At 40.0% G+C, this 119,118-nt stretch overlaps 5 protein-coding genes and 1 long non-coding RNA gene across 22 annotated transcripts; 4 read left to right on the top strand and 2 right to left on the bottom strand.

The window, feature by feature from the left end:
* The first annotated feature begins 2,499 nt into the window (after positions 1-2,499).
* On the top strand, positions 2,500-6,630 carry LOC141277211 (uncharacterized). Its single transcript, XR_012328241.1, has 2 exons — positions 2,500-2,631; positions 5,080-6,630. It is a non-coding gene; the product is annotated as an uncharacterized lncRNA (long non-coding RNA).
* Positions 6,631-6,990: 360 nt separating this feature from the next.
* Positions 6,991-27,531, bottom strand: LOC101330614 (uncharacterized). Of its 3 annotated transcripts, none has more exons than XM_019927323.2 (5): positions 27,400-27,531; positions 18,567-18,765; positions 16,192-16,318; positions 15,821-15,916; positions 6,991-11,066 (listed from the first exon to the last, which is right to left on the bottom strand). In XM_019927323.2, exons 2-5 carry the CDS (start codon positions 18,579-18,581, stop codon positions 9,502-9,504), a joined length of 1,803 nt encoding a protein of 600 aa, XP_019782882.1. In that variant the 5' UTR covers positions 18,582-18,765; positions 27,400-27,531; the 3' UTR covers positions 6,991-9,501. The 3 variants fall into 3 exon arrangements, with proteins under 3 accessions (XP_019782882.1, XP_019782881.1, XP_073652797.1); XM_019927322.2 differs by having other exon boundaries at positions 16,192-16,342; XM_073796696.1 differs by lacking the exons at positions 18,567-18,765; positions 27,400-27,531 and adding an exon at positions 11,172-11,229 and having other exon boundaries at positions 16,192-16,316.
* Positions 27,532-34,317: 6,786 nt separating this feature from the next.
* Positions 34,318-42,303, bottom strand: LOC109548667 (uncharacterized). 2 transcript variants are annotated; one of them, XM_019927320.3, is made up of 4 exons: positions 42,164-42,303; positions 37,892-38,018; positions 37,514-37,606; positions 34,318-36,805 (listed from the first exon to the last, which is right to left on the bottom strand). In XM_019927320.3, exons 1-4 carry the CDS (start codon positions 42,176-42,178, stop codon positions 35,160-35,162), a joined length of 1,881 nt encoding a protein of 626 aa, XP_019782879.2. In that variant the 5' UTR covers positions 42,179-42,303; the 3' UTR covers positions 34,318-35,159. The 2 variants fall into 2 exon arrangements, with proteins under 2 accessions (XP_019782879.2, XP_019782878.2); XM_019927319.3 differs by lacking the exon at positions 42,164-42,303 and having other exon boundaries at positions 37,892-38,042.
* A 3,416-nt stretch (positions 42,304-45,719) lies between these two features.
* ZNF613 (zinc finger protein 613) lies at positions 45,720-71,957 on the top strand. Of its 14 annotated transcripts, XR_012328213.1 has the most exons (11): positions 47,682-48,231; positions 48,697-48,809; positions 50,333-50,530; positions 53,156-53,282; positions 53,562-53,654; positions 64,411-64,629; positions 66,104-66,183; positions 67,135-67,337; positions 70,032-70,159; positions 70,427-70,522; positions 70,824-71,957. XR_012328213.1 is itself a non-coding variant. In XM_073796690.1 (6 exons), exons 3-6 carry the CDS (start codon positions 50,510-50,512, stop codon positions 62,323-62,325), a joined length of 1,971 nt encoding a protein of 656 aa, XP_073652791.1. In that variant the 5' UTR covers positions 45,722-45,847; positions 48,697-48,809; positions 50,333-50,509; the 3' UTR covers positions 62,326-62,343. The 14 variants fall into 14 exon arrangements, 8 of the variants coding, with proteins under 8 accessions (XP_073652792.1, XP_073652791.1, XP_073652789.1 ...); XR_012328214.1 differs by lacking the exon at positions 66,104-66,183 and having other exon boundaries at positions 69,991-70,159; XR_012328215.1 differs by lacking the exon at positions 67,135-67,337 and having other exon boundaries at positions 70,824-71,956.
* Positions 71,958-73,752: 1,795 nt separating this feature from the next.
* On the top strand, positions 73,753-92,714 carry LOC101330041 (uncharacterized). The gene is made up of 5 exons (XM_019927308.3): positions 73,753-76,019; positions 77,486-77,673; positions 82,693-82,819; positions 84,529-84,624; positions 88,965-92,714. Exons 2-5 carry the CDS (start codon positions 77,659-77,661, stop codon positions 90,683-90,685), a joined length of 1,959 nt encoding a protein of 652 aa, XP_019782867.2. The 5' UTR covers positions 73,753-76,019; positions 77,486-77,658; the 3' UTR covers positions 90,686-92,714.
* A 3,194-nt stretch (positions 92,715-95,908) lies between these two features.
* Positions 95,909-117,492, top strand: ZNF614 (zinc finger protein 614). Its single transcript, XM_019927321.3, is given in 6 exon segments — positions 95,909-96,185; positions 109,742-109,964; positions 113,388-113,514; positions 113,790-113,885; positions 114,194-115,701; positions 115,703-117,492. Coding segments are annotated over 5 exon segments (1,839 nt in total). The 5' UTR covers positions 95,909-96,185; positions 109,742-109,949; the 3' UTR covers positions 115,796-117,492.
* The last annotated feature ends 1,626 nt before the right edge of the window (positions 117,493-119,118 follow it).

Raw genomic sequence — 119,118 nt, forward strand, 5'->3', positions numbered from 1 at the left:
GATGTTTTTAGGATAATAATTGCCTCTGGAGAGGAGGGAGGAGATAAGGATGAGGTGGGGGCTTCTAAGGTGCTGTAATATTCTATTCTTTAATTTTTCTCATTATACTTGAAAAAAACTTTTAAAGGAAAGTACAGATCAGTTTCACCTATAAATTTTCACAAAATTTTTTTTAAATTTCAAGCAAAAGATGGAACAGTATAATTAAACGTCATGTACAAAAAAAAAAAACAAACAAAGAACAGTATAATCAAACTCCACACATCCATCATGTGACTTCAATAATTATCAACTCAAATCTAATTCTTTTTATCTACACCACCACTCACTTCCCCACAACCACTGGATTATTTCCCACCACACACATTATTTTTGAAGCAAATCCAAAACATCTTTTTATTTCTAGATGCAAAAATATTAAATAAAATATTAACAAATAGAATCCAGCCCCATGTTAAAAAAACAAATCATTATGAACAAGTATGGTTTCTTCTAGGAATATAAGATATTGGGAAATCTAGCAACATAAATCAAAGAAAATTTTAAAGAGAAAGAAATTATGAATGAAAATAAAATTAAAAAGCCTTTGAGGAGAATCTAATATACAGCATAGTGATTACAGTTAATAATACTGTATTATATACTTGAAAGTTGTTTTTAAAAAAAGTAGATCCTTAATGTTCTCACCACGAAAAAGAAATGCTAATTATGTGACATGATGCAGATGTTAGCTAACTTATGGTGGTTTGTTTTGCAATATATAAGTGTATCAAATCAACACGTTGTACACCTTTAAACTTATAGAATGTTTTATGTCAATTACATCTCAATAAAGCTGGGGGTGGGGAAGCCCTGGAGAAAGAATAATAACTTGATAAAGTGCAGGTACCATTTATGTATCCAGACTATACCATGTGCCAGGCACTACACTTTGTACTTAAAGAACTTTTGCTCATTTAATCTTTCTAACAGCTATGAAGTGGGAACCATGACAACTTTCTTCACAACAGATGAAGCTTAACTCAGTGATTAACCTACCCAGGTCAGAGGCAGAAGCAGGTTCTTCTTACTCCAGTCCCATCACTTTCTACCTGGCCAACATTATTTGCAGATGACAAAAATGCTCAACTAGAAAAGATGAAGTAATCAATTTGAAGCTCTCAGTAACAACATGAGTGGAATCAGGTGACAAAATCAGCATATCTTTTTAATTTTTTGTAGATTACATAAAAGAAACAAAAAAGAGGGAGCGGGGTCATACGGGGAAAAAATGACACCATTTACAGTTACAACAAAAGTGTAAACTACTTACAAATAAACATAATAAAACATGTCCAAGACACATACAAAAAAAATCACAGCTGGTCAAAGAAAAAACAAAAAAACTTGAGTTAGAGGAAATCCATCACGTGTTCCTGAAAGGGTAGTACCTAGATCTACATCAGTTCTACCTCAACCAAAACACCCAGGTGATGGAACATAACTGGAACAGTTTTTGTTTTTGTTTTTGCGGTACGTGGGCCTCTCACTGTTGTGGCCTCTCCCGTTGCGGAGCACAAGCTCCGGACGCGCAGGCTCAGCGGCCATGGCTCAAGAGCCCAGCCGCTCGTGAGCACGTGGGATCCTCCCGGACCGGGGCACGAACCCGTGTCCCCTGAATCGGCAGGCGGACTCTCAACCACTGCGCCACCAGGGAAGCCCTGGAACAGTTTTTTCAAAAGAAAAGAAAGAAGAAAACGTCCAAAGAGTTTGTAATATGGAAATGGTTATGACAGGAAGTTAGATAAAAATATATAAAATTATACCAATACCTACACACCTGATCCCAACGCTAAAAATGAGATATACTAAATTTAAACAAGAGTTGTTTTCTGGAGGCGTATTTAGGAGGATGAGAATGTCATTACTTGGGTCGGGATGAACCCGAAAACCTATTTTCAATAGGAATATACAGTAAACATGGACGCAAGAAGACCAGAAACCCCATTTCTAAATTAAATATGCGATAAGCTCCCCAAACGCTGTCCCCAACACAGATACGACTCCCAATCCCCCCAACCTCAGCCACCCCAAACGCTACTCTCCAAAGAACCTCCTAAGTTCTCGTCGCAACACGGAACCCCGTGACCTCCCTTTCCATGGGGAACTCTCAACACGGATTCCCCGACTGATCCGCTAACACACAACACCCCAGCGAGGATCACCACTCGCTTCCCCCCGAGACCGACCTCTACGTCGTTTGGAACAAAAACAGCAAAACACCCCAACGCGCTCTCCCTGGCCCCGAGACACGCCCAGAACCGGACACTGACCTGATGGATGAACCCCGTCTTCACCGTTGGAGGCAAATCACGATACCGCTGTTCTAAACACTTTGCCTCAATGTCTGCAGCCCGGCGACCAACCCACGCGGCGGACACGACCCTCTGAAGCTGAAAGGATGGTGGCCGACGAGGTCCAAAAACCGCAGTTCCAGAGACCCCCGGAATCTGGCTCCTCCTGGTCCTTCTATGACGCAATATTTCCGCGCCGGTTTCGAGGGTCTTTACCGGGAGCCGCCATCTTCCCACGCACTGCCGAACGACGGGGGAGGTCTTCCTTTTCCTGCATTCCGCGGGAAGGTCAAAAACGGTGAGAAGCAGTTGAAAACGACCTATTTCACCCCCTTTCCAGGTCACTTGATCCGTTGGGCCCCGACTTTGCAGCATTCGCCAGGGGCGCTGCACAAAAGCTTAGCTTCTCAGAAAGTCAAGCCTGCCCGGATCTCTGCAGGGAGCGCAGAGATGGTCGCGGACATGAAGGCACTTTTATTTAAAGGATAAAGAGAAGCTAACAAGCGCAACCATCTCAAAGAAATTTAGGGGCGGGGGGAGGGACCCAAGCCAAGCCTAGCAACAATTGAAGGAGAACCGGCTAGTGGAACGCTGGGTGGAGGGGGTGTTGGAGGAAGCTGCATTTAAGGCCATTGTAGGGTTTAGAGAACCGCTGAGGAGGGCATTGGTCTGAGAGTGGGCAAAGTGCAGGATTATACAGCTCTTGTTCTGACTGGTGTGGAGGGAAATGGGGAACACGGCATCAGGGGCTGGCAAAAGGGGCTGAGGCTGCGAAGAAGCGTGGTTCCCCCAACCACGGTGGGAAGAGCCATGGCTTCCACAAAGATGGGAAATACTTTAAAGCAAAAGTTCTGAGAAAGGGACTTCCCTGATGGCGCAGTGGTTAAGAATCCACCTGCCAATGCAGGGAACACCGGTTCGAGCCCTGGTCCAGGAAGAACCCACATGCCGCAGAGCAGCTAAGCCAGTGTGCCACAACTACTGAGCCTGCGCCCGGCAGCCACAACTGCTGAGCCCGTGTGGCACAACTACTGAAGCCTGGGCACCTAGAGCCCGTGCTTTGCAGCAAGAGAAGCCCCCGCACCGCAACGAATAGTACCCCCCCCCGCCGCAATTAGAAAAAACCTGCGCGCAGCAACGAAGATCCAATGCAGCCAAAAATAAAATTAAATAAATAAATTTATTTTTTTTTAAAAAAAGCTCTGACAAAGGGAAGTGATTCTGTTAAGTATTGCAGCCCAACTGATTAACCCCCACTCCCTATAATTGTACAACCTGGCTCAGAGAACCTTCGAAGTAAAGAGGTTAATCATTCATTTATTGACCCAGCAGATGTTTATAAAATGCGTACTGTGTGGCAAACAGAGGTCTGGGTGCTGGAAATATGAAAGGTATAAAAGCAGACAAAAATAACACTTTTTTTTCGTGGAGCTGTACATTGTACTGTTACAGACCAGGGTTCTTGGACTCTTTAATCAATAGAAATTGGTAACAGGCCAGATAAGAAACTCAGGCAAGGCTTTATTGTGACTGGTGCTGCAGCAGGAGGGAGAGAAAACAAGTAACAGGTTCCCTTTCTTGCTGGGGGTAGGGGGGTGGGGAGTTGGTCCCTTAAATGGGATGAGGGTAGGGCGCAGGTCTAGGGGTGGGGCAGGAGGGTGGTTTAGGTAGTCTGCCCATCCCCTGTAGGGCTGTGTGCAGGGATTAAGCACAGGACCCTGGCTTTTGCTCTCAGTACCTCAGAAGTGGCAGTTGGATTTTGGTCTTGTATCTTGTTCATAATTGGCCCCAACTGTGCATGCACAGCAGTTATTTTTAGTCCCTTCTATTGTAGTTTCATTGTATTCTGTTGCGGGAGGAGACTTTTGTCCAGGTGCAAGCACTGCAGCAAAGTGTCCCAGATTCCAGCCTGTCTCACTACTGGTGTGCAGAATGGAAAAGTAAAGTTACTTGGTTTTATTTCCTCATTGTAGCGAGTGTTATGATTCCCACCTACAACTGTGACCTAAAATTCCTGGAGGGTAGAGCATTGAACAAAAGACTTTAGTCTGAAGCCTTAAGATCTAATGGAATTTTTTTCTCTAGGTTTTGGATTTGCGTGGGACATGTCACCCCTTTTTTCCTTACTATTTATCTCTCTTAGAATGGGAATATCTATCCCACCTCTGTCCCACCATTGTATTTTGGAAGCACATAACTTACCTGCTTTCAGGGGTCCAAAGCTGGAGAGGAGTTTTGCCTCACGGTGAATTGTACCTCAAGTCTTACACATATCTGACTTAGATGAGACTTCAGATATAGACTTTTTTTTTAACATTGTATTTTATTTTATTTTGGCTGCATTGGGTTTTCGTTGCTCTGTGGGCTTTCTCTAGTTGTGGCAACTGGGGGCTACTCTTTGTTGCAGTGCATGGGTTTCTCATTGCTGTGGTTTCTCTTGTTGCAGAGCATGGGCTCTAGGCGCACGGCTTCAGTAGTTGCGCTGATGGGCTTAGTTGCTCCACGGCATGTGGGATCTTCCCATCCCAGGGATCGAACACATGTCCCCTGCACTGGCAGGCAGATTTCGACCACTGCGCCACCAGAGAAGGCCTGGATATAGATTTTAGAGTTAACGTTGGAATGAGTTAAGACTTTTGGGGCTGTTGGGATGGAATGTATGTATTTTGCATGCAAGAGGGACATGAAATGGAGGGGACAGGGCCAGTGGAGGAATATTATGGACTGAATGTTTGTGTCTCCTCAGATTCACATATTGAAGCCCTAAGACCCAGTGTGGCTTTAATCAGAGATGGGGCTCCTAAGGTAAGTAATTAAGGTTAAATGAGGTTGTAAGTGTGGGGCTCCAGGAAGTTTAGTGTCCTTATTTATAAGAAGAGAAACCAGAAAGCAGTGTCTCACCAGAAACTATATCTGCTGGAACCTAGATCTTGGACTTCTAGCCTCTGGAACTATGAGAAAATTAATTTCTGTTGTTTAAGCCACCTACTCTGGTATTTTGTTATGACAACAAGAGCAGTCTAATACAGTGGTGAATTACATTGTTTATAAAATTAGACAACTTTTAACCGACTTTGCATTCTTTGGATAAACCCAATGTAGTCATGAAGTATTTATCTTTTTAAAATGTTGCTTAATGTGTTCAGTAGAAACCTGGGAAACATTTGTGGGGTCATGGTGGAAGGAATATGATTTTGGATCAAGCAAATTTAATATGGGCTTACTATGAATTGATTCTGGCTTTTATGTGTGAGCTCAGTGAGAATGGCTCTAACAGTTTGCTTGGTTGGTTGACTGAAACTTGACTTAAAGGTGAACTACATTAAAGTTTAAATGCCAGAAATTCCTTGTTCCATATTCTGTAAAGTATCCAAAAGTATATGGAGTTAGGAATGCTAATGTAGATTTATCATGTAAAACCAGCTTACCCATCCCCTAAATACATAACCCAGAAGCATCCAGAAGACAGTCTCTTCAATGAAGCTAATCTGGCTACAGAAAATGGAAGTATACTATTATAAGATTCTGTCACTATACACGAAGAGGTATATATAATAATACTCATACTGACAAGTTAATGATACATGCTGTAAACTAAAGGAACCACTTAAATAACAAAATTATGGGGAATTCCCTGGTGGTCTAGCAGTTAGACTCCGTGCTTCCACTGCTGGGGGCCCAGGGTTCAATCTCTGGTCGGGAAACTAAGATCCCACAAGCCGTGCATGGTGCAGCCATAAATAAATAAATAGATAGATAGATAAATAAATAAAATAAGCCAACAAAGAAGATAAATAATCATAAGACATACTCAGTTACTCCAAAAGATGGTAGGAAAAGGGGAGCAAAGAATAGATGGGGGCTTCCCTGGTAGCACAGTGGTTAAGAATCTGCCTGCCAATGCAGGGTACACGGGTTTGAGCCCTGGCCCAGGAAGATCCCACATGCTGCGGAGCAACTAAGCCCGTGCACCACAGCTACTGAGCCTGCGTTTCACAACTACTGAGGCCTGTGTGCCAGGAGCCTGTGCTCTGCAACAGGAGAGGCCACCATAATGAGAAGCCTGTGCACCACAACAAAGAGTAGCCCCCGCTTGCTGCAACTAGAGGAAGCCCACACACAGCAACGAAGACCCAGCACAAGCCAAAAATATAAATTAAAAAAAAAAATACGTGGGATGAATAGCAAATTGTACATTTTTAGTCTCAACCTAACTACATTCTCACATTAAACATAAATGATTTAAACACCCCAATAAAAAGACATATTGTCAACTCGATAAAAAAGCAAGGCCTAACTATATGTTACCTTCTAGAAAACCACTTTAAATATTAAGTGACGAATAGGTTAAAAGTAAACCATGTTAAATAGAGATGTGAAAGATATAAAAAGAAAGTCCCAAGTCAAATTTCTAGAGACTAAAAACTACAATTTGAAAGAAAACATACACTGATGGAATTAATGGCAATTAGACATGGCATAAGAAAAGATTAGTTAACTTGAAGACACAGCAATAGAAACTATCCAAAATGATACAAGGGGCTGTGCTGGGGGGGTCTTAAAAAGCATGAGCAGTTTTTTAACCTATTAGGGTATGCAAAAGAAAAGACCAGTGAAGTTGATGACAAGGCAAAAGAAACTCACGTACAAAGAGAACAAAAGCTAATAAAAGCTTTTATTAAAAAGAGAAAAGCCTTGAGTTCTCAGTCAATGGGGTAAGAGGTATCATTGTGAGGAACACCAGGTGGAAATCTCTCAAACTGCCCTCCACTCTCTTCTCAAGATAGTGAATGAAGAAACAATATTATGGGAGGGCTTATAAAATATGAACATGTAACATATAAAATATTTTTAAACCCCATTACACATTGTTATAATTAACATGTTAATCACTTCTCTGACTTTTTGATCCAATGGAATACAGTTATAAATTTTTATACAGTTATCATACTGTCCTTGTTTGTTCAATCTAGCATCGTCAGTTTCCGGTCACTTCTGATTGGTTTTTCTCAATATTAGTCACACTTTCTGGCTTTTATGCATGCTTGGTAATTTTTGGTTGGATGACAAACATTGTTAATTAATGTGTTTGCACTCCTATAAATATTCTTGAGGTTTGTTTTGAGATACATTAAAGGTACTTGGAAACAGTTTGGTCCTTTCTGATCCTACTTTAGATCTCAGTTGAGCAAGACCAGATTGCTTATTGGATGAGACTCAGCCAATTAACAATGAGTGCCTACTCTGTCAGACATTCTAGACATCTGGTAATATAGGGGTTAACAGAAGGTCCCTAAACAGTAGAAGTACTTGTTACTTCTTCGTGAAGCTTACAGTCTAAATTTTACAGACTATAACTTACATTCAAGACCTTATATTTGAGCACAAACTCAGGAAGATGATATTTGATATTTGTTATATTTCTGCTTTGTATTGAAACTGATATAGCAATGTTTATACATGATCTAAGATCCTCATATATTCCACATTAAAATCCTTAAGAAAACAATTGAGATGTTCTCTTCAAGTAATTCTAAGTTTTTACATCATGTGTTTTTTAAAAATCATTTACAATGCCATTAAGATACCTCATCTACTTACATGCCTCCACTCCTAGTTTCTCCCTAAGGGACCTGACCTCATGCTCTTCCTCAAATCCCAGTTTTCCAGCAGTAGACTTGGTCTGAACCTTAATGCTACATCAGTTTTATGCCAGTCCCTACTGACATTACTCCTGGCTACAGCTCAGTAATTATAGAGATTCTGAAAGTATTTGCCAGATTGGTTAAAGGCCTATAGTATTCCAGTCTAGAACCAGATTGAGCCCACACTTCCAGAGCTCCTTGACCTATTCCCAATCTGATTCAGTCGATCCAGCTCTGTGAAGTATGATACCAGGCCACAGTTGATTCTATTATGATCTACTTTTCTCTTCCTCATGTGACACTCAAACATGTAAGACTCGAGAGTCCCTTAGTTGAGAGGAAATGGAACCACCCCAACATTCTTCCTGACATCTATATCCATTCCATCAATGAGGCAAAGGGAAGGGTTGGGCAGGGAGCTATCTCCAGAGGGAAGAATGCAGCTGAATAGTTATCCAGTTTAGATTTTCATATTCCCAGGATTCTGAGAATAATTTGGATAGTCAGAGAAGAGAGCTAGGATGGAAGCAAGAAGAGTCATCTTAATTTGTGTTCAAATTGCCCATTTTATTTTCATGTTTTCAGGAAAACTACCAAGAGTTATGTTGGAATGTATTTTGTTAGTTAATTTATAGGTTTAAATTACTAATTGTCCTTGGGCTTTCAGTTCATTTTGCAAACCTGATTTCACTACCTTTTCAAGTCCAGAAAATTTTAAAAATCACATTTATAGTGACCTTTATGGTATAATGCTTAGTCTTATTTATAAATTGCACTTAAGCTCATTCAAGGACATTAAGTTATATTTATGAATTTAATATTCATTTCTGTTGTGAGGGAATTCAGTTGTCTGAAATAATATTTAAATAAATTTAGAGCCTAAGAAATGCAGCAGCTAATCATATATTGGGTGGGCGTTGAAGGTATTTTTTTTTTAAAAAAAGAAAAAGAATCCACAATTAGGAGAAATGAGTATAACATGATAACCTTAACCAGTGATGTGGGGTAGACTGTCTTTCTCCTTAAAATTATGGAATCATAAGCATAGTAACTAGGAATATTGTTCAAGGTTTCCTGTCCAAAAATATACATCAGGTATATTGTGTAATGTATTATGAAGTGGGAATTGGTACATAAAGCTCTCGAATGTTTCTCATTTTCACAGGCTTTGCTTCACAAGAACTTTAGTAAGATATTCCACAATTAGTGTGTTCACAGTGTTTTATTTGTATATGATTTCATCAGCTAAATGGATGGGGCAGAAAACCCTGCCACATTCACTGCCTCCCAAATTTCTCTCCAGTATGTAATGACACCTATTGAGGGAAGGACTTTACCACTCTCATATTTTTACACACTATAAGCTCACTGATGACCTTGGTAATCACTGATAATAGGATCTGTCTTCCAAAACACAGCTTTCGTAACCTCTGCCTTCATAGGTTTGCTTTTTATACATAACCATATAATCAGCTATACATTATTGCTCAAGGCTTTTCCAAATAGAATGTACCAGTTTTTTCCTATGTGTTTTTTGTGACATAAAATAAGATATAATTGACCACTGAAGGCATAACCACATTCATTGCATTCATGAAGTTTCTCTCCTGCACAAACTCTCTGTTATCTCCTGAGGGTGCACCTCTGGCCTCTGGCTGTTCCATAAGGACTACATTCCTATCTGCTAGGAGCCCACTGATGTTTAATGATGTCTGAGGGGTTGCAGAAGGCATCTGCACAGTCACCATATTAACAGTGTTTTCCCCCTGCATGAGTTCACTAGTATCTAATAAGCTGTGACCCTTTGTGGAAGGATATTCCACCTTCACTGAATCTAGTTGTTTCTCTCTTGTGTGTGTCCTCTTATGTTTAACCAAGCATGACATGTGGGAGAAAGCTTTCCCACACTCATTGCATCCATAGGGCCTCTCTCCCGTGTGAGTTCTTTGATGGACAATGAGCATTGTCTTTGTAGTGAAGGCTTTCCCACAGTCACTGCATGCATAGGGTTTCTCTCCTGTGTGAATTCTCTGATGTTTAATGAGTCCTGATTTCTGTGAACAAGATTTTCCACAGTCAGTACATACAAAGGGAGTCTTTCCTGTATGAAATCGCTGATGTGCTATGAGGCATGCCTTCTGGCTGAAGGCCTTACCACATTCAGTGCATACATAGGGTTTCTCTCCAGTGTGAGTTCGTTGATGTATAATAAGATTGCCCTTCTGTATGAAACCTTTTCCACATTCACTGCATATATAAGATTTCTCTCCTGTATGAATTTTCTGGTGCAGAATGAGCTGTGATTTTCTGGAGAAAGCTTTCCCACACTCATTGCATACATGGGGTTTTTCTCCTCTTTTGTTTCTCTGATGTATAACGAGCTCTGCCTTCCTAAAGAAGGCTTTGCCACATTCAGGACATTCATAGGGTTTCTCTCCTGTATGAGTTCTCTGGTGTTCAGTTAGCTTGAACTTTCTGTAGAATGCTTTCGCACATACACTGCATACATGGGGTTTATTTCCTGTATGAGTCTTCTGATGTTCAGTAAGCTGAAATTTCCTGAGGAAGGCTTTTCCACATTCACGGCACTCATGGGGTTTCTCTCCTTTGTGAGTTCGCTGATGTTCAGTGAGCTTGAACTTCTTGGAGAAGGTTTTCCCACAGACACTACATCTGTGGGGTTTCTTTCCTGTATGAATTCTCTTATGTTCATTGAGCCGAGACTTCTTGAGGAAGGCTTTCCCACATTCAGTACATTCGTGGGTGTTCTCTATTTTGTGTATGTCCCGATGTTTAATTTCAGTATGAGTTTGCTCATGATCAACATGGAGAAAGGATCTCCCATCTCCATTAAACTCAGCAGACTCTATTTGTTTGCAGCTTGTACTCAGGTTGATTACATCTAAATATGATTTCATAGTTTTCCCATGTAAATCAAATACATCATGATTTGGCCTCAAAGGAAAACAACTTTTGCTCTGATAAATAATATTCTCAAATGCATTCTGTTCATAACATTGTTCCAACATCTTCAGTATACTTTGGTTTTGCCAGTGTGGCTGCATATGATCATCCACTTTATCAATTTCTAGGAAAGAGAACAATTAACCCTTCCATGAGTATCATATGGAATAAAACTGCTTCAAAAATACCTTGGGGGACTTCCCTGGTGGTCCAGTGGTTAAGACTTCACCTTCCAATGCAGAGGGTGCAGGTTCGGTGCCTTTTTGGGGAGCTGGGATCCCGCATGCCTCATGGCCATAAAACCAAAACATAAAACAGAAGCAATATTGCAACAAATTCAATAAACACTTTAAAAAAATACCTTGGAGTGAGCTGGCTCTTTAATGGAAAACCTATGATATCAAATATAAAAGAAATTCCAAGTATAAAAGTACCTTATCTTTTTTAAAAAAAAAAAACTTTTCACAATTGTTGTTAAATATATATAAGATAAATTTTACCATTTTTAAATGTATATTTATGTGGCATTAAGTACCATCACATTGTTGTACAACCATCACGACCATTCATCTCTAGTTCTTTTTCATCTTCCCCAACTGAAAAACTCTGTATCCATTAAACACTAACTCCTGTCTCTTGGAAATTGTTAAAAACACAGTAATATAAAACACCAAACAACCCAAAAGATAACAGCCGTCAGGGTAAAAATTCTTTACTTTCACTGAAGCCATATTCTATGGGTGGAAAGGGAAACAATAAACAAATAAGATAAGGAATAAAGTAGGCAGTTCCAAGTGTGACAGTGGTTTGAAGAAGCAAAGGAAATAAGAAGTGGAAGATATCAGGATTTATTTGGAAGGAAGGATAAACAAGACTCACTAATGGATTTGATGTGAGGAAAGGTAACAAAAGAGGGAATCAAAGTGCACGCCTGAGTATTTGGCTTGACCCATTGGGTAGTTGGGTAGTGCCTTTTAACAAGATGAGGAATATCGCCGAACTTCAGAATGTGAGGGAAACCAAGTTCAGAATGTGAGGGAAACCAAGTACATTTTGAAACATATCATTTTTGAGATAATATCCAAGCACAGACATGGAAAAGCCAGTCAGATGATAAGACTTGAGTAAGGTCTTGACTGAAAATAGCAATGTGGAAACATCGGTATGTAAATATTATTTAAGGGGACTTCCCTGGCAGTCCAGTGATTAGGACTTGGCACTTTCACTGCCATGGGCCCAGGTTCAATCCTGGTTGGGGAATTAAGATCCTGCAAGCTGCACGGCGCAGCCAAAAAAAAAAAAAAAAAACAAAAAACCCAAAACAAAGAAATATATATTATTTAAGGTCAGAGTATTGTATGAGATCACTTTCTGAGAAACATGAAGACTGAAAAAAGATGAAGGCACAGACGAAAGCTTTAGTCAGTCAACATAGAGTTTTGGGATTCCTAGAGCCCTCTGAAGAGACACTAACATAACCATGCTGGTAGAGAAAGAAGAAGACGTGGGTGTTAGAACATATACATCAAAGAGGCAACTCAGAATGTTGGACATAGAGGTCATGATTTCAAGAAAATTCTAACAGACTCTTGGGTGCTCATCCTGTTGATAAAACTTGCCATTCTTCTTCATTAGGTGGATCATCATCAAATTCACTTTCCCAAAGCACCAATCTCACATTCTAACCTTGCATGGAGCTGTGACACATTCTCATACGTTCCCACAGAAAGGGACATGATGATCCTGATGGACTTTCACAACAGGCTAATGGGGCACAGTCTTTTTTAGAAGCAGATCTGCTGCACCAGACATGGGAATGCTCACCTTCTTCACTATTCTGTACCTGTATGGATGTCATGGTGGAATTTTTCCCATTTCATTGTCCCTGATATACTAATCTCTCAACTTGCCAACAATAGCGTCTTCTTCCTTAATCATACAGTAATGTCTCTGCTGGCATTAATTAAAGGGTCTTATAGGACCACCTTCCTCCTGAATCAAGATGTGACAATTTTATCTTTAGTTTTTCTTAGAACATCTGGCTATACCTTATTATTTCTATAATGCTGCCACTGAGGTTAAAAATAAGACTATCTAGAGTTAGAATAGACAAAACCTAACCTCCACCATGCCTCCTTTATTATTAACACATAAAAGTCACAACAGTAAGCCTGGTGATAAAAGTTTACATTACCGTGATGTACTCAGTTTATCGAAGTTTCCACTCCACTAGCTCCCCAACAAATACTTTCAAACATTGGTCTCCACATGGCTGGTTTCAGGCCAATCTTTTGACAGTCCCCACATGGCCTTGCACATTTCCAGTTTCTTGCCATGTTTCCTTGTCATCTTAATTCAAAACTGAGCTATTTCTCTCACCTAAGATACTTTATGATACTATCACTCTTCATTCTCTCTATACCACTTTAGGCTACTTTTCTTCTAAATTTCTGAAATAGTCTCTATATTTACCATTTACTTGAATTTTGTACAGCCTTCAATGATAGCAGAAACATTTCACATGTTAAAAAGCTTAATTTGTAAATATTACATGAAGATTTGTCCTAGCTTTGCTCATAAAATCTTTGCTCTGAAAGACATTTCTTTGTTTCCCACTAAATTTAGTCTCTTCTATCAAAGATACTTAGCATCATCTTCCGTCTGTTTTTTTCCCCTCTCACACTCCATATTGTGGGTTGAATATGTCCCCCAAAGACATGTTTAAACCCTAACCCCTAGTAGCTATGAATGTGACCCTATTTGGAATCAGCGTCTTTGCATATGTAATCAAGTTAAGACCAGGTCAAAATGGATTGGAGTGAACCCTAATCCAATGACTGGGGTCATTCTAAGGAGACAGAGATTTGGCTACAGACACAGAGACATACAGGGAGAAGGTCATGTAATAACAGAGGCAAAGACTGGAATGATGTGTCTACAATCTAAGGAACATCAAAGATTTCTGGCCACTACCAGAAGCGAGGAATAGACAAGAAAGGATTCATTCCTAGATCTTTGAAAGGGAGCATGGCTCTACCAATACCTTGATTTTCAAATTCTAGCATCTAAAACCGTGAGAATACATTTCTGTTGTTTCAAGTCACACAGTTTGTGGTAATTTGTTACCTAGGAAACAAACATACCCCATACCTACTTAAGTGGCAAATTCAGTCTTTATTGTTCCAGAATCTTCTCATACCATCCTCAAGCTGGGTTGAAGTCACCAACAACCAGGTCTCACATATGGTTTTCTGCTTCAACACCTGCCTATTCCAGTCTATTTTCTACTGATAGCCAAGGTGATACCTCTAAAACATAAATTATATCCCATCACTGCTATACCCTAATCCTTCTAAAGGTTTTCTCATTAGGAGGAAAATCAAGTGTTTGAAATGGATGACAAGGCCCTATGTGACCAAATGACCTATTGCAAACCCCCAGTTATGACCCCATTGACCTCATCTCTAGTCATTTTCCATGCTGATGGTTTGGTGTTTACAGTCGTTTTCACCACCAGACATAGTATCTGTGAATTTTTTCCCATTTATTTTTATTGTGATAAATTACACATAACACAAAATTTACCATCTTAATCATTTCTGAGTGTACAGTTCAGTGTATTAAAATGCATTCACAATGGTGTATAACCATCACCACTATCTCTCTCCATTAAGTCTTTTCATCTTATAAAACTGAAACTCTCTTTTTGTTAAATTTCTGCCTCCTCTTTGAGAGTGGGGACTTAGGTGTTTGATAGAAGAGAAATTTCTGTCATAGTAGTATGGTCAACTGGGACTTAATGCCATCAGACTATGAGGAGGAAAAAGATAGCTTTAGGGAAAAGAATCCAGCAACATCTAAAGTTTAACTAAGAGAATGATTAATTAACAAATATAAAAAGGAACTACAGTAAGGTGGGCATGAGGTTTTATGATTTCGTTTAGGCTAGGAAATGAGAATGAGAAATTTTAGAAACGTCTTTCCTAATTACACAAAGAACAGGAACAGCAGAGGCATTAAATACAGGAGTCCAGAGGGTAGAGAAGATTCAAGGTAATGCCAGGATTTAAGATGTACAGAAGTACAAGAGAATCTCAATTTTAAAAAGGATGTTGGAAAGGGATTTTCTGGGAGGGAAGATGGTTCTAGTTTCTCACACAAAAAGAGTGAACTCATTGGGAATTGCCATGGAGACAGGTTAAAATATATGGTACCAGCAGGTATATTAGACAGTGTTAAGGGACATGTCAATTGCAAGTCTCCACAAAAAGCTTAACACATTTGAATAAAGTAAGGTTTTATAGCCTATGAGACAGAGCAGAGGGATGACAACAGAACCTTTGAAGAATCTCAGAGGGGGTAAAAAGAAAAGTCAAGCAAGCAGATGAATACACATTAAGAGACCACATTACTACAAGAGTAAGGCACCTGAGGTGCAGTTGGATGTCATAAAGGGAAATAAATATTTCACAATGGAGCAGAAAGGTGTATGAGTCAGAAGACAATGATGAATTCAAAGTTTTGTCTGAGAAGAGAGACACGGAAGGAGGAATTTCATACCAAGAGATGTGAAAGGAACATAAAATCATACTCTAACAAGTGAAGAATGGGAGGATTTGAAAAACCAAGCAAGAATAATCCTAGGAGGGGGAAAGTTGACATCTAAGAAGAAATAAACAGGGATTCATTCCAAGATGAGATAAAGTGGTATACTTTCCTCTAAGTTCTTGCACAGAAAAAGAGCTCTCATATGAGGAAAGGGATACATGGAGGCTGTTTCTGTATCCTCAGACACCCTCACCACTGGGATGCCTTCTCTAAAGGACTAGAAAGTGATTTCCACAGCCTTCCCCCTCTTGCTGGTTCTGTCTCACTTACCTGGATGGGGGTGACTGTGAACTTCATCTTCTAAGGTCCATGGTGGTTCTCCTTGTTCCAACTTGGAGAGTATATCAGGTTTGTTAACTTGATACCCTGTTCGTGGGAAATAACAGAAGACTTAGGCTCATCAAATGGCACTAGGGATCTGTGATGCTATGAGAATGGTACACTTTAGGGAATGCACGATCTGCATGTTTGGAAATTAAAGGCTTGTCTCTAAAACGCGGAGAGATTATACCTTCTCATCTGGGGCCGGGGGGGAAGAGACTGAAAATCTTCCACTTCAGAGCACCACAGACACAACAACTCTTTCAGAAGGTGAAGAAAGAAAAGTCACCGTCCAAGGGACACAGGGGAGCCGTCCTCACCTACGGACACCAGGTTGCTATAGTTCTCCAGCATCACGTCCCTGTACAGGTCCTTCTGATCAGGGTCCAGGAGCTGCCACTCCTCCCATGTGAAGTCCACGGCCACATCCTTCAGTGTCAGCGATCCCTGTAACAACACAGTCCATGTGCCCTGTAACAACACAGTCCATGTGATAAGAGTGTTTCTCTCATTATTGAAATGGAAGGTGTGAAATAATAGAAAATATATATAATGTTCTATGTCCCTGGTTGCCGGCTTAACACTCCTAAAACCCTTGTAGTCTCCTAGGTGATAAAAGCACTAGGAGCATCTTTTGTCCTAACATTTGGTCTTTGAATTCAATCCTAATCTGACACTAACAACTCAGAGTTACCATCAGGCCCCACAAGCTAAAGAGCTCAGTCCCACAAGACTGCCTTCACTTCAGCCACCAGTCCAAAGTCCCAGATTCCAGGTTCCCTGCACTTGTGTCCAACTTAGCTACAAATTCGGGGGTTCTCATAAATTCCCTGCTAAGGTTTGATAATTTGTTAGAACCACTCACAGAACTCAGGAAATTATTATGCTTACTCTTATAGTTTATTATGAAGGACACAAATGAATGGTCACATGAAGAGGCTCATAGAGCCAAATCTAAAATGGTCCTGAGTGCAAGGGCCTCTGTCCCTGTTGAGTTGGGGTAAGTCACCATCCCAGAAAGTGGACTGTTTGCCTACTTGGAAGCTCTCTGAACCCCATTGGGATTTTTATGGACGTTCCATTACATAGGCATGACTGATTAAACCACTGCCTACAAGTGATAGAGCTCAATCTCCAGCCCCTCTCCTGTCTACTGAGATCAGAGGGTAGAGCCAGAAGTTCCAATCAAGGCTTGGTCTTTCTGGGGATCAGCTCCCACCCTGAAGCTCTCTAGGGGCCCATCCTGAGTCACCTAATTAGCACACATATGGCTCAAAGGGGCTTGTTATGGATAAAAAAAGACACTCCTATCTCTGAGGAAATTCCAAAGGTTTTAGGAACTCTGTGGCAGGAACCAGAGACAAAGACTATATATATAAAATTATACCACAACGAGTCATTTGTTTAATTAAAATAAAGGCAATTAAATAAATAAATAAAATAAAGGCAATAAGGAGGTGGGAGGTAACAACTAGATTCTTGGGGGCGTATTCTCTTTCATTTATCAAAATTTTATAAGCAATTGAACTTTTTCTGGTTAAATTTTCCTTATTACTTGATCAATTATTTCATTTTTAATAGCTCTATCAACTTGGGAATTTAAATTTAGTGTCAATACATAATAACCGTCATCACACACAAAAATACTGGTACTTCGTTGAATGGCACAGTAGCAGTACCACGATTAGATGTAATTGCTTTAAACTGACCAAACATCAATTTGATGATTAGTATTTTGCTAGTTTCAATATTTAGATGAGTTCTTCTTTTCAATATAGTTCACTAATTTTATTCCAATTAAATATAACAACATCTAACTCTTTCCTATCTACACAAAATATTTAACTTTTTTGGGCATGAAAAGTACAGTAATAACTAGATTTTGAACACATGGAAGGGCTCTGTATTTTCTGAGATAAGGTAAAGTTCTAAAGCAAACTGTGGATCTCAAAAACCCAAGCCATTACCAAACAAGAATTTATAACTCCCTGTGGCCAAATCTGTACTGAAACACCCATTCTACAACCTGTTCACAGATGTCCTTTGATAACTGTGCAAACCTTACATTTCCCTGGGCACTTTAGGTTTTATTCAAGGATAAAACCAGCACAAAACAAGTGTGGGTATATAAGTCACCAAGCTGTGGTCTTTTGAAAAACTGTGTGCACTGAATTCTACTTGGTCTAGTCCAGCAGAGGACTCAGAATAATCATATAAGAAACAGCCATACACAACCTGCTTGTATATCTATCAATATTAGAAGAATGCTATGAACACAATGAATGTTATCACCTCTAGAAAGAAACCATCAAAGAAATTTCCCAAGACTTAAGTACCATGAAATAGTGACATCTCCTGAGGAAATTATCTGCCTTCTCCTCAGATTCAATGCATATCAAATAACTTATCATGATTCTCTGGTTGCAGTGGCTGACAGATTACATGCAAGTTGATGGTTTATGTAACCAGGAGGGACCTGCAGAGTCATACATTATATACCAACATTGGTCATGTAGTATGAAATCTACGAACAATATATACCTGATTCTACTTCATCATGATTTTGAAGGTAGTTTATTTCTCCCCAGAGCCCATTTTTTCCCAATTAATACTTTTCATTTAATTGGACTGCTTTTTTTTTCCAGCCTTCTGGAAATCCATGAGGGAATCAAGAATAAAACAAACCAAAAGTCACCTGAGCCTTCATCATTTTCTTGTTTTGGGAAATGCCAAGTAACTAGGATGTTGTTTTTAGTCTCTTCTGGATCTGCCCTAAGTTTCTGTTCCAAAATCTCAGTCTCAGGTAACGGATGTCCCATGAAATGACCATATGCAACTCCAGGAACCTCCTCCTCATCCTTTACTTGATTTCTCTTGCTCCTCGAAGCCAGGACCTGTGGAGTGAAGAGTAAGTTCATTTGGGTGATATATTCCCTCTGGGCCCAGATGCTGTCACTGCTGTTGTTCACCCACCTTAAGTCAAGGTCAGTGCTTCTAACTGTCCCTTTATTTGATGCCCCTGAGGCAGTAAAACATAACAATCTAAATGGAGAGAGGTATGCCTTCTGTGAAGTATAAGTAGCATGAATGAGAAAGGGAATATGGAAAAGGAAAACCAGAACAGCACAAAGCCTGGCAGAAGAATGGCAGAAGACTTCCCACACAGATCAGTTTTGGGAAAGAAGACATATAGAAGTGAGGCTCTGGACATTTTTTCCCCTTAAAATCACGTGTCCACATACTCCTTTGTAGTGGGTTGAATGGTGCCACCCCCCCCCCAAAGATATGTTCACATCGTAACCCCATGAACATGTGAATGTGATCTGATTTGGTAAAAGGGTCTTTGCAGATGTAATTATAGGGATCTCAAGATGAGAACATCCAGGATTATCCAGGTAGGCCCTAAAATCAAATGAGTGTCCTTATACCAGACACACTGAGAAGAAACACACAGGGAAGATGAGACCATGTGAAGACAGAGGCAGACATCAGTTATGCTGCCACAAGCCAAGGAATGTCTGGAGAATCTGGCAGAAAAGGAGAAGGAAGTGAATGGACGTTTCGCAGGTGTGCTGGAGGTCCCTAAGATGACGCCCAGATTCAGTGATTCCTTAGGACTCCCAAGATTTAGCACATAACTGATTTATTACCATGAAAGTATACAAGGCAAAATCAGCAAAGGGAAAAGGTGTGGCAAAGTCTGGGGGAAAACGAGGCACAAGTTTCCAAGAGTCCTGTCTCCATGAAGTCACAGAGGATATGCTCACTTCCCCAGCAACAAGTTGTAATAACTCATGTGAAATGTGTTAGCCTATTAGAGACTCAGTGCCCATGGCTTTTATGGGGGGCTATTCCTAGTACATATCCTAGTACATACCAAAATTCCAGAATCCCAGAGGAAAACACGTGTTCAAGACAAACCATATTGTTTGAAAGAAGAGTCTTGGCACAGTGAGCCACTCTCGATAGGGAAGAGTGGGAACCCTCCCAAAATCTAAGTTCCCAGATGCCAGCGGAAGGCATCTTGTCAGCAGGCCTTTCCAAGGAGAACAGTCTCAGGTCAGCTACGTCAATTCTGCACAGCAAGGAACCGAGGGTGTCTGCTACAATATATTAATAGATTAGAAAAGTCACATGATTGCCAAAATCGATGCTGAGAAAAATATTTCATAAAAATTCAACATCTAGGGCTTCCCTGGTGGCGCAGTGCTTGAGAGTCCACCTGCCAATGCAGGGGACATGGGTTCATGCCCCAGTCCGGGAGGATCCCACATGCCATGGAGCGGCTAGGTCCATGAGCCATGGCCGCTGAGCCTGTGCGTCCGGAGCCTGTGCTGCACAACGGGAGAGGCCACAAGAGTGAGAGGCCCATGTACAGCAAAAAAAAAAAAAAAAAAAAAAAAAAAAAAAATCCAACATTTATTTCAAATATAAGCCCTGGGTATGTCAGGAATTCATTACTGCCTTAGCATGAAAAAACAAAACACAACCTATAAGTTTTTTTTTTAAATATATACTACCATCTCCATCTGTTTCTAAAACACAAAACAAGAGTATGTGTTGTTTGTGGATACATACACATCTAGTAAAAGTATGAAAATATGCATAATATATAACAAGATAGCAGTTATCCATGGGAAGAGAGGGGGAGAAATAGAAGATGATATGACTTAAGTTGTATCTGTATATCTTTCAAAAAGAAAAAGAACCATAATAAAAAAACAAAACTGAATAAATCCCACATATGTCCAGCTGAAAGCCAGAGATAAAAGCACTCATTAAAAAGACGGGTGGGTTTGTGTGTGTGTGTGTGCGTGTGTTTGCGCATGCACGCACGTGCTAGTGCAACAATACCATTATTTTTCACCACTGTTCTGGAAACACTCCCAATGCAGTCTGATAAAAGAATCAAGTAAGAATTATTAACATTAAAAAAAAAAGTTACTAACAAAAGATGGAGGTCAACTTTAGTGAACACCAAAAATAAGAGTATTAAGTTAACTGACCAGTTATACAATCTATATGTAAAAATTGACAACTTCGTAGAGTGACATTAGCAAAAATGGTGGAGTAGATACCTCCAGGGGATTCCTCAGGAGCACTAAAAAAACTGACAAAAACTGTCAGAATCAACCTTACTGGAACTCTGGAAGACAGTCAATGGTTTACAGAAACAAAGTGAACACCTGACCAGGAGAAAGGTCTCTAAAACAGGAGACTTTTTATGGCATTCTAAATTAGCCTTGCCCCCACAGCCATTGTGGCAGAGCGGCAGCCTGTATTTGTGGTGTGGATGGATACCTGGACCTGTAGGGAGCAAAGTAAATCTTGTCCCCAAAGAATTGTTTGTTTTGACCTATTTGTGGGTTCCCTAAAGGACTGACACAAGAGGCCTGCATACAACAGACACACGGAGAAGAACATGAGCTTTCACCTCTGTCTGGTACTCAGGCTCAGCAGAAGCAGGAAAAGAAGCCTAAGGCACTGTTATAAATGGCCTGGCTAAGTTTGAAGGATTGCCCCAAATGGAGCCAATATGCAAAGAACTTAAAATCACTTTCTTTTCTTTTTTAAACTCAAAGAGTTCTACAGTGAGACACATAAAGTTCAAACTATCAAAAGCCAAAGATAGAGAATCTTCAAAGCAGCAAGAACCAACTGTCATATGCAATGGATATGAAATAAGATGAACAGCTGATTTCTATCAGAAACCACAGAGATCAGAAGGCAGTGCGTTCCTGGGACTTCCCTGGTGGTGCAGTGGTTAAGAATCCACTTGTCAATGCAGGGGACACAGGTTTGAGCCCTGGTCCGGGAAGATTCCACATGCCACAGAGCAACTAAGCCCACGCACCACAACTACTGAGCCTGCCATCTAGAGCCCACATGCCACAACTACTGAGCCTGCATGCCACAACTACTGAAGCCCACGCACCTAGAGCCTGTGTTCCACAACAAGAGAAGCCACTGCAATGAGAAGCCCACATACTGCAATGAAGAGTAGCCTCCTCTCGCCCCAACTAGAGAAAGCCAAAAATAAATAAATAAATTGATAAAAAGAAAAGAAAGAAAAAAAAAGGCAGCGCCTTCTTAAGTCAAAGTGCCAAAAGAAAAACGTAGGAGGTAAAACTATTAAACTCTTAGATGAAAACCTAGGCATAAATCGACCTGACCTCAAATTTGGGCAACAGAGCCTTAGATATGACACCAAAAAATACAAAGAACAAAACAAAATAAGACTTCGTCAAAAAAATCTTTTTAAATTTATTTTATTTATTTATTTTTGGCTGCATTGGGTCTTCGTTGCTGCATGTGGGCTTTCTCTAGTTGTGGCGAGTGGGGGATACTCTGTTTTGGTGCACAGGCTTCTCACTGCGCTGGCTTCTCTTGTTGGGGAGCACGGGCTCTAGGTGCGCAGGCTTCAGTAGTTGTGGCTCGCAGCCTTAGAGCGCAGGCTCAGTAGTTGTGGCACACGGGCTTAGTTGCTCCGCGGCATATGGGATCTTCCTGGACCAGGGCTCGAACCCATGTCCCCTGCATTGGCAGGCGGATTCTTAACCACTGCACCACCAGGGAAGCGCCTAGACTTCATCAAAATTTAAAAGTAGTCTGTATAAGATGCTACCAAGAGAGTGAAAAGGAAACCCACAGAATGGGAGAAAATATTTGCAAATAATATAACTGATTAAGGGTCTAGTGAGCAGAATATATAAAGAACAATTACAATTCAATAACAAAAAGACAATTTAAACAGTGGACAAAGAGACTTGAATAGACATTTCTCCAAAGAACGTATAAAGATGGCACATCATTTGTCATTAGGGAAATAGAAATCAAAACCACAATGAGATACCACTTTACCACTTCTTAACCAAAAGCATGGCCATAAAGATAAATAAAATAATAAGTGTTAGCAAGGATATGGAGAATTAGATTCCTCATACATTGCTGGAGGCAATGTAAAGTGGTGCAGCCTCTGTGGAGTACGGTTTGGCAGTTACCCAAAAAGTTAAATACAGAATTACTATTGACTTAGCAATTCTGCTCTTAGGTATATGCCCAGTAGAACTGAAAACAGGTATTAAAACTTGTACTCAAATTTCGGAGCTGCTCTACTCATGATAGCCAAAAGGTGGAAACAACCCAAATGTCTATCAACAGATGAATGAATAAACAAAATGGGGTGTCTATCGGCAGATGAATGAATAAACAAAATCCATAAAGTGAAATATTAACCATAAAAAGGAATAAAGTACTCAAAGGAGCTACAACATGAACCTTGAAAACAGTATGTTACATGAAAGAAGTCAGAAGTAACAGGCGACATATTATATGATTCCATTAATATGAAATGTCCAGAATAGGCAAATCTATAGAGACAAAAAGGCATTTAGTGCTTGCCAGGAACTGGCGGGGGAGACAGGAATGGGAAGTGAGTACTTAATGGATGCATAGTTTCCATCTGGGATGATAAAACAGTTCTACAACTAGATAGTGATGATGTTTGTACAATGTTGTGACTGTACTTAATGTCACTGAATTATACACTTTAAAATGGTTAAAATGATAAATCTTAAGTGTGTTTTACCACAAAAAGAAATTGATAGAATTATATAAAAGAAAATTGATGTCTGTTACATGGCGGAACATTTTAGTGGAATATTTTAACACTGTATACTGAAAATTTCAAAATAGTTATCATTGGTAATGAAAACTTTTACTTCTAGAAATTTCTGCAAAGGAAATAATGGCATAAGCATGCAAAGATACATATTCCTATAAATGTGTGTATATATATACATAAATGTATACATAATATATTTATATTTATATATTTATACATAAATACTTTATGTATACATAAAGTATTATATAGATGCAATGATAGAGGATTAACTGATTAGTATAAACTTTCAATGGAATACTGTGCAGCTATTTAAAACATTCTATATGTAGTGAAAAAATATGTAACTCAAAGTTATATGTAGCATAAATGTTTTTCTGCCATAATACAAAATGTGTAAAACATGTCTGAAGAAAAACGCACAACCTAAAAGTTGAGAGTTATGTGTTATTCAAAGACCTTACGGGGACTACAGCCTGGGAGGCAACCTCTCAGTAGCTGAGGAACTGCTGAGGTAAGGTAAGGAGGACCCAGGACATATACATAAGTTTTTGCTGAAAAAGAAATATGTAGCTGAATGTGAAAAGATAACTGCTAATCACAAAAAAACCGTATCTCAAGTTAATGATTTTAGTGGTTTTCTATGTATGGGAAGATGCAAGAGTCTGGGCTCGTTGAAATTATTCCTTATATATGCATCTTAACAATCTAGGGCCAGTATCCTGTTTTTCCCCATCCTGAATTCCCTTCTGGGTGCACCATGGTTGGGGTGGGGGCGTGCTGATGCAGTGGCTGATGGCGGGCAACATTCCTTGTTTACTGGAATGGCAGGTGACATTTTTGTGTGCATATATTTATACAGACATACCAAAAAATACCGATACCAAAAAGTTAATGTGATTATACCTAGATATTATTAGATAGGTCATTTTATTTTCTTAATTATCTTTTCACAAGTATGTAAAATATGTGTAATAGAATATAAAATTATTGTTGCCTAATTATTACTGTAAGTTTATCGTCTTTTAAGTTTTCATTACAAAAAAATGAGTAAATGACATGAGTGATAAATTTTACAAAGTATGAAAGTACAAACACAGAAAAATAGCAGCTGTTTATTTCTACCATGTATGTGTCACTAACCGTCACAATTTTATATATTTTAATTCCCTTAATTCTCAGCAAACTTGAGAGAGGGACTAAACTTTTATTTGCACAAATGAAGAACAAGACTCAGGTTCAGTAACTAAATAAGTGTTCTGGACCTGATTCCAAATTGTGGTGGAGGGAAGGGGGTCCCCCCCATACAACGAAGCAATTCTCCTGACACCAGCTGGGCATCCTACTTCAGTTCAGTTCTGACACTATCTGCCCAGAGACAGCATCAGATCCCACAGGTTAAGGGTTCAGTCACACAAGACTGCCCTCCCACCCCCCCTTCACCCACCCACCATCACATAAGATGCCATTCTCAAGTCCAGATTATTACCTGTACTTCTGACCAACTGGCTATAAATCACAGGTTCCCAAGATCTTCTCCTCAGGTTCAATTAATTTTCTAGAGTGGCTCAAGAACTCAAATATTTTACATACTAGATTACTGGTTTATTATAAAAGAATATAACTCAGGAACAACAGGATGGAAGAGATGCAGTGGGGAAGGCATGAGGAAAGGGTATGGAGTTTCCATGCCCTCTCCAGGAAAGCCACTCTCCCAGTACCCCCACGAGTTCACCAACCGGAAGCTCTCTGAATCCCTTCCTTTTAGGTTTTTAAAGAGGCTTCATTATATAGGCATGATTGAGTAACTGGCTGGCCATTGGTGGTTGATTCAATCTCCAGCCGTTTCTCCTCCCAAGAAGTCAGGGAGTGGGACTGAAAGTTCCGACCCTCTAATCACATGGTTGGCAGTACAGACAACTAGCCCCATCCTTAGGTGCATTCCAAAAGTCACTCCATTAACATAACAAGAGACACCAAAATCACTCTCAAAACTTTGAAAAGTCCAAAGGTTTTAGGAGCTGTGCCAGAAACGGGACCAAGACGAAATATTTCTTATTGAAAATCACACTATCACAGTTATTCACCCAAGTCATCAGTAAGAGCAAGAATCCAGATTTTTAAAAGCCAGATTCATTTCATTCGCAAATCCATACATTTGTCACTGGGACAATATTATTTGGAAATGCTCAGATCATCATTCACTTGGAAAATATAAAGGAATTAATTAAGCTATTGGAAGAACTGTAGTTGATAGAAATGCTTAAGTATTTAGGGGAAAGTATACTGATGTCTGCAGTTTACTTTGAAATGCACCAAAATTTTTTTTAAAAAAGAAAGAGGGACTTCCCTGGTGGTCCAGTGGGGAAGACTTCGAGCTTCCACTGAAGGGGGCACAGGTTCCATCCCTGGTCCGGGAACTAAGATCCCGCATGCCGCCCGGCGAGGCCAGAAAAATAAATAAATAAAAGTAATCAAAAAAAAAAGAAAAACAAGATGAATTAATGAATGGAGGGATGGATAGATAACTGACAGAGCAAATATAGTAAAATGTTAATGGTACAATCTAAGTGGTGGGTATAGTACATGTGCACTGTAAAATTCATTCAACTTTGCTATGTTTGGAATTTTTCATAATAAAATGTTAAGTTCTTAATTTCATAATGAACTGTTGAGTTGGAAAAAGCTATTAGTAATCATAAAATTTCAGTGTAGTAACCAAAAAAGAAAGTATTTAATAATATATTTTTAAATTGTTTTACTATGTTAAAGAAATTGAAAGGAGATAAAAATTAGAAGAAAAAAAAAAGACCCTAATTTCAATTGCAACAAAGGCAAAAAACCAAGAAGGAGATGTGGGTCAGGGAAACAAACCCTCGGGTAAATACCAAATCCTAATGTAATCCTAAAAGTAATAACTAAGAGAATTTGTATTATGGAAATGTTTAAAATATGAAATTAACCTTTTAAAAAGAGGCAAATTACACCTGTTTCCATAGTTTATCTGAATTATGAAAATTAAGAGAAAATAACAAGACAAAAATTGAAATATACTAACATTTGAATAAAAGTTGGGAAACAGAATTTGACGGACCAGAAAGGTTATTTTACTGGTGTCAAAAAGAATCTGAAGGGCTTCCCTGGTGGCGCAGTGGTTGAGGGTCCACCTGCCGATGCAGGGGACACGGGTTCGTGCCCCGGTCCGGGAAGATCCCACATGCCGCGGAGCGGCTGGGCCCGTGAGCCATGGCCACTGGGCCTGTGCTCCGCAACGGGAGAGGTCACAGCAGTGATGGGCCCGCGTACTGAAAAAAAAAAAAAAAAAAAAAAAGAATCTGAAAAGAAATATTCAAGTAAACTCTCAGTAAGGAGGAAAGAAACCTCATCTTAGAAAGTTTACCACTTTAGATTTGCTTAATGCTTGATCTCCCTAAATTTCGTATCCGTGGGGACGAAAGGAGAAGGTGATGTAGCACCCTAAGGAGACTTCCAAAGCAGTCCTTGGAGAGGAAAGTGGGCTTCAAGGACTGAAGGGAATTGTAGCGTTCATCTGGTCTATCTCACCCCTGGCTACTCCGTCACTGAGCGCCAAATTAATTCAAACACCACTTACATTGACAAATACCAACCCCCCTTCCGTTCCCAATGACTGAGCACTACTAACAAAGTGAACTGCAAAGACCCCAAACTCTGACCTCAGGACTCTGAGTCCTTGATTTCTATGGACCTTTAATGCACGACCACGAGAGCTCCCCCATGCCCGACAGCAAAGACATCCCAACTTCAGACCCATGGTGCCAGACCACCAGCTCTCCCCGCGGACTCTGCGGCTCCTACCTACACGGACGCCCACAGATCCTCTCTCACCCCTTAACCTATCCCACGGAGAGAGTCACACACTGACCTGATTTCCTCTTGATCCCACTCCGATCTCCTAGCGGCTACACTTGTGAATCCTCTCATTTCGGGTTCTCTAAAGCCAGCTTCGGCACCGGACTACGGCGGCCGATGAGGGACTGAAACTTTCCTACGCAGCACGGACAATTGGACTTCCGGCTGCTTCTTAGAGGGTAATGTGTCTGTGCCCTCTGCGCCTCGCCTCCCTGGGGGCAGCCATCTTTGAGTATTTATCATTCAGAACAGAGATAGCTGTTTCTGCGCCACTAATCCGTATGGCTCGAGACCAGTAAAAGGCCCCTGAACTGTTCCCTCACCTGATACTTCATCCCCTGTGTGGCGAGGCTGGAAGAGTTGCGAACAACACTGCACAAGCTACATAGTTTCAAAGGCTCGAGCTTATACAAGGCAAACATGGCGCGGGCGCCGTCCACTTCAGCGGTCAAGAAAGAAACGCCCAATGAGCGCGGCCATGTCAGAGGAATTTCAGGTGTCCGTACAGCGGAGAACACTCCCCCTCTCCCCCCAAAGTGAACAGGAGGATGGCCCGCCAAGCTTGGGTAATAGAAGGGCCCATGACAAGTCCCTGCATCTCAGCTTGTGAGGTTAGACTTAGCAGGTGAGTGCGGGTCAAAGTGTGAATTCATTGTCGAGGTTGTCTTTTGTTTCAGGCCAGTTCGGAAAACACCAAGTGTTGAAATTTGAAATTGTGGTCTATGAATTAAGTGGATACAAAAGCTACTGTGATGTTGTCAGAGCATCAGCAATGCAGTGCCAATATTTTTTGAAGAAATTGCTGTTGAACACAAATTCGTGTGCTAAGCAAACCCAAATGTTGGACTTTGGAGCAGAGAGAGGTTTATTGCAGGGCCAAGAACGGAGAATACGTGGCTCGTGCTTAAAAAACCCGAGCTCCCTGATGGTTTGGGGGGAAGAGTTTTTAAAGGTAAAATTTGGGGTGAGGGCTGCAGGATATGTGACTTTCTTCTGATTGGTGGTGAGGTAATAGGGCGGTGTCCAGGAATCTTGCTCAGCCTGAAGTTACCATCCTCTGCTTGGGTGGGGGCCTTAGTTGCTACAGAACTCAAAGGTATATTGTTATGTGTATCCCTTGAGGAGGAACCAGAACCCTGCTTTACCGCGGCACTATTGTTTCTTGACTGTTTTTCCTTTGTTACTGCGTTCCTTACTTCCCTAATTAGAAGCTATTTGAATGTGCCCTTTGGAACTCATGGAATGTCTAGGAGGCTGAAGACTTTTTCCTACGAACAAGAAAGGGGGGACACAGAAAGGCTTTTATACCCGGGAGGACCCACAGAGTTCTGCTAGGTTTCAAAATTACACACAACCATTCTTTCTGGGACTATGTCATCAAGGTCTTAGCACCTCTGCTTGTATCTGAGATTATTGGGAGACGATTCTGGAGCATCTGTGTTCTGCTTTGTCACTTTTTTATGTCCAGCCCCTTCTCTCTGTTCACCCCTTACGCTATCTCTGCATCTTAGTCCAAGCTCCTTCCAGCTATAGCAGCAGTGAGCTATTGTTGCCGGAGAAGGGGGGAGCAAGAGAATGGTCACATCCCAGGTCTCAAGAGACTCCTTGGCTTCTTGCAGGAAAGAATTCAAGAGCGAGCAATAATAAAGTGAAAGCTAGCTTATACGGAGAAGTACACATTCCATAGGCAGAAGGTGAGAGCTGCCCGAGTAACTTCATAGGCTAACAAGTGGGAGGATTATTGCAGCTGTTTGGGGGAAAGGGCAGGAATTTTCAGGAATTGGGCCACCACCCACTTTTTGGTCCTTCTTGTTCAGGCTTGGAACTGTCATGGCACTGGTGGGTGTGTCATTTAGCATGTTAATGTATTACAGTGAGTGTATAATGAGGTTCAAGGTCTATGGGAAGTCAAATCTTGGGCCTAGCAAGTTCTAACCAGTTTATATCATATCGTCAATGGCTATGTCATTCTTTCAATGGCTGTGCCCTGCCCCCTTCCTTCCTGTTTCACTAAGGCAGAGACAAATCAAGTATTCCTTACAAACTTTTAAGACATATAAGTCGGTCAACGGTAACTTTACAGATATGTCCCCCAAAGCTATTAAAACTATCCTATCAGGTAAGACTTGCTATAATTTTTTTTTTAAGTTGAAAGAAATAAAATCTGAGAACTGACCCTCCACAAATTGGCCTGCTTCCAGTTAAAAGTGAAGTTTAGTATCTTTTCCTGTTAATTGGCTATTCAGAATCACCTCTTCCATGGATATTTGCCTATTGATTTTTACTCTGTTGTCATTTTCTTATTGATTTTGTTGACTTAAAGACACACAACGTAAGAGTTGTGAGTTGTAAGTTTTATTCAGGTTCTTACTGAGGATCATAGCCTGGGAGGCAGCCACTCAGTTCGTATAGCATATAGGTTAGGGGGTCCTTGGAGACAGAGAACCAGGAATGGCTTTCTTGACATGAGAAGACCCATTTTGGCCTAAGCCATTTTGTCATCTAAGCCTAGCCATAATTCTTGCCCTTGAACAGGTCTCAATAATCAATGATCTTAAGGGAACAAAGGAATGCTGGAACAGAGGAAAGGCAGTCAAACAATAGTGCAGTGATAAAGCAGAGTTCTAGTTCCTCCTCAAGGGATATACATAATAATGTATCTTTGAGTTGCACAGGAACTAAGGCCCTCACTTAGGTAGAGGAGAGAATGATGATCTTGACTCTTCTGACTTCAGTCAACTAAAGTTTGGACACTGTCAACTTTTGCCCCAGTTTTATGTTGAATTCTCCTCTGCTCAAGCCCCTTCTTGAATATGCATGTACCCTTAGCTTAGAACTTCCCCAGTTTTGCTGTTCCGGGGAGACACTGCTTTGGAAAATATCCATGGTGTTCTTCTTACTTACTACAAGTAATAAATCCTTCCTTCTCCCCATCTTTGGCTTGGTTGTGCCTGTTGGCTCGGCAGTCACCAAGAGATGAACCCAGTTTTGTGGTGACATTAGCTCTGAGGAAATCGCTCTGAAGAGGTAGGGGAGAAGCCCTTCTATATATGAGTTTTGGCTAGGAACTACATGCAGTCAGGCATACATCTTGGTAAAAGATTTATTGCTAATCATAAAGAAAAACATGTCTCAAATTAATCTTTTTAGGGCTTATCTCTGTATGGGAAGATGTGAGAATCCAGTGTCATTAAAATTCTTCCTGAGATATTCATCTAACTACCTATGGGGCTTGCCTATTCATGTACATTCTAAGCCCAGAGGGCCTCATTCTGTTTTCTATTTAAATTCCTCTCAGAGTGCACTGTTGATCAGCAACTGCAGTGGATTACAACTTAACCCTTGTCAAACTGGATGTTGAGACTTTGTCTTAGTGATCCTAATTCTTCTGCATCCCCAGATTCATAAGAGCTCTTTTTACAGTCTAAGTTTTCGTCTTTTTCAGTTAAGTGTTGCGATATATGCTTCCAGTCTGCAGCTTGCTCTTACTGTTGTTGATGTCTGTGTTTTATTTTAAAGTAAAATGTTATGCTTGAAAAGGAAACCAAATCTTGTAAAGTTAAAGTCAAGCTCATTGTAACTTGAGTTTAATCCCCATCTCAGAAAAGAATTTGAGACTTTGCAGTTACATTCTAGAAAGGGATTAATAAAAACATATCTAAAGTTTGGCTTATGCTCTTTCAAAAGGAAGTACATCTTGTGCAATATGGGGGAAATAGGAGACCATTTTATTTGACCATAGGAACAAAACACATTATCCAATCAAGCAATACCAGGACTCAAGCTAATATTTAATTTTATCTTCTGATACCGGGGACTTTCGCTCAAACTGTTTAGAACTCAAATGGGGTATAAAACCTGTGAACAGTCATCATCTTCAAACCCTAAATATGTGGCTGGTTTAGAAGAAAGAAAATTATAAAGATGTTGACTTCTGCTGTATTTCATCCAATCTAAGATAACTTCGGTTGTATGATACACTACTATTTTATGTACCAAGTTCAAGTTCTCCATTTAAATATGTCAAGCCCATGTATGTACTGATGTGTATAAAATTGATGACTAATAAGAATCTGCAGTATAAAATAACAAACAAACAAAAAAGAAAAGCAACTAACACTAAACTTTCTTTGGGTTATTTGTGTGGAAATATGTTAATATAAATGTTTCAGACATTACATGAAATTTCTAAAAATCTTATATGTTCTGGTATAATGTTATAAGTCACAATTCTAGTTATTACTTTAAAATGTATATCTCAGAAATAACTAAATTTCCTTGTCAGTTGCATGATCATGAACTTTCATCAAATCTTTTTTTTTTTTTTTTTTTTGTGGTACGCGGGCCTCTCACTGTTGTGGCCTCTCCCATTGTGGAGGACGTGCAGGCTCAGTGGCCATGGCTCACGGGCCCAGCCACTCCGCGGCATGTGGGATCTTCCTGGACTGGGGCACGAACCCGCATCCCCTGCATCGTCAGGTGGACTCTTAACCACTACGCCACCAGGGAAGTCCTTCATCAAATCTTTAACCATGGTCATTTTTAAGTCTTTTGTCATTTACAAACAGTTCTGGGTGTACTCTGATGCTTTCACAAAAATGTTCCTATAAAGGGGTTTCATCTTCAAGGAATTCATGGAAAAGACTCTGACAAGTACAGGTTTCTGGTAACTGACTATACTGCTGAACTGAATGAATAAGCATTTTCAGAACTCTAATGGAAAACTGATGAATTCATAAAAATGCTAACAAAAGATCAAGATGAAAAATAATTAATTACATGGGACTGAGTGAACTGATGAAGGTGATTATAATTTTCGTGACTTACTGTTTGAATAAAAAAAAATCCCACAAAGACTCAGAGGGAAAAAGTATACAAATCAATTTTCACTGCAAAGTAGAGGGGCTGTTACAGTGGAGGATTACTGGACTGAATGTCAATATTATGACATAGTATGAGTGTGTTTCGTGTTTGGTAATTGCAATCATTGTTGCTTTTGTTGTGGTCATCCATTTACAATGCTTGGCGTCAGTTTATTTATCTCTTGTAAAAATAAAATACAGTGTGTGTGTGTGTGTGAGTTGTGGAGAAAAAAAAGAAATTCAGTTTGGGTTTTTAAAAATATCTTCTATGTTTCTACTTAACTTTTAAAATTTATGGATTACAGTTATAACTCTTTTAATGTCCTTGTCTACTAATGCTAACATTTGTGTCAACTCTGATAGATTTTTCTCCTCAGTTTAGATCATAGTTTCCTGTTTTTTGTAGGCTTGGTAATCTTTATTGGATTCTAGAAATTTTGAATTTTGTGGGTTCTGGGTATGCGGTATGTAATTTGTGGAGGTATACTGGCAAAAGAATCAGTGAAACCATCAAAACTTAAATATCATTTACATGCAAAATTTAGTAACACTTGCGTTCATCAAGAATATGTGTAATTTGCACATGATGGTGATAAGAAGGAAAAATTAGCATATTTTTTCAGCTTAGTTGCCATCAAACATAGTGAACTCTAAAATGTACAAAACTGTGGATAATTACACTGTCAAAAATATGGTTTGGAGTTAAAGTTTTTCATAGCAGTATCTTCTGATGGTTCAACTACAATGACAAAAATATTCTGCAGTAGTTACTCAGATTGTATGAATTTATATATTATATGTACACTTATTTATTTTTCAGATAAACATGTTGATATCACACTGTAAAAAAAAATAGCCAATGGCCAATGATTTAATCAATCATGCCTATGTAACAAAGCCTCCAAATGAATGGGATTTGGAGAGCTTCTGGTTTGGTGATCATGTGGAGGTTCAGGAAGAGTCACATTTTAGGCAGAGCATGGAAGCTCTGCACCCTTTCCCCATACTTTGTCCTATGCCTCTCTTGTATCTGGCTGTTCCTGAGTTATACCCTTTTATAATAGATCAGTAATCCAGTAAGTAAAATGTTTCTGTGGGTTCTGTGAGCCTCTCTAGCAAATTATTGAATCTGTGGAGGGAGTCATCGGAACCTCCAATTTGTAGCCTGTTGGTGAGGAGCACAGGGGACAATCTGGACTTGCTATCCTCTGAAGTGGAGAGGAAGACAGCCATATAAGACTGAACCCTTAACCTATGGAATCTTATGCTATCTCTGGGTAGATAGGTCAGAATTGATTTGAATTGTAGGACAGCCAGGGTCTAAGAATTTCTTAGTGGCATAGGGAAACCTCCTCCCACTCTGCAACACATCAGAATTGGTAACCAGAAAAATAGCAGGTGAGACTTTTGTCCACAAATGGCCTTGTATCATTTAGGATCTGGTGTTTCAGAATTGTCCCTCCAGGTTAAGTATTTTCTATTTCTATATATTTCTATAAATATGTTCCTATATATATGCTATAAAATTTATGATGTGTAAAATATACAAAAATTCCTTAAAGAAACCTAAATAAAATAATGTAATTGTAAAAAAAAAAAAAATTAATGTTGCGGCCTCAGCCCCATTCACACCTTGATGTAGTTTATAATAGAAAAAGCAGCAGTAAAATTAAAAATGTTGTTAACTTCCAATAAATAAATATGTCAAGCCATCAACTGTATGCTGTATTTTAACTTCAGAGTTATGAATACGTGGGAAAAATTTTGCATCTTAGAATCGATGAAAGAAAGTTTCACTCAAGAGAGACTCAAAAATTTCCAGGCCCACTTACTAATACCAGCATACAGTGGGGCATGGTAGAGGAGATGAGATATTCAGTGTTAAGATTTTTTTTTTTTTTTGGCTGAGTTGGGGTTTTGTTGCTGCATGCAGGCTTTCTCTAGTTGGGGCGAGCAGGGGCCGTTGAGGTGCGCAGGCTTCTCATTACAGTGGTTCTCTTGTTGCGGAGCACGGGCTCTAGGTGCGCAGGCTTCAGTAGTTGTGGCACATGGGCTCAGTAGTTCTGGCTTGTGGGCTCTAGAGCTCAGGCTCAGGAGTTGTGGCGCACAGGCTTAGTTGCTCCACGGCATGTGGGATCTTCCCGGCCCAGGGCTTGAACCCATGTCCCTTGCATTGGCAGGTGGATTCTTAACCACTGCACCACCAGGGAAGCCCTTAAGAGTTTTTACTAAAATAATGAACCATGTAGTTCAGTTACAATTTATGTAGCATTGTAATGATACAAAGACTCAGTGCAGATATTCTATGGTAAAATTTTATGACATTTAAGCACATGGACTAGGAAGTCACAACTGTTAGGCTAACACACGCAATTCCCAAATACAAACAATCATTTTATAATAAAAATAGGTACAAAACACATATTCTCACATGGTTCTGATATAACTTTTGCTTTGTTTTCTGACTACTGTATTTATTTACATATTTAATACTTTCTATAGTGCTGTTTATTATGTCACAGTTACAGAAAATTAATTCCCTCATAAAATGATACCCATGAAAGCATGATTCCAAGATTCTTTAAAGCATAGACTTTCCCCCTGAATGTCAATTCTCTGATACCAATGTAGCTGAATTTCATAGCAACAACATCCCCACGATTAAAACATATGCAGAAGTTCCTATTTATTCTCTCTGGGCTACATTCAATTGACATTCATCGGGAAAGGTATTTCCTCCTGTCTGGCATTCTATGCAGTACCGCTCTCTGATAAGTAATTAGTTGTGATTCTGAAAAGAAAACAGGTCCACATCTGCTGCAGTCTTAAGGTTTCACTCCTATGTAAACTCTGGAGTGTAAGGAGCTATTTCCTTTCAATGACAACTTCTGGATATCGTTTGGATATTTCTTCACAATTTCTCTCTATGAGTTTTCTGATGTAAAATGAGGCTGAACTTGTGGGAGAAAGTTTTCCAACACTCACTGCATCCATAAGGTTTCTCACCCGTGTGAGTTCTTTGATGTATAATAAGATGTGACCTCTGGGCAAAAGATTTCTGACATTCGCTGCATTCGTGAAGTTTTTCTCCTGTATGTGTTTTCTGATGTAAAACGAGGCTAAACTTGATAGGGAAAGTTTTCCCACATTCACTGCATCCATAGGGTTTCTCTCCTGTATGGATTCTCTTATGAATGATGAGGCTAAACTTGTGACAGAAAGCTTTCCCACATTCATGGCATTCATAAGGTTTCTCTCCTGAGTGAATTCTCTGATGAATAAGGAGATATGACTTCCGGCTGAAAGCTTTGTGGCATTCACTGCACTCATAAGGTTTCTCTCCGGTGTGAGACCTCTGATGAATAGTGAGATGTGACTTTTGGGTGAAAGCTTTCTGACACTGACTGCATTCATAGGGTTTCTCACCTGTATGAGTTCTTTGGTGTAGGATGAGACTAAATTTGATGGAGAATGTTTTTCCACATTCATTGCATCCGTAGGGCTTCTCTCCTGTGTGAGTTCTCAAGTGAGTATTGAGGAGTGACTTTACACTAAAGCCTTTTCCACAGTCACTGCAATTATATGGTTTCTCTCCTGTGTGAGTTCTCTGATGTCTAATGAGCTCAGATCTCTGGATGAAGGCTTTCCCACATTCACTGCATCCATAAGGTTTTTCCCCTGTATGTGTTTTTTGATGTAAAATGAGGCTAAACTTAAGGGGAAATGTTTTCCCACACTCACTGCAACCATAAGGTTTCTCTCCTGTGTGAGATCGCTGATGAATAATGAGCTGTGACTTATTGCTGAAGCTTTTCTGACATTCTTCACATCTGTAGGGTTTCTCTTCTGTGTGAGTTCTTTGATGTAAAGTGAGTTGTGACTTATCGCTGAAGCCTTTCTGACATACATGACACTCAAACCATTTCTCTCTTGTGTGAGTTCTCTGATGTTTATTAAGGCATGACTTAACAGTAAAGGCTTTCCCGCATTTGTTGCACTCATAGGGTTTCTCTCCTGTATGGGTTCTCTGGTGTAAAATGAGATGGGACTTCCGCCTGAAGGCTTTCTGACATCTACTGCATCCAAAGGATTTCTCTCCTGTGTGTGTTCTTTGATGCTTAATGAGGTCCGACTTCTGAGAAAAGGCTTTCCCACAGTCACTGCAGTTATAGTGTTTCTTTGCTGTTTGAGTTTTCCAGTATTTAATAAGCTGTGACTTATGGCTGAAAACTTTCATATGTTGATTATATTCATTGTATTTTTGTCCAGTATGAATTTTCTCATGCTTAGTGTAAAGAAATAATTTGTCATATTGAATAAATTCAACTTCATTTCTTGCATAGCTTTTATTCTGAGTAATACACTCTAGATTAGGTTTCAGATGTTTCCCAAGTATGTCAAGTGTATGAGATCTTTGTGCTAAGGAGATATCAAGGTTTAAGCTCAGAGAAGATATTTTTCCAAATGCATTATCTTTGTGGTAACTCTCCATAGTTTCCAGGTTGCCATGGCTTCCTTTGTGCCAGTCTCTATGATTATCAACTTGCCATGTGTCTTCTAGAAACAGACCAATGAATCCATAATGACCATGTAATAGAAGGAGTAGAATCTCAGCAAAGGCCAAAGAGAGAAGAGGAAAGGAGACTGTGGGTATATACCTAAAGTCTGTGACATTTATAAGTGAAAGGAGATAAAGAAAATGAAAAAGAAAAAAAAAAGAAGGAATAAACTACAAGAGGCATGAGAGATACACAGAATGGGAAGAAGGGAGAATTTATGAATGCTTGAGTGTATAAGAAAAGAGAGCTATAACCATGGATTAGGGAGGTAGAGACAAGGAGAAGGCAGGTAAACTGAGGATAACAAGGAGAAAGATTATTTAGGAGAGCAAGTTCCAAGATGGACTAGAGAGGGATCTGATCAAAATATCTAAAATAAGGAAATGTGCTTTTTAAAACCAGGCAAAAGAGACCTAATACAGAGAGATTAGAAAATGGAGTCATGGCGTTTTCACTGCCGAGGGCCTGGGTTTGATCTCTGGTCAGGGAACCAAGATCCCGTAAGCTGCACAGTGCAGCCAAAAAAAAAAAAAAAAAAAAGTGGAGTCAATATTAATGTATATGGGAGCTCACGCCAGCTGTTCTGAGTCACATTCAAAGCTTAAAAATTTCAATATTTCTCCAGACATTTCAGAGGTACATCCCTCTTTCTGGCCAACTAGGATTTTAACTTCCTTTTATCCCACAGAGCTATTTTTTCACTCACCTGGGTGAATCTGACTCTGGCTTTCTTCCTCTATTATCCATGGTGTTTCTTGTTCCAACCGGTAGAATGCATCTGTTTTGGTAACTTGATACCCTACTCAAGGGGAATTACAGAGGACCCATGGACCCAAATACAAGCCCTCTGTAAACTAGAAAAGGTTACATTTAAGGGGCTGAACAAATTGCACCTCAGCCAAGTAAAGGACTTTTGCTTTGGAAGTGAGAGAAAAATACTGTTAGAGGCCACAGGGTACTGAAATCTATGATGTATGAAACTCAATTCTAAAAAAGTAAGGCAGTTGTAAGCCTCCACCCCTTTCATCCCTGAGAAAGAAAAGGCAATCCATTGCCTATATTACCCAGGGAACGCTCTTCTTACCCACTGATACCAAGTTGATATAATTTTCCAACATCACATCTTGATACAGGTTCTTCTGAACATGGTCCAGTAGCTGCCACTCCTCCCAGGTGAAAACCACAGCCACATCCTTGAATGATAGTGAGCCCTGTAATAGAACACTCCTATTCATCCTAAAGGGATCATCATTGGTTCATACTAGGAAGATAAATAGGAAATTCTTATTACTTTTCCCATGGTAAGCTATTTGACTTCTTTCTATGTAACTAGTTTTGCATTATACTTTGTAGGAAAACCAATTTTTTTTACTTAAAATATCCTATCTTTGTGCTTCCATCCAATCATTCACTGACTCACATGTTCATCCATTCACAAAAAAAGGAGTAGAATAGAGAACATGCTTAAGTCCTTTAATCTAGGAACCCACACAACCTGTGTGTATGCACCTATATGTCAGACAATATATCAAGCATTCCTTTGTAAATAAGCCTCACTTCTACCCTGAAGGAACACACTAGCTTGCAAAGAGAGAGATGTAAGTGCACAAGAGAACAATAGATTTATACATGTCAAGTAAGTATACATAAATATATACCCTGTGGGCATCAATGGGGAGGAGAAAAATTGTAAAGGGTAAACTTCACAGAGGTGAATCTGGAACTAATTCTTATGAGATCAAGTCTATGTTTTATGGTGAATTGCAGAGGGAAGAGGTGGCATGGCATTCCAGAAAGAAGTAATATGAATGATAGCACAGTGAAACCATGAGCATTCAAAACACTGAAAATACGTTTCCTCCTCAGTTGTGAAATTAAATGACTGAATTTAGAGCAGGTGGTGTACTCAAAACATTTTCACTTATTATTATTTGTTAGTTATACACTGATAATGGAGAGACTTCCAAATAAGTGGTTAAGTGTATATATGTTAAAAGAAAGTATATAAACTCTAACATTAATTATGACAATGTGTATATTTAGGTACTCTGTAGTAAAGCAGACCTGGGTTGCCCAAACCCTGTACATTCCAAAGAAAGGCCTGTCCTTGATTTGCTCCTGGGAGATAACTTTGAACCCCTGAAATATCCAGCCTGATGAATGTTTTTATATTCCTGAGGTCTTGGGCTACACTATATCAGTGTTCTTTGTTTTTTGTGTTTTGATATATAGTTGATTTACAGTGTTGTGTCAGTTTCAGGTGTACAGCAAAGTAAGTCAGTTAAAAATATATATGTAGGGCTTCCCTGGTGGCGCAGTGGTTGAGAGTCCGCCTGCCGATGCAGGGGATATGGGTTCGTGCCCCGGTCCGGGAAGATCCCACATGCCGCGGAGCAGCTGGGCCCGTAAGCCATGGCCGCTGAGCCTGCACGTCCAGAGCCTGTGCTCCACAACGGGAGAGGCCACAACAGTGAGAGGCCCGTGTACAGCAAAAAACAAAACAAAACAAAACAAAAAATATATATATGTATGTGTGTACATATATACATATATATATTCTTTTTTAGATTCTTTTCCATTATAGGTTATTACAAGATATTGAATATAGTTCTCTGTGGTATACAGTAGGTCCTTGTTGGTTATCTATTTTCTATATAGTAGTGTGTATATTTTAACCCCAAACTCCTAATTTATCCCTGCCCCCCGCCTTTTCCCCTTTGGTAACACTAAATTTGTTTTCTATGTCTGTGAGTCTTTCTGTTTTGTAAGTAAGTTCATTTGTATCGTTTTTTAAAAATTCCAAACCTGGAAGCTCCTGCCTCTGTGTATCTTTTGCCTTTGCTGATTTTAATTTGCATCTTTTCACTTTAATAATCCATAACTGTGAGTATAACTGCTTTCTTGAGTCCAGTGAGTTCTTCTAGAGAATCATTGAGCTTGAGGGTGAGCCAGGGACCTCAACTCAAATTCATATGAATTCACATTTACATATGTAACTAGTGACATGGGAAGTCAGAATAATACACATAAACGTTTTTGGATTATTTATCTTGGTGGTAGAGAAAAAGGACTGATGGAAGACATAAGGGTTTAGCTCTACAAACTTCTAGACTATTTGAAACTTTGACACTGAGAATATTTTAAGCTTCACTAATATTGGATATTTTTAAAAGAAAGAGGTTAAGTATTAACTATGAACTGAGAGTTTACACTACATTTTTGGGTGTGAAGAGATCATGATGGGAATATTCTAAGACTTTGCTAGTAAAGGTAACTTGGAACTGTTTGTTAATTAATATAGACTGGGATTTCTTAACCTTGGCAGTATTGACATTTAGGGGTTGGATAATTCTCTGTTATGGAGACTTTTTTTTTTTTGGAGGCTTTGTGCATTGTAGGATGTTTAGCAGTGTCCCTGGCCTCTATCTACTAGATCCCATTAATATCCCTCCGCAGTCATGACAATCAAAAGTGTCTCCAGATATTCTCAAATGTGCCCTGGGGGGACAAAATTATCCCCAGATGGGAACCACTGATTTAAATAAAAAACTGAATTTTGAGGACTGTTAGTGGAACACCATTTGATAGTCACAGAATCCATCCATTCTTCTTGATAATCTAGGTTTCACCCCAGGCCACCAGGAGGCCATGGATTTGGGCTACTCTGTTTTGAAACCTTGAAGCACTCTGATCACTCTGATTTTGGCTTTGGCAGGACACCACTGGCTTATCTGAGGACTGCTGAGAAATAACCAAACGAAACTTACCACTTTATCAGTGGCTTGCACTGAAGGCACTGAGCACCATATTATCAAAATAATAACCCATCAAAGAAATTTCTTCCTACTTAAGGGACATGAACTATTTCACTTTCCTAGAAGAGATTTCTCCTTAAGGCAAAAAAATCACCAACAATTTTTTCATTATGACCATGTGGTAAATTATATTTCCCAAAGAAGACCACAATAGTTTATCTCCCATTCCAAAAAACCTTCTGCAAACCTTCTTCCACTCCCCATCAAGAGGTGGACCCTATTCCCTTCCCCTTGAATCTAGCTGGTCTTAGTGACTTGCTCTTAACCAATAGAGTGTAACAAAATGAAAATGCTAACTTCCAAGGGTAAGGCAGAAAAGGCAGTGTAGCTTCAGTCTGTTTCTCGCAGGATACAGCATCATACTGTGAGAAGTCCAAGCTACATGGCGAGGCCATGCATAAGTGCTCTGGTCAAAAACCTCAGCTAAGCCTAGCTTTTGAGTCAAGTGATCCTGAAAAACAGACATGGGAATGAAGAAGCCTCCAGATGATTCCAGTCTCCAACTATTTGAGTCTTCCCAGCTGAAGTTCCAGACACCATGGTGTGTAAGACAAGCTGTACAGTAAAGGATTAGCACAGAAAGTCTGTATTGTCCATATCCTGCACATGCCAAAGAAAGGTCTGGCTCTTGCCAGTTTATGGGAAGTAACCTCTAAGCCCTTGAAATATCTTTGTTTACACAGGAGCATTGGGCCACACCAAATAGTCTATTGCTATCAATGTGATTTATGGTGGAGGCCTTGGGCCACACTGTAGCAACTTGACTTCTGAAAGGGCTGGACACTAAGGTCAGCCATTGCCTATGTAATCAACCTCATATAAAAAGCCTAGACACTAATTAGCAATACCCAATATGTGTTGTTACAAATCATTGCTGGGAAAATAAAACAATGTCCACATGACTCCATCTGAGAGGGAACAACTGGAAGCTTCTGCCTGGTGTCTCCTGGACCTGGCCTTGTGCATCTTCCTCTTTTGCTGATTTTAATCTGTATCCTTTTGTTGTAATAATCCATAACTGTGATTATAACTGCATTGCTGAGTACTGTTGAGTTCTTCTTGTAAATCACTGAACCTGAGGATGGTCTTTGTAACCCAAAAACATAAAGCCATCACCATAGGGTCCTGTCTCACTTTCTGACCCACTGAATCCATGAGGATGATCAAAATAAACGTTTACCACTAGACTTTGGGGTGGCTTGTTAGGCAGCAATAGATAACTGGAACAGGGGATACTAGAGACAAGTTTGTGCTTAATTTTATTAAATATTTAGAGCTCACAGGCTATAATCTATGTGTTAACTTTAAACAATTTGTATAAACATACGACTTACATATTCTCATTGTGTCCTTACTGTGAAGTTGATCTTTTGTCTCAGTCCTTTTTCCTGAATTCTGACACTTATCTTTTCATGCTGATCTGGTATAGTGTAGTCTTCGTAAATATTGAATAAACATGTATTTTAAATATATGTATTTAACCTCCTAAAATCCACTAGAAAGCCAAATGGAAAATAAATATACAAAAAAACCCAACTCACCTGGGACTTGGACATTTTCTGGAGCCCTTAGGAACAACCAGCAACTCTAATACCTGCTCTATTGTTGATTTTGGTTTCTTCCCTGAAGCTCCAGTACAGAGTCTCTGGCAAAGGATGTAATGTTGATCTTGGTACCTTCAGTTCCTTCCTTCATTGGAACTACTTCATCCCAGGAAGCCAAGACCTGGGGGATTACAGAAATTCACTGCTGTAATAAACTATAACTGGGAGCATAATATTTTTCTGAGTTGTGTGCGTCCTTGTTTGTATGTGTGTATGTATTTTAGATATGCACACATATAAAAATCTAAAATTTAATTATGTTTTCTTCAGGTGGTTGGTTAATGTGATAAAGAAAAAAAGTAACATGTATTACTTGATGGTTTATTTTACAACAAACAACTATTTTATAATAAAGAAACATCAACAACAAAGCTATCTTCATTAAATTATGTAATTGTGCTAAAATTATTCAAAACTAGATCTACATTTAGAGAAGGACCATTATATAAAGAAATTTGAAAAAAGAAGAAAAATTTAAAACCCTAAAATCCAGAGAAATGGTATATATATACTGGAATACTGCTTGCTAAAACGTGTCTTGGGTACTTACTATGTGCTAGGTACTCTAACTATATGAGTAGTTAGTACTGAGATTTTTTTTAAACAAATGGGAAAAGAATCACAGGTTGAGAAATGCCCAAGTTCACATAGTAAGTAGCAGAATATGGAGAAAAACCTAGGTCTGCCGAAATCCAAAGTCCCTATTCTTTTCTCGGAGTTAAACTTAACTGCAGCTGACTGCTTACCTGGAAAACCTACAAGAATCACTTTAAACACATTAGTAATAATAAGAGTTCAGTAAGGAAATGAAAAAAAATTTTTTTAATCATCTACTTTTATACCTATAAAATAAAAGTAATTCAAAGTTCAAGGAACCTGGTGATCCAGCGGTTAAGACTCCGCGCTCCCAATGCAGGGGGACCGGGTTCAATCTCTGGTGAGGGAACTAGATCCTGCATGCTGCAACTAAGAGCCTGCATGCCGCAACTTAAAAAGATCCCGCATGCCAAAATGAAGATCCCGCACGCCGCAGGATCTGGCACAGCCAAGTAAATAAATAAATATTTAAAAAAAAAAAGTTAAAGGGAAAGAGAAGCTATTTGTAACGGCAGCAAATATAGATAAGATCTAGGAATAAACTTAACGAGCAATGTCCAGATCTATATGAATATTTTAAAGTCATGTCTATCCAAATTATTGCAAAGATTTAGTATAACTTCAGTCAGTATTGCAACGAGATCCACATTATAGAATGCTGTGCAGCTATCAATAAGACTTTGTACCAAAAGTCAGTAATCTGGAACAATTTTATCGTATAAGGTTAACTTTCTTTTTTGAAGGTTAAGTTTCTTTAAAAAGACAAGTTATAAGCCATTTATGCAGTGTTATCTCATCTTTGTAATAAAATGAGTAACAGAAAAGTTTGGAAAAGGAAACATATCAAAATTTTAACAACGTGTATTTCTGGCTATCAAGATTTTGGATGTGGGAATGTCCTCTCATGCATCAGAAGGTCCAAAAAGGGAGGATCCCAGAGACATATGCGGTAAATTTGAAAACTAGAGGGCCAGATACCACATCTTTCGTAAAAGCATTTTACCTTAGATTTTATTTAGATCTTGGTCATTACAAAGCACCGTGGAGACAGTGAGAGGAGGAGGTGATTTAGAGCAGCTGTCCCCAACCTTTTTGGCACGAGGGACCGGTTTCCTGGAAGACAATTTTTCCACGGAAGGGGGGTGTGGTTCAGGCGGTAATATGAGCGATGGGGAGCGGCCGATGAAGCTTCGCTTGCTTGCCCGCCGCTCATCTCCTGCTGTGCGGCCCCGGGGGTTGGAGACGCTTGATTTAGGGGACAGAGGATGTTGGAAAGCAGGTTTTGAAGAAGGCACTAATGTAGTCTATGAGAAGTCAATGGGCTTTAAAACCCCCAAAGCCGTCTAAAATGCAGAGACTGCTCAAGCTCCAGCTCCCATAAATCTCTCAGGTAACAATGCCTAACTACATGATACCCAAAATATGGGCCACATGGCTACTTCACAGTTCATGACTTCTAACAGATTATCATTAGCCTATCCAGACCCAAACACCCAGATCCCCATGACTCTCAGTGACCACTGGAGACCCTCAAAGACAAGAAACAAAGCTGCCCCAAGCACTAACCTCCCCAAAAGGCCACCCCATTCACTGGCCTTGGGGTGATTTGGGGAAGGATACCCCAATCACCGACCCCCTCCCCTAAGTACATCACAACACTCACTAAGCAAAGGACATCAAACACGTTGAACTGCCAACCAAGTATGTCTCAATCACTGACCTCCCTTCATGGACACTCCCATTAGTGAACCTTCCCAAAGACGTCCCAATCACTGACTTATGTACCAAGGATTCCCCAGTCACTGACCCTCCTGGGATGCTCCAATCGCTGACATCCCTCTAAGGCTGTCCTAAGAACTGATCTTCCCCCAGAAGACCCTTTCAGGCTCTGACACACCCTCAAAGACACCCCAATCCTGACTTCCTTCAAGGGATACCCGATCACTGACCAGTCATTCACCCCCAATCAACCTTTCCCCGAAAGATGCCCCGATCACAGACTTGTCCCCTAAATGCATCCTAATCACTAGCCCACACCCTAAATCATGCCAAACACTGATTTGCCTCCAAGACCGCCCAGTCACTGACCTCTCCTATACATGCCCAAGTCATCCCAATCTTTCTGCATGCTACTCCAATACCCTGAGCATCCCCAGGGCTGCCCCATTTCCTACCATCCTACTCCCTCAATAACGGAATGCATCCCCTGCCTTACAAGGTCTTGCTCCTCCCACAGACTCCCCGTATCCCTCCCCTACCTCCGCAAAGCTCAACCTGATTCTGCTCCCAGAACGCGAAACTGAGACCCCTTAAGAGATCCTTCGCGCGCCAGCTGGGTGGGTACAAATAGGGACAGTCCATTACTTTCTTCAGATTCACAAACCCGGCTGTTCCACCTCGCAGGTCAAGTTTATCCTCTGTAGCACCCGGATCTGCAGGCTGCCAACCATCACTCCGGGGCGTCCTTCCACCGGCCAAGAGGCCGTTTAACTTTCGCCTCTTTTAGACAAAGACACTATGACAGAGTATGGCGGCGCCCTGTTAGCTGATTTATGTGGGACCCGCCATCTTGGAAAACCAGCCGTACAACCACTTTTCCTGCCCCACAAAACTTGCCTGCGTTATGTCAATCGCTAGAGTCGCAAAGGGTAATACGCATGCTCTAGCCCATCTCCACCGGATTCAGGTCTCTTCCCGGTAAGGTGCCCCAAGCCCAAAGATGTCTGCCTCCGCTTTGCAACTGGTACCGTACGAAGCTACATAACATCAGAGCGGGCGCAGCCATGCTGAAAAAGGTGCTCAAATCCGTAAGGGAAAAGGAGTCTTCCTTTACGGAGTTGGGAGCAGGTTGAGCGACTTGCAGGAATGCTTCTGAAGAAAGGTTTAGGGTCTGGAGAAGCCAAGGTGGTAGAGGAAGGTAGCATGCCTCACTGTGGGCACAGAGTAAACAAATTTAGTTGAAGGAAAAGATCTTCTTCAGCCAAAATTGGTGGTGGAAGTTTGGTGACACCTCCAGAGTGAAAGGTGAGAGGGCTGTAGAGAGGGTGGAGCTAATAGTGAGGGAGGGGTTATGTTTCTGACTGAGGTGGAAGGTGGTGAAATTTCTGGTGGAAGACCAGAAATTGTTGGTAGAAATTTCTGTGCAGGCTTTCTGTCAATTCAAATGTTTTCATATAATTTTTCTCATGAAGAAATTAATAGAATTGGAATTGTTGAGTCAAAGAGAAGGACAATTTTTAATTGGATAGATTTTTCCAGATTGTTGTCCAAACATGTTTTGTTAGTGAATACACTTTACTGGCTGCTATCCAGCTTCTTCCAAGAACTCCAACTGAAAAGTAATAGCTAGTTTTTATTAAGTGTATACACATTTTTTTTGAATAGGGGACATATTCATGCATAATAATTGCATTATCTTGCTTAACATTCTGAAAGCCATTGATGGTGGACATAAATATTACCCTCATTTTATATATGGGGAAAAGGGCTAATTCTATCAGAGTGCCTATTTTCTAACCACCTCATCAACCTTTTAATTTTACCCAACCTAAGGACGACTAAAAATATTATTTTATTTTATTAATTGTTTATTTACTGGTATTATTTTTTTCTGTTTTAGGTTGGTTATCTTTTTCTTAATCATATTGTGGATATTTATAACTATCAATTCAACGTCCATTCTCCCCATGTCTAAGCAACCACTAATTTACTTTCTGTCTCTATAGATTTACCTATTCTGGACATAAGTTCAGCCATATACTATTTAGTCTCTGTAACTGGCTTCTTTCACTTAGCATAATGCTTTCAAGGTTCATCCATGTTGTAGCATGTTTCTGTGCTTCATTCCTTTTTATATCTGAATAATATTCTGTTGTATGGATGCAGCACGTTTTATTTTTCCCTTCATCGGTTGATGGATATTTGAGTTGTCTCCACTTTTGGCTATTATAAATAATGCTGCTGTAAACATTTGTGTACAAGTTTCTGTGTGGACATGTGCTTTTATTTCTCTTGGATATAAACCTGGAGTGAAATTGCTGGATCATATGGTAAATATGTTTACTGTTTGGGGAACTGTAAGACTGTTTTCCAAAGTAGCTGCACAAAAGGAATACCAACTAAAGGAAAACTGTTTCTTCTACCCTAGGGTACTTCTCACAACAAAAGTTTGGTGGAGTTCATCCTACCAACTCCATTTTAAATGAGGTTTCTGTTTATTAATTTTCACGTGATGCTAATGGAGTTTTCATTTGGGGGTACCGTCCGTGGTGTCCTGCAGGATGCTTCAAACACCTCTCCCTACAAACAGAAACAACCCTTTTCACACAAGCATTTCCTTTTTCCCATTCTTCCAATAGAGTTATATCTTAGTTATGGTTGGATCAGATTTAGTGTTTACATTATGATGACTATGTAAATACTACATAGAGTTCAGCCACTAGTATACTATGATTACTTTTCCTTTCTTGTACAACTTTTTTTTTTCCCTGGAGTTGTCTTATTTACTCCTTACAGAATTTCTGGCCTTTTGGTTCTCAGAAAGCTCTGCACTTGTTATTGGCTCCACAGCTGGTAGAAGGGAAGCGGGGTGTCACGTGTGAAAAACTCACCCCACCCCTGGATTCCCTCTTCCCATTGGCTCATGACTACACTCCTCCCCTTCACTGGGCGGTAACCATGTTCCACCCCCAAATGTATGCTAGGTTTCTGCCAGTTGCTCTTTTTTTTTTTTTTTTTTTACTTTCTTTGACGGCGTTATGCTGTCCCCGTTACCGCGAGTGCTTCTCCAGACTCTTTTCTGTCCTCAAAGTCATCTTATCACCGTCCACACTGAGCCAGAAGCGTCCTCGGGGTATTTGCCTTTCGTCTTATATGTTTTCTCCTTTTCCTTTGGCTGTTTGTTGGTTTTTGTACGGACACATAACTTCTAAGATGGCTGTGCCCACTGTGTCGTTTCCCAATCTTCGTGCAAAGTGGGTTACTTTTCCCCCCAGCCCGCTGAGGCGGGCGTATCCTACCCCGTTTCCCTTGTGTGGGCTCGAGTTTCTGAAAATCCGTGCAGTTTGCGGCGCAGGGTTTAAGTGGGGGTACTTTGGATGGCTTTTATCCGTTCCGTGCCTTCCATGGCTACTTGGACCAAAACTGCCACTTCGCTTTCTGTACGGAGAGTCCTGAAAGGTGGCGGCCCCGGGATCCGTGGCGAGATGGGCGCAGACATTATCTCCGTTCCTGCTCCGTACAAACGCTGCGTGGCCCTCGTCGGCCGCCGTAGTCCGGCGCGGAGGCTGGGCGAAGGCGCAACAGTACAGGAATTCACGGAAGTGCGGATTCTAGGAGGTAGCGGTGGGATCAGGAGAAAATCGGGACCGTGTGTGGATCTCTGCGTGGAATAGGATGAGGGAAACGAGGTGTCTGTGGGCGTCTGGGTGGGGTGGAGCCGTGGGGTCCGTAGAGGGAGAAGAAGCACGTGGGAGTCGGTAACTGGGGTATTTATGATTGGGGTGACGGAGTCAGTCCTGAAGGATTCTGGTGTTAGTGATTACAGGCCAGTCGAAATCTAGGATTGAAAGTCCGTAATCAGAGTTTTGTGTCTGTCTGCAGTGCTCTGTGATTGAGGACTGCGGTAGGGAATGATTTTTGTCAATGAAAGCGGTGTCTGGTTTGGAGTCGGGATTTAGTAGCGGGCTAAATGACAGGAGTGGGGGGTCTCATGGTCAGCGAACCTGGGCATCTAGTCCAGGTTTCGGGATTATTCCGAGTATATGTGACCAGTGGTTGCCGTGGGTGGTCCCGGTGTGTCAGTCGTTGAGAAGTTTGTGAGAGCGGAAGCTGGTCGGTGGGTGGGTGTTTTCAAACGTGACTTTCTCCTTCAGTTCCTCAAGTCCAAGGCCTCGTTTGCCAATCACCTTTGGCTTTCCACATCTTCTCTCGACCCCGTAGAAATGAAAGCGTTGTTGGAGATCGAGGATTAAGCACACGTAAAGTGGTAAGGTTTCTACTAAAGATGAGGAGTTTGCCCTTCCTGCAAGTTTACTGCGTGTGTGCATACACACACTTGTAAATATTTCCTTTCAGAATTGTTCTAGCACAAGTAAAATAACATCTCTATTACCCCAATTCTGTTCTCCAACGATAACGTTTGTTAAATTTTCCATATAGTTCCTTTTAGTCTTCGTTTTTCTATGCTTGATTTTCACAATTCCAATAAACTGCCGAAATTTTAGTATAATTTGCCTCATCATTTAATTTCCTATCATAAACATTACTAATAAATATATCATGAATTTTTTTTCTGTAAGAGTTGTTTTTTAAGAATTTCTACAGATACCAAGAGAAAAACCTGTTCCATTAATGACTGGAATCACTCAATATGTGCATTCATTTAGATAGAATTTAAATGCTTAAATATTCATTTATCACTTCTGAGAACAGGTTATGATTCTGCATTTACATAAGGGTGTGGTTCCCTGTCCCTCATCTCCACCATGATTTTTAATTTTTTTGCCATTGTGAATGGTGTCTTTCTACTTTCGATCTTTTTATTCACTTTTAATTTACTATTACACAGAAGAGTAATTACATTGAAAAGATTTGTTTCTGCTCACCCTACTGATCTCATTATTACAAGCTTTTCCACCTCCCATGATTTTATTATGAAAAATTTCAAACATATAGCAAGGTTTAAAGAACTATACACTTGAGTTCCTGCCTGCTTGCCACGTGGATTTTATCATCATGATTTTATTGAGTTTCCTTTATCGTGTATGTATCCGTATATCACTCCTCTAATCATCATCAATCCACCTTTTTACATTTTTGAGGGTATGTTTTATTGTAAGTTGCAGATATTTATACATTTCCTGTAAATATTTTAGTAAGCATATAATTAGAGTTCTACTCATAGCTTTTTTCTAATAACAGCTTTTTTTATTCATACACCGTACAATTCATCCACTTAAACATACAATTCAGTGGTTTTTTATTGTAATCACATTCCTTGAACTCGTTTTATATAATGCATGTTTTTATACTTTTACTAAATGTGTATATATCCACAAATAGTAATCTTTGTTGTATATGCTTTAATTTTTTCTCTTGGTTTTCCTTTGTTTGTTTCTTTCACATAATGACGATTAGTGAAGATGGTTCAATGACTTTAAACAGGTCCCTGAGCACACATGGTTTCCAAGGAATAGCTGTCCAGGTCCTCACCTTTTATATGTTCTCTTTCCAAAAACTGGTCTGTGATAATTCCCCTGCTGCGGGAGCATCGTGTTGTGCTGGTTCTCCTTTCCCATCTCCCCTTTCACAGTCACCCCACTTCCCCTTCACAGAAGGAAGAAATAGTACCCACACATTCACAATCTTCTATTTTATTGCTCCAGGGTGCAATAGCCTCTGGGACCCCAAATAAAGGAACAGATGGCTTTGAAATCAGGTGGGTGACAGTGGCAGTGACAACATCTGGGCCCAGAGGAAATTTATACTCAAAGTGAATTTATTTTTCAGCTCACAGGTCGTGGTTCCTGGAGCAAGATACATCACGTGATGTGAGGTTTCACGACCTAGATATCATCATTTGTGGGGACATCACTGCCTGGAGACTAAGATTTCTAACCAGAAATTTAGGGCAGTTCAAGAAGAGGCTCAGGAGACATCCTAGCTTTGGCTGTTTCCCAATAACAGATGAAAATGATCAAGGACCAGGTGATTTTTGGTTTGTCTTATTCTTTCCTTCATTCTGTGATTGATTTCTGGGGGGACTTTAAAATGCAATTGAATTCAATAGAAATAACAAATTGGAAAACTAGAATTTGTGCAGAAATAAATTTAGATTTAAATTCAACATCAAGGCAAAGTAGCATCAGAAATATATTGTTTGTGGGACCTACACTAAATGACTAATGTTGGAATATCTTCTGTGATTGGACTATCCAGTGGGTTACATGCACTGTCGACTCATGTCTAATAGCTCTGACGGTCATCACAGCCAGAGACTCCTGATGATGGGATAGGCATTGACTCTGAGGAGAAAGCTGACCAGTTCCTCAGAGGATGTCACTGTATATTTCATGGCACTTAGGTCTTGGGACTTTTCAAATGGTTCGTCCTAGAGGTGATATGGCAGACAGTGTCCTTAACTACAACCTTCTCATAAATGAAAAGCTGGTTCTCCAGAGACCCCTTTGGAAATAGACCAAGAAAACTCAGTGGGCACAGTGCTTCATGGGACCATAGCAAGGTGACCCATGGACCCAACCTTGTAGTGGTCAGGGTTAGCTTGGGAGTAAAACCTAGGTAACATAAGAAAATGGAAGGGTTGCATGACTTTCCAAGGTCCCGTATGAACAGGTGATCGAACAGGTGTTTGAGTACAGATTTGGCAGGAGGGAGTTGAAAGTATCTGTGTCTGGTAAAGTTGTTGCGATCTCAGGGTTTGCTTTAGAACTTCCTGCTGTTAAACATAGAAAACAAACTTATGGTTACCAAAGAGGAAAGGGGCAAGGGGAGATAAACTAGGAATTTGGGATTAACAGATACACACTACTATATATAAAATACATGAACAATAAAGACCCACTCTGTAGCACAGGGAACTATATTCAATATCTTATAATAACATATAATGGAAAAGAATCTGCAAAAGAATAGACATATTCAATATGTATATGTATAACTGAATCACTTTGCTGTACATCTGAGACATTGTAAATCAATGATACTTAAATTAAAAAAAAAAAGAACTTCCAGCTATTGAAGGTAGTCCACTTCCCCTCCCTGTGTTCAAAGCCAAGTCCTACTGCCTCATCTTTCATTACCTTTAAAAAATTTCATAATACAAATATGCGTGAATACATTTGTGAAACTCCAGTGATGACAAAGTACATCTAGTGAAAAAGTAAGAGTCCTCTTCATATGCTTCTTTCCTAATCCCCTGGTGTCGCTTAAAAAATGTGCAGGAGTGTGTACTTCCAGTCACTGAGCTGTGTGTACATCTGTGTCTGTATGGATGTTTGCGGGTGGATCTAACTCAGCTCTTAGGTCTTTGGGTAGTGCCTTTCCATTACTGTATTTACTTTTTCATAAACTGAGCTGGGGAATGTGAGACCTCACTTTATCCTCTCTATATATTTATCCTCTATATTTATTCTCTCTTTTATATTTTCCATCATTTTGTCCTTGTGCTGCATTTTGAGTAATTTCTTCATATCTACCTTCCTGTTTATTATCTCTTCAATGTATCTGATATGTTGTGAACCTGACTAGAAATGTAAATATAAATAATGTACCTATGTATATATGTACTTGTGTGTTTGTTGAAGGATGCTATTTATTTTCTTACTTTGAATAATGTTCTTTACTAGTCTCTCATTCCTTTAATATGTTTTAAAAAGGTGTTTTTATTCTTCCTAACATATAAAACATACTTAATATGTTGTATCTTATTATTATTTTTTTTTCTGCGGTATGCGGGGCCTCTCACTGTTGTGGCCTCTCCCGTTGCGGAGCACAGGCTCTGGACGCACAGGCTCAAGCGGCCATGGCTCACGGGCCCAGCCACTCCGCGGCATGTGGGATCTTCCCGGACCCGGGCACGAACCCGTGTCCCCTGCATCAGCAGACGGACTCTCAACCACTGCGCCACCAGGGAAGCCCCCCGTTGTATCTTTTAATTATAGCGTCTGGAGTTTCTTCATGGTTGATTCTGATAATGGTTATGAAGATTCCTGGTGAATGTAGGAATATGTTTTGTTTGTCCTGATGTCATTAGAATATACTTAATACCTGGCAAATATGTACTCGCTACAAAAAAAAAAAAAAATATATATATATATATACACACAGCAAATGTTTTAAATATATATTGTATACACAGCAAATGTTTTAAATATATATTGTATATGTTTCTAGTTTAGCAAGAGGATTAATGACTACTTATCACAGAAACTTGTGATTTGCTGAATGATGGTTCACTGTATAATTACAGAATATTTTGCAATACATAAGTTAGAACATGGATAGATTTTGCTTCTATGACAATGTAGTTTTAAAAAATCAGGGGCATTCCCTGGTGGTCCAGTGGTTAGGACTTGGCACTTTCACTGGCAGGCACCTGGGTTCAACCCCTGATCAGGGAACTAAGATCCCCCAAGCCTCGCAGCACAGCCAAATTTTTTAAAAAATTAAAAAATAAAAATAAATAAAAATCAAAGCACCTCCGTATATAGATGTAGCCTAAATGGTGAAAAAGAGCAGAACAACTTCCTTCACTTGCCTTCCATTTCAGTAACGAGAGAAACACTCATATTAAACAGGACCGTGTTGTTACAGGGATCGCTGACACTGGAGGATGTGGCCGTGGACTTCACGTGGGAGGAGTGGCAGCTCCTGGCCCCTGCTCAGAAGGACCTGTACCGGGACGTGATGCTGGAGAACTATAGCAACCTGCTGTCCGTTGGTGAGAACAGCTCCCCTTGGTCCCTCAGAGTCCCCAGTCAGTGGCCTCTCTTTCTTCAGCTTCTGAAAGTTTTGCAGTGTCCATGGTGCCCTGAAGTGGTAGATGAGTCTCAGTTCCTTCTCTGGTCCCAGACTAGAGTATAACATGCCCTCTCCTGAGAGATGAGCCTTTCCTTTGCTGAGCCGCAAATTGCATAGTTCGTAAAATGTAACATTCTTCCATGTTGGCAGACCACAGCCCAATTCAAGAGTCTGTCTCTCTGTCGTTTCCCACGAACAGGGTATCAAGCCAGCAAGCCGGATGCTCTCTCCAGATTGGAACGAGGAGAACCGTGGCCAGTAGAAGATGAAATCCACAGTCGAATCTGTCCAGGTGAGTAAGAGAACCAGCATTGAGCGGCCAAGGGAGACATATTCTAATCATTCAGAGATGTCACATCTGTGTATGTCTGAGGACATGGAAGCATAGCCTCCACCGAAGAGCTCTTTTTCTTTTAGTGGTGTCGAGGAACATATCTCTTCTTGGATTTGATCCCTATTTATTTCACCTGGGTCTTGATTTTTTTTTTTCCTCTAAGTTTCTTCTTAGAATTCTCAAATCTTCCCATCCTTCTTCCCCCAGCACTGTATCACTACCTGTTCCTTCTACTTGTCTTGCTATGAAATTCAACCTTCCACACCTCTCTCTAAAGAGAGATTTTGTTGTTGTTGTTGTTGTTTTTGTTGTTGTTGTTTTGCGGTACGCGGGCCTCTCACTGTTCTGGCCTCTTCCGTTGCGGAGCACAGGCTCCGGACGCACAGGCTCAGCGGCCATGGCTCACGGGCCCAGCCGCTCCGCGGCATGTGGGATCTTCCCGGACCGGGGCACGAACCCGTGTCCCCTGCATCGGCAGGCGGACTCTCAACCACTGCGCCACCAGGGAAACCCCAAGAGAGATGTTTTGATTTCTGTGCTGTCTTTTGGCAATTGCACCTTCTTGCCCCTTTGGATAATAATTGATTTCCATTCCTAACGTTCATGCCATCTTTGATTGGAGGTTAGGATTTCAACGTATAAATTGTGGGGGGAACATAAACGTTCAGTCTCTAGTACCTTCTGTTTCTTTCTTCATATATCCTGGCTGTGCTCGAGAAACCTCAGTCCTCCTCTTGTGTTTCTTCTTTGTTCTCACACCACTGCCACACTCACGGCACTTCTGACACCAGCAATTCTCTGTGACACCAGCTAAGTGTCCTACAGTTTAACTAAATTCTGACACTGTCTGCCTGGAGAAAGCATGAGATCCCACAGGTTAAGGGCTCCATCACACAAGACTTCCCTGACCTCCACTTCAGATGCCAAACACAAGTCCAGGTTGTTACCTGTGCTTCTGACCAACTGGCTGTAGACCGGAGCTTCCCAAGACTCCCTCCTCCTCAGGTCCAATTCATTTGCTAGAGTGGCACACAGAACTCAGAGAAACATTTTACTTACTAGATCACCAGTTTGTTATGAAAGGATTTAAGTCAGGAACAGCCAGGTGGAAGAGATGCACGGGGTACGGGGAAGGAGCATGGAGCTTCCATGGCCTCTCTGGGTGTGATGCTCTCCCAACACCTCCTTCTGTTCAGCCACCTGTAGGCTCTCTGAACCCCGTAATTTTTAAAGGAGACCTTATCGCCCTGGGCATGACTGATCATTAACTTCATTTCCAGCCCTTCCAGCAAATACAGCCATGTGTGGGGGGGCTACGTTGTGCTCTTGACAGCTAGGAATTTAGCTTAGGCCTCCTCATCTTACATCCTTTAGGAAAGGGAATGTCTCTGGTAAGATGTTTTAAAGCAGCTATATCAGCGATGTGGGTAGGTCCCTTGGGTGAATCGCATTCCATGAAGACAAAATAGCAAGGTCAGAAGCCTGAGGCAGGAGCATGTTTTAGGAATCTGGAGGAAGCCTGTATGAGTACAGTGGAGTGAGCGAGAGGGACAGTGGATGGAGAAAATACGGAGATGACGGCAGTAAGGCAGTAGGTGGAGTTTGGAGTAGACAGGTCATGTAGGACCTTTCAGGGCCACTTCAAGGACTTGATTTTTTTGTTTGTTTCTTAAAGATTTTTTTGATGTGGATCATTTTTAAAGTCGTTATTGAATTTGTTACAATATCGCTCCTGTTTTATGTTTTGGTTTTTTGGCCGCGAGGCATCTGTGATGTTAGCTCACCGACCAGGGATTGAACCCACACGCCCTGCATTGGAAGGCGAAGTCTTAAAGCACTGGACTGCCAGGGAAGTCCATGATTTTTTTTTAAATTAATTAATTATTTTGGCTGCACCGTGCAGCTTGCAAGATCTCAGTTCCCCAACCAGGGATTGAACCTGGGCCACAGCAGTGAGAGCCCAGAATCCTAACCAGCAGGCCACCAGGGAACTCCCAAGGACTTCATTTTTTAAAAACAATCAGATGAGAAAACAGTAGGGCATAATATAATTTATATTTTAAATGATCACTTTGTGGGACTTCCCTAGTGGTCCAGTGGTTAAGACTCCATACTTCCACTGCAGGGGGTGCAGGTTCGATCCTTGGTCGGGGAACTAAGATCCCACGTGTTGCGTGGTGCAGCCAAAAAAAAAAAAAAATGATCACTTCGATATGGGAAAAGAATCTGAAAGAGAATAGATATATATATATATATCTATATAACTGAATCACTTTGCTGTACACCTGAAACTAACACAACATTGTAAATCAAATATACCCGCAATATAAAATAAAAAATTTTAAAAATAAAATAAAATGATCACTTTGACTACTTTGTAGAAGGGAAGTTGAAGCCTGAAATCCAGTCAGTGTAGCCCATTGCTGTAGTATAAGACAGAATGCTTGTCTTCAACCTGGGTAGAGGGGGTGAGGGTTAGTGAGCTTGGAAATATATTTATAAAGGAGAGAAGGCGTTTCCTATTGAAGTAGATAATGGGTTGAAAGAAAAATACAACTGAAGGATGACGCTAAGGTTCTTGGCATGAGTCTGGGGAAGAGTGGAGTCGCCATTTCTGAGATGAAGAAGGTGTATGGAGAAGGAGATGTGGGTTGAGAAATCAGGAGTTTTGTTTTGGACATTGTAATTTAGACATGTTTGTTCACATCACCTTGGATGCAAATGCTCTGTTGTATTTGGATCTACCCAAGGAATTCAGGGAGAGTTTAGGACTAGAGTTAGAAATGTGGACAGATTGAGATCTCCTATGGGATGAGTACAGATTAAGAAGAGACTTGGATTAAAAAAAAAATTGTGGGCACTATACTCAATGTTTTGTAATAACCTATAAGGGAAAATAATCTGAAAAAGAATATGTATATATATAAAAATAAGGAGGATTCATATAGATAAATATATTTATATAAGTAAATTTATATAAATATAACTAAATATGTAACTAAATATATTTACAGAAATGAACTTATATAAATATATAAATAAATATATTTATAGAAATTATATAAATATGTAAATAAATATATGTATAGAAATAAATATATATAAATATATTTATAGAAGTAAATTTATATAAATATATAAATAAATATATTTATAGAAATCCTATACTAAGGATTTATATATATATATATATATACTATATATATATATATATATATATATATATATATATATATATATATAACTGAATCCCTTTGCTGTACACCTGAAACTAGCACAATGTTGGAAATCAACTATACTTCAATACAAAAATAATAAAAAATTAAAATTGAAAAATAAAAACAGATAGTAGAATTGAAAAAACTTGCTATATGTATACAAATATCAAATCATTATGTTGTACACCTGAAACTAATATAATGTCGTATGTCAATTATACCTTGATTTGGAAAAAAAGAAAGGAAGAAAGATTCTTTTGAGTAGAGATTACATACGTGCAAGGTAGAATTAAAAAAAAAAAAAAAAAAGAAGAGCCTTGGACCACTAGCAGTCCGGAAGATGAGGATTTGTGAAATGCATGGTTTCTTAATACATGTACTAGGACCTCTTATTTTCAGAGTGTGTATTTTTGGTAGATTTGGGGTGGACTGCCTGGAATAGTCTATACATAATGTTGTAAGCAGGCCCTCTTGAACCTACTTGGTGAACCACAGCCTTAATGTGTGCTAGAGGAGATTAGTGAGAAATAAATCAGTACATTCTAGGAGTAAGATTTTAGTAACAAACAGAGGATAAATCTGCAGGTAATATGTGGAAGTTCCTCTTTTGAATACAGCATCTTTGCTATAGTTCAGGGTTATGTGAACTAAATTGTCTAAATGAACAGTAAAGATGGGGACTACTTTAGAAATGTAGGAGAAACAGAGCTTACAGTGACATAGAATGATAGCGTGATATATAGGAGGCATATCTGGGATTTGAGTAAAGATGAGGAAGGGCAAGTAATGAAGGTGTGAATTTGGAAATGTGCAAGGTCTTGAGGAACTTGGTCAAAAGATTGGCCTGAAGCCTCTTGAAGGCCAGTTTTAGAAGGTATTTGTAGAGGAATGAGTAGAGTGTGGACATGGATAAATGGAGTAAAAGTTGGTAATGTAACTTTTATTTCCAGGCTGTTCTGGACTTTGTTAGTATAGTTGACCCTTGAACAGCATGAGTTTGAACTGCATGGGTCCACTTATATGCGGATTTTTTTCAGTGACTACATACTGTAGTATTGCACAATCCAAGGTTGGTTGGATCCTCAGATGCACAACCTTGGATACAGGGGGCCGACTATAAAGTTATACCTGGATTTTTGACCACATGGAGGGTCTGTACCCCTATCCCCCGCCTTGTTCAACCGTCACCTGTAATTGAGGTATAGTGGTGGCATTGTGAATTTGATCTGTATTATCCTTGGATACGTAGTCTTTCTTTTGAACTGGGTGGCAGCAGTGTGAGCTATAGTTAAGTACATCCAGTAGTTCTAAGACAAATGGCAGGCAAAACTGTCAAGAGTCTTGGTCCAGGATCAGAAGTGTGATCCTTTAGGACCCCTTAAATGGTAGAAACCAAGATGGGTATGCAGACTTTTGAAAGAAAATGCTATTAATGGCAGGTTGTGGGTTTAGGGATCACTACAATGAAATGGGAACAATTTAAATGTTCCATATATACAAGTACAAAGGGTGAATGAAAAAGATGCCAGTTCCCTAGTATGATATTGTAATATAAGATATATATGTACTTGGTCTTTGGCCTGGTTTCTGGCATAGAGCTCCGAAAAGTCTTGTAGTTTCCTGAGTATAGGATCACTTATTTCCTTTATTAGTATTGGTATAGTCAATGTTTGGTGCTCCTCCATGGGCTTTTTAAAACCCAAAGTCTTAATGATATAATAATTGTAAGCTTGGTCACACGCCTTCATCTATTGATACTTTCAGTCTACACATTTTCCATCCTGTCCTCTATCCTTATATATATAATATTTATATACAAATGATTCCCACATTGTTATCTCCTTTCCCACATGGTTAAGACCTTTCTCAGGATCTTCATAGCCAATTGAATTCTTCATGTCTGTTTTGGATATCCAAAACCCACCTGGAGGTTGATATGCTTTGAAATGCACACTTGATTTCCCCACATTGTGAACCTCAATAATAGTCCCCATCTCATTAAAAACCACTACTCACCTATCCAGTGGCCTAGGTCACATAATTAGGAATAATACTTGATTCCTTGCATTTAAGGATTTATGCATGTATGAATGTGTCCCACGGCATTTGGAAAAAAATATCCCTGTCTTCTGTGGTCTAGTGCTCATAATAACTTGATTTTATTTTACTATCAGCATAATTTATAAGGTTACAATTACAAAGCAGCCAAATCTCTATTTGCTCATTTTGAATGCTCTAACCTCGTTTATGCCCTGTTTTTACCTTTTATTTTCTTTGTTTACATTATTATATTTTACCCTTGTCCACGTGATAACAAACATATATTGGAGTTTCTTTTTTTTTTTTTTTAGTTGATGTATAGTTGATTTATATTGTTGTGTTAATTTCTGCTGTACAGCAAAGTGATTCAGATATATATATATATATATATATATATATATATATATATATATATATATATATACACACACACACACACACGTTCTTTTTCATATTGTTTTCCATTATGGTTTATAACAGCATATTGAATATACTTCCCTGTGCTATACAATAGGACCTTGTTGTTTATCCATCCTATATATAATAGTTTGCATCAACTAATCCCAAACTCCCAATCCATCCCTCCGCCACTCACCTCCCTTTTGGCAACCACAAGTCTGTTCTCTATGTCTGTGAGTCTGTTTCTGTTTCATAGATAAGTTCATTTGTGTCATATTTTAGATTCCACATATAAGTTATATCATATGGTATTTGTCTTTCTCTTTCTGACTTACTTCACTTAGTATGGTAATCTCTGGGTCCATCCACGTTGCTGCAAATAGCATTATTTCATTCTTTTTTATGGCTGAGTAGTATTCCATTGTATACATGTACCACATCTTGTTTATTCATTCATCTGTCAATGGACATTTAGGTTGTTTCCATGTCTTGGCTATTCTGAGCAGTGCTGCTATGAACACAGGGTGCATATATCTTTTTGAATTATAGTTTTGTCTGGATATATGCCTGGGAGTGGGATTGCTGGATCATATGGCAACTCTATTTTAAGGAGCCTCCATACTGTTTTCCAGGGTGGCTGCACCAATTTACATTCCCACCAATGGTGTAGGAGCGTTCCCTTTTCTACTTGGAGTTTCTTTAGATATATTTTTTTAATGCTTTTCTATTTTTTAAAATTAATTTATTTTATTTATTTATTTCTGGCTGCACTGGGTCTTTGTTGCTTCACACGGGCTTTCTCTAGTTGTGATGAGCAGGGGATACTCTTTGTTGGGGTGCACAGGCTTCTCCTTGCAGTGGCTTCTCTTGTTGCGGAGCATGGGCTCTAGAGCACAGGCTGAGTAGTTGTGGCACATGGGTTCAGTAGTTGTGGCTCACGGGCTCTAGAGCACAGGCTCAGTAGTTGTGGCTCGCGGGCTCTAGTATGCAGGATCAGTAGTTGTGGCACACGGGCTTAGTTGCTCCGCGGCATGTGGGATCTTCCCAGACCAGTGCTCGAACCTGTGTCCCCTGCATTGGCAGGCAGATTCTTAACCACTGCGCCACCAGGGAAGCCTTGGAGTTTCTTTAAACTGAAGTCATAGTGTTGTCCATAAAGGGCCAGCCTACACAAAGGCGTTTGTTAAGTAGTTTCACTCTGTACCAAGCTATGGGAAGATTCATTCTTCTCTTCTTTCCTAGAAATGAGGAAAGATGACTGTCTTCTGCAGGAGGACTTGCAAAATCAAAGATGTCCAAAAAGAATGGAACAATGTCACGAACATAATGCACTTGGAAACATTGTTCATCAGAGCAAAAGTAACTTTCCTTTAAGGCAAAATCATGATATGTTGGACTTTCATGGGAAAACACTGAAATCAAATTTAAGTTTAGTCAACCAGAACAGAAGCTATGGAGTAAAGAACCCTCTTGGAGATGGGGAATCCTTCCTCCATGCAAAGCATGAGCAATTTCATAGTGAAATGAAGTTTACTGAATGTGGAAGTTCTATGAACACAAATTCACAGTTCATCAAGCATTTAGGAACTCAGAAGATAAATAAACCCCACTTATGCACTGAATGTGGGAAAGCTTTCATCAAGAAGTCCCGCCTCATCGATCATCAGAGAGTGCACACAGGAGAAAAACCTCATGGATGCAGTATATGTGGGAAAGCCTTCTCCAGAAAGTCCAGGCTCACTGAACACCAGAAAACCCATATAGGAGAGAAACGGTATACATGCACTGAATGTGACAAAGCCTTCCCCAAGAAATCACGGCTGCTTATTCATCAGAAAACTCATACAGGAGAAAAACCCTATGTATGCGAGGAATGTGGAAAAGGCTTCATCAAGAAGTCTCGGCTCATTAATCATCAGAGAGTTCATACAGGAGAGAAACCTCATGGGTGCAGTCTATGCGACAAAGCATTCTCCAGGAAGTCCCGGCTCATCGAACATCAGAGAACTCATACGGGAGAAAAACCATATGAATGCACCGAATGTGACAAAGCCTTCCGCTGGAAATCACAGCTTAATGCACACCAGAAAACTCATACAGGAGAGAAATCATATATATGCAGTGATTGTGGAAAAGGCTTCATTCAGAAGGGCAATCTCATTGTACATCAGCGAACTCACACTGGAGAGAAACCCTATATGTGCAATGAATGTGGAAAAGGCTTCATCCAGAAGGGCAATCTCCTCATACATCAACGAACTCACACTGGAGAGAAACCCTATGTATGCACTGAATGTGGGAAAGGCTTCAGCCAGAAAACATGCCTCATCTCACATCAGAGATTTCACACTGGAAAGACTCCCTTTGTATGTACTGAATGTGGAAAATCGTGTTCACACAAGTCTGGCCTCATTAACCATCAGAGAATTCACACAGGAGAGAAACCCTACGCATGCAGTGACTGTGGGAAAGCCTTCAGGGATAAGTCGTGCCTCAATAGACATCGGAGAACTCATACAGGAGAGAGACCCTATGGATGCACTGACTGTGGGAAAGCCTTCTCCCACTTGTCATGCCTCGTGTACCACAAAGGGATGCTGCATGCAAGAGAGAAACGTGGAGATTCAGTCAAGTTGGAAAATTCTTTCTCAGAGAGTCCCAGCTCATCACGTTCGAGTGATATTGTACAGGGGGAAAACCCTGTTAATGTGGTGAGCGTGCACACACCTTCTGTGGCAGCTGAGACTCCATTCCACAGTGATGGGTTCCTAGCAGATAGGAATGTAGTAGCCCTTGTGGGACAGCCAGGTGCCACAGGTGCAGTGTCAGCAGATAATAGCATTTGCACGGAAGAAAAACCTAATGAATGCAGTGAGTGTGGTAGCACCTTCAGTGATCAATTATGTCATATTTTGCATCACAGAAAACACACAGAAATAAACTGTGATACAGTGAAGGTGGAAAACCCTTGAATAAAACCTTCTAGATCATCCTGTGGCTGGCGAGTGTATACTGAGACAAACAGTATAAACACAGAGACTGGGAAAGCCTTTTGTGGAAAGATAGACCCTATCAGGGCTTCATAAGTCACATACTGTCAGTGAGGACAGTTGGTAGAAATGTAATGACCATGGAAAAATCCTTCCCCAGAAATAAGACTTCAGTTGGTATCAGAGAGTTTACACAGGAGAGAAATTGTTGGACCTCTGAAGGCAGTAACTGTGGCAGGGTTGTCAGTGGTACATTCTGCCTCATTGGTTGGCAGGGGAAATCATATAGAAATAAAACTCTGAACACCCCAACTATGGAATGTCTTTGGCAAAATATCAGAAAATTCATGAAGCAAATAAGCCCTATGAAAGTGAATCTTTTAGAGATTTCTGTCACAATCCTAACATAATCATATATAAGATTATATACATAGTGTACATTTTAGGACAGTATACCTTGAATCAAATGCCTAATTGATACGTCAGTAATGCTTTAAATCAAAGGAGGGTGTCTGTGTTGCACATAATTGATTAAAGTTATAATGCAGTTCACCCCCCTCGTTTGGGGGACATGGGTCTTCTTTTCCCACCCAGGATCATTATATGGTTAACTCTTGGATTTCTTCAGTTCTAAATTTATTCAGTTTGTTATTCCAGTCTACCAAAAGTCCTTCAGAAGGAAACTGACTACATTTAATCTGATAATGTAACATAGCATGTTTGGATATGCTTAACTTTATAAATCTCACCTGGAGGAACAAAGCTCAAAATTCATGAATAACCTATTAGCCAAGCTCTTGCCCTAGAAGATAGTTCCCATCCTGTACACACACCACTCAGAAAAACTTTAACAACTGTTTCCTTGACCTGGTCCTGTCCTAGGACCTATAGATGATGTCAGTGATGAACTTAACAGAAAGTCCTTGCCGCCTCTGAGCTGGAAATTTTTTTAAAGCTAGGTTTCATGTCTATAGCAATTTTACCCTCTGGCAAAGATAATCAAAGGATGTGTACACCTACCTTTGTTGAAAAGGACATATAGTATAAGGAACAAAGTATCCTGATAATTTCCTGTTTAAGGGACATATCAGAGGGGCAAAGGGAAAGGATTTACTTAATTTTACATAGAAAAAGTTATGGATACTTTAAAAAATTTTTCACATCCACCTAGATTATAAATTCCTTGACAGTATATAGATAATTGTATATTCCTCAGCACATAGCAAAATAGGAAATGAATTATACGTAGATTTGAAAAATGAATGAAGGCGAATGAATGACCTCATGGACTAACCAATCAAATTTATTTCTGTCACTGAAGGAAAGGAGCTACTGGCAAGCAATTCTCAGGCTCAGTATTATTCCAAGAAACATTTGTTTCTTGAATAGAGGCTCCTGTCAGACTATAAAAAGGGCAGATCAAAGAAGGACTAGGATCCATAGAATAAGCCCAATTAATGGAAGAAAATAACGTCACTAAAAATGGAGGACTGGGGAGTTCCCTGGCGGTCCCAGTGTTTAGGAATTGGCAGTTTCAACTGTGGTGGACCAGGTTTGACCCCTGGCTGGGGAACTAAGTCCCACAAGCCATGCGGCACGGCCAAAAAATAAAATTAATTAAAATGGAGGTTGGTACATGAGACAGGTGATGGTGAGATCCCTTTGACTGTTTTGGAGAACAAACCTTACATTTGTCCACAGGCTTATCACCTTTTAGAGTTGCCGCCATTTCAAAGATCTAAGCTCCTCTGTAGCTCAACGAATTGAGACGTGATTTAGCCTCATCATTCATTCTCTCCTGGGACTGGGGCCCTTGTCCTCTATTTCTATTCCTAGGGTTCTTTCCCTTGATCCAATAATGATGTATACAGCTTAAAAACAGTCCTGCTTACAAGGAAGAAAAAAAAAAGTGGAAATTTGCCATGGAGTGGCTGTCCCATAATTGAATTTCCAAATTCTGGGTGTGTGAGTAACTCACTACAACAAATATATTTCTGAGCATTGGCACTGTTGTAGACACAGGATATGCTGGTGAACAAAATATGCAAAGTAGTGGCCTTTTCACAGGATGGATTCAGGACAGATGCTCCTCAGTAAAGCATCAGAAATGGATTCTTCTTCAACTCGGAGTGCAGCTCCCTTCCACTTCTTGTGAATTGCACGTCCTATCATGGCAGTCACGGCGTCTTTCCCAGTGAAATCGTCCGTCTGGGTTCCCGAATGGGCTGCCCAAGCCTGCCCTGAGGACCAGGTGCTGAACTCACCTTTCAGAGGTTGGCATTCCAGGTAAATGAAAACGTTAATGGGATAGGGAATTCCTGGTCGCCCTCTTTAAGAAAGCCATACCAGCGTCTATCCTCTACTCCTCTACCCCTCGCATTCATAAAAACTATAGCTAACAGTTATTAAGTGTGCTGTTTGCCAAACAGTCACCGTATCATTCATTTAGCACTCTCCAATGCTCCATCTTTGTGTATTTTAGGCAAACATTTGTATACGTTTGAAGGCTAATTCCTTTCTCCTTAGTACAGGTAACCACCTACTGTACGCAGTTGTACGTGTCTGTCAAATGAGAGTTCCAACATCAGGGTTTGGAGTCTTAGTGGGTTGCTCTACCTTGTGTGTCTCAGTGATGGAGAACTGGGGTCGGTGGTGGTTGTGTTAGTTGGCTGGGGCTGTCATAATAAAGTACCACAGACATTTTTTTCCCCGCAGTTCTGGAGGCTGGAAGTCTGAGATCACAGTGTCAGCAGGGTTGATTTCTTCCAAGGTCTCTCCTCGGCTTGTAGATGGCCATCTTCTCCCCATGTCTTCACATTATACCAGTTATATTGGATTAGGACCCACTGTAATAACTTCACTTAAACTTAATTACCTCTTTGAAGACCTTATCTTCAAATACAGTCACATTCTGAGGTACTGGAGGTTATGACTTTAACATATGGATTTGGGGGGAGCACAGTTAAGCCCGTAACAGTGGTATTTGTCAGTGAATGCCATTCAAGTTTATATTGGGCTAACTGATGGATCTGTCTCGTCGTCAGTAAATGGTAGTGTCTTTTCCAGGTTTGACAGTTAACAAAGGGTCATATGGTCAGTATCTGGGGAGGCCCATGTGTGTCTGTGTTGAGAAGCTGGAGATTTGGAGGCCCAGGATCCCTGGGCCACTGGGACAGACAATGAATGTTACTTTATCTTCAGTCCTTCAAGTGAGTCCCTCTTTAGGGAAATACATATATACATACACAGACACTATACACACAAACACATGTATTTTCTGTAAAAGTAGTTGCTCCCTTGGGGACAAAGATAAGAAATAGCCACTAGAGGCAAGAGGAGAGATTCCGTTTATGGAAAGTGCTTTAGGCTGAAAAATGAAGTAGAAGCTCTTCAGCTGTTCCTTCCTCAGTGGAGGACCATGGATGCTCGTTGGAAGAGTTGACTTTTGAAGGAATATACCCTGGATGCCTCTAAGAAGCTTCATTCACTCATTTCTGCCCCTGAGTAGCACTGCATTTGGGCTGTGCACATTTTCCTTTAATGGTGTTGCAAAGAGTCAGATATGAAGGTCCTGGGGCCTCAACCTCAAGTCCTGATATTTGAGATACAGGATGGGAGGTGAGGGGCCCTGTGAGCTTGGAGGATGCAGGAAAGTCACAGAAGCTCATCATCAGAGAATAATTTGTGGCCATGTTTGGTGGAAGATGAGATCAAGATGATCCAGGAAGTTGGTGACTTACCCCAGAAATCTTTCACCCAGGCTCCAGGGTTTGGGCTGTAGAAAGCTGTGGAAGTGCTAGCCTCAGATCTGCTGCTCTTGGGGCAGTCATGGAGCCTGAGGTTTGTGTGTTTCTATCTTTAAAAAAGTTTTTTAAATTGAGATATATTTGATGAACAGTATTATGTAAGTTTCAAATGTGCAGCATAGTGATTCACAATTTTTAAAGGTCAACTCCATTTATTGTTATTATAAAATATTGGCTCTATTCCCTGTGTTATACAATATATCCTTGTAGCTTATTTATTTTATACGTAGTAGTTTGTACCTCTTAATCTCCTACCCCTATATTGCCCCTCCCCACTTCCCTCTCCCCACTGGTAACCACTAGTTTAGTCTCTGTATCTGTGAATCTGCTGCTTTTTTGTTATATTCGCTAGTTTTATTTCTTAGATTCCACATATAAGTGATATACAGTATTTGTCTTTCTCTGACTTATTTCACTAAGCATAACACCCTCAAAGTCCATCCATGTTTTTGCAAATGGCAAAATTTCATTCTTTTTTATGGCTGAGTAGTATTCTATCATATATATATATATATATATATATATATATATATATATATATATATATATATATACACACACACACCAGACCTTCTTTATCCATTCATCTATTGATGGACACTTAGTTTCCTTCCATATCTTGGCTATTATAAATAATGCTGCTGTGAACATAGGGGTACATGTATCCTTTTGAATTAGTGAGTTCATTTTTTAGATGTATACCCAGGAATGAAATTGCTGTGTCATATGGTAGTTCTATTATTAGTTTCTTTTTTTTTTAATTGAAGTATAGTTGATTTACAATGTTGTGTTAGTTTCAGATGTACAGCAAAGTGATTCAGTTCCGTATAGGAACTTTTCCATTATAGGTTATTACAAGATATTGAATATAGTTCCCTGTGCCATACAGTACATCCTTGTTGTTTTTCTGTTTTATATGTAGTAGTGTGTATCTGTTAATCCCAAACTCCTAATTTATTCCTTCCTCTCTCCCTGCTGTTTTTAGTTTTTTGAGAAATCTCCATACTGTTTTCCACAGTGGCTGAACCAATTTGTGTGTGTTTCTATCTTTGTGGAAGAAAGTGGTTTCATGTACCACAGTGTTTTAAGGGATGATTTCAGAAGTTCAGGTTTTGCATCTGTGAATACGTGGCCATCCTCCAAGGGAGCTCTGGGTAGTAAACTCCTTTAAGGAAGTAACAAGGAGAGGTAAGTTTTATTCTGAGGGTATCTGGTAAGGGAATACAACCATTATTAAGGTCATGTGCTTGGAGAAAGGCAGACCTGGGTGCAGATTGTAGTTCTAACACATAGAGTATGTTCCTGAGCGAGATATTTAATCCCAAAGCCTTAATGAGAAATATATATATTTGGTCACTGCCTCTGGTTCCTGACACAGAGGTCATGAAACCCTTGTAATTTCCTGAGTGATGGGGGTGATAGGAGCATCTGACACAGAGCTGTTAAATCCCTTGAAATTTCCTGGGTGATAAGAGTGTCTTTTGTTCTAATAAAGTGACCCTGGGTAGGCTCCTGAATGGGGCTGGTCACCAGAAAGGCCAAATCATGATTAGAAGCGTAGAACTCTCCACCCCATCCCTTATACTATGGGGAAGGGAGCGGGACTAGAGATTGAGTTAATAATCAATTATTCATTTAAATTTTATATATATATATATATATATATATATATATATATATACATATATATATATATATGTAGTCATTTATCTTTAAAATGTATCCATGAGTCAAGTGGGTCATTTTTTTTAAAAGTAAAGGCAGTATATTTTTAATAATATATTTAATTTATATATATATATATATATATATGTTTATCAAACGAGGAAGTTCCCTTTTGTTTGGGGGTTCCCCAAGACCCCCCTCAGGTTTGATAATTTGCTAGAAGAATTCACAGAACTCAGAAGTCTTGTTATCCTCCAGGTTACATTTATTATAGAAAGGATAGAGACTAAAATCAGCAAGGGAAAAAGGAAAAGCCACACCCACAATGTGATTTAAGGTGGAGGCTGTGGATCCCATGGTGTCAGTGGACCTCTGCAGGGACTGGAGACTGAAGTCAAGCACGTGGGTGTCCTACCAGGCTGATGTGACCCAGCCCCAGTTAAGCCTCTGGACATCGGGGCTCAGGGAGCTCCCCTGGCTGGTGGTACTCCCTGCCTGCTGTCACACATTTATGCCAAGAAAGTAATGCTCACTACTATATATAAAATAAATAACCCAACAAGGGCCTATGGTAAAGCACAGGGAACTATACTTAATATTTTGTAATAAGCTATAAGGGAAAAGAATCTGAAAAAGAATATATATATAAATATATGTATATGAATGTATAACTGAATCACTTTGCTGTACACCTGAAACTATGACAACATTGTAAATCAACTATACTTCAATTAAAAAATCAGTAAAGGGGGGAAAAAAAGTCACACTGCCCATGACTCCATTGTGGGAGGGCAGCTGGAAGTTCCATGTTTGCAATTTCCCTGGGCTCTGCCCTTCAAGCCTCTTCCCTTGGCTGATGTTAATCTGTATCCCTTAACTGTAATGAACCCTCACTTTCAGCAGAACAGCTTTCAGTGAGTTCTGAGCCCCTCTTGCAAATTATTGTGGTCTTATGGAATATTGTCCCTAACTGCAGTATCTCTGTGCTGCCTTTTGGGTAATTTCTAGCTCACTAATTATCCCTTCAAGGCCTATACATAAGCTTTTAACTCGTGTGGACACATGCCACAGGCGTATGTTTCTTTACTTTTTTTCTCAAATCTGACCAATTTTCTCTTTATATTTTCCTGTTCTTTTTTTTTTTTCCAAGGATTTTGACTTTATTATTGGGACTTCCCTGGTGGTCCAGGGGTTAAGACTTCACCTTCCAATGCAGGGGTACAAGTTCAATCCCTGATCAGGGAACTAAGATCCCACATGCCTAGGGGCCGAAAAACCAAAGCATAAAAGAACAGAAGCAATATTATAACAAGTTCAAGGAAGACTTTAAAAATGGTTCACATAAAAAAAAAAAGGATTTTAACTTTATTATTAACTGTTGTATCTCTGGGCCAAGAATAGTGCTTGGCACACAGTGGATGCTCCATAAATACTTTTGAATGAATATGCAGTCAATATTTCTATGGGGTTTAGAGGTTTCTTATTTAATTCTTAATTTTCAAGGGAAGGATCATTTTAATCTCTATTTTATAAATGAAGAAAATGAGGTTTAAAAGCATTCATGTGTGTAGGGTTTAAGGCCCCCTATAGTTTCCTGTTCTGTAGACTTTTTTTTTTTTTTTTTTTTTTTTTTGGCTGTGCTGTGCAACTTGCAGGATCTTAGTTCCCCAACCAAGGATAGAACCTGGGCCCTCTGCAGTGAGAACGCAGCGTTCTAACCACTGGACCGCCAGGGAATTCCCTAAAATATTTTATTCTTTATAACATTTTAAACACATTTATTAAACATGTCATCTCTTGTAATTCTGGCATCTCTTGTCTCTACATGGTGAATTCTGATCCACCAAGTCAGGGAAGGCCCTTGATGAATGTAATAATATGTTTTACTAATCTTGATATCACCCATATGTATACAGTGTTTGGCAAATAAGTACATATATGTAGAGTTATGTATATATAGTTCTTGGTTAGCAAGAGGATATAATGGCTACGCATTATACAAATTTCTCATTTGTTGAATAAATAGAATTATGAATGTATAATTGCAGAATATCCCAATAGTGTTTTCCTTCTACTACAAGGTGTTTTTTTTAAAAAACTACTTGTATTAATGCAGCCTATTTGGTGAAAATAACAGAATAACTTCCTTTACATGCCTTCTTCCTTACATCAATAGAAGGGAAACACTTTATATTAAACGGGACCGTGTTGTGACAGGAATCCCCGACATATGACGACATGGCTATGAAGTTCACGTGGGAGGAGTGGCAGCTCCTGGACCCCAATCAGAAGGACCCGTACCCAGATGTGATGCTGGAGAACCATAGCAACCTGGTGTCTTGTGGGTGAGGACGTGTCCCCTGTGTCCCTCAGAGAATCTTCAGTCAGTGGCCATTTTTCTCAGCTGCTTAATGTTTCAGTATCTACAATGCTCTCAAGGAGTAGATTCTCAGATCCTTCTCTGCTCCAGACAAGTGTATAATGTTCCCTCTCCTGAGAGAAAAGCCTCTCCTTTGCAGATGTGAAAAATTCCCTCAAAGGTAGCTTTCTCCCATCTTGACATCCCAGCCCAATTTGATGTGTCTAAGTCTTCTGTCATTTCCCGTGGACAGGGTGTCAAGCCTGCAGACCAGATGCATCCTCCAAGTTGGAACGAGGGGAAGAACCGTGGCCAATAGAAGATGAAAACCGCAGTTGAACCTGTTCAGGTGTGTAGCTGATAACCAACAAGGTGGGTGGCCAGGGAAGTCATATTCTAGTCAGTAAGAGAAAGTCCCATGGCTGTGAGAGTGTTTGAGGATGTCTAAACAACTGCACCTTGTATCTATCTTCCCATATGAGAGCTTTTTCTTCACAGGTGTTTAAAGGGAAATAGACCCCCATTTCTTCCTCTGAGATCTGATCCCAGTGGTCCCTGTTTATTTTACATACATCTTGAGTTTCTTTGTTGTTTACCTACTTTTCTTCTTAGGTTTCTTACATCTTCTCCTTTTTTGTCCTCTGTCACAGCATCTCTGCCTATTTCTTCCACCTGCCTTGCTACAAGATTCTACCTTCCTGCTCTTACTCCAAAGATCTTTGAAGGGACCTCCCTGGTGGTGCAGTGGTTAAGAATTCTCCTGCCAGTTCAGGGGACACGGGTTCGAGCCCTGGTCCAGGAAGATCCCACATGCCACAAAGCAACTAAGCCCATGTGCCACAACTGCTGAGCCCACGGCCACAACTACTGAAGCCCGTGCACCTAGAGCCCGTGCTCAGCAACAAGAGAAGGCACCAAAATGAAAGGCCTGTGCACCGCAATGAAGAGTAGCCCCTGCTCGCCGCAACTAGAGAAATCCTGCACACAGCAATGAAGACCCACTGCAGCCAAAAATAAATAAATTTATTTTTTTAAAAAAAGAAAAGTGATCTTTGAATTCAGCAGTCTTCTAACTAGTGCATCTTCCTGCTTCGTTGGAAAATAGTGATTTCCCTTCCTGACATTTAACCCCACGTTAAATGCTGTACCCACATCATAACCTGATCTCTGTGTGTTTATATGGTTTCTTAGCTTCTTGCTATAGATTAAATGTTGGGGTCCCCCCAATCATGTGTTGAAACCCTAACCACAAGGTGATGGTATTAGGAGGTGGGATCTTTGAGAGGTGATTAGGTCATGAGGACCCAGAGAGAGCTCTTGTCCCTTATCCCATGTGAGGTGGGGGCTAGAAGGCTCTGTCTATGAGGAAGCAGGCCCTCACCAGGCACCAAATCTACTAGCGTCTTGATCATGGACTTCTTAGCCTCTGGAACCATGAGAAGTAAATTTCTGTCCTTTATAAGCCACCCAGTCTATGGTATTTTTTATAGCAGCTCAAATGGACTAAGACTTCTCTTTGCCCCAGTCTGGAATTCTCCAGAGGTTCTGTTTTCTTTATTCCCTCTCCCACAATTTGAACTCATCAGGAAGCCATGTCTCACTCTATCATATATCCTCATTTCCTCCACCTCTCTCCATCACCTTTGCTCCTTCAGACCACTTCTCATAGTTTGTAGCTTCTTCCTTTTTTTCTTTGCTTGATTGTTTTTTAAATTAATTTATTTATGGAAGTATAGTTAATTTACAGTGTTGTGTTACTTTCAAGTGTTCAGCAAAGTGATTCAGTTATATATATATATATATATATATATATATATATTTCTTTTTCAGGTTCTTTTCCATTATAGGTTATTACAAGATGCTGAGTATAATTCTCTGTGCTGTACGGTAGGTCCTTGTTGTTTATTTTATATATAGTAGTGTGTATATGTTAACCTGAAACTTCTAATTTATCCCTCCCCTGGCTTTTCCCTTTGGTAACCATAAGTTTGTTTTCTATGTCTGTGAGTCTATTTGTGTTTTGTAAATAAGTTCATTTGTATCATTTTTTTAGATTCCTCATATAAGTGATATGATATCTGTCTCTGACTTGCTTCACTTAATATGATAATCTATAGGTCTATCCATTTATTATTTATTTATTATTATTTCATTTTTGCTAACCAGGATGTCAACACAGGTGAGAAGAAAGAATATGTTCGTGTGTCCCCAACACCAGCACTATGGCCAGTACATAATAGGCATTTAACAAGGATTTACTGAATGAAAGAAAGCAGCCCCTGTAATTTTTTATTTTAAAATATTTATTTATTTGGCTGTGCCGGGTCTTAGTTGTGGCACATGGGATCTTCATTGCCAAGTGCGAAATCTTTTAGTTGCAGCATGTGGGCTGTTAGTTACGGCATACAGGATGTAGTTCCCTGACCAGAGATCCAACCTTGGCCCCCTGCATTGGGAGTGCAGTGTCTTAATTACTGGACCAACAGGGAGGTCCCAGCCCTTGTAGTTTTGGATCAGGTTTTCCTACCACCTCTATTTTCTCTTCTAACAGTGACTTTCTTGTTTTTTTTTTAGTACTTTTGCACATTTTGCAAGGCAGTATTTAGAAAGCAGCCAGATCTATATTTATTCGTTGTGAATTACCTCACCTTGTTTGTACACTTTCTGCTTTTGCGACTTGATTTTTGTGTATTGTGGTTTTCCCAATGTCTAAGAAACAAGGAACATTTTTTTTATTTTATTGAAGTATAGTTGATTTACAATGTTGTGTTAATTTCTGCTGTACAGCAAAGTGATTCAGTTATACATATATATGCATTCTCTTTCATATTCTTTTACATTATGGCTTATCACAGTATTATAAGGAACATTATTAAAGATTCTTTTGTACTGAGATCATGCAACCAACACTAAAGATTTGATCCACACCTAAGCATTCACGTTCTCATCTTTTCTACAAGTCAAGCAAGTTGATGATCAACTGCAGGAACACTTGCATAACCAATGATGCCTAAAGCAGAATGAACAATGCCACGAACATCATGCCTTTGAAAATACTGTTCATCCAGCCCAAAAGCGTTTTCCTTTAAGACAAAATCATGGAAATTCTGCAAATTTAAATGTAGTAAAATCAGAACAGAAGCTATGAAATAAAGAACCCTGTGGGGTGTAACAGAGATGGGAAATCCTCTCTTTATAAAGGATGAGCAAATTCATACTAAAACTGCCTGAAATTGGAAAACTCAGCAGCACTAAGGCTCTGTTCATTAAGCATCAGAGAGATCGCAGAGTTGAGAAATCCCATGTATGCAGTGAATATGGGAAATTCTTCATCAGGAAGTCTCGGCTCATTAAACATCAGAGAATTCATCTGGGAGAGAGACCCCCATGGATGCAGCATACGTGGGAAAGCACATACCACAAAGTCCAGGCTCACCGAACACCAGAAAATCCATACAGGAGAGAAACCTTACGTATATGCTAAATGTGGCCAAGCCTTCCTCATTGAATCACGTATCATTTTACCTCAGAAAACTCAGACTGGAGAGAAACCCTCTATATGTAGATTATGGAAATGATTTCATCCCGAAGGTCAGTTTCATTGTACATTGGAACAAAGTATAGGAGATGAAAAGTGGTAAGATCCCCTTGGGATGTACTCGAGAAGAAACCTTGTATTTATTTGTTCACAGGCCTATCACCTTTGAGAGTTACCATCACTTCAAAGATTCCATCCCCCCCCCCAAAAAAAAGATTCCATCCCCTCTGTGACCTGTTCAATTAGACATGTGATTTTCCTTATTTTTTCATTCCTTCTTACTCTTATAAGCGGAGCTCTTATCCCCTCTTCTTATCCAGAGTCTTTCCCTTGATCTATTAAACATATCCTGCTAAAAAATCTTGAGTCCTGCTTAAAGAACAAGAAATGGAAATTTGCTATGCAGTAGCTGTCCTACATTTCCATCACAAACCCTGGATTATCGGATAAATTTACTCCAACATAATATTTTTAAACACCTAAACTTGGCCATCTAATATTTATTCAATCCTGTAATGTAGTCATTAGATAATTGAGAACAGGAAAATTTCATGATTGATTTGCATTTTACAAGGATTGCCTTGCCTGTTCTATGAAGATGAGATCATATGGGTCAAGGATATAAGCAGGGACAATTCTAGTATCTCAGGTGAGAGATTAGACCAGCATGGTAATGACGGTCCAGTGAGAGAAAATGAAACTGACTTCCTGCTTTGACCTTTCATTATATGACTTTTATCAGGTGCTTTCTGAGACTTACAAGGTCCTATGGAGTTGAACGTAATTGAAGAAAGTAGGTGAACTTTGCATCTGTGCCACAGCCTGTGTTCTCAAGATCTGTTTCCCCAGGGTGAATGAGCGTTCTAGCTCAGGCCTGGGGTGAGAGGAGGAAGAGAATATGAGCTGGAGCAGGGCTAGAAATGGGTAGCAGGCCTGTAAATGGCTGGCAAAAACTTCTTGGTGACCTGATGAAGACGCATAGGACTGTGGGAAAACCAGTTCTTTGAGGTCATTTTATTTTTTGCACACAAATGTTCATAGAAGTTCCATTGGCAGTATCCAAAAAACTGGAAACAATGCAAAGGTCTACCAACTGGTGAATGATTAAATTTTGGAATATCCAACAATGAATACTAAAGCAACAAAAAAGGAACGAACTATTGATACTTTTAAAATGATGAATTTCAGGACTTCCCTGGTGGCACAGTGGATAAGAATCCGCCCTCCCAATACAAGGGGCCCGCGTTCCATCCCTGGTCAGGGAACTAGATCCCACATGCATGTCACAACTAAGAGTTCACATGCCACAACTAAGGAGCCCGCCTGCCGCAACTAAGGAACCTGTGAGCCACAACCAAATAAATAAATATATTTTTTAAAAATGATGAATTTCAAAACAGTCGTGCTATGTGAAAGAAGCCAGCACAGACACTACTAATTTTATGAAAATAACGCAGACTAATCTGTAGTGACAGAAGGCAGCCCAGTGCTGCCCAGGATGGGCTGGGTAAGGAGCACGGTTGGGAAGAGGCTCACAACGCCCACCGTTTCCGATCACTTTGTGATCGCTGCATCCCCCGTACTGTCACTTTTCCAAACCTTGGTCTTCCCCAAACACTTCCATCTGCCAGTTCCACGCCGAGCTCCGCAGACAGCATTTGCCCCGCAGTACGGACACCGAATCTCCTCTAAGAGGGCGGCGTCCACGGTGCTCCTGCCCAACGGCTCAAACCCGAAATGGCTACAGCGCGCCGCCAGGGTTTTTTTTGCCAGGCACGCTTAAGTTTTCATACGGCCTCTAAATCTTTTCGCAATTAAACCAGTTATCGAGGTGTCCAGAAGCAATTTTAACTTCCCATGCAGCCGAGACGTCACAGCCGCTCAGAATGTACTGCGCCCTTTCGGTCTTGATGGGCTCCGGCCTTTGAAAAATTTGCGCCGTTCACCGTCCACAAGCGGGCCCTGTCCATTCAAATGAATTTACCCCCACGTCATGCTTGCTTTGTATGAGCTCGAGCCTCTTAAAATCTCCCCATTTTCTTTTAAGGGGCTGAGGTACCAGGAAATAGGATAGTTTTCAGCCTTGGTCTCTCAGCGGCCGCCACGCCTTCTGTACGTCAGGTGCGCAAAGATGGCGACCCCAGGGCGCCGAGTCTGTGGTGGCGGCGCGGACGTATTACCTCATAAGGAAAAGCCGGAAACCCCCAATCCGTTCACCATAGGTTGGGCGAGGGGACCAGAAGTAAAAGGAGTTCGGGGAATAAAGTTAGGCCCTGAAGAGGTCGCTGCAGGTTCAGGAGAGAACCAGGTGGGTATGTGGGTCTGGCTGTAGAAAAGGCGGGGATGGGGGCGGTCTGTCGGCCTTTAGGTGGGCTGTGGCTCCTTTGAGTCTGGGAAGGTGGCGCAAGGGTGGATGGTGGTTTGGTTTTGTTTTTGAAGGGAGCATGGAGGAGTCAGTACAATGTCTATGATCGGGGTGTCTTTGGGGTCAATCATGGGGGGCTCTGGTCATCAGCGATTAAAGGTCTGAACAGATCAACTACCGAGAGTCCTGAGGTCAGGGTTTAAGGTCTTCGGGGGTGATTGACAACTGGTGGCGTGGGGTTCGTCAATGAATGCGGAGACTTGTTCGGGTTCTCGGATAATTTGGAGCTCAAAGGTCGAGGAACCGTTAATGGAGGTCAGTGTACGTGTGTATCTGACCTGGTTTGGTATTAATCCGGTGGGGTAATGGTCACTGTCTTTCGTGCAGGGATGTGTGACAGCAGAAGGCTCGGAGGCTCAGGAGCCCTGGTAGGTGCGTGTGTTGAGCCCAGACTTTGGCTGCTGGGACAGACTTGGTGAACGTTAGTTAACGTTCCCTGAAAGCTTCAGGTCCAAGTCCCTGCCCCACCACAAATTTTCTAATCCCTTTTGGCTCCCTACAGCACCCCTTCCTTTTGAACCCAAAGAAATGAAAGTTTGGGGGAAGAACAATTCAGCATATTTCAATTTAGTAATCTTTTAATTTAAGTTTTGTTTTCATCACTCCTCCTGCAGGTTGACTGCATATTTCTTTTCAGGTTCTATATGTGAATATTTAAAGACTGCTCCTTTCCCAGTATTTATATTTTTGAATTGTTTTTTAAATTTGTATTTATGGCTTATATTCCTTTTCTCTCTCTTCTTTTTTTGATGTGTTCATTGTCCCTCATATTAAAATGTGTATGTAAACAGGGGATATGAAGACTTTTTTTTTTTTTTTTTTTTTTTTTTGGTACGCGGGTCTCTCACTGTTGTGGCCTCTCCCGCTGCGGAGCACAGGCTCTGGACGCGCAGACTCAGCGGCCATGGCTCAGGGGCCCAGCCGCTCCGCGGCATGTGGGATCTTCCCGGACCAGGGCACGAACCCATGTCCCCTGCATCGGCAGGCGGACTCTCAACCACTGCGCCACCAGGGAAGGCCCTATATGAAGACTTTTAAAGAGGCTTGAGGGCATCAAAGTTTAAAGGAAAAATTTACAATTTCTCACTGCCTAGATGGCCTCATTTCTATAATTGTCTGAAAATTACCTGCCACTGAAATATAGTACTGTGCTTATTCTCCTTTGCCACTTTCCCTTTCAAATTCATGCTACTTCCATATATTCAGGGAGTTAGGTTTCATTGGCCCAAGGTGTGCAATTATCTGGGGAATCAAATGAAGAGACAGAAATATTGGGGACCACGTGTTAAGGTGAGTGCACAGGAAGAAGGAATACAATTCCAGAAGTAATTTTGCTTTTCAACCCACAGGTGCTAACAAGAGACAAGATATGAATGAAGAAAGAGGAGTTTCCAGGACCTAGATATTGTTATTTCTAGGGATACTTTGGCGACGGTTATATCTAACCAGAAATTTTGGTATATCCAGAAGAGACAAAGACAGAGCCTCTGCATTGCCAGCTATTTTCAGAGAACAGAAGAAAATGATCCAGGCCCAGGTGACTCATGTCTTGTTTTATTCTCTCCTTTATTCCTGAATGGATTTGTAGAGGCCTGTAAAAAAAAAAAAAAATCAGTTCAGTATCTAGAGAGAAATAAATTTTGTAGATAAACTCCAAAGCCATGGCAAAGTAGGATCAAGAACATAGTGTTTATATGATTCCTAGTAAATGACTAGTGTTGGAACATAATGTGTAACTGTTACTGACTCTGTGTGTGCGCCGTGCCTATTTATAAATGCATGTGGGTTCATGTACATATCTGTGTACATAAATACGTCTGTTATGTTTTGTGCATCTGTGGAATTATACTCTAAAGAACATCCCTTTGGCCTGAGATAGTATAATTTAAGCATCTAATAGAATAATGACTGCAACTGTTTTGTGAATATTAGCTATATAAAATTCCATTCGTCTACAATTGTACTCAAAGAAATGAGTCAAACTATGCAAAGCATTTAGATGAGTGTCTGTTACCAAAAGTCAGGTCTGGCTGCTTGCTGCTTGAAAGCCAATAACTCGAGAGGCAAGGTTGGTGGAAAGGAAAGTTTGTTTTATTCCAGAGGCTGGCAACTGGGGGAAGAGGGTGTACTCGTGTCCAGAGGCCAACTCCCCACTGCCAGTCAGTGGGCCAGAGCTTTTAAAGGGGAGTTTCAGGGCTGTATAGGCAGAGGGAGGGGGCTACATGCAGAAACAGCATAGTCAACTCTGGCCGCCATCTTGAAATCGGTCATGCCATGGTCTGATCAGCGTCATCTTGATTGTGGTGAGTACAGTTCATCTTTAGTTCCACGGTTGGTTTGTTCCCATTCCTTGAAGCCAGTTCTTAGAATTTTGACAGCTTATGTCATGGCTACAGTCTGGTCGTCATGTAGTTAACTTCTTCCAACTGGTGAGGGTTTCAGTATCTACAAAACAGCTCAAAGGATATGGCTTAGAATATTATCTATAGCCCTGGAAGAGGAACTAAAGGTCCTTGACTTTGTTTAATGACTAAGCTATTATTATTATTATTATTATTATTGGTCTTGTTGGACTGTTTTCCTTTGTGTCTGCATTTTCTCACTTCTCTGATTAAATTTATTCTTTAAAGTTTTTCTGCAGTCAAAAGGCAGGCTGAGGACATGGTGGTGTGTGGTGTGTGTGTGCGTGTGTGTGTATCTATCTCTCCTGGGGAGGCCCCCTAGGGTCCTGCTCCTTTTCATGCCTGCTACATAGTAAGTGATGTGTGAGATCGTCCATGCCTTAAATCTTTGCCAGTACTTAATAATAGGACATTATCAAATTGTATAATTTCATCAGTCTGGATGGTCCAGTGTTTATTCTTTTACCTTATTTTGCATTTACCTCATCATAGGTAAGGTTGAAATCCATGTTGTATATTTATTGGCCAGTTGGACTCTTTTTCTCTTGTGATATGCCTGTCCTTATCATTTTTACATTAACAAAATGATTTTTTTTCTTACTGATTAATAGGAGTCATGCCTATCCATTACATATTGATTCTTTCTTTTGTTTATAAAAAATATTTTCCCAGCTTGTCACTTTTCTTTCAGCTTTATCCACGGTAACTTTTCAATGCAGACATTTTAATTTTTCCTCTTATAAAGTTTGCTACTTATTTTCTTTTATGGTTTTTGGTTTGTGACATGAACATAATTCATATTTGTCTCTATTTCTTTCACAGATTCTTTTGTTTTATGGCTAGGAATCTAAACAGGAGACAAACTATTTTTGAGTGTGAAATTAGGTAGGAACCTAAGGTTTTGTTTTTCCAAATGGATCTACATCTCACGTGAAAAAATTCAGAAGGTGGTAAGATCAGCAGTGTTAAGAGTTTTCCGCCTCTTTTAAAAAAGAAAAAGAAAAGAATTTGCTCAACCAAGTAACTCTCTTCTCTATGACGTAATCTCTGCAAGAACACAGAGATAGATTATCCCATCAGATTTCCCCTCATCTGGCAGCTTGGTTGACAAGCAGGTCTCATTTCATTCCCTGGTGGCATTTGGGCCTCGGCTGCATGGCCACAGGATCAGGACATTGAAGACATTCCACACTGCTGAACTGTAGTTATCCAGAACACTTCTAACACCAAATGTGGGGGTATTTTCCTCACACCTCCTAATTCTGTGACTCTCCAGACACCAACTGGGTGTCCTACAATTCAACTCAATCCTGCCACTAACTACCTGGAGTTAGCGTCAGATCCCACAAGGTAAGAGCTCAGTCCGACAAGACTGCCCCCACTTTAGGTGCCTGTCAAGAGTCCCAGGCTGTTACCTAAGCTTCTGATGACGAGCTCTAAATCCGGGGGTACCCACAACCCCCTGCTGAGGTTTGGTAATTCACTAGAATGACTCACAGAACTCAGGAAAGCTCTTTACGTACATTCACTGGTTTATTCTAAAGGCTACAACTCAGGAATAGCCAGATGGAAGAGATGCATAGCACGAGGTATGGGGGAAGGGGCGCGGAAGTTCCTCCCTGGGAGCACAACCCTGCCAGCACCTCTATGTGTTCACCAACCCGGAAGCTCTCTGAACCTGATGTTTTAGGGGTTTTTATGGTGGTTTTCTGATGTAGGCACAAGCTGATTAAATCACTGGCTATTGGGGACTGAACTCAACCCCCAATGCCAGTTCCCTCCCTGGAGGCTGGGGGTCTTTCTGGGGACCAGGAACCAGTCATCTCATGAGCACACAAAAGATACTCTTATCACCCTAGAGAGCCCACGGTTTTTTGGAACTGTGTTCCAGGAACCAGGGGCAAAGACCAAATATATATTCATCACAACATTTTTCTGGCTTCTGTTGTTTTCATTTCGTCAATTTTGTCTTTCTTTTGATGGTAATGAGTCTTTTCTTTTCTTTTTCTTTCTTTTTTTAATCCTTTCCTCATCATTTCTTTTTTTTAAATTTATTTATTTTTGGTTACATCAGGTCTTTGTTGCTGCATGTGGGCTTTCTCTAGTTGCGGCGAGTGGGGGCTACTCTTCATTGCGGCATGCGGGCTTCTCATTGCAGTGGCTTCTCTTGTTGTGGAGCACAGGCTCTAGGCGTGCAGGCTTCAGTAGGTGTAGCACGTGGGCTCAGTAGTTGTGGCTCGCGGGCTCTATCGTGCAGGATCAGTAGTTGTGGCACACGGGCTTAGTTGCTCCACAGCATGTGGGATCTTCCTGGACCGGGGTTTGAACCCGTGTCCCCTGCATTGGCAGGCGGATTCTTAACCACTGCGCCACCAGGGAAGCCCGAGTCTTTTCTTTCTAGTTGGTTTCCGAATCTGACTTTTGCAAGTGATGTTCTATAGTTTCAGTCTCACTCATCTAGAAGCAGATTTCCTGCTTGGCTTTGCTGGCTGGCTAAGTCTGAGTTACAGGATGTTTAATCAGTTCTAAAATTTTCTTAATTCCTGAGATCTTCATATCACTTCTCTGTCTCTCTATAATCTCTTTCAAAAACTACGTAGAGGCCTATGTTAGACCTCAGTGTATTCTCCATATTTAGTAAACTCTCCTTTATATTTTCTGTCTCTTTCTGCATCTGCTTCATCTTTAGTTATTTTTTCAAATGCATATTCCAGTTCACTCGTTATATTTTCAGTGTATCTAATATGATGTTAGCCTTTTGTGAAATAATAAGAACTATACACATTGGTCTCTGCCCCTAGTTCCTGACATAGAGCTCCTAAAACCCTTAAAAATAGGGGTGCTCTGAGAATCTTCTGGTCTTTGACCCCAATTCCTAGCACAGAGTCCCTAAAATCCTTGTAATTTCCTAAATAATAAGAGTACTACGAGCTCCCATACAACTTCACTTATATGTGGGATCTAAAATATGACACAAGTGAACTTCTCTACAAAACAGAAACAGAATCACAGACATAGAGAACAGACTTATGGTTTCCAAAGGGGACTGGGGGTGATGGAGGGATGGAGTAGGAGTGTGGGATTAGCAGATGAAAACTATTCTATTTAGAATGGATAAACAACAAGGTCCTACTGTGTAGCACAGGGAACTATATTCAGTATCCTGTGATAAACCATAATGGAAAAGAATATGCAAAAGAATATATATATATAACTGAATCACTTTGCTGTACGGCAGAAATTAACATGACATTGTAAATCAACTATATTTCAATAAAATTTTTTAAAAAAGAGTACTAAGAGCATATTTTGTTGTAAAATTTGGTCTTTGATCCTGGTTTCTGATACAGAGTTCCTAAATCCCTTGGAATTTCCTGGGTGATAGAAGTGCCTTTCTTTCTAATGAGGCAACACTTGAAGGGCTCCTGAATGGGACCTGTTTACCAGAAAGACCAAGCCATGATCAGAAGCTTGGAACCTTCCATCTCATTCCCCATTATCCACAGAAGAGGGAGGGGCTAGAAATAGAGTTAATGATCAATCATGCCTACGTGATGAAGCCTCCACAAAAATCCCAAAGGTATGGGGTTTAGAGAGCTTCTGGGCTGGCGAACACATGGAGGTGCTGGAGGGGCACCAGGAGAGGGCACGGAAGCTCCAAGCTCCTTTCCACATACCTTGCCTTGAGCAGCTCTTGCATCTGGATGAAATCTGTATCCTTTATCATATGCTTTTATAATAAACTGGTGAACAGTAAGTAAACTCTTTTCCCGAGCTCTCTGGGCTTCTCCAGCAAGTTAATCAAACCCAAGGAGCATTGGACGTTCACTGGAACCTCCAATCTATAGCTGGTTATTCAGGAGCACAGGTGGCATCCTGGACTTGCATTTGGCATCTGGAGTGGGGTGGTGGTGAGGTCTCGTGGAACTGGGCTCTTACCCTGTGGCATGTGATGCTCTCTTCAGGTCGATCATGTCAGAATTAAATTGTAGGACACACAGCTGGTGTCAGAGAATTGCTTGGTGATGTGTTTAAAGAAACACATCGGAATTGGTGTCAAAATCATAGAAATATGAGCAGGACAGCTTCTTTTATGTTCCTTATGAGTCAGTCAAAGAGAAACACTCGCATTAAACAGGACTCTGTTATTACAGGAAACCCTGTCATTCAAGGATGTGGCCGTGGACTTCACGTGGGAGGAGTGGCAGCTCCTGGCCCCTCCTCAGAAGGACCTGTACCGGGACGTGATGCTGGAGAACTATAGCAACCTGCTGTCCGTGGGTGAGGACGGCTCCCCTGGGTCCCTCAGTGGGTCTCCAGTCAGTGGCCTTTCCTTCCTCAGCTGCTTACACTTGGAAGTCACTGCAGTGCCCTAATGGCAGATTCTCAGTGCCTCCTCTGGCTCCTGATAAAAGGGTGTATACAATGTGCCATGAGTTGTTTTTACTACCAACACAGCTGACAGCAAACTTGTGGGGTTTTTTCTATCCCCAAAACCAATTCTCCTACTCTCCAGGTATGGACTGGGTGTCCCGAAACTCAATCCATTTCTGACACTAACCACCCAGAGTCAGCCTCAGATCCCACAGGCTTACGGACTCAGTCCCGCAGGACTGCCCTCACTTCAGACACTAGTCGAACGGATTGGGTACCCAGGGTACCCACACTTCTGTCCGACTTGACCTTAAATCGGGCATTCCCACTCTCCATCCCTCAGGTTTGGTAATTTGCTAGAACAGCTCACAGAACTCAGGAAAGCACTTTACTTACCATTACCAGTTTATTATAAAGGATAATAGCCAAATGGAAGAGATGCCCAGGATGAGGTATGGGGGAAGGAGTGTGGGCCTTCCATGCCCGCTCCAAGTGTGTCACCTTTGATGTGATCACCAACCCAGGAGCTCCCCCAACCTGGTTTTTTAGGAGTTTTTGTGGCGATTTCATTGTGTAAGCGTGATTTCTTAATTCATTTGCCATGGGTGATTAACTCAATCTCTAGCCCCTTCCCTCCGCATGGAGGGGTTAGGGAGTTAGAGCTGAAACTTCCAACCTTCTACTCATGCCTTGGTCTTTCTGGCAGCCAGCCTCCACCCTGAAGCTCTCTAGGGACCCCCAGCCACAGTCATCTCATTAGCACACAGAAGACACCCATCACTCTGGACACCAAAGGTGCTAGAAGTTCTTGTGTCAGGAACTGGAACTTAAACCAAATGCTGTAACAGAAGAGGTTCCTGCCAGCCCGTCACATAGGAAATTACAAGGGCTTTATTTTATTTTTATTATTTATTTATTTTAAAATTTTATTTATTTTTGTGCTGGGTCTTTGTTGCTGCATGCGGGCTTTTCTCTAGTTGTGGCAAGCGGGGGCTACTCTTTGTTGCGGTGCCTGGGTTTCTCATTGCGGTGGCTTCTCTTGTTTTGGAGCACGGGCTCTAGGCACGCAGGCTTAGTAGTTGCACGTGGGCTCTAGGGCTCATGGGCTTCAGTAGTTGTGGCTTGCAAGCTCAGTGGTTGTGGTTCATGGGCTCTAGAGGGCAGGCTCAGTAGTTGTGGCACGTGGGCTTAGTTGCTCAACAGCATGTGAGATCTTCCAGGACCAGGGCTCGAACCTGTGTCCCCTGCATTGGCAGGTGGATTCTTAACCACTGTGCCACCAGGGAAGTCCCTATTTTTATTTTTTGGTTGTGCCACGTGCCATCTCAGTTCCCTGACCAGGGATCAAACCCACGCCCCCTGCAGTGGAAGCACAGAGTCTTAACCACTGGACCACCAGGGAAGTCCCCACAAGGGCTTTAGAAGCTCTGTGCCAGGAACTGGGCGCAGAGACCAAATATATATTATTATATCACAATATCCCATGAGTCTCTCCTGAGTGAAAAACCTCCGCTTGGCAGATGTGAAAAACGGTCCCTCAAATGTAACATTCTCCCGTCCCCACAGACCCAGCCCAGTCCAGTGAGTCTCAGTCTTCTATCGTTTCCCATGAACAGGGTATCGGGTCAGCAAACCAGATGCAATGTCCAAGTTGGAACGAGGGGAAGAACCGTGGACAATAGAAGATGAAATCCACAGTCAAACCTGTCCAGGTGAGTGAGGATCAGCTGGGTAACTGCAGACATCATAGTCAGTCAGTGCGAGAAGCCTGGGAGGGCGTCTGAGGATACTGTGCCTCCATGTATCTCTTTCCCCATAAAAGAACTTTTAGGTCTTGAGAGGTAAGTATACCCCTTTTTCTCTTCTGAGATCTGTTCCTTGCTGATTTTATTTTACATCTTGATTTTTGTTTGTTTGCCTCGTTTTCATCTTCCTTGGATTCTGTAACCCTCTTCTTTGAACCCTGTCACAAATCCCTTCCACCTCCCTGGCTATGAAATTCCAGGCCTCGCTCCAAGGAGAGATCTTTGAATTCATCACTGTTTTCTGACTACCGCACTCTCCTGCCCCACTGAGAAAGACAGACTTCCCTTCCTGACATCCAACTGCACCTTGTATTTTGCGCCCTCACAGTAACCTAGTCTATGACTGTGCATCAAGCCAGCTCCTTAGTTTCTCCACCACACTGCCCCCCACCACCATTCTGAGGTTCTTCAAAGGTATTGCTTTCCATTTTCTCAAAATTTTCCTTCAGTCTCATGAATTAAGCTCTATCTGTTTTCTGGCTGAGACTCCAAATTGGTATCTCCCTTACTATTGTCTATACTTTGAGTTCTAGGTGTTCTAGGTCTTTTACTGGCCTAAGATTTCTGAGTTCCTGTATGAGGCATAGGAACCATCTTCTCTCCACAAAAAAAAGCCCTTTCCACCATCCTATTTTAATGTTAGATTCTCTTTTAATATTGCACATCTTACCCTGTCCATGCTGGTATTATCTTGAATGTTATTCTCTGCCTATGGAGTTCTCATCTTAGAGGTCTCTGCTGTTGACTGTTTTAACTAGAAAAGACTGTTTTACATCTACATCAGTTCTACGTAAGTCGCAGCTTATGTCTCCTTCAGTTTACTTCCTTCATACATTTGCTATTTCTGATTTTCCTTTGGCTCATCTTAGGTGTTAGCACTGTATTCATTTCCCTAAATCATTTGTTTTTTCCATTATATTCTTGTTTTTTTTTAACAGCTTTACTGAGATAATTCACATATGCTACAATTTGCCAACTTAAAGCATACAATTCATTGTTTTGTAGTATATTAAGAGAGTTATGTAACCATTACCAACAGCAGCTTTGGAAGATTTTCATCACTTTATAAAAGTTTCCTCCTAAGCCTTCAGCCCTAGGCGAGCACTAATCTACTTTCTATCTCTGTAGATTTGCCTGTTCTGGATATTTAATATAAATAGAGTCATAAACTATGTGGTCTATTGTGAAAGACTTCTTTCATTTATCATAATGTTTTTGAAATTCTTCCATAGAAGTTCTAACATGTATCTGTAATTCATTCCTTTTTATTGCCAAATAATATTCCATTGTATGGATATACCACATTTTATTTACTCATTTATCTATTGATGGACATTTGGGTGGTATCCACTTTTTGGCTTTTTTGAATTATGCTGCTATGAACATTCATGTACAACTTTTTTGTGAACATATGTTTTCATTTTTCTTTGGTATATATCTAGGAGTGGAATTCTTGGGTCATATGGACTCTTGGAAGGGTCCAAATGTGGTGCTTCCAGACTCATGGTCGGCATTATGTCCTCCCAGCCATGATGTGTGATAATACACAGAGTATTGCCAACCAAAGGCTCAGCCTTTGGTATCCAGAGTTTTCATTGGGATTCAATCACACATTTCCCACATGGAAATATGTCTTTCGCCCCTCCAGAAGTCAGGCTAATACCTATAGTCTCCATTTCCTCCAAAGGTTGTAACTGATATGGTGTGGCCCAAAGCCCATGTCATAAATCACATTGTTAGAGTGTTTGGTGGCCAAAGCCACGAGGCAAACAAAGACACTCCTATCAGGCAGGACATTCCAGGGGCCTAGATATCACCTCCCAGTAGCCAAGGGCAAGGGCCAGACCTCTCTTTGAGTGAGGTTCAGTCTTCACTGAAGGTAACTGTACAAATGAACAATAAAGGGATTCCTTTAGAAAAACAGAGGAAATAGAGCTTATAGTAATACAGTCAGAGTGGGAATGACAGCATGATATGTACAAGGTTTATCTACATTTTAAATTAGGAAGATGATGCCATGAGTTAGGAATAAGGCATGAAATAAGAAATGTGCAAGCCCATGGGATTGACTATCAAAAGAGTGGCCTGAAGTCAGGCAAATGAAAGCCAGTGTTAGAAGGTCTCTTCAGGAGGAGGAGTGGAGTGGAAACATGAATCCATGGAATATTCACGGTGATGTACACTTTTTTTGCCAGGATGACTGTTTGGATTTGCTATGTGAGTAATTGAGGTAGCATAGTGGAGGGTTGGTAGGTTTTGTATTTTTATAGCTCTAGGCTGTCTTACCTTTTACCTGGGTGGCAGTAGGATAGCAATAATAAGGAACAGTCAGATGTTCTTAAAAAAAAAACCTGAAGGTAAAGCTGACACAACCTGGTCTTAAAGGAGGAAGTTGGTCCTTTAGTACAACCTGTTGCCAACCTAGATGCAAATGTAGAGTTACTGAAGTGGATGCTGCTGGTGGCAAGTGAAGAGTTTATTAGGGACGTTGACATGGGAAAAATTTGGATACGACCTCTCTACTGAATGCAGAAAGTGATTGAAAAGGGCGACAGTTTCCATATTCCATTAGCTTCCAAAGATGACTACATGGTACACGGCCAGTTACAAAATTTCCTAACAGTCATTGTTGCCCTGTTTCACTATGAATGGAACATAGGATAACGTGACACAGATAGACTAAAGGTTAGAGTTTTGATTATACAACTTATCCACTAATATGTTTGATGTTTTTGGAAAGTTAGTTTGATGGTGGTCTACAGAAGCAAATTTAGGAACAGGATTACAATGCAAGAGATTATTTCAGTTTACAGTCCTTTACAGTTACTTGCCAGGTTACAAATACGTTTATTCTATACACCTTAGTATGCATATTTCCCTGATTTCTGTAGTCAGAATTTGGATCCTCTAAGTGGGCTTAAAGAATCCCCAAACTCCTGAGTGTTGGAATGTCTTAAGACGTTGGTTCTGTACCATCATCATCTTTCATTCTACATGTCCTCCCAACACATCCAGTCCTCTTTTCTTGAATAGTATGCACATATTATTTCCACATTGTTTCCTCCACTTATACTTCCACTTGGCTTCTTGATTTCTGTACTACACATCTAATATCATCTCAAAGTTTAGGTTCCACAATGCACACTTTTTTTTCCTACATGTGGATTTCAGTAATCTTCCTCATCACAACTGGAGATGCTTTTACCAAACCATTGGTTCAAGCCATACAGTTAGCAGAGTAATCCTGGGTTCCTCACTTTCAAAGACCACTCTCTGCACTGACCCCATCAGTTAACCTTGCTTTTTCTTTCTTTCTTTCTTTCTTTTTAACATTTAAAAAATTTTTCTGGCTGTGTGCCATGCAGGATCTTAGTTCCCCTACCAGGGATAGAATCCACACCACCTGCAGTGGAAGCACTGGAAGTCTGGAGTCTTAACCACTGGACCGCCGGGGAAGCCCCAACCTTGCCTTTTCTTTATGCAAGTATTCAAAATATCCTCATTTCCTCTGCTTGCCACCATCTCCTTTGCTCCTTCAAACCACATTTAGCAATCTCCAACTCCCTACTTTTTTTCTTTTCTTCTTTTTCATTTGGGTTTCCCTAACAGGAATTATGAGAAGTGAAAGTAAGTAAGGCATATTTTATATATCCCAAACACCAACACAGTGCCTTTGTTCACTCCAAATAGTTTTGGAGTGAACAAATGCAAGCCTCATCATTTTGGATCAGTTGTCTCTTGCACCTCTGTGGTCTTGTGTCTTTTCAAGTTCTGTTCCTTCATACCCTCTCATTTGCTGCTAACCGTGACTTGCTTGGCAGTTCCCTGGTGGTCCAGTGGTTAAGACTCCATGCTTTCACTGCTGTGAGCCTGGGTTCAATCCCTACTCAGGGAGCCAAGATCCTGCAAGCCGCACAGTGAGGCCAAAAAAAAAAAAAAGACTTGCATGTATTTTACTACCTCTGCATGTTTTGCAATTTCCTATTTAGAGAGCAGCCAAGTCTACATAGATTGTCAACTGCCTAACCTTATTGGTACATTAACTGTTTTTTTTCCTTTTGGTTCGTTTATATTACTGTGTTTTTACCATGTGTAAGAAATAAGGAACATTTATACATGGTGTTTCTTTTATACTGTTATCATAGGGTTGCCACTAAAGTGCCAATTTTTTAAAAAACCAAGGAATTTTTAAAACAATTTTATTCCAAACAATAATAAAAAGAGCTCATTGTTCTCTTCTTTCCTAGAAACTGGCAACGTTGGTAATCGTCTTCAGGATGACTGGGAAAATCAAAGAATGCTGAAAGGTATAGAACAATACCAGGAACATAATGCATTTGGAAATCCTGTTCCTCAAAGCAAAAGTCATTTCTCTTTCAGGCAAAATCATGACATGTTTGAGTTCTATATAAAAACTTTGAAATCACATTTAAGTTTAGTCAGCCAGGGCCAAAGCTATGAAATTAAGAACTCTACTAAATGTAATGGAGATGGGAAATCATTTCTGCATGGTAAGCCTGAAGAATTTCATTCTTCAGTTCAATGCCCTGTAAGTGCAAAATCCATCAGTACTAAGTCCCAAGTCATTAAGCACCAAGGAACTCACAATGCAGAGAAAGCCCACATATGCAGTGAATGTGGGAAAGCCTTTGTTAAGAAGTCTCAGCTCACTGACCATCAGAGAGTTCATACAGGGGAGAAACCTTATGGATGCAGTATGTGTGCAAAAGTATTCTCCCGAAAGTCCAGGCTCAATGAACATCAGAGAATTCACAAGAGAGAGAAATCCTTTATATGTGGTGATTGTGGAAAAGTCTTCACCATGAAGAGCCGTCTGATCGAACACCAGCGAACTCACACTGGAGAGAAACCTTACATATGCAGTGACTGTGGAAAAGCCTTCCCAGGGAAGCGTAACCTCATTGTACATCAGCGAAATCATACTGGAGAGAAATGCTACATATGTAATGAATGCGGAAAAGGCTTCACTGGGAAGAGCATGCTTACTATACACCAGCGAACTCATACAGGAGAGAAACCCTACATCTGCAGTGAATGTGGGAAAGGCTTTACCACAAAGCACTATGTCATCATACACCAACGAAACCATACAGGAGAGAAACCCTACATATGCAATGAATGTGGGAAAGGTTTCACCATGAAGAGTCGTCTGATTGAACATCAGCGAACTCATACAGGAGAAAAGCCGTATGTGTGCAATGAATGTGGAAAAGGCTTTCCCAGGAAGAATAATCTGATTGTACATCAGAGAAATCATACAGTAGAGAAATCCTACGTATGTGGTGAATGTGGAAAAGGCTTCACCGTGAAGAGCATGCTCATCATACATCAACGAACTCACACTGGAGAGAAACCCTACATCTGCAGTGAATGTGGGAAAGGCTTCCCATTGAAGAGTCGGCTTGTTGTGCATCAGCGAACGCATACGGGTGAGAAACCTTATAGATGCAGCGAATGTGGGAAAGGCTTCATCGTGAATAGCGGACTGATGTTACATCAGCGAACTCACACTGGAGAGAAGCCCTATATATGCAATAAATGTGGAAAAGGGTTTGCCTTTAAGAGCAATCTTGTGGTACATCAGCGAACTCATACTGGAGAGAAACCCTTTACATGCAATGAGTGTGGAAAAGGCTTCACGATGAAACGCTATCTCATCATACACCAGCAAATTCATATGGGAGAGAAGTCCTATATATGCAGTGAATGTGGAAAAGGTTTTGTCATGGAAACAGAGCTCATTTTACATCAACAAATTCATACTGGAGAGAAACCTTATGCCTGCAATGAATGTGGCAGAGGCTTCACTGTGAAAAGTCGTCTAGTCATTCATCAGCGAACTCATACAGGAGAGAAACCTTTTGTATGCAGCGAATGTGGAAAAGCCTTCTCCTCAAAGAGGAATCTCATTGTACATCAGAGAACTCATAATGGAAACAAATCTTAACAAAGCAATGAATATAGTCACACCTACAGGAAGAAAATATGCCTTGTCCAACATCAGAGGGTTTCACGCAGGATAAACTACCTTTATATGTACTGACTGTGGAAAATCCTATTCATAATTGGTATTGGTCTCATTACCCACCAGAAAATTTACACAGGAGACAAATTGTATGTATGCAATTAATGTGAGAAAGCCTTCAAAACAAATTCAGCACCCGTTGTACATCAGAGAACTCATAAAAGGGAGAGACTCTGTGGATTCAGCAATGGGGGGTAACCTTTCTCTCATTTGTCAAGCCTTGTTAATACACACGAGAAACGTATAGGTCAAGGTACATAATCCTTTGCAGTGACTCTGAATTCATTATATATAAGTGAACTTGTTCAGGGTACAAACCATGATAGTTCAGTGAACTCATTAAACATCAGTGTGCTCTACTTGACTGTGGTCAGTGTAGATTAGCCTGTTGCTAGATTTCACCCTTGGAAAACTATGGAATTTTCATAGGAGTAAAATTTAATGAATGCAGAGAATGTGCTAGTGCCTTCAGTGATAAGTTACCTCACACTATATGTCTAAATTAACATGTAGGAAAAAGCTCTGATACATACAATGCAGAAAAGGCTTCAGGAAACATTTCTAGGTAGTTATATGTCTGAAAAGTATATACTAAGATAAATCTTATGAATGGAGAGACTAGGAAAGCCTTCTGTGGGAATAAAAACCCTATCTCATCAGTGATCATAACAGATCACCAGTGAGCTCATTCATAGTAGCAATATGATGATCGTAGAAATAAAACCTCAATAGTTGCCTCATATGCATGCTGGAGAAAAATTTTCAGATGACAATGAACATGGCAGGATTTCGGTGATACATTCTGCCTCATCACTTCTCATGAATTCATACAGAAATAGAATAGTTTATGAACCCACTAAATGTGGAGTAACTTTAGCAAAATATAGAGAACACTGAAGGAAAAAAGCCTCATGAAAATGACGTATATTTGAGTTTTCTCTCAGAAATCTAAACTTATGGTACACCTGATGTCCATTTTGGGACACAATACCTTGAACCATATTATCAATAATTCCATAATTTTAAAGTGGGCTCTTCTGAACACAAGCCCACCTTGTGTTTAGGGTTTTAATGTTATATACATTAAATTTTAATGTTATATACAATGCAGGAGTGTTCTGTGCCCACCTCATATCATTATATGATTCGCTCTTGCATTTCTTAGGCTCTAAGTTCATCTCTTTCAGTCTGTGTATTTCAAAAGGAAAAGGAATATATTCATATATGTAATTCAACATGTTTGGATGTATTTATCCAAGTTTATAAGTAGCATTAAGTAGTTTACAAAAACACCTCAAAATGATTTTTCTAAAATTTGTTTTGAAATAGTTTTAGACTTACAAGAAATTGCAAAATATACAAAGTTCCAGAATACCCTTACTCAGCTTCTTCAGTGATATTATCTTACATAACCATAATACATCATCAAGACCAATAAAATGACATTGGTACAATACTGTTAAGTAAACTATAGACCTTATTTGGATTTCAATAGTTTTTGCATGCACTAATTTTTATGAGTTTTGTTTTGTTTTGTTTTGTTTTTTGATATATAGAGTTCTAAGAAATTTTATCTCATATATAGATTTCTGTAAACACCACCACAATTGGGATGTGGCATTGTGCCAACACAACATCCTCCTGCTACACTCTCCCCCAACCCTGACCCATGCTGACCACTGATCACACTCCATCACTCCAACTTTGCTATTTTAAGAATGCTATTAAAGTGGAATCATACAGTGTGTATCCTTTGAGATAGGCTTTATTTCCCTCAGCAAATTGTCCTTAAGATCCATCCAATTTGTTGGGTGTATAAATAGTTTTACTTTTTGTTACTGACTAGAAATCTTTTGTATGGGTGTACCATGGGTTTGTTTATCTGTTCGCTGTTGACGGATGTCTGGGTTGTTTCTGGTGTTTCACTGTTTTGAATAAAAATCTATGAACATCTGTGTACCCAATTTTATGTGAACATAAGAATTTGTTTCTTTGGGATAAATACCCGGGAGTCATATGTATATGTTACGCTTGTGTTTAACTTTGTAAGAACCTGCCAACTTTTCCAGAGTGGCTGTACTAATTTACATTCCCACCAGCAGTGTATGAATGCTCTGGCTGTTTCATGTCTTTTCTAGCACTTGGCACTGTCATATTTGATTCCAGCCATCCTATCAGGGGTTTGGTAGTATATAATGATGGGCTTACTTTACAATTCCCTAACAGCAAATGATATTCGACACTTATATACAAATTGAGGACCATAGCAGGTAAACTTGTCATGTTTGCTTTCAACCATCCAACATAATTTTTAAAACTCAAAAGGAGAATAGCCTATTATATTTGATGATATATTCACCCTTTCCATTCCTTTTTCTTCATTCCTGATGTCATATGTTTCATATGTTTCCTTCTGTTATTTCTTTTTTGTCAGAGTCTCCTTTATCAATTCTTTTTGAGAAGGTCTACTGGCAACAAATTCTTAGTTTTCCTAGCAGTAGGGCTCTTATTCTCTTGTCTTTATCCAGAGTAATTTCTTTGATATAATAAGCATATTTAGTTCAGTTTACAAATGGTGAGTCCTGCTTTTGGGGAGGGGGGAGAAAAAGGACATCTGCCAGACAGTACTGTGGCAGTATTCAATCTATGTTGAATACTATATCAATTCTATGTTGAGTAATTCATTCCTTTAAAAATATTTTTTGAGCATCTAGACTATGCCAGGCACTGTTTTTGTCACTGGAGACACATCAGTGAGCAAAACAGGCAAAGCCATGGCCTTCATGGAACATACAGTCTAGTGAAAGCGACTGAGTAAAATAAATACACATCAGAATTTCAGTTCTGTTAAATGCTGTGGAGAAATATTAAGCCTAGTATATAGGCTGTAATGGAGGAGCTATTTTAGAAAGGGTTTCCAAGGAAGGCTATTCTGCACAAATGTAATTTGAAACAATACCTAAGTGTACTGAGGGGAGCCAGCCAGCATAATATTTATGAGCCAAGAACACTCCAGACCTGTTTCCAAGTGTTTTCTCTGGGCTTCCTGCCTCACACCACGACCTAAGCTAGAACCTGTGGAACTGGGACCCAGGGCTCTGGGTTTATAAAGTGAGCTTTCTGATCTATATTTATTTATTTACTTGATCTATGTTTAAATTTGAACATCTCTGCCCTAATTCCTGGGTTAGTGCTCCCACCCCCACCCCACACTGTCACAGGATGGATTCTGGGCAGATATTCTACAGCAAAGAATTAGACATGAGGGCCCCAGCAACCAGGCCCTCAGATGCTAGTATCTTGTCCTTCTGTGAACCTACACATGCTGCCATGGCAAGGTCAGAGCAGCTCATTCCTGAAACTGATCAGTCAGGATCCCAGAATGGGCTGCCCAGGCTGCCCTGAGTTTTCTGGACCACATGTGTAACTCTACTTTCAGAGCTTGACATATCAGGTGAATGCGGCTAAAATTTAATCCCTGAAGGGAATGTAATATTATTAAGAAATTATGAAAACAATTCTTAATGTATAGAAATTAGAAAACATATATAAACAATACAGAAATTTTAAATCACCCATATTGTACCTAAGAGCCAAATACTGTTAACAATATATTCTCCAAATTTCAAATGCATGTAAGTATATTTTTACAAAAGAAAAATGAGACTAGTCTCTTTATAGTTACTATATTATGAACATCTACATCATTCAGTATTCTTCTAAAACTTTTCTAAAATCGATATTTTTATAATACTAAAGTAATACATAATTATTATACAAAGATATGTTAACAATGGAGAATTGCAAAAATTGGGAATGTGAAAACTTCTGATATGCTCTACCCATAAGTAAAAACCCTAAAGTAATCCAAGCTAAATATTTTATTTAACTAATCGCAATTTTCAAAAAGACAAACACTTATGGTTTGTTCCCATAAGAGGATCATAATATATGTACTATCCTGCAGATGCGTCTTATCCTCTGAAGAATATTTATCTTTCCTTATTTATACTGACAATCTTTCATTGTTATATACTGTTATGTTGAGTGGATGTTCCATAATTTACCAAAGTATTCATATATCATTGTACATTTAGGTTTTTCTTTTTTATTACAAAAGCCTCTGGTTAATATTAAGAAAACTTTCACCAAATAAATGGGTGGAATACAATTGCTGGGTCAAAGAGAATGAAAAATTTAAATTGGATCCAGGTTGCCTTCTAATAGTCCTCTTTAACTTAAATCCTCTACAATGAAACCTCCCACACCTGCATAAAAACAACATTTTAAAGTGTGCTCTTTTTTTTAAATTTGTGAGCTATGCCAAGTATGATAATTGATTACCTCATAATTCTATATTCTCAAATGTCCCACTGTCACCATTTATTTTTGGAAGGAAACATGTAGTTCACTCATTTGCACCTTCACTTCATCCCCTTACCCACTAGAGGTTGCTATGTATCGATCCCACGCAGGTATCAGCATTTTTATCGAACTCTGCCTTATTGGCTACGCCTATACAAAGGCTGTCTTAATTTCTTCTAAACTACAAAGGCCTTACCCACTCCACACACAACCGCTCTCTCCACAAACCTAAGATATTAAGTGACGACTGCTTTTGTCAATTCCGTGGCCCCCGCCTCTCCAGCGATGTCTCGACTTCTACCTTTTTTTTTTTTTTTTTTTTGCGGTACGCGGGCCCCTCACTGTTTTCGCCTCTCCCGTTGCGGGGCACAGGGTCCGGACGCGCAGGCTCAGCGGCCATGGCTCACGGGCCCAGCCGCTCCGCGGCAAGTGGGATCTTCCCGGACCGGGGCATGAACCCGTGTCCCCTGCATCGGCAAGCGGACTCTCAACCACTGCGCCAGCAGGGAAGCCCCAACTTCTACCTTTTTTAATCTTCCCAAGCAACCGCGGGTCTAAGCCCTTTTCGGTCATAGGGACACCTGCCTTCTTCTAAGATGGCCGCGCCCATGGCGCTCCAGAGTAACGAATCAGCTCTAAAGTGCATGAAGGGCGCCGCCATCTTTCTTTGTTCCTCAGCCAGCTGAACGCGCCATGTTGGCCTTGGATAGGCATCGGTCTCTGAAATCTTATGCAGTTAGCACAGCATTGTTGACCATCCCTCGCAACCGGCAGGTATTGATAAAAGCATTGAGGGGGCCAGGAATGATTTTGATGTCTTCCTACAGCCTTTATGGCCCCCGCCCCTCGGAAATGCCGAGGTGGACGGGGCCATGTTACGTCATAGAGCGGAGCGCGCGGCCGGAATTCGGAAATCCCGCAGCGCCCCAAGGTCCTCGCCAGATTGCCTGGTCCTAGCCGGTCTGCGTCCCTAGGGACCGCTCAGGAGGGCATCCGAGTAGCAGGTGGGCTCAACCTTTTGTCGCTGCCAGTGGTGTCTGGAGGGGTTTGGGATCAGGTGAGTCGGGTTGTGGGCTTGGATTCACGGCCTCTTGGGACTGTGAAACGTGAGCGCGTGTGAAGGACCTTAGTTGGGATTTTATTTAGAATCATTCCCAGAGACGTCTGGACGTTAGTGATGGGGCTTTTGGCAGTCAGTGATTAAGAGTCTGAAGAAATCATCGACCGAAAGTCCGACTCTGTCAGAGTTTGGAGTCCACTTGGATCACTCTGCTTGTGGGACTCAGGGGTTGAGAGCTGTGGTGGAAAGTTTGTATCGGTGAACGCGGTGTCTCGTCTGGGTTCGCGATTTAACCTGGGACTCAGTGTTAGAGAGGCCCGGGTTAGGGAGATGTCCCTGTTGGTTTCTTGGGCATGTTTGGAGTTTAGACTGATATTTAATATAGGACTCAGTCATAGAGACGCCTGATGGGGGCTCTCAGTATTTGAGGACGTTCAGGGTCAAACCTTGAACGCCAGAAACAGACATGAAGGCTGCATTTCCCCAGTTAATCCAAGCACAGTTCACTCCTTCTAGTCTGTCCTCACGGACCTTACTAACAACTTTGTCTCCCCCCATCACCACTCTTCTCGCTGTCCTCACAAAATTCAATATGGTTCGGAGTGATCTAGTGCTAAGTTTACTATTTTTAATGAAATTTAATGTAGTTTTCGTTCTTCTTATCTCCAAGTTTACTATACTTCTTTTGGATATTTGCATTTAGGGTCATTCTTATTCAAATAAAAGCATTTCCTTTAGCCTATATTATGTTCCGCAGTGAGAACTTTTTTTTTAATGCTAGGGTTTTTTTTACATTTGGGATAATCTGTATAAACATAAGGACAGTTAATTGTATCACTTAATTTCTCCGATCTCAACATATTTGCATTTGAGATATTTATACTTTTTAAAAATAGTTTCAGGGACTTCCCTGGTGGCGCAGTGGTTAAGAATCCGCCTGCCAACGCAGGGAACATGGGTTCAAGCCCTGGTCCGGGAAGATCCCACATGCCGCAGAGAAACTAACCCCCTGCGCCACAACTACTGAGCCTGTGCTCTAGAGCCAGAGAGCTGCAACTTCTGAGCCTGCGTGCCACAACTACTGAAGCCCTGGTGCCTAGAGCCCGTACTCTGTGACAAGAGAACCATTGCAATGAGAAGCCCTTGCACCACACCCCGCTCGCTGCAACTAGAGAGAGCCCGCGCTGCAACGAAAACCCAATACAGCCAAAAATTAATTAATTAATTTTTAAAAAATTGTTTCAATAGTATCAACACAGGTTGGTGAACCAGTGGTATGGTGTCTGGAATCAAATGTATTCATTAATGTAAGTAGTATTGACATACAGTATTTAAAAGTATTCAGTTATAATTTCAGTAACACATTTTGACTTTCTGATTACTTTCTGATTCTACCACTCCACTTAAAAATTTATGGTACGTTTTTTGTTTTGTCCCAGAGATTTCTGGCTACCTTTATTTCTTGGTAAACTCTTTTCCTTGACCTTTTTTTTGCAATTTCAGTTGGTGGGGTTTTTTGTTTTGTTTTTTCGTACTGTAGAAAAGGAAATCTTTTTATTTATTTATTTATTTATGGCTGTGTTGGATCTTCGTTGCTGCACGTGGGCTTTCTCTAGTTGTGGCGGGTGGGGGCCACTCTTCATTGAGGTGCGCCGGCTTCTCATTGTGGTGGCTTCTCCTGTTGCAGAGCACGGGCTCCAGGCGCGTGGGCTTCAGTAGTTGTGGCTCGCAGGCTTAGTTGCTCCTCGACATGTGGGATCTTCCCGGGCCAGGGCTCGAACCCATGTCCCCTGCATTGGCAGGCTGACCCCCAATCACTGCGCCACCAGGGAGGTCCAGAAAAGGAAGTCTTTTTTGTTGTATTTTTATTTACTATAAAATTCACCAAGTAATTTTAACTGAGTTTCTAGGGTTGTGCAACCGTCAGCGCAATCCAACTTTAAAACATTTCCATCACCCCAGAAAGTTGTCTTGTTCCTCTGTGCGCTCAGTTTCCACCCCTACCCGGAGCCACACAAAACCACTGATCATCTTCCTGCCTCTATTGATTTGCAATTTCTGGACATTTCATAGAAACAGAATCATAAAATACGTAGTCTTCTTGGGCTGTCTTTTTTTCATTTAACATAATGTAGTTGAGGTCTATATATATTATAAGTATCAGTAAGTTTTCCTTTTTTCCCCCCAAGTGATCTATTGAGACAAAATTGATAGACAATAAGCTGCACATATTTAAATTGTACAGATTAGTAAGTTTGACATACATACTCATGAAACTATCACCACAATGAAGATAGTGAACATATCCATCACCTAAGAAGTTTCTTTGTGTCCCTTTTTTTTTTTTTTTTTAGTAAAAGGCGAAAGATTTATTCGATATGAAGAGAAACCAGAGTATCTTTGTGTCCCTTTTTAATCCATCCTTCTTATATTCCCCACACCTCCCCAAGCAACCACAACTCTTTTTTTCATTACTATAGGTTAGTTTATAGTTTTTAAAAGTTTTATGTGAATGGAATCATACAGTGTACACTCATTTTTATTCTGACTTGTTTCACTCAACATTAATATTTTGAGATTCATCCTTCTGTGTATCCATAGTTTCTTTTTATTGCTTTGTATTCCATTGTAGGAATATTAGTTCATTCTATAGAGTTTATTAATTCACCTTTTTAAAAAAATCATTTATTTATTTATTTGGCTGCGCCGGGTCTTAGTTGTGGCACGCGGTATTTTTGTTGCCGTATGCGGGATCTTCGTTGCAGCATACGAGGTATTTAGTTGTGGCATGTGGGATCTAGTTCCCCAACCAGGGATCAGACCCAGGCCTCCTGCAATGGGAGTGCAGAATCTCAACCACTGGACCACCAGGGAAGTCTCTAATTCACCTCTTGGTGGGTAGTTGTGTTTCCAGTTTTTAGCTCTTACGAATAAAGCTTCTGTGAACATTCATGTTCCAGTTACATGTGTTTTTCTTTCTCCTGTGTAAATCACCAGTATTTGAATGGCTAAATCATGTGGTAGGTGTATGTTTAACTTTTAAAGAAACTGCTAAACTGTTCCCCAAAGTGGTTGTACTTTATATCTAGGAGAAGCAGATGGGTGGCTGTTGGGTGGCTCCACATTTTGTATCGTCTTTCTTTTTTTTTTAAATTAATTAATTAATTAATTTATTTATTTATGGCTGTGTTGTGTCTTCATTGCTACTCGGGGGCTTTCTCTAGTTGTGGTGAGTGGGGGTCACTCTTCACTGCGGTGCGTGGGCTTCTCATTGCGGTGGCTTCTCTTGTTGCAGAGCATGGGCTCTAGGCCCACGGGCGTCTGTAGTTGTGGCACATGGGCTTAGTTGCTCAGCGGCATGTGGGATCTTCCTGGACCAGGGCTCGAACCCATGTCCCCAGCATTGGCAGGCGGATTCTTAACCACTGTGCCACCAGGGAAGCCCTCGTCTTTTTTTGTGTGTGTGTGGTACACGGGCCTCTCACTGTTGTGGCCTCTCCCGTTGCGGAGCACAGGCTCCGGACGCGCAGGCCCAGTGGCCATGGCTCACGGGTCCAGCCGCTCCGCGGCATGTGGGATCTTCCCGGACCTGGGCATGAACCTGTGTCCCCTGCATCGGCAGGCGGACTCTCAACCACTGTGCCTCCAGGGAAGCCCCTCGTCTTTCTTTTTTTTTTTCGTCTTTCTTTTTAATTGTAGGCATTCTAATAGGTGTGGAGCAGTATCTTGCGGTTTTAATTTGTATTTACCTAATGATGATTAATGATATTGAGCATCTTTTCACGTGCTTAGTTGCTATCTAGATATCTTCCTTGGTGAAGTATCTGTTCAAGTCTTTTGCAGTTTTCTGTTGTGTTTTCTTGTTGATTTTTGAGAATTCGTTTTATGTTCTAGCTACAAATCTTTCCTTTACCAGTTACATGCTTTACAAAGATTTTCTCCCAGTCTTTGGCTTGCCTTTCAACATTCTCTTAACAATATGTTTTGAAGAGCAGAAGGATTTAGTTTTTATGAAGTCCAGTGTATGAACTTTTTTTAAAAAAATAATCCTTTTGGTGTTGTACCTAAGAATCTTTGCCTAACTACAAGATCAGAGGATTTTTGCCAATTTTTTCTTCTAGAAGTTTCAGATTTTTTCTTTTTAGGTTTTTCATTTAGGTTTATTATCCATCTTGAATTATGTATATGGTGCAATGTGTGGAGCCAAGTTCTTGTTTTAATTCTTTTTTCTTTTGATATTCACATCTACTTGTTCCAGCAACATTTGTTGAAAAGGCTTTCTTTTCTCCACTGTATTGCCTTTGCGCCTTTGTAAAATGTCAGTTGGCTATATGTATATATATGTGGGTCTTAATCTTATTCTGGACTCTATTCTGTTCCATTCATTTGTTTATGTTGACATGAATACCACCCTGTGTTGACTACTGTAGCTTGATATAAATTCTTGGAATCAGGTAGTGTCAACCCGCCAACTTTGTTCTTTTCCACAGTTGTTTTGGCTATTCTAGACCTTTTGCATTGCTATCTGAATTTAAGGATCAGGCTGTCAAGTCGCTACACAAAAACTTTCCTGGGATTATGAGTGAGATTTTATGACTCTATAGACTAATTGTGGGGACTGGTCTGTTTTGTTTATTTCAGAAAATAATTCTTTTTCTAACAAGCTACATCTCTCCATTTATTAAAGTCTTTACAGATTTCTCAGTGATATAGTTTTCAGAATGTCTTTTACATTTTTTTGGTAATTTTTCCCATAAGTATTTTACATTTTTAAAATTGTATTATAGATAGTATTATATTTTTTAAAATTAATGACCTCATAGAATGAATTGGGAAATATTCTCTTCTCTTCAATTCTATTCCTGAATGATCCATTGGATGTATATAGTGAATTTTGTTTGTCAAATCCTAGTTTGAGACTTTGATGAATAATGTTGCTACATATATTCAGGTGCAAATTGGACATGTTTTCATTTGTTTGTTAAATTCCTCTGAGTGGAATGGCTGGTTCCTAAGATAAGTGTGTGTTTTACAAAGTTTCAAAAGTGCGTGTACCAGTTTATTATTATTGTATGAGAGTTCCAGTTTCTCCACATTCTCATCAACATTTGGAATTATTAGTCTTTTTAATTATATCTAGTTGCCATATACTAGAATTTCACCATCATCTTAATTTCTCTAATGACAAATAATGTTGATCATCTTTTCATGTGTTTATAGATATTTAAGTCTTTTCCCATTTTCTAAATGGGTTCTTTGTCTTCTTAACAAATTGAGCTTTTTGAGTTCTTTATATGTTCTGCATAGAAGTACTTTATCAGATATATGATTTGCAAATTTTTCTCCCGATTTGTAGCTTACCTTTTCCTTTAGCTTTATAGTGTTTTTTGATGTGCAAGATGTAATACAAGTCCAGTTTTCTTCTTTTATGGTTTGCTGGTTTGGTGACATGTCTTCTCTGCCTAACCCAAGGTCATGAGAAATGTCTTATATGTTTTCTGAAAGATAATGTGTGCATGTATAGATATAGATAGATAAGGATATGACTTTATTTTTTTTAGGAGCAGTTTTAGATTCACAGCAACACTGAGTGGGAACTGCATAGAGATACCATATACCCCTGTTCCCTGACATATGTAACCTTTCCCCACTGTCAACATCCTGCACCAGAGTGCTGAATTTGTTACAGTCAATTTACATATTGACACATTATTAACCAAAGTGAATAATTTGCATTAGGGTTCACTCTTGTGTTGTATGTTCTTTGGGTCTTGACAAATGAAAAATGACATATATCCACCATTTAGTATCATACAGAACAGTTGCACTGCTCTAAAATTCCTCTGGATTCTGCCTATTCATCTTGCCCTCCCTCCAACTCCTGGCAACCACGGATCCTTTTACTGTCTCCTTAGCTTTGCCTTTTTCAGAATGTCATATAGTTGGAATTTTATAGTATATAGTCTTTCTAGATGGGCTTCTTTCACTTAATAATATGCATTTTAGGTTCCTCCTTTTCTTTTCATAGTTTGATAGCTCATTTCTTTTTTTTTACATCTTTATTGGAGTATAATTGCTTTACAATGGTGTGTTAGTTTCTGCATTATAACAAAGTGAATCAGTTACACATATGTTACCATATCTCTTCCCTCTTGAGTTTCCCTCCCTCCCACCCTCCCTATCCCACCCCTCCAGGCAGTCACAAAGCACCAAGCTGATCTCCCTGTGCTATGCGGCTGCTTCCCACTAGCTATCTATCTTACGTTTGGTAGTGTATATATGTCCATGCCTCTCTGTCGCTTTGTCACAGCATACCTTTCCCCCTCCCCATATCCTCAAGTCCATTTTCTAGTAGGTCTGTGTCTTTATTCCCTCTCTTACCCCTAGGTTCTTCATGACTTTTTTTTTTTTCAGTACGCAGGCCTCTCACTGCTGTGGCCTCTCCCGTTGCGGAGCACAGGCTCCGGACGCGCAGCCTCAGCGGCCATGACTCACGGGCCCAGCCGCTCCGCGGCACGTGGGATCTTGCCGGAGGGGGGCACGAACCCGTGTCCCCTGCATCGGCAGGCGGACTCTCAACCACTGTGCCACCAGGGAAGCCCATGACATCTTTTTTTCTTAAATTCCATATATATGTGTTAGCATACGGTATTTGTCTTTCTCTTTCTGACTGACTTCACTCTGTATGACAGACTCTAGGTCTATCCACCTCATTACAAATAGCTCAATTTCGTTTCTTTTTATGGCTGAGTAATATTCCATTGTATATATGTGCCACATCTTTATCCATTCATCCAATGATGGACACTTAGGTTGCTTCCATGTCCTGGCTATTGTAAATAGAGCTGCAATGAACATTTTGGTACATGACTCTTTTTTTTTTTTTTTTTTTTTTTTTTTTTTTTTTTTACATGACTCTTTTTGAATTATGGTTTTCTCAGGGTATATGCCCAGTAGTGGGATTGCTGGGTCATATGGTAGTTCTATTTGTAGTTTTTTAAGGAACCTCCATACTCTCCACAGTGGCTATATCAATTTACATTCCCACCAACAGTGCAAGAGGGTTCCCTTTTCTCCACACCCTCTCCAGCATTTATTGTTTCTAGATTTTTTGATGATGGCCATTCTGACTGGTGTGAGATGATATCTCATTGTAGTTTTGATTTGCATTTCTCTAATGATTAATGATGTTGAGCATTCTTTCATGTGTTTGTTGGCACTCTGCATATCTTCTTTGGAGAAATGTCTATTTAGGTCTTCTGCCCATTTTTGGATTGGGTTGTTTGTTTTTTTGTTATTGAGCTGCATGAGCTGCTTATAAATTTTGGAGATTAATCCTTTGTCAGTTGCTTCATTTGCAAATATTTTCTCCCATTCTGAGGGTTGTCTTTTGGTCTTCTTTATGGTTTCCTTTGCTGCGCAAAAGCTTTTAAGTTTCATTAGGTCCCATTTGTTTACTTTTGTTTTTATTTCCATTACTCTAGGAGGTGGGTCAAAAAGGATCTTGCTGTGATTTATGTCATAGAGTGTTCTGCCTATGTTTTCCTCTAAGAGTTTAATAGTTTCTGCCCTTACGTTTAGGTCTTTAATCCATTTTGAGCTTATTTTTGTGTATGGTGTTAGGGAGTGATCTAATCTCATACTTTTACATGTAGCTGTCCAGTTTTCCCAGCACCACTTATTGAAGAGGCTGTCCTTTCTCCACTGTACATTCATGCCTCCTTTATCAAAGATAAGGTGACAGTATGTACATGGATTTATCTCTGGGCTTTCTATCCTGTTCCATTGATCTATATTTCTGTTTTTGTGCCAGTACCATACTGTCTTGATTACTGTAGATTTGTAGTATAGTCTGAAGTCAGGGAGCCTGATTCCTCCAGCTCCGTTTTTCATTCTCAAGATTGCTTTGGCTATTCGGGGTCTTTTGTGTTTCCATACAAATTGTGAAATTTTTTGTTCTAGTTCTGTGAAAAATGCCAGTGGTAGTTTGATAGGGATTGCATTGAATCTGTAGATTGCTTTGGGTAGTAGAGTCATTTTCACAATGTTGATTCTTCCAATCCAAGAACATGGTATATCTCTCCATCTATTTGTATCATCTTTAATTTCTTTCATCAGTGTTTTATAATTTTTGGCATACAGGTCTTTTTTCTCCTTAGGTAGGTTTACTCCTAGATATTTTATTCTTTTTGTTGCGGTGGTAAATGGGAGTGTTTTCTTGATCTCACTTTCAGATTTTTCATCAGTGTATAGGAATGCCAGAGATTTCTGTGCTTTAATTTTGTATCCTGCTACTTTACCAAATTCATTGATTAGCTCTAGTAGTTTTCTGGTAGCATCTTTAGGATTCTCTATGTGTAGTATCCTGTCATCTGCAAACAGTGACAGATTTACTTCTTCTTTTCCGATTTGGATTCCTTTTATTTCCTTTTCTTCTCTGATTGCTGTGGCTAAATCTTCCAAAACTATGTTGAATAAGAGTGGTGAGAGTGGGCAACCTTGTCTTGTTCCTGATCTTAGTGGAAATACTTTCAGTTTTTCACCATTCAGGATGATGTTGGCTGTGGGTTTGTCATATATGGCCTTAATTATGTTGAGGAAAGTTCCCTCTATGGCTACTTTCTGCAGCGTTTTTTATCATAAATGGGTGTTGAATTTTGTCGAAAGCTTTCTCTGCATCTATTGAGATGATCATATGGTTTTTCTCCTTCAACTTGTTAATATGGTGTATCACGTTGATTGATTTACATATATTGAAGAATCCTTGCATTCCTGGAATAAACCCCACTTGGTCATGGTGTATGATCCGTTTAATGTGCTGTTGGATTCTGTTTGCTAGTATTTTGTTGAGGATTTTTGCATCTATGTTCATCAGTGATATTGGCCTGTAGTTTTCTTTCTTTGTGACATCCTTGTCTGGTTTTGGTATCAGTGTGATGGTGGCCTCATAGAATGAGTTTGGGAGTGTTCATCCCTCTGCTATATTTTGGAAGAGTTTGAGAAGGATAGGTGTTATCTCTTCTGTAAATGTTTGATAGAATTCGCCTGTGAAGCCATCTGGTCCTGGGCTTTTGTTTGTTGCAAGATTTTAAATCACAGTTTCAATTTCATTGCTTGTGATTGGTCTGTTCATATTTTCTATTTCTTCCTGATTCAGTCTTGGCAGGTTGTGCATTTCTAAGAATTTGTCCATTTCTTCCAGGTTGTCCATTTTATTGGCATAGTGTTGCTTGTAGTAATCTCTCATGATCTTTTGTATTTCTGTAGTGTCAGTTGTTACTTCTCCTTTTTCATTTATAATTCTATTGATTTGAGTCTTCTCCCTTTTTTTCTTGATGAGTCTGGCTAATGGTTTATCAATTTTGTTTATCTTCTCAAAGAACCAGCTTTTAGTTTTATTGATCTTTGCTATCGTTTCCTTCATTTCTTTTTCATTTATTTCTGATCTGAGCTCATTTCTTTTTAGTGCTGAATAGTATTCATTCATTATCTGGATAGATGGAGCTGCTATAACTACCTGTGATCAGGTTTCTGTATGGACATAAATTTTCAACTGACTTTGGTCAATAGCAAGGAATGTGATTTTGGATCATGTGTGAAGAGTATATATAGTTTTTGGTGGGGTTTTTTTTTTTTTGGCTGCGTTGGGTCTTCATTGCTGCACGTGGGCTTTCTCTAGTTGCAGCAAACGGGGGCTACTCTTCATTGTGGTGCACGGGCTTCTCATTGCATTGGCTTCTCTTGTTGCAGTACACAGGCCCTAGAGTGCACAGGCTTCAGTAGTTGTGGTGCATGTGCTCAATAGTTGTGGCTAGTGGGCTCTAGAGCACAGGCTCAGTAGTTGTGGCTCACGAGATTAGTTGCTCCGCGGCATGAGGGATCTTCCCAGAGCAGGGACCGAACCCATGTCCGCTGCATTGACAGGTGGATTCTTAACTGCTCTGCCACGAGGGAAGTCCCAAGAGTATATATAGTTTTTTAAGAAACTGCCAAACTGTCTTCCAGAGTAGCTGTACCATTTTGCCTTCCCATCAGCAATAAGTTAGAATTCCTGTTGCTTCATATCCTCTTCAGCATTTTGTGTAGTCATTGTTTTGAATTTTGGTTATTCTAATAGGTGGGTGATGGTATCTCATTGTTTTTTTAATTTGTTATTTCCTAATTACATATGATGTAATTTCCTAATTACACATCTTTTCATTTGCTTATTTGCTATCTGTATATCTTCTTTGGTAAGGTGTCAGTTCAGGTCTTGCCCATTTTTCAGTTGGATTGTGTTTCCTGATTGTTGAGTTTTTAAGAGTTCTTTGTATATTTTGGATAACAGTCCTTTATCAGATATGTCTTTTGCAAATATTTTCTACCAACCTGTGCCTTGTCTTCTCAATTTCTTGAGGTAGTTTATATTTTTAGCTATTACATTTATTATCCATTTTAATTTAATTGGAAATTGATATTCAGTTGTTCCAGTATATTTGTTGGAAAGACCATCTGTTTCCTCATTGCTTTGTCTTGCACCTTTGTTGAAAATCAGCTGACCATACTTGCATTTATTTCTCAATTCTCAATTCTGTTGCACTGACTTATGTATCTATCATTATGTCAATACAGTACCTATTTTATTACTATGGGTTTAAAATAAACTTTGAAATAGATTAGTATAAGCACTCACCAACTTTATAATTCTATTTTACAATTGGTCTAGATATTCTACATTCTTTATCTTTTAATGCAAATTTTAGTATCAGCTTCTCCATATTTATAAAATTCCTGGTGTACCTTTGACAGTGATTGCACTGAATCTGGGGAGAATTGCCATCACCATATTGAATCTTCTAATCTACAGGCTTGGAGTGTCTCTCCATTTATTTATATCTCTTTAAATTTGTCTCAGAAGTGTTTTATAGTTTTCAATATACAAGTCTTGCATTAGTTTTAATTTGTTCTTAAGTATTTTTTTTCTTTTTGATGCTATTGTGTGGAATTGCTTCCTTAATTTCCTTATTGGCTGGATCATTGCTAGTATAGAGATATGCAATTTTCTTTAATATATTGTTACTGTATCCTGTAACCTTGCTAAACCTATTTACTAGTTCTAATACTTTTTTTGCATGTATTTCTTAGGATTTTCTATATACAAAATCATATTGTCTATTAATAAGAACAGTTGCACTCTGTATTTCCAATACAGATACCTTTAAGTTTTTAAAATGTATTTATTTGTTTATTACCTATTGAACTGGCTGGAACCTTTAGTATAGTAATGGATAAAATGGGTTAAGGCAGCTATCCTTGCATTGTTCTCAATTCTAGGAGAAAAACATTCAGAATTTTATCATTGAGTATGATGTTGGTTTTGGTTTTTCATAGCTGCCCTTTATTAGTTTGAGTAACTTCCTTTCTGTTTCTAGGTTTTTGAAAGTTTTAATCATGAGTGGGTATTAAATGTGGTCACATAACTTTTCTGTATCCTTTGAGAAGAACATGTGGGTTTTGTCCTTTATTGTATTAATTTGGAGTAGTACATTACTTTATCTTCCCATGATAAACCAACCTGGCATTCCTGGGATAAATCCCCCTTAGCTGTTGTCTATAATCCTTTTTATATTATGCTGCATGTGTTTTGCTAATACATTTTTAACAATTTTTCACCTATATTCATGAAGGAGATTGCTCTATAGATTTTTTTTTTTCTGTGATGTCTTTGTCTTGCTTTGGTATCTTAGTAATCCTGGCTTTATACAGTGAAGCCAGTTGACAGTAGGCTTTTTTTGTGTGTGATGATTTTTAATTACTAATTCAATTTCTTTACTTGTTACATAGGTATTAAAAATTTTTTTTAAATCTTATTTCATTTTTGTTTCTTCTAGGCATTTGTCCATTTTATCTAAGCCATACACACACACACACACACACACACACACACACCATTTTATACAATTTTTAAAGGTTACACTCCATTTACAGTTATTACAAAATATTGACCATATTCCCCATGTCGCATACCTTGTAACCTACCTTTATTTTGAATTTATTGACAGTTTTATACCCTAGTATATGGTCTTTCCTGGGGAATGATCCATGTACTTTTGAAAAAATATATATTTTGTTGCTGTTGAGTGTAGTGTTAAATAAATGTCACTTAAGTTGATTGATTATATTGTTCAAGTCTGCTATATCCTTGCTGGTTTTTTTTTTGTTTTTGTTTTATCATTATTGCCAACCAGGGAGAGCTCACCTAACACTTAGTGTCCAGCGTTTTTACTGGGGCTCAGTGAACATAGACATGATTGGCTGAACTTAGTCTCCAGCCCCTCTAGAGGTCAAGCTGATACCATGTTGTCCAAGGGCCCTCACCATAAATTACATCATTAGCATAGACTATCTTGTATGGCCCAAGCCTCCCAGGTAAGCAAAGCCATTCTTATCGGGTGGGGCATTCCAAGGGCTTATATGTTCCCTCTCAGGAACTAAGGGCAAAGCCAAACCTCTGTTGGGCAAGATTAATCTTTTCATATACAAAGAGAAATAGACAATCTTAATGATTTGCTTAGTACGGTGGTCTTCAAAGTGAGGTATGGGGACTTCCCTGGCTGTCCAGTGGTTGGGACTTCGCCTTCCAATGACGGGGGTGTGGGTTTGATCCCTGGTTGGGGAGCTAGGATCCCACATGCCTCGTGGCCAAAAAACCAAAACATAAAAACGGAAGCAGGGGCTTCCCCGGTGGTGCAGTGTTTAAGAATCTGCCTGCCAATGCAGGGGACAAGGGTTCGATCCCTGGTCTGGGAAGATCCTACATGCCGCGGAGCAACTAAGCCTGTGTGCCATAACCAGTGACCCTATGCTCTAGAGCCCGCGAGCCACAACTACTGAAACCCACACTCCCAGAGCCCGTGCTCCGCAACAAGAGGAGCCACTGCAATGAGAAGCCCGCACACTGCAACGAAGAGTAGCCCCTGCTCGCCACAACTAGAGAAAGCCCTGGCACAGCAACAAAGGCCCAACGCAGATAAAAATTAATAAATAAATAAATTTATTAAAAAAAAGAAGAAAGAATATTGTAAAAAATTCAATAAAGACTTTAAAGAAAATGGTCCACATTATAAAAAACTTTATTAAATATAATACTTAAAGAAAAAAAACTGCGGTGTGTGTACCTACTGAGCATATACTTTTGAATTGGTACCTGGGCACACATACGTTTTAAAGGCACAATGTCCAGATCCTTGGAAACTTCCATGTGGCCTCTTCTGTAAACTTGATCTGCTTGAGCTTTCACCCGTGGCATCATGTTCTGCTTTCCCTCCTTCCCTTTAATAGTCATGCCATTTCCTCTTTCCCTCCTTCCCTTTAATAGTCATGCCATTTCCTCTTCACAAAAGAAAGGCATACATTTCACACATTCAAAACCTTGTTTTATTGCCCCAGAGTATGAACGCCTCTGGGGCACCAAATAAAGGAACAGTTGGAAATATTGGGGTCCCTTATTTAAGGATAAGTGACAGCATCTGAGTCCAGAGGGAATGTACACTCAAAGTCAATTTGCTCTTCAGCACACAGGTCCTGGCTCCCTAGGAGAAAGAGTGATCAAGTGAAGGAATGAGGGGAGAAAGAGGAGATTCTTGGAGTTGGATATCATCATTTCTGAGGACATCTTTAACTGGACACCAAGAATTTCTGTCTCTAAGAATTACATGGCAGATGCAGAAGAAACAAAAGACAGAAGCCATGTCACTCACTATTTCCTGAGCATAGAAGAAGATGATCAAGGTCCAGGTGATTTTTGGTTTTTTATATCTTTCTTTTGTTGTCTAATGGATTTGTGGTGACCTGAAAAAAAAAATCAGTTCAACTAAAAGAAGTATAAATTGGGGATAATTGGGTTCTGGGGAGAAATTAACTTAGACTCTGAATTCAAAATCAGGACAAAGTGGGTTCAGGAATATATCGTTCATAGGGGTCACATCAAGTGACTAATATTGGAAGATAATGTGTGACTGTGGTGGGCCCTGTGGGTTACATCAGCTGTCACTTTGCATTATTTCTGGCAGACGTCACAACCAGAGAAACACGAAAAGTTCCGTGGTATGTGTTGACTGAGGAAAAAGCAGACCAGCTTCTTGAGGGATTCAATGGTTTATGTCACTTAGGTGAATGGTATGATACTCCTAACAACATCGATAACTCTTAGGGGCTCCCCACTAGCCAGACTACCACTGGCCTGGTACCAGTTGAGCATCTAAAAGAAAGATGAGTGCAGCTGACTGAAGAACATCACCTATATAGCTATATAAAATTCCATGAGTTTATAGTCATACTCAAAAAAGCCAGTTACAAGATAAATAAGTACTAGGGATGTAATGTACAACATGGTGACTATAGCTAACGCTGCTATATGATATATAGGAAAGTTGTTAAGAGTAAATCCTAAGAGTTCTCATCACAGGGAGAAAATCTTTTTCCTTTTTTTCTTTTCTTTTTATTGTATCTACATGAGAGAAGATGGATGTTAGCTGAACCTATTGTGGTAGTCATTTTGCAATATATGTAAATCATACCATCATGCTATATATATCTAAAACTTACACAGTGATATATGTCAATTATTTCTCAATAAAACTGGAACAAAAAAACATTAGAGTTTGATAGAAATCAAATATTTGACGTTTGAAATGATGAAGTAACATAATCAAACCTATGTTTTGGGGAACAGTGGTGGAGATTCACTCTGAGTTTAAGAAATAGATTCAGTATGAAATAATTCAAGCTTCACAGATAACAGATCAATACTCCTTGACCATGATTTACACTCATATATGAACCACCTCTGCAGGGTGAGCCACCATTGTCATTTTTATGACATCCTCCAGCCTGTTTTCGGTGTACTGGAATTCTTTACATTTTGGTGTCTACAGGCCAGCTTACTTCTTTTTTACGTGATGCAATGAACACCAAATTATATATGTGTGATAATTTAATAATTCGCATACCAATGAATATTTAGATATTCTTGTTATTACAAACCATGTGACATTAAACATTCTTGTTAATGGCTTTTTGTGAAATTGTATCTGTATTGCTTCAGAGTGGCCACAATCCCTTCCTCAGGTTTGATAATTTGCTCAAAAACTCACAGAACTCAGGAAACCACTTTTCTTAATTTACAGATTTATTTACTTACATTTACATGATACAACTCAGGAACCGTCAAATGGAAGAGACGCATAGAGCAAGGTATGGGGGTGTGTCACCCTTCCAGTACCTCAGTGTGTTCACCAACTTGGAAACTTGCCAAACCTGTAGTTTTGGGTTTTTTTTTTTTTAAGGTTTCATTACTTAGGCACGATTGATTAAATCATTGGCCATTAGTGATTGAACTCAGTCTCCAGCCCTTCTCCCCTCTCTGGAGGTTTTATCACATGGTTTGTTCCTCTAGCAACCAGCCCCCATCCCGAAGCTGTCTGGGTGCCCTCCCACTACCTGTCATGTCATTAGCATAAAAAAAACACTTATCGGTGTGGAGATTCTAAGTGTTTTAGGAGCTAGGGTACCAGGAACCAGGGACAAAGACCAAATGTTTATTTTTGTATCATATCATTGCTGAGTACTTTGTTTCACAGTCTATCGTGTGGCTGCAATCAAGTTGTAAGCCCTAGGATGGGGTCTGATCTGAAGGTTCAAGTGGGGAAGGATGCACTTCTAAGCTCACTTACATGGTTGTTGGCAGAAGTCATTTCCAGAACTCAAATGAGATCCTCAGTTTCTACCTGTCTGCTCATGTAAGACCACTGAGTTCCTTGTCACGTGGGACCCCCTAACATGCCATCTTGTTTCATCAAAGTCATCAAAGGACAGATTCTGTTAGCAAGCTGGAAATCATATATAGCCTAATTTAAAAGGGGTATCTCATCACTTTTGCTCTATTCTTTTTTTTTTTTTTTTTTTTTTTTAGAAACAATTCAGCCCATGCTCAAGGGAAGGGTACCTCACAGGGGCATGAATACCTAGTATGTAATAAGGAATTTGGCTGACTTTTATCTCTGATTCCTGGGAGGTAACTGCTAAACCCTTGGAATTACCCATGTGATAAGAGTGTCTTTGTTTTTCATCTTGGACCACTGGGACCACACTTTATAGTTTATGCTATGAGATGACTCATGTGGGCCCTAGATGATTTGTGCTAATGAGATAACTCAAGATGAGGGCTGTCAATGCCAAAAAGACCAACCATGTGATTAGAGGCTTGTGGCTTTCAGCCATATGTAACCAGTCTAGCCTCCAGGAAGGGGGAAGGACCTGCATTCAGCCATGTGGTCAGCGATTCAATAAATTATGCATATATAATGAAGCTTCAATAAAATCTCTGGACACTGAAGTTCAGGCGAGCTTCCTTGATTGGCAGTGCTCCTGAGGAGTATCACACAGTGTGGCTGGGAGAAGATAATGCTGTCCAGGACTCCATGATGAGAGTCATGTGTTTCAATACCAAGTGGCCTTCATGTCTGACCTTTCTGGCACAAAAATCAGAACTTTGAAGATAATATTCCTTTTTTTTTCTGAGTTCTATTGTTTCTGTTGTAGGTAATCTGTCTTTTGTCTCTGGATGCTTTTATAGTTTCCCTTCATATTTTGTGTATTATAGTTTTAGTCTGATGTGCCTATGTATAGACTTCATGCTTGGAATTTGTTGGGATTCCTGAGTCTGAAGTTCAGAGTGTTTAATCAGTCTTGAAATTTTCACCTTTAGATCTTTGGATACTGCTTCTCCATTACTATATTTTCTCTTTGTTTTTGTTTTCAAATCTTCCTAATCAACTTTAATTGTCTTTTTTTTTTTTTTTGCTGTGGATGTATCTTGTATAGTTTCTGGGTTTTTTTTTTTACATTTATTAAAAACACTCTTGTAAATTCTGGATGTGGAGGCTGTTCATGGTTGATTCTCATATTGGCTGTGAAGTTTCATGGTAATGTAGGAACACTTTATTTGTCCTGATATCATTTGCATATATTTAGTATGCAAATGGAAATAGGTGCTAAAATATATAGATAGAAAGATAGGATTTTTCTTCTACTGAAATGTATTTGAGAAAAGTATATAGATGCAGGCTATACAGTGAAAATTAGAACAACTTCTCTCATGCTTCTTCCATATTGATAAAAAAAATTCCCGTCATATTAAACTGGACTCTATTATTACAGGAATTGCTGACACTGGAGGATGTGGCTGTGGAGTTTAACTGGGAGGAGTGGCAGCTCCTGGATGCTGCCCAGAAAGACCTATACCGGGATGTGATGTTGGAGAACTTTAACAATTTGGTGTCACTGGGTAAGGACAGCTCCCTGTGTCACTTAGAGGTGCCCAGTCACTGGCCTTTTCTCCATCACCTGATGAAAGCTTTGCAGTCACTGTGGTCTTCCAAAGAGTTAGATTTTCAGTCCCCTGTCTGGCCCCAAACAAAAGGGTATAAATCTCCTGTATGCTGAAGGAGAACTTTTACTTTGCATACAAGAAATTTTGTCTCTAAAATGCAGTATTTTCCCATCTTGACATACTGTACCCCAGTCCCTGTATCTAAGTCTTCTATCATTTCTCATGAATAGGGTATCAAGCTACCAAACCAGAATCACTCTCCAAGATGGAACATGGAAAAGAACCATGTATAATAGAAAACAAAATCCAGAATAGAACCCGTCCAGGTGAGTGAGGGAGAACCAGCAAGGGGAGTGGTCAGGGAGGTCATATTCTAGTCATTAAGAGAAGGAGTCACAGCTGTGAGGGTGACTGAGGCCCCCACAACAGCTGCTCCATATATTCATCTCCCCAGATGAGCACTCTTTCTTTGTGGGTATTTAGCTTTAAATATATTCCTTGTCTCTTCTTGGATCTGATATTTATTTCCTCTTACATCTTTATAATTTTGTACTGGGATCATATAGTAGACAATAAAGATCCAATCCCCCCACTATATATCATCTTTTGAGCACTTTCATTCCATTTTGCCTAGGAATCAGGAAAGTTGACAGTCATCTGCCAGAGCACTCTCAAGGCCAAAGATTTCCAAAGAGCCTGCAACAATGCAGTGAACAGAATGCATTTAGAAAGAGTGTTCATCTGAGCAAAACTCATTTAGCCCTAACACAAAATCATACGTTTGACTTATGTAAAAAAGCTTGGAAATCAAGCTTATGTTTAGTTAACCAGAAGAGAAGATATGAAATAAAGAACCCTGTGGAGTTTAATGGAGATAAGAAATTCTTTCTACATGGTGATCGTGAACAGTTGTATTCTGGAATTGAATTTCCTGAAAGTATAAAACACATCATTGCTAAGTTCCAAGTCTTTAAGCGTCAGAGGACTCACAAAATAGAGAAATCCCAGGCCTGTGTTGGAAGTGAGAAAACATGCATCAGGAAATCTCAGCTTATTTCTCAGGAGAGCATTCATATAGGAGACAAACTCCATCAGTGTGATCTGTGTGAGAAATCCTTCTCCAGAAATGTCATGTTCACTAAACATCAGAAACCTCAAACACGAGACAAACCCCATTTAACCAGTGGATGCAGAAAAGTCTCTACTGTGAAGAGCAGTCCCACTGTACATCAGCAAACCCAAACAGGAGAGAAATCCTATATGTGCAGTGAGTGTGGAAAAGGCTTCACAGTGAGGCGCTATCTGATTGCACATCAGCGAACTCACAGTGGAGAGAAACCTTATGTGTGCAGTGAATGTGGAAAAGGCTTCACTGTGAAGAGCAATCTCATTGTGCATCAGCGCACTCACACAGGGGAGAAACCCTATGTATGCAGTGAGTGTGCGAAAGGCTTCACCATGAAGCGCTATCTTGTTGTACACCAGCGAACTCATACTGGAGAGAAACCATATTTGTGCAGTGAATGTGGGAAAGGCTTCACCGTGAAGAGTAATCTCATCGTACATCAGCGATCTCATACGGGGGAGAAATCTTACATATGCAGTGAATGTGGGAAAGGCTTCACTGTGAAACGCACTCTCATTATACATCAGCGAACTCACACGGGAGAGAAATCTTACCTATGTAATGAATGCGGGAAAGGCTTCACCACAAAGCGCACTCTTGTTATACATCAGCGAACTCACACGGGAGAGAAACCCTATGAATGCAACGAGTGTGGTAAAGCCTTCAGCCAGAAGATATGCCTCATACAACATGAGAGGTGTCATACAGGAAAGACGCCCTTTGTATGTACTGAGTGTGGAAAATCCTATTCCCACAAGTATGGTCTCATTACCCATCAGAGAATTCACACAGGAGAGAAACCCTATGAGTGCAATGAATGTGGAAAAGCCTTCACCACGAAGTCAGTACTCAATGTACATCAAAGAACTCACACAGGAGAAAGACCATATGGATGCAGTGATTGTGAGAAAGCCTTCTCCCACTTGTCAAACCTTGTTAAACATAAGAAAATGCACATAAGAGAAATGAGTAGATTGGTCAAGTTGGAAATTCCTTTAACAGAGAGTCATAGCTCATTACTTACTATTGAACAAGAGCCCCATTAATACAGTGACTGGGGAAATGCCTTCTGTAACAGCTAAGACTTTGTTTAAACACCAGTGTTTCTAGCAGAGCAGAACGGTACTGCCTGTTATCAGTTGTGTGCCCTGAGGAGATGAAAGGATTTGCGCAGGAGATAAACCTGGTGAATATAGTGAATGTGGTAGTGCCTTTAGTGATCCTTACCTCACATTTTCTGTCAATGAAAACATGTTGGAAAAACTCTGATACATTCAGTGCAGAGATGCCTTGGGCAAAACTTTCTGACTTCATTATATGTCTGAAAAGAATATACTCTATATTCTCTGACAAATTCTGTGAATGCAGAGACTAGGAAAGTCTGCAGTGGGAAGACAGACTTTCTTATCAGGGATCTTCATTGATCATCAGTGAGCTCATTGTTCATAGAAATATGATTTAAAAAAAAAAAAAGGAGATATGATGACCACGGGAATGTCTTTCCCCCAGAAAGAAGACCTCAATGAGTGTCAGAGTTCACACTGGAGAAAAACTTTTAAGAGGATAGTATATATGGCAGGATTTCAGTGATACATTCTGCCTCATCATTTGTCAGGAAATCATATAGAAATTAAAACCTTTATGAACATGCTAAAGATAGAGCATCTTTAGTTAAATATCAGAGGGCTTAAAAAAGAATGAAGTTCTGTGAAAATGATAAATGTTTGAGTGCTTTTTGTTACAAATCTAACCTCATCATATATCAGATAATGCACCTGAATATCCTTTCTGGCCTTGTCAGTAATTCCATAGTTTTAAAAAGAAGTCTGCTTTTCTCATCACTGATTTTTATTGTTATATACGATGCAAGAGTGTTCTATGCCTACCCTCATATGTGATTAGCTCTTACTTTTCTTCAGCTATAAACATAATTGTAAATTTAGCATACTGAACTTCTTTGAAAGGAAACTGAATATGAACATGTACTTGCACTTGCTTAACTAAGTTTATAAATATGACCAAATAGTTTACAAAACCACCTTCAAAGCTATTTTTATAAAATTTATAATTTGAAATCATTTTAACTTATAAGAAAATGCAAAAGAAGTCCAGAGAATTCCCTAGTGTCCTTTCTGCAACTTCTTCCAGTAAAAACATTTTATGTAACCATATTTTATTATTGAACCCAGAAAAATGACATTGGTAGTATACTGTTAACTCCTAACCTTTGGAGTTTAGATTTCACTAGATTTTACATGAATTTTTTAATCATTTTTTTGTAATTCTAAGGTGCTTTATTACATATATAGATTTCATTGTAACCGTCATCCCCAGGACGTACAACTGTTTTATCAACACAGACACCCTCATGCTACCGTTTTATGCTCACATCCTCTATCCAAACCTACCTCTGGCAACCACTTGTCTGTTTTCCATCAATATAATTTTGTCATTTATGAATGTTATCAAAATAATTTTTATAAGTGGATTTTATATAAATAAGTTATATTTATTTATACAAATTTACAATTTCTTATTAATGAGGAACATGTAAGCTTTTTGGTTTTTTTTTTTTTTTGTCCCTTAGCAAATTGCTTTTAAGACTTAGTTGTATTGTTTTATTGTTATTAGTGAGTAGTATACATACTGGATGTATTAGTTTATCAATTCACTCTTCAGAGAAGTTTGTTGTGTTTCCTGGTTTCAACTGTTATAGGGAAAGATGCTGTAAATTGGCATCTGGGGTTTTGTGTGAACATAAATTTTCATTCCTCTATAATAAATATTCAGGTGTGTGCTTATTAGGACATATGGTAAGTTGTGTTTAGCTTTAAAAGGAACTACCAAACTCTCTTCCAGAGTGGCTATACCATTCGACATTCTCACCAGCAGTGTATGAAATCCACTTGTTCCACATCCTCTCCAGCACTTGGTATTTTCAGTATGTTTTATTTTAGCCACTCTACTAGCAATAGATGAAAGATTCAATTGCTCTTCATCCTCGCCAGCACTTGGTATTGTCCTATCTTACATTACTCATTCTATTAGGTTTGTGGTCGTATCTGATCTTGAGCTTAACCTGCATTTCCCTCATGGCTAACAACCCTGTTATTGTTATTATCATTATCATCATCATTTTTGGACTTACTTATAACTGGAAATTTGTACCTTTTGACCACCTTCACAATTTCCACCGTCCCACCCACTTCCAGCCTCTGGCAACCACAATCTGTTCTTTATTATCTACAAGTTTGGGGGGTTCTGGATTCTACAAATAAGAGAGATCATACAATATTCGTCTTTCTTGGCCTGATGTATTTCACTTAGCAAAATGCTCTCAATGTCGCAAATGGCAAGATTTCCTTCTTTTTATGGTTGGATAATATTCCATTGCATAAATACCACGTTTTCTTTATCCATTCATCTGTCAATAGACATTTAGGCTTTCCATGTCATGGCTATTGTAAATAGTGCTGCTGTGAACATTTGGGATGCACGTTATCTTTTAAAATTAGAGTTTTCAAAAAAAATAAGAGTTTTCTTTTTTTTCTGGATATATATACCCAGGAGTAGACTTGCTGAATCATATGGTACTTCTATTTTTAATTTTTTGAGGAACCTGTATACTGTTTTTCATAGTAGCTGTACCAATAACAATCTTCACTCTCTTTATGTCTCCATAGTGTTTATGAAGAGACATCCCATGATTTATTTAACCCATCACCTACTAATGTACAGTCATATTGGTATTAGTTACCTTTGACTGCATTACAAACCTACCTCTCTAAAACTTAATGTCTAAAGACAACAAACATTAATTATAATAAATATTAATTGTTATGTGGGTTGACAGTTGGACTGTCTGGTGTGCGCTGTCCTGACTGGGGGCTACATGATCTAGGTGGCTTTTTTGATGTATCTGAGCCTCCCCTGGAATGGTTGAGGCCACTTTTCACGTAGTCTCTCATCCCAAGGCTAACCTGGGCTGTATTACAATGTGTCAGAAGAGCTCCAAGAGACAAACAGAACATGCCTCAGTGGTCAAGTCTATTTCTATCCTCGGTGTCAAGCTTGCTATGATCCCATTGGACACATTGGTCACAGTTACTGTGCAGGAGCACTATCCAGAGGTGTGAATGCAAGATGCAATAATAAGTTTTTGTAACAATCACAAGATTATTTATTTCCTTAAAATTGTCAAAATTGATGCCATGAATATCCTTGTACATGTTTGTTCTCACAAAAATAATTTCTACTGAATTTCAATTCTTAAAATTGATTGGTGGCTCTAAGACAAAAGTTTAAATTGGGTAATTGCAAGTTGTACTCCAAAAACATTTTATTAATTTTTATACTCTAGACTCAATCCTGCCCCCCTAAAAAACATACCAAACGTCTAGCACCTAAAATTTATTGGTGTGCATTTTTTGAAC

Source organism: Tursiops truncatus, chromosome 19, assembly GCF_011762595.2.
Source record: "Tursiops truncatus isolate mTurTru1 chromosome 19, mTurTru1.mat.Y, whole genome shotgun sequence".
Taxonomy (NCBI): domain Eukaryota; kingdom Metazoa; phylum Chordata; class Mammalia; order Artiodactyla; family Delphinidae; genus Tursiops; species Tursiops truncatus.

Excerpts from the sequence above, each read along its gene's own strand:
- LOC101330614 (XM_019927322.2), bottom strand. Across the intron at positions 15,917-16,191 it reads TAGCAACCTGGTGTCCGTAG|GGTATCAAGTTAACAAACCT; the intron begins GTGAGGACGGCT and ends TCCCACGAACAG. Across the intron at positions 11,067-15,820 it reads TCACAGTCACCCCCATCCAG|AAATTGATAAAGTGGATGAT; the intron begins GTAAGTGAGACA and ends TCTCTTTCCTAG.
- LOC109548667 (XM_019927319.3), bottom strand. The coding sequence starts at position 38,042 with ATGAATAGGAGTGTTCTATTACAGGGCTCACTATCATTCAAGGATGTG. Across the intron at positions 37,607-37,891 it reads TATCAACTTGGTATCAGTGG|GGTATCAAGTTACCAAAACA; the intron begins GTAAGAAGAGCG and ends CCCCTTGAGTAG. Across the intron at positions 36,806-37,513 it reads CCAGAGTCAGATTCACCCAG|AAGACACATGGCAAGTTGAT; the intron begins GTGAGTGAAAAA and ends GTCTGTTTCTAG.
- ZNF613 (XM_073796691.1), top strand. The coding sequence starts at position 50,510 with ATGAAAATGATCAAGGACCAG. Across the intron at positions 50,531-53,155 it reads TGAAAATGATCAAGGACCAG|GGATCGCTGACACTGGAGGA; the intron begins GTGATTTTTGGT and ends GTGTTGTTACAG. Across the intron at positions 53,283-53,561 it reads TAGCAACCTGCTGTCCGTTG|GGTATCAAGCCAGCAAGCCG; the intron begins GTGAGAACAGCT and ends TCCCACGAACAG.
- LOC101330041 (XM_019927308.3), top strand. Across the intron at positions 82,820-84,528 it reads TAGCAACCTGCTGTCCGTGG|GGTATCGGGTCAGCAAACCA; the intron begins GTGAGGACGGCT and ends TCCCATGAACAG. Across the intron at positions 84,625-88,964 it reads CCACAGTCAAACCTGTCCAG|AAACTGGCAACGTTGGTAAT; the intron begins GTGAGTGAGGAT and ends CTTCTTTCCTAG.